Genomic DNA, 144,179 nt, shown 5'->3' with positions numbered 1-144,179 from the left:
CCTGCTAAACCTGTGAGGTCATAAAAAGTGGGAGGTGAATGCTCCACAACCACCAATCCGCTCATTTTAGGCATGATCCAAGTCAGATAACCCGGGTTGCACCGTTTACACTGCACCATTACCTGGGTCCATCCTGGGTCCAACCCTGGTAGCTACCTGGGTTGGATTGCAGGGTCACTTGACCCAGGTTATTTTTCAGGGACCCTTTTACACTGAGCTGCGACTCGGGTAGACCCAGCAAAAACCCAGGTTTTTGCTTTGGTGTAAAAGGGGTATAAGTGTGGCTGGTGCTATAATTGTCTATCGCATTTAGAATCCCCTACACATTTCATGTAAAAGGCAGTGACCACTATCTGAACATTTATAACACTGTCGCACAAGAAAAAGATGGTGTCTCACATACATAGGAACCAATCCTATGCTATTAGTATTAGCTATATCATTTATTGGCTCCAGTTTTCATAAATCTCCCCAGACAGTCTTCTACTTAAAATAAAAATGACAGCTTTGTATACAGTATACCAGGGTTGCCTACCTTTAATATTCTCTTCCCGGGAGAAGCCCGGGTAAGAGAAGCAGCAGGGGGCCGACGGGGGCGGGGCTTGACGATTTGCGTCATTAAGCCCCGCCCCCTCGCGGTAAAATTGCCGCGATTGGGCACAATTTACATAGGGGCCGGGGCCAAATGCTGTGATTCCTGCAGAATCACAGCTTAAGCCCTGCCCCCTTCACGGAGACCCGCGATTGCCGTGGGTATTCTCCTAATTCTGCCCTCTTCACTAGGAAGTGGGCAGAATGCGGGAGAAATGCCTACCCTTCCGGGGGTGCGGGGGTTACCCGAAAAATCGGGAGCCTCCCGCGAAAACCGGGAGGGTAGGCATGTATGCAGTATACCTACCTATGGGGATTTTCTATTTCACAGGTTCTCAAACTCAGTCCTCAGGACCCCAAACAGTGCATGTTTTCCAAGTCTTCTCACAAAATCACAAGTGAAATAATTAGCTCCACCTGTGGATCTTTTAAAATGTGTCAGTGAGTAATGAATACACCTGCGCACCTGCTGGGTTATCTGGAAAACATTTAGAGCCGTATTCAATATGAGCCGAGCCGCAATACTTTTTCGCAGCCATGACTTTCCGCCTACTTCGCCTGTTTGGCAGGCGGAAACGTATCGCGCGCGTGCACGCTTTAACCCGTATTCAATATGAAAGTACGTGAAAACGGCACCCGGCGAAAGTGAAACAGGCGGAAAGTTCTGTCAGATTTGTGGAAATCAGTCTGAGACCCCCCAAAAAATGCTCTGACATGGGGGTTCACTATGGTACCCCCCCGATTTGGCTTGCTGAAGGTATTCAGGGTTTTTAAATGGGCTCAATAGCTGTTAAATAGTGTTTTTCAATATACGTGATGCAGAATAGTATTCAGGAGTATTTTTTCCTGAAAATAACTTATCCCAGCAAATTTGGGGTACTTGAAAATGGGGGTCAGCATATTTAAAAGTTGCTAAAGTGTAGTTTTAAAAATCATGAAAAATCCACCTGCCGCAAGCACCTGCAATCAAAAAAACACTTGGGGCATACTTGGGGACCCCTCAGAGTCAAGTTCGCTAGTTTTTAACTTTGTACCCCAACTTTTTCAAAGTCATTTTTTAGGGAGTCCTTAAGTGTTTTTTACATTTTTTTTTACACAGTTTACCTTTGGGGGACTGTCTGAAGACTGCAGGGGGGTTCCCGCAACGTTGCACCCCAAAACCCCAATTCTGCACTTTTTTCCGCTTGCTATTCATAGGCGAAACTTTTTCACCTGGTACATTGCATTGACTTTCCGCGTAGGCAGAAAGTCCTTCAAATTGAATACGGGGTAAAACCAAAACAGGCGAAAATGACGTCACCCGCGAAAAAGTTTCGCCGAAATCGCGCGAAAACGGCTTTTTGCTCCAAATTGAATGCGGGCCTTAGGGGCATATGTATCAAAGCTTGATGTGAGATAAAATTGTGAAATATATATCACCAACCAATCAGCGCCAAACTATCATTTCTTAAACACATCCTGCCAAATGTAAGTTAGAAGTTGATTGGTTGGTGATATATATCACACAGTTTTATCTCACATCAAGCTTTGATACATATGCCCCTTAATATGTGGGGTCCTGAGGACTGAGTTTGAGAACCACAGTTCTATTTGTTGTATTTGCAATATGCATTGCTTACCAAGCAATATACTATTTGTATAACACAGATACAAAGTGATATATTCAGAAGACCACAAACAGGTGGCAGCCTGCTGGCTGCACAGCCAAATAAATACATATGTATAATGTATTATGTACACAATCAGGATTTGGTGGCACAACTATAACAAGTTCCTTGTGAGAGATTTGCATGGGTCCTGCACTGTGAATGCTGTCAGGACTCAGGAGAGGCCCTGAATGCGATCCTAGGCCTACATACCAGTGTCACCATAGAAACTCCTTGTCTGACATTGCAAACAAAAAGCAAGAGGGAGGGAGGGAGGCCGTCCCGGCCTAGTGCTTTCCCCTGCAGCCTGTACACGGTTGCCCCGGGCAACCCATAGACTCCCATTACTGCCAGGGCTGCTGGTGGAGAATTTATAGTGACTGGCCACAGGTGACACTGGGATTCTATCACATTCTTGGGGACAGCCGCCTCCTCTGGGATTGCACCAGCCAGTGGGTGACGTACTTAATAATATTTTACATTGCACATTATATAATGCGGATGTAGGGTTGTAGGGTGTTTCAACTTTGTCTTTTGTGTACGCATGGTGAAACTGGTATCTTATAAACACCAGAATATATACTTGTATATCTCATGGTGTGTATTAATTGCTGTAACACAAATATGCTCTGTAGTATGCATAAATAATCGATATAAGTCACTTTATTTGCATGACTCGGATGTGGGTGACGAAGTATAAAAGTTACTTTGCAGTTATGAGTTTTAAGCGTATTTTGCCCGCGTCCCCCTTTGTCATATTCGGAGGCTAAGACCAGTATATTGTGATAATAATTTCATTTTATCAGGAACTTTTGTTATTTTTCCACTTTTCTTCCCACTCTGTAATTCTGATGCTTTGTTTTGCATTGATTCTGGAATATCCGGCAGGGACATGTCATGTAGAGTTGTCATTGTTTAGTGAAATGACGGCTATAATTTACTTCCACCACAACACGAGTCGCGCCGCCTGCGGTCTCTGCTGCCGACAAATATTGACACAGATTTTATCGCTGTTTGATCACGGCCACAAATAAACAGAAAATGATGTTGTATCCGCCCGGTGACATGGCAGGGTTATGGCAGGAGGGATATTTGAGGCCTGCGGGATAGATTACTTCATTCTCTGCTTTTTACTGTTTTTATTTTATTTATTTTTGATGTTGGTGAAACCCAGCGACAGGACTGTGTAATTCCCAGGGACGTCCTGTGGCAACGATACTGTGACATTTACCCGTACTTCATGCGTTTAATGCCTGCCCTCTGGGAGATGGCGAGGGATAAATAAGGATAAGTGGTCAGGACATAATTGCACCATCAGTGTAGATGTAAATAGGATAAACAAACAATAACATTATAGGTTGAGTCTTTCAATACATTACCAGGGGAGGGGGGTGATGGGGCTTTAGAAAGTAATTTAGGAAAGGGAAACCCTCTGTACGGGCTGCATTCATGGGTCAATACTGTGTATATTGACAATAGAAATCCATGTAATTTAATACCTATGAAATGGTATATAATAATGATGGGAACATTCATTATTGCTAATTCATCAGTCTCATTCCCTGCGAGTTTCTCATGACTTTGCATAAAGGGCTACAATCGACAAGACAAGTATTCTTGATTCCAAAATAGCAGAAGCGCAGCTGTTGTTTGCTTTGAATGAAAGGATAGCAGTGACTTTGTCTCTTTAATCCAACAATAACTTCCTTGCGGCTGCCTTTTTAATCATCAGAATGTATATACAGCCAGTGTAACAGCTGTATCTGACAAATGGCCAGTGAGGGCGGCATGTGATTGGATGGTAGGCAGAGAAGGCAGCATGTGATTGGATGGTAAATATAGAAGGTGGAATGTGATTGGTAGCTATGTATTTCCAATAGCATTCTTTGACCAAGAACAAATCACTCTTTAAGCAATGAGTGCTAACCTCTGATTGTCAGCTCTGGGTTATAGCCCACCTGTGCTACTTGCAAATTGTTGTATATTGCAGAATTATACAGTCCGTATACCTAACAACTATACACATGATATTCTAGCTGGTAGAACACCTTAATATAGTTGGAGAGGTAGACTGCCATTGCACTCCAGCCATGGAGAAGTACGAGAAGTTGGCCAAGATTGGTGAAGGATCTTACGGGGTGGTCTTCAAGTGTCGGAATAAGGAGACCGGGCAAGTAGTAGCCATCAAGAAGTTTGTTGAGTCGGAGGATGATCCTGTCATTAAAAAGATTGCCTTACGTGAAATCCGTATGTTAAAGGTGAGGTCTTTATCATGCACTTTTTATTGAATTTTTTTTACATGCAGACAATGGGTGAAGTAAAATGACAAATTAGATGTGTTGAGTATGTTCCACATAGAGATGGACTTGACACAAGAATCTTCATAGATCAGTTGGGGGACTCTGCTACTTATACTATATAACTCTCAGTCTGTGGCTTCCTGCTGCCTCCATTTCCCTCCTCAAATCATGTCACTGCCCCTGTCACATGCAGCCCTGTCCTCACTAACACATCACTCATCTCCTGATGTACTCTGTGCTGCTGGGGGACCCTGCTCCTACCACTATATAACTGTCAGTCTGTGGCTTCCTGCTGCCTCCATTCCCCTCAGATCATGTCACTGCCCCTGTCACATGCAGCCCTGTTCCCACTAACTCATACCTGTTATACTCTGTGCTGCTGGAGGCCCTGCTTCTACCACTTAATAACTGTCAGTCTGTGGCTTCCTGCTGCCTCTATTCCCCTGCTCACATGATATCCCTGACCCTGTCACATGCAGCTCTGTCCTCATCAACACATCACTCATTTCCTGATATACTCTGTGCTGCTGGTGGACCCTGCTCCTTAAACTATATAACTCTCAGCTTGTGGCTTCCTGCTGCCTCCATTCCCCTCCTCACAATGTCACTGCCCCTGTCACATGCAGCCCTGTCCTAACACTTTACTCATCTCCTGATATACTCTGTGCTGCTGGGTACACTGCTCCTCCCACTATATAACTATCAGTCTATGGCTTCCTGCTGCCTCCATTTCCTTCCTCATATCATGTCACTGCCCCTGTCACATACAGCCCTGATATTGCTATAACATCACGCATCTTCTGATATACTCTATGCTGCTGGGGATCCTGCTCCTTCCACTTTACAACTCTGTCTGTGGCTTCTTGCTGCCTCCATTCTCCTCCTCACTTCATGTCACTGTCCTTGTCACATGCAGCCCTGTCCTCACTAACACATCACTCATCTCCTGATATACTCTATGCTGCTGGGGATCCTGCTCCTTCCACTTTACAACTCTGTCTGTGGCTTCTTGCTGCCTCCATTCTCCTCCTCACTTCATGTCACTGTCCTTGTCACATGCAGCTCTGTCCTCACTAACACATCACTCATTTCCTGATATACTCTGTGCTGCTGGAGACCCTGTTCCTTCAGTCTGTGACTTCCTGCTGCCTCCATTCCCCTCCTCACATCATGTCACTGCCCCTGTCACATGCAGCCCTGTCCTCACTAACACATCACTCATCTCCTGATATACTCTGGGCTGCTGGAGACCCTGTTCCTTCAGTCTGTGACTTCCTGCTGCTTCCATTCCCCTCCTCACATAATGTCACTGCCCCTGTCACATGCTGTCCTGTCCTCACTAACACATCACTCATCTCCTGATATACTCTGTGCTGCTGGGTACCCTGCTCCTCACACTATATAACTCTCAGTCTGTGGCTTCTTGCTGGCTCCATTCTCCTCCACACTTCATATCACTGCCCCTGTCACATGCAGCCCTGTCCTCACACATCACTCATCTCCTGATATACTCTGTGCTGCTGGGGACCCTGCTCCTCCCACTATATAACTCTCAGTCTGTGGCTTCCTGCTGCCTCCATTCTCCTCCTCACATCATGTCACTGCCCCTGTCACATGCAGCCCTGTCCTCACTTCACTAACGGGATGTAGTCATTATACTGACAGTCGGGATGGTGGTGCTTAGAATACTGGCATCGGTTTCCCAACACCTGTCAGAATACTGGTGCCGACATCCCGACGGTAAGTATTAGGGTTAGGTGGAGGGTTAGGCACTAGGGGATAGTTGGGGTTAGGCATTAGGGGGGTGGAGCATTAGGGTTAGGCACTATGGGGGAATTAGGTTTAGGGTGTAGGGACGGAGGTGTAGGGTTATGGGTTTGGGTAAGCTTACTTACCTCTAAGGTGTCAGGATTGTAACCTAGTGGGGATACCAGCGTCTGGATTTTCACTGCTGGGATCCTGAGTGTCGACATCCCGTACCTAACCCCTCACTAACACATCACTCATCTCCTGACATACTCTGTGCTGCTGGGGGTCCCTACTCCTTCCACTATATAACTCTCAGTCTGTGGCTTCCTGCTGCCTCCATTCCCCTCCTCACATTATGTCACTGCCCCTGTCACATGCAGCCTAGTCATGCCACTGCCCTTGTCACATAACTCATCTCCTTATATACTCTGTGCTGCTGGGGAACCCTGCTCCTCCTACTATATAACTCTCAGTCTGTGGCTTCTTGCTGCCTCCATTCTCCTTCTCACTTCATGTCACTGTCCTTGTCACATGCAGCCCTGTCCTCACTAACACATCACTCATCTCCTGATATACTCTGTGCTGCTGGGGGCCCTGCTCCTCCCACTATGTACCCAACCCCTCACTAACACATCACTCATCTCCTGACATACTCTGTGCTACTGGGAAATCTCCTTCCACAATATAACTGTGCTGCTGGGGGATCCTGCTCCTTCCACTATATAACTCTCAGTCTGTGGCTTCTTGCTGCCTCCATTCTCCTCCTCACTTCGTGTCACTTCCCCTGTCACATGCAGCCCTGTCCTCAATAATACTGTACATCACTCATTTCCTGATATACTCTGTGCTGCTGGGGGATCCTGCTCTTTCCACTATATAACTCTCAGTCTTTGGCTTCCTGCTGCCTCCATTCCCCTCCTCACATTATGTCACTGCCCCTGTCACATGCAGCCTAGTCATGCCACTGCCCCTGTCACATAACTCATCTCCTTATATACTCTGTGCTGCTGGGAAATCTCCTTCCACAATATAACTGTGCTGCTGGGGGATCCTGCTCCTTCCACTATATAACTCTCAGTCTGTGGCTTCTTGCTGCCTCCATTCTCCTCCTCACTTCGTGTCACATCCCCTGTCACATGCAGCCCTGTCCTCAATAATACTGTACATCACTCATTTCCTGATATACTCTGTGCTGCTGGGGGATCCTGCTCTTTCCACTATATAACTCTCAGTCTTTGGCTTCCTGCTGCCTCCATTCCCCTCCTCACATTATGTCACTGCCCCTGTCACATGCAGCCTAGTCATGCCACTGCCCCTGTCACATAACTCATCTCCTTATATACTCTGTGCTGCTGGGGAACCCTGCTCCTCCTACTATATAACTCTCAGTCTGTGGCTTCTTGCTGCCTCCATTCTCCTCCTCACTTCATGTCACTGTCCTTGTCACATGCAGCCCTGTCCTCACTAACACATCACTCATCTCCTGATATACTCTGTGCTGCTGGGGGCCCTGCTCCTCCCACTATGTACCCAACCCCTCACTAACACATCACTCATCTCCTGACATACTCTGTGCTACTGGGAAATCTCCTTCCACAATATAACTGTGCTGCTGGGGGATCCTGCTCCTTCCACTATATAACTCTCAGTCTGTGGCTTCTTGCTGCCTCCATTCTCCTCCTCACTTCGTGTCACTTCCCCTGTCACATGCAGCCCTGTCCTCAATAATACTGTACATCACTCATTTCCTGATATACTCTGTGCTGCTGGGGGATCCTGCTCTTTCCACTATATAACTCTCAGTCTTTGGCTTCCTGCTGCCTCCATTCCCCTCCTCACATCATGTCACTGCCCCTGTCACATGCAGCCCTGTCCTCACTGACACATCACTCCTCTCCTGATATACTCTGTGCTGCTGGGGACCCTGCTCCTCCTACTATATAACTCTGTGGCTTCCTGCTGCCTCCATTCATGTAGTTAGTATAGATGTTTCCTGAACCTCCTGTAACTCCTGGCACCTTGTTTATTGCAGCAACTGAAACACAGCAACCTGGTGAACCTGCTGGAGGTTTTCCGCAGGAAGAGGAAGCTGCACCTGGTCTTTGAATACTGTGATCACACCGTTCTTAACGAGCTGGAAAAGCATCCAAACGGGTTAGTACATAGCAACCTGTACCCACGTGGCTGTCACTGGAGACAGACCTAAATACCCTTCCGATTTAAATTAAAAAAAACAACACATCAGCCTCCCCCTCCCATATTCTACGTCACCTACGTGCAGGACAGGTCCTCGTGTATCTGGCCTGTTCTAAAATAAAATCACTCACATTGCAATGAGCATTATTTGATGTAACACCTGGTTTGCCGGATTTGGCAAAGGGATAGTGAAGACCGGTGTCGTGGTGCCGTCTCTGTTGGAAGTGTCTCGTTCCAGGTTTTTCAAGGGCCAAAATCTACTACTAACGTGTTATAAGGTATAATGCAGCCCCTACTGTGACATCTCAGGATAGCAGAGCCTAGTTTGGAGATCCGTGCTCTATATAATCCTGCCTCTCCTGCTGCCTTATGCAGAACGTCTCAGTGCCTTCTAATATCCTTATATGTCCCATTCCGGGCTGCGTTACCCCATCTCCCAGTACACAGCGTATCCTGGTGCGGCCTCTGCAGCTGGACATCACCATGACCCTTCCTGGGCTTCTGTTTCAGGGTTCCTGACGCCATGACCAAGAACATTGTGCTGCAGATACTGCAGGCTGTGAGTTTCTGCCACAGGAACAACGTAAGTGTACCGAGCGCCAACAGCTGCGCAATTTCTTTCTACGTAGTATACCAGGAGGCACGCTGTGTTACAATGACAGACAGGCTTACAGAGCAGGGTGACAGATAGATGGACCATACACAGCAGTGACCCAGGCAGGTTCTCCCAGCGATACGGGGGGCTCACTGTTTCCAGCTAATATACTGATAAGCTGTTGTGCTGATAGACTTGGTAAAAAAGTGATTTCAGAGCAACCAAGCGAGGACGTTATTAATGTAATAAGTATGTAAAGCCGGCTGTCGGGACGCCTCCTGTCACAATACCGACAGCAGCTTCCGATCAATGGTATCCCGAGGGGTAGGGTAAGCATACCTTCCCTCCCCCCTTCTCCCCCTAACCCCCCCTTCTTGTAGCCTAACCCTAACCCACTCCGCACCCTAACCCTTCCCGTTAGTGCCTAAACTTAAGTTTTCCCCCTTCGTGCCTAAACCTAACCCTCTCTCCTTAGTACCTAACCCCCCAGTGGTGTCTGACCCTAACCCCCCCCCCAAACCTAACCCTCCCCCCAGCGGCTAACACTAAGGACACCCCGGCGATATGCAGTCGGGAAGCTGGCGGACCTAATCCCGACAGCTGGCTTCCCGAATGCTTTATCCCGGCAAGGGTTAAATGACAGGCGTCTAAATCTAGACGCCTGTCATTTCACCGACGCCCGGCATCCCGATCGAAGGAATGCCGGGCGCGGACAGCCGTGCGGAGGGGGGAGGGCTAAGTTTAGGGCTTCCGGGGGAGACTTAGGGTTAGGCACCCCCCCAGGAGGTTAGGGTTAGGCTAGGGGGAGGGAGGGTTAGGCACCCCTGGGGGGGATTTAGGGTTAGGCACCCCCTCGGGGGACTTAGGTTTAGGCGGCGGGGAAGGGGGGGTTAGGGTTAGGCACCCCTAAGGGAGGGTTAGGGGAGGGAATTAGGTTAGTCTGTACTTACCTTAGGGACGATCGGGATTTTCACCCATGTCGGGCAGCCGCTGTCGGGATCATACCGATTCCGCCCCGGCTTACAGCGTCGTGATTGAGACTGGCGGCCGCGATAACTACATCCCGTTATTAATATACTGAACAGGGAGATGTCACTATTCATATACTGAGCAGGGAGATGTCACTATTCATATACTGAGCAGGGAGATGTCAGTGGTTTTGCCATGTTTCCTATACAGTATTTATTGGCTGTGACCTCTTCTTCCCCGGCAGTGCATTCACAGGGACGTCAAACCTGAGAACATCCTGCTGACTAAACAAGGGGTTATAAAGCTGTGCGACTTCGGCTTTGCCAGAATCCTAAGTAAGTGTAATTTCCGGGCGTATATGCAGTTTTATTCCAGGGGTCCACCGCCCACAATATGATGACACCGATTTCTTTCTATGATCAGGTAAGGATTTGTCCACATGTCTGAGAAGCGTCAGTGGGAGGATTTCTGTACCAGCAGCTCCTGCCCCTGTCTCCTCCCCCTCATTTACATACTAGAGCCGCTGGCATTATTAGGCAGGAAAATGGCAGCAGAAAGGGGAGCAGATGAGTCCCATTAGTTATTTTTGTTTTTTCTTCGCAGCTCGGCCGGGTGACGATTACACCGATTACGTGGCCACTCGCTGGTACCGGGCCCCCGAGCTGCTGGTTGGGGACACACAGTACGGAGCAGCCGTGGATGTGTGGGCCATCGGGTGCGTCTTCGCTGAGCTGCTGTCTGGGCAGCCTCTGTGGCCAGGGAAATCTGACGTGGACCAGCTCTACCTGATCATCAGGACCCTTGGTAGGGAAAACAGAGCAACATCAAATAGACAGCAACTCCCATGCCCTGTCACTTCCATGGTCGGCAGCCATGTTGCCCTGTGGGCTCTCAGCCATTCCAGGCCTACGTCTTACTTTCTTCAGAGAATGCTCAGAGAGGCTCTCGCTTAGCTCTATTTGAGAGCAGAGCAGGAGGACTCCATGTGGCTGGAGCCAGGACATCCCCATATGGCACTATGGAGCCTGGTGATGCACTGGCCCGCACCTGCTTACATCATTAGTATAGCTGAAGGCTGGAGCTAAAGAGGTGGCACCTGAGCTCAGGAACGCCAGGCTGTGGGCTGTTGTTGGCTATCAGGGTATACTGTATGTGTTACTCTTTTTGTGCCATAACCTGCCCAGTGGATGCTGCAGAGCTGAACGTACTGATCTTGCATTGCGTATTCCCCAGTTATGGGCATATGCAAGTACAATTTCACCAAGTATATGAAAAGTAGCAAAATGATCATACACATAGGGGATGAGAGCACGGCAAAATACAACTATGCACACAGGGGGAGATTTATCATATCTTGGAGAGCGATAAAGTGGAATGAGATAAAGTACCAACCAATCGGCTCCTAACTGCCATGTTACAAACTGTGGGGGAGATGTACTAAGCCTTGGAGAGAGATACAGTGGAGAGAGAGAAAGTACAAACCAACCGGCCCCTAACTGCCATGTTATAGGCTGTACTAGAAAATTACAGTTAGGAGCTAATTGGCTAGTACTTTGTCTTTTTCCACTTTATCTCTTCCCAAGATTTGATAAATCTCACCCACAATGCGGTAGCACATATGGCCGATTTGCGTTCAACTCAACACATGGGGGCATAGCCAATGATATCATAGCAAGTTTTAGTGCAAATAACTGACATGCATTGATTTGCCATTTGAGCTTTTTGTCATATATCAGCACTCTACCGGTCATTTATAGCAGAATTCTAATGATTGATGGAAGAAAATATTCACAGTATTCACAGTACACTTTATACTTCTACACAAAAACACAGTGGTCGCTTAGAGAATTTTTGGGTTTATTAGTAATGTTATATGTCTGTCCACCCTACCTTTCTCTCAGGAAAACTCATCCCCAGGCACCAGTACATTTTCCACAGTAACCAGTTCTTCAATGGAGTCAGCATCCCTGAGCCTGACCCGGACGATGTGGTAGGTACACTACTATTGTATACGCACACTTCCTGTCATGTGATCAGAAAGTAGGGAACAGACCTACCTGTCGGTGAGTTCTAGCCTGGCGCAGGTTCTGTATTATCCTAGTAATGAATGGAGCAGACAGACAATATACTCTGTATAGAGCTACAGCCACTAAAGGCGTCAGAAATGTTACTTTTGCAATACAGGGTAGACAGTGGCTTCTATTATAAGGAACATGGTGGTTTGGATAGAGGGCGTGGTTAGGCAGATTGGGGGTGTGGTTTGGGAAGATTTTGGTTCCTGATTTTTTCTAAAGATGGCGGGAGGCGCCTAGTTATTTTAAACACTTTTCAAGTTAATAACAGTAAATCATTAGCATTATCATAATCCCCAGCCCCCGGTATTTCTAGGACATTATGGGGTAGATGTACGAAGCCTTGAAGAGAGATAAAGTACCAACCAATCAGCTCCTGACATTTTTCAAACACAACCTGTAAAGTGTCAGGAGCTGATTGCTTGGTACTTTATCTCTCTCCAAGGCTGAGAATTGTGGGCGACATGATAAACCTGCTATAAAGTGTCACCGCTGCTCGATATAAATTTGGGTTTAAATCTGTTTTGCCAATTACAATCATATCTTCCACAGGAGACCCTCCAGGAAAAGTTCCCCAATACGCAGCCTATGGCTATGAGCTTCATGAAGGTAAACGCACACGCTAAACTCCCCTCTGCCACCCTCTGTGATTGGCTATTCTGTCATTTTGTGCCATAATCCCAATTTTTATATAGTATGCAAGACAAAAGAGCTGCAAGTCTGTCACCCACCGGCATACCGTCCATTTACCTGGAACCTCAGTACACCTGGCTGACGTGAAGATTGTTACATTACGTGGTTATGCGCAGTGCGAAAAAGCGCCGTCTCCAGCCGCAAAATGGACTTGTATGTGTCTCTGAGTCAGCACCATAGTGAGGGGAATGTTGTGCCTGATGAGAGACGTACTGACAAATACATTGGGCAATTATTGCCACAGAATTATGTTCCCCGGGCTCTTGAATCATCCCCTGACATCTTTTACCCACAGACGCAGCCCTCATCTGTTCTGTCCCCCAACCTCTGGCGCCACCTTGTGACAGCTTTGCTAAGTCTTGACAATAGCCATATGTTTGCCCACTGTACGACACACAACGGCACCTGCTGTGAGACAACGCCTTGGGCCTGAGTTCTACGCTAATGCCACTGCTGCCACCGCGTATGTGTACGCAGCTGCTATGCGAAAATATACAAATGACGCAGCCGCCGCAAATCCAAACATATGCGTAAAACATCTGCGTAAAATGTTGCAGCATCTGCGTACAAAGACGCAGCATCGGCCGCAGATCAGTCAAGATGTGATACGCCCCCGAAACAGTTGCGTTCTTTGCCCCCCCCCCACCGTTCATTACCGCCCCCTAATGCCTCCTGACTGTCAATCTCATTGAGAGTAAATTGACGCTTTGGGCGACTACGGTACCTCATGCGCTGTGCGACTTACGCACGCACGGTTTACGAATAATCGCTCAACTGCGTAAATATCTGCATTTTGTACAGCGGAATCCGGCCCAATCATCCTATATATGTAAAATAAAGTACCTCCTTGTGTCCTCTGGCAGCAGGTATGTGTTAGCAACTGCATGCTGCGCTCAGTGTTTTATCCCAGTCCAGGCCCTGTCATACCTCTGGCTCCTCTTTGTAGGGATGTCTGCGAATGAACCCTGACGACAGACTGTCCTGCGAGCAGCTCCTGGAGAGTAATTACTTAAACCCCACCCGCGAGGAGCCGGAGAGGCGGAAGGGAAAGGCGAGGCGGAGGCAGCAGGTAATAATACATGTGTGTTGACTGTACGGCTTTGAGATTGCAGGTCAGGCAGAGGACAGAGGACAGAGGGACGATAATAGTGTTATCACAATTTCTTTATTTGATTGCAATTGCTTTGAGGATGTTCATGTTTGTCTTAGTTCAAATGTATATTCCCTAGGAGTACTAGGAGTATTTTGAGGAGTACTTACCCAGCAGTCTCTGCAGCGAATGTTCACAGCTGCCTGACTACGGAACCGGACAGGGTCCTCTTGGGACCGAAGGGAAACAGATTTCAGCTTAAGGACTACAGTGCATAGATGTCTCTCAGCAGTCCTGACCAGGAAAAGGGACGGTCTAGTGCTTCGGTGCACCTGGGGGGGGATCACTTTGATCATCTGAAGAGTTTGGGCGGGGGGGCATGGCCTAATTAGTTCCAATTGTTACACTTTTACTGCTGTGGTATATTCCTATACGATGTAATGAATATTTCACATAACTACGAAAAATAAATAGCATAGCAATAACCTCTATGTCCACGGGACACTTCAGAATCATTTTCGGCCCAGACACATCTCTGTGGCCTCGGAGTTACTTATATTTCCTTCTCCTTTTTCCTTGCAGACCCAGCTGCTGCCTCATATTCCTGGCAATGGCGTGTCTCCTGCTCCCGAGGGGAAGAACAAGCCCCGGGCCCACAAATTTGACCATTTTCCCAACATTTAACGACCTCAAAGAACCCTGAGCAATCTCCATGGGGATCTTCTAAGGGAGAGCTTGCCCTTGTCACTGGCACGACCGCCTGGGCACTGAGAACCGTGCAGTCTGCGAGCCTCACGCTGTACTCGTACAGTTTACAATAATTGTTTGTGAGTAAAACTCTCCCAGAAGTCTGATTACTACGAGCAGCGATTACTCTGTGGGACAGATTCACAGATGAGTCCATCATTCCCTTCGGCCACGTCATTACACGCTGTTGTTAGAGGAAGGTGCCCAGACAGCGCTCCTACAATTAGGCTACAAGGAAAGCCACCTCTGTTCCAGGGGCAATTTAACTACCCAGTTTGCTGATGAAAGTGGAGGACTACTCAGGAAAACGTCGGTGGATACATTTTGAACCCACTGGATTTATCCGACTGTCCTATGTAAACAGGCCCCGCCCCCTTGTCACATGACCTACCTGGATAGGCGAATCACCTGATACAAGCATATTTTCCAACTTGCTGGATCTGTACAGATTGTTTCCAATGCAATGATTAAAAAGAATATAACTATTAGACCCGGGTGCGAGAGCTCCTCATGGCTCCAGCCTTAATGTGAATAATTTGGGGAGGGGGGGGGCAGTAGTGAACCAGTACAATGAAACTTCCTAAATTGAAGTTATGTTTAACATATAAACATGTAAAGGGAACACTATAATAAAGTGTATTACTTATTATTTTTCCTTTATTTTTACATTTAAATTGGAACCACAATGTATCCCCGCAAGACCCCTGCACAGCAGTTAGGTCTCAACTGGTGATATCCTTGAAGAAATAACTCAATGAGCCTTCCTTAATATATTATTCTTTCCCAATTGTAAATATTTAGGTGCCTTGCACTGCTGGCTCTATTATATCAGATAATTCTTATTCAGGATCCTTTTAGGCTAGAGCACTTTTTCAGGGGCTGAGAGCAAGTTATTGTTTTGTCCACAACATAATGACTAATGCACAATTCTAGCAGCCACGTATACCAAAGACTATCTAAAAATAGACTGTGCCTCTTATTAAAGTGATCATTGCAATGAAACCTATATAATAAGTGAGGGAGAGAGTGTGTGTGAGTGCGCAGAGGTGTCACTGGGTCTGGTGACACCTGGTGCGCACACCATAGCCCCCCCTTACGTGCCCGAGAAGGGGACGTGGCCTATCGGGAAATCCCGATTGCATCACTCCGGGGGTGTGCCCCATACTTACCGAACCTGCTGCTCTCAGCTTTGGGGGGTGGGGCCAGTATATAGCTGTCAGTCCCCGCCCCCTTTACAGGAAAACCCAGCGATTCACGGGTCTGTGTGGAGGGGGCGGGGCTAAATGACCCGTAGTTTGCTCAGGATGTCTTCCAGTGCCTAAAACTGCACTGATCTGAAGACACAGGCTATGTACCAGTGGGGGGGGGGCAGGCAGAGCTCCAACAGAAGAGCAGTGAGTCGGAGGATCAACTGTCACACTGCACCTGCACTGACAGTTACTCATTTCTTCCAAGCACATATCCATATGCCATGCTCTCTAATGTTGTTCTGCAGAGGTTTCTGCTCCGCAATGATTTCTGTTCTGCACTGATCTCTGAAACCGCAGTAATTTGGGAAGCTACTGTATGCTGATTTCTGTCCTGTAAGTCACTCTGCTCCTGATAGACCCCATTTCACACAGAAAACATGCCTGCCTTCACGGTCATTTACTCCTAAATTGCATTGTTATCCGGGTGTGAATGACTTCAGTGTTCCTTGTCAAAGCTTTCCCCCTTTTGTATATCACATTCAAACTAAGTTTTGTTCTTTTCACATCTCAGCCTTCAAAAGTGTGGTTCCTACCAGAAGCATTCACTATTAAAGCACAACCACAGACTTATACCCCTTCTCCACCAAAATTCCGGGTCTGACCCGGAGTTGGAACAGGGTTCCTATCCGGATCAGACCCGGAATTTCGGCGGCGCCGACTCGGGAAATTCCCGCAGTCGGGTCTGCATAGACCCGGCTTTTCCTGAGTGAAAGTGGACGCTTGGAGATGACGTCATCTCCAAGCGCCACTGAAGCCGGACCAATCGTCCGGCTTGCGGCGCACTGCAGGTCATCAAGACCCGGAGTGCGCTGTACACACAGCAGGGTTTCACGGGCTACTCCCGTGTTAAACCCTGCTAGTTACCTGGGTTGGATTGCCGGGTCACTCGACTCGGCGATCCAACCCTCACCCCTTTTACACCAAGGAGCTGCCCTGGTTAACCCTGCAATAACCCGGGTTTTAGCTCCGGTGTAAAAGGGATATTAGGGGTCAGTCCAATTAGGTGCGAATTGTGAATTGAATTAGTTGCTATTTTCTTTTCGAATTTGCAATCCAATTAGCAACTCGCACTGAAGCAGTCAGAGTGAATTTGCATTTTTCCATTCGCACCTACCTGAGGGTGTGAGATGGAAACAAACATCTTTATTTTAAGGTTAAAATGTCAGGACCCTGTGCTGAACTCCTTGGACACCCCCTAATCAATAATTAGGCAATTGGAAGTTTCCAATTAGCTTAATGAGTCCAATAATTACGTGTCATTATTTGGGGGCAAAAAAAAAAAAAAGTCCTCAAATTACCCCAAATCAACTTTTTCATTAGTTTAGGCACCCCAAATCTAATTACAATAATTTTTAATTGAAAAAAAAAGTTTCACCACTTTTTCATGCACTTTTCTCACATCGCATTTGGCAGTCAATTCACAAACCTCCGCTGCAAGTACCACGAATAGGCATCTTTAATTGGATTGGACGATTCTCGGGTGCGCGCATTCGCGCAAAGTCGTCGAGTTTCATGAAACAAACTCGCTACTCGCACCTAATTGGATTGACCCCTAAATTTCAGAGTAGCCACGCCAATGATAAACCCATCCAGTCTGGGTGTCAGCTCCTCAGCTGCTAGAAGAAAGAGAGAGGCAAGACGTGAGGAGACCTCAGAGGATGTACAAGCACGCTCGGCAGCTCAACAGGAGAGACAGGCAGCCACTTAAGAGAGAGAATCAGTCCATGCAAGGCTAGCTCACTCATCTGCTGATGAAGCTAGGCACGCAGCATAGTCTGGCTCCTAATGGAAAGACAAACAGCATTGTCTAAATACGCTATATAAATATATAGATATGTCAATTTCGGGGCTAAAACCATGTTAGCAAACAGTGGAGTCCTTTTCAGGATCAATGGATGGGGTTATAGACGAGGACAATGTAAAAAAAAAATGAAGGCTGCAGGTGTACTTCAAGGTCCATTCTTCAAACTCGGGCAACGCCGAGTACCCCAGCTAGTGTGAAATATAACAGGTATTCCATAGCACTGGTATCCTGCAGCGCCCAGAACCTGTCTGAAAGTGAAAGCAGGTGGGACCACGTCAGAGCACGGAAACGGACACATACCCGAATCTGCACACATTGCTATAAGAAGAGATGACCTTCTTAGGACACCTGCAAATGATAGCTTTAATAGAAAGATCACTGTGCTGAGCAAAAAGAAATCGCCCAAATTAGGTAAGAAAAATATAAAATGCCTGTTTCCGGCACTTCCAGCTTCGAAGCGAAAAGCTGAGATCCGCGATAAAGTATCGCCAATTGCAACTTTTCGTCAGGCAGAAACTTATCTCCGTATTCAATTCCATCCGCTTTTCGCGTAAGCGTAAACACAATGCAATGTAATAGGCGAAAGAGATTTGCCTCTGAATAGGTGGAGAGAGAGTGCAAAATCGCTATTTTGGGGTGCAAAGGTGGGGAAAACAGTCAGCACTCTTGGGACAGCCCCCCAAAGAATAACTGCGAAAAAAAAAAAAACTAAAAAAAAGTGAGGAACACCCCAAAAAAAAAGCAATTTGAAAAAGTGGGCGAAAAAGTGGGGGTACAAACTTAAAAACTAGCGAAATTGACTTTTGGGGGGTCTGTAAGTATGGATTAGGTTTTTTTAGATTGCCGGTGTTTGCTGAAGGTGCGTTTTTTACGTGTTTTTCAAACTTCAGCGACTTTAAACCATGCTAGCACCCATTTTCAAGTACCCCAAATTTGACAGGAATACTTATTTTCACCTTAAACATCTGCTTAATGCCATTATTCACCACTTGTGCAAAGACGCTAATTAGAAGAAATTGACACACCTTAAGTACCCCAAATAGCTGTATTAGGGCTATTCGGGGGCATGTACATTGATCCCCAATGTTGGTGCATCTTTTAGGGGGTGTCAGGCTGATTTCCCCAATTCCGACAGCACTTTTTCACCTGGTTTGCATTCGCCGGGTTGCGTTTTCGTGTCTTTTGGAATTGAATAGGGCGAATTGCGGGTACGCTCGCGTTACGTTTCCGCGGCTACAATGCCCTGGCTTACCTTCGTTCGGGATGCCGGGCGTCAGGATAGAGCCGCTCCATTTTTAGCTCCTGGACACTCACCTTTATTCAAGGGAGAACGGCGTCTGGAGTTGTGCGCAATCTGTTCTGTCAGAAAGAGCCGCTACATGGAGATCCAAGCTCCCCACTTAGTGGGTAGAGCTATTACATCGTGACCACCATGTACCTTGCCGTCCACCATCAATGCTGGCTACCTGGGCTCCTTACCAACACTTCTTAAATCCGTTATCATGAGGAGGAATATCCACCTAAAATCTCCTCACTTTGTTGGCAAGTATAAATTGAACTTTTAAAGCATTAATACTGGACAATTAAATAATCAGACTGTTGTCTGTAAGAAATCAGGTGTGCAGGTCATTTACGCTGCAGTACTATTAAAATGTGTTACATTGTATACTTTTTATGACATATGTGTCTTTTAATGAGATTATATGTTATTTTACTTTGCAATTTAGTAAATAAATAACCCTTTTTTTTTTCGATACGAATCAAGTATTGAATGTATTCACCCCCTGATTCACTAGCTGCCTTTCTATACTGTACATATTGGTTTCTCTTTTATATTGGGACTGACTATCCCATTCAGCTTTGTTGAACCAGGGTGTGTGATTTAACTCTTAAAGCGCCTGGTCCGAGTGGAAGACCAGAAAAGGAGAGCGACACAACAGCACGCTTAAGTCTGACAGTCTTCGAGCCGAAGCAATAGCCAGAAGGAATATAGTCTTCCACGTGAGCCAATGAAAGTCCACTGCGTCCAAAGGCTCAAAGGGAGATGACTGAACCCGAAGCGCCAAGGACAAATTCCACGGAGCCACCGAAGGAACAAACAGGGGTTACACGTGGAGCACTCCCTGAAAAAAGTACGGAAAACAGGTATCAAGGCACCAAAAAGGGGAAAACCTGAACTTTTAAAAGATGAAAGGCGTAGACCCAAATCCAGAACCCCCCTGTAGCAATGAGAAGACTCCGGAAAGCCAGAAGGATCTGGGGTTAAGGCCCCTGGACGAACACCAGGAGAGGTGAGTACGCCAAACCAGATGATATACTCTAGCCCAGTGGTTCTCAAACTCTGGCCTCACACAATTCTCATGTCACCTAGCAGGTGCACAGGTGAATTCATTACTCACTGACAGATTTTAAAATATCTAATTATTTCACTTGTGATTCTGTGAGACCTGGAAAACATGCACTGTTTGGGGTCCCGAGGACAGAGTTTGAGAACTGTGTTCTAGCGGATGAGAACTTCCACGCATTCAGCATGGAAAATCGTGAAGATCCTTCAGCTCGCAAGACAGATGTCTACAGTGCCACCCTGTCATAGCGAAGCGAGTCAGGTCCGAGTGGAAGCATGGGCCCTGAGACTGAAGATCCGGCCGTGGAGGAAGACACAGTGGAGCGTCGATGGAGAGACTCAGAAGATCTGCGTACCAAGCCCTCGACGGTGCCGACTTCTAACTTCAACTTGTGGACAACCCTCGACAGAAGCGAGATTTCATGCCTGGAAAGTCTGCGCCCTTAAGTATGGTCCGTATCCAGTATATGCTGAAAGGAGGCGGACACATGAACTAAACCCTGCACCGACTGAGAGAAAGTGCTCATCCATGGTGGTTTCAGCACAGGCAGCTGTAGATGAGACTGCATAATAGGAGAAGGCTGAACCCGCAAAGCAGGGAAGACGAGTGCGGGGACAGTAAGGCAATCCACCAACTGCAACATTACCTGCGATAGGTTGGCCGCCCATGTTGGTTCCTGGCTGGCAGCTGTAGGTGGGACCTCACGCTGAGTGCCTATGCAGCACCAGATACAGAGACCAACCTGGACCAGCAGAAAAAGTTCTACATGTACGCAGCAAAGGAACCTCCACCCCGATGGGCCCTTTGTTCTTGGAAGACATGGTACCGAATTCCAAGGAAAGTTCCACACACCAAGTTATATAACAGTGGTGTGCAATAAGGAACTGTGCAATGAATATAGGGGCCACAACAATTTAACAATGAGTGGGACTTAACCAAGGGGGAATTAATCCCTTTCACAGTGACAGAATGAAATATAGAGAAAAACAGAACAGAGTTTAGAAAGGAGAACAAGCACACAGTCTCATTCAATGCATAAAGGATAGAACAGGCAGATGATGCTCAACAAACCAACCTCAGTCGGTTGGATGGAGCTAAACTGTATAATCTAATCTGACCTGGGGGGAGGTATACAGGGAGACTGGAGCCAAACCTCTCTGAGACAAACTGCAGGCAGCACCTCACTGAAATGGTCGCTCAGCATCTGTGGCAGGGAGGAGAGAGGAGTAACCTGATGACGGGAAGCCTCCGTAAGGGATCACACCATGGGCGGGGGAGGGGCTAATGGGAGAGCCCCAAGGCAATGGTCACCTAATACTTTAAGCCCCCCTGGTGGTCTAGCAGTGGTGAGGGCGTACTGGCCTCTCGCTGACAGCACCGCCGATGGTCTCCACTCCAGCGGTGACAGTTGTGCCAATGTGGCTCCCTGTAGACAGGGAGCCGCCGTACCTATTGTTCCCCCGGTGTACGGCTGGGGCCCTCCGTGTGCTGGGAAGACCTGGCCAAGGTCTCCGAACCCGCTTGCCGGCGTGGGGGTTGGTGGAGCTGCAGTGCAGGCATTCTGTAGGATGCTTGGCGCTGTCTACTCAAGGTAAAAATAAAAATTAAAGTAGCAGGGTGCCTCGGCAGCCCTCTTTCACGGTGCTCAGCCCTGGGCTGCTGGAGTGTGACAACTTTAACTGTTTGGTGCCCGGACTCCATTGCCTGCCCTATACTCAGCATAGTCCCGGTGTTCCCTATGGATGGGTGACGAAGAAACACGCACCATTAGTGTTCCATGAGGACCGGATTGGAGAAACAAGATACAGTTTAATTTAAAAGGTGTCCAATTGTTACTCTGCCTCACATTGAAGTGGAACAGTGGGTAAATGTCCTGTCTCCTGTAACCCAAGCTCAGAGCTTTACCCTTAATACCCCTAAGGGACTACAAATTGACAGCACTTTGTCAGCACTGTAGAGAGCTCCGTGGGTGATGCGGTTCAGACAGTTTCAGGAGGTATAGTGAGCAAATACCACTGATATCCGGCTACGAGTTGGTCTTCCAGGGGTGCAGCATGAAGTTCTCTCTTTGCTCCAGGCAAAATTAGAGTTATGGTAAAACTTACCTTTGGTAACTCTCTTTCTTCGAAGTCCACAGGGAGACCTTGGGGTGTAGGTGGTGGATGAGGAATCTGGGCACCACCCAGTTAAAGCTTTCAGCTCCCAGGATGCACCGGTCTACCTATACCCCGCCCCTGAGCCAGAGGCACCTCAGTTTGTGACAAGTCAAAGGCCGGAGGAGGATAAATGAGAGAAGGGAGACTGGTACACACAAGAATCACACTCTCACAGAAAAGGATAGCCCATATGAAGCCAGTTGCCTGTGGATCCTATGGACTTCGAAGAAAGAGTTAAAGGTAAGTTTTAGCATAACTCATTTTCTTCTTCAGGGTCCATAGGCTCCACAGGGAGACCTTGGGGATGTCCCAAAGCAGTCCTTTAAGGGTGGGGACTCTCTGGTGCCCAAAGGAAGCACCCTGAGAGGCGAAGGTATACCTCTGAAAGGTCTGGACAGAAGACCACGTGGCCGCCTTACAAAGCTGAACAGCCGAGGCGCTACAGCGAGCTGCCCACGAGGGACACAGAGACTGAGTAGAATGAGCAGTAACAGAAGCCGGAGTAGGAAGACCTGCCTGCATATAAGCCTGTGAGATAGTACTACGAAGCCATCTAGCCAATGTTTGTTTATATGCTGGTCATCCCTTCTTGTGAAGTACAAATAAGTAGTCTGATTTACGAAGGGAACTGGTACGGTCCACATAAATCCTGAGGTCGCGGACCACATCCAAAGAGGCCTCACCTGCCGAGAGGTCTGGTGATTGAAAGGCCGGGACTATAATTTCCTCATTAGTTTGGAAACTAGCAACAACTTTAGGAAGGAACCCGGGGCGAGTCCAAAGCACAGCCCTGTCCTGGTGAAATATCAGAAAAGGGGAGCAACAGGAAAGCGCCCCTAACTCTGACACCCTCCTAGCGAAGGCAATAACCAGAACAAAGAGAGTCTTTGCTGTTAACCACTTGAGTTCCACCGTATCTAGGGGTTCAAATGGAGGGCCCGAAGAACTACTGCCAAATCCCAAGGAGCCACTGGGGGAAATAAGGGAGGTTGAATCCGCATGACACCCTGGAGAAAGATGCGGATATCCGGTAACGGAGCAATTTTACGTTGGAACCATACTGACAGCGCGGAGACATGCCTCCGCCTTGGCCTCACTTTCAGTGAGGCCAGGCGGAGGCCAAGGTCCAATTCAGCTTGAAAATAATCTGAAACACCTGGGGGTCGTAATCTCTGGGACGACACCATTGGAAATATGTATGCCACACTCTAAGCATCGTGTTGATGACAAAACTAGAGAATCCTTTGGACCTTAGGAGGGATGTCTCAAGATCCACGCTGTCAAAGACAAACAATCCAGGTCCGGGTAAAAGGCAAGGACCCTGAGACACCAGGTCGGGACGTTGAGGCAACAGGAACGAAGTGTGGACGGAGAGACTCTGAAGATCTGAGTACCAATGACGTCTGGGCCAAGCTGGACAATGCCTCTGTCTTGTTTGAACTTCCGAAGAACTCGAGGAAGAAAGGAGACTGGAGGAAACAGACACGCAAACTGGAAGGCCCACTTCACTGCCAGAGCCTCCACCAAGGTCGCCTCAGCATTTCTTGTTCTGGCCCCGTACATTGGCAATTTGTGATTGTGTCGGGAGGCCATGAGGTCCACCTCTGGGAGGCCCCATTTGTCCACTAGGAGTTGAAAACAAGAGATATGGTAAGAACTTACCTTTCTTATCTCTGTTTCTACGAAGTCCATAGGGTCCACAGGGTTGACCTTGGGGTATAGCTGGATCTGGATCCATGGGCACCATGCAGTTAAAGCTTTGCTGCTCCCAGGATGCACTTGGGTCCGTCCTCCTCTATACCCCGCCCCGGCCACAGGCACCTCAGTTGGTAAGCAGCTAAGGCCGGAGGAGGAGACTAAACAGAGAGAAGGAAGACTGGAACACACAAGAAACCATACTCACAGAAATGGGAGACGGAAAACCGGTGACCAGCCACACAGCCCATTTGAAGCCAGGTGTGTCAGGGCGGGCGCCCTGTGGACCTCGTAGAAACAGAGATAACAAAGGTAAGTTCTTACCATATCTCTTGTTTTCTACTTCAGGGTCCATAGGGGGTCCACAGGGTCGACCTTGGGGATGTCCCAAAGCAGTTCAACTAAGGGCGGGGACGCTCCTGTGCTGAAAGGAGTACCCGGCGCCCGAAGGATGCATCCTGAGAGGCGAAGGTGTCAAACGCATAGAACCTCAAAAACGTTTGAATTGAAGACCAAGTGGCCGCCTTACACAGCTGAACAGCGGAGGCGCCACGTCTAGCAGCCCAAGAGGGACCCACAGAACGAGTGGAATGAGCCTTAACAGAGGCTGGCACAGGTAAACCCTCCTGTGCATAAGCCTCACAAATAACGGAACGAAGCCAACGGGCTAACGTTTGCTTGTTGGCAGGCCAACCCCTCTTGTGAAAACCGAAGAGGACAAACAAAGAATCCGACTTCCTAACCGAAGCAGTCCGATCCACATAGATTCTAAGTGCCCGGACTACATCTAAGGAAGCCTCACCAGCTGAAAGATCAGGCGACTGAAAAGCTGGCACAACAAGTTCCTGATTAATGTGGAACTTCGAGACCACTTTGGGCAAAAACTCAGGACGAGTGCGGAGCACCGCTCTGTCCTGATGAAAAATCAGAAAAGGAGGGCGACAGGAAAGCGCCCCCAACTCTGACACCCTCCTGGCAGAAGCAATTGCTAGGAGAAAAACGGTCTTGAACGTCAGCCACTTGAGGTCCACCGCCTCAAGAGGCTCAAAAAGATGACCCTGCAAGACCCTTAGCACCACCGCCAAGTCCCAAGGAGCCACAGGAGGCACGAAGGGAGGCTGTATCCTGAGAACACCCTGGAAAAAGGTGTGAACATCCGGTAGTGTAGCAATCCGTCGCTGAAACCACACGGACAATGCAGACACATGAACCTTCAGAGAGGCCAGGCGTAAGCCGAGGTCCAAACCTGATTGAAGGAACTCCAAGATTCTGGAAACCCGGAACACCTGAGGATCATAGTTTCTGGATTCACACCACTGAAAGTAAGTGCGCCACACCCTGTGGTAAATCCGTGCGGAGGCAGGCTTGCGTGCCCTAAGCATGGTACCAATGACTGAACTGGAGAAACCCCTAGACCTCAAGACGGCTGTCTCAAGAGCCACGCCGTCAAAGACAGCCGACCCAGATCCAGGTAAAGGCAGGGCCCTTGAGACAACAGGTCCCGACGCTGAGGAAGAAGATACGGAGCGTCGATGGAGAGACACCTCAGATCGGAGTACCAAGGACGTCTGGGCCACGCCGGAGCAACCAGCACGAGCGTGCCGCCGTCCTGCTTGAATTTCCGCAGAACCCGAGGAAGTAAGGATATCGGAGGAAACAGATACGCCAGGTGAAACGTCCATTTCACCGACAGCGCGTCTACCAGACTGGCGCCTGCGTCTCTTGTCCTTGACCCGTAAACGGGCAACTTGTGATTGTGACGGGAGGCCATCAAGTCCAGCTCCGGCAGCCCCCACCTGTCCACGAGTAGCTGAAACACCTCTGGGTGAAGCGACCATTCCCCAGGATGCACGTCGTGACGGCTGAGGAAGTCCGCCTCCCAATTGAGGACTCCGGGAATGAAGACTGCCGAGATCGCTGGAATGTGACACTCCGCCCAAGCAAGGATGCGAGACACCTCCGACATTGCTGCCCGACTTCGAGTTCCTCCTTGGTGGTTGATATACGCCACCGTGGTGGCGTTGTCGGACTGCACCTGAACCGGCTGTCCGTAAAGAGCGGGACCGGACGACTGCAGGGCCCGATAAACCGCCCGCAGTTCCAGAATGTTGATGGGAAGAAGAGCTTCTTCCGCAGACCAACGACCCTGAAGTGACAACGAGCCGGTCACTGCCCCCCAACCCCGAAGACTGGCATCCGTCGTGAGCAGGACCCAGTCCGGGATCCAAAAGGGACGCCCCTCGATCAGATGAGCTGTCTGAAGCCACCAAGCCAAAGACTGCCGAACCTCCGGGGACAACACCAGCAACTGAGAGCAGATCCGGTGAGGTAACCCGTTCCATTCCGATAGAATCAGCCCCTGTAGAGGCCGGGAATGGAACTGGGCAAATTCCACCATGTCGAATGTTGACACCATGGAGCCCAAAACCCTCATAGCCGAATGGACCGACAGGCGGCAACTGCTCAGGCAACTGTGTATCCTCAGCTGCAGGGAGGAGACCTTCTCCGGGGTCAGGAAGATCCTTTGCTGCCGAGAATCCAGCAGGGCTCCCAAATGAACCATCCGCTGAGATGGAATCAGGGAGGACTTTTTCCAATTTATCAGCCACCCGTGCGCTTGCAGGCAAGCGACCGTCAAGTGGAGATGATGAAGCAGTACCTCCGGGGAACTCGCCAGCAACAGGAGGTCGTCCAGATACGGTAGTAGCCGTACATTCTGGTTCCGAAGATGTGCGGCCATGACCGCCATAATCTTCGTGAACACCCTCGGTGCCGTGGAGAGACCAAAGGGTAGCGCCCGGAACTGGTAATGGTGTTGAAGGATAGCGAACCTCAGATACCGCTGGTGCGAAGGTGCTATCGGAACATGGAGGTAGGCATCCTGGATATCCAGGGACACCATGTAATCCCCCGGTTCCATCGCCAGAATGATGGAACGTAACGTTTCCATCCTGAACTTGGGAACTCTGAGGAATTTGTTCAGAGACTTCAAGTTGAGGATAGGGCGATGAGAACCATTGGGTTTCCGCACCAGAAACAGAGAAGAATAGAACCCCGTCCCTCGTTGTAATGGAGAAATGGGAACAATGACCCCTGCTGTCAGCAAGGACTCTATAGCTTCCTTAATCTGTAAAGACTTCGACGTATCCTGAGAAGGACTCGTGCAGAAAAACTGGTGGGGCGGTCTGTGCCAAAAAGATAGGGCGTACCCCTGGGAGACCACTTCTCGAACCCAGGCATCCGTGGTGGTATTGTGCCAGCACTGGGCAAATAGAAGAAGTCGGCCTCCCACTCTGGGGTCCCCCAGAGGGAGGCACGTCCCATCAGGCAGAAGGTTTATCTTCCTGCTTGGAAGAAGGGCGCCTGGCACTCCAGGGCTGCTTCTTGGGCTTAGAAGCGGCCTTGGTCGTCGACTGCCTCGGGAAGGACTGACCTTTTGCCTTGCCCTGAACCCGAAAGGACCGAAAAGCAGAGCTCCGTACCTTGGTAGGAGCAGAAGCCGAAGGGAGGAAGGCTGATTTAGACTTAGCCAGAGTGTCCACAATTTTGTCCAAGTCTGGACCAAAAAGCAACTCCCCATTAAAAGGTAAGGCCTCCAGTCCCTTTTTGGAGTCAGCGTCAGCTCTCCAAGACCTCAGCCACAAAGACCGACGCGCCGACACAGCTGCAGCCGACACCCGAGAGGTTAGCAGGCTTGCGACTAACGATGCCTCCCCAATGTAGGAAGCCGCATCCCTCATTTGACCTATCAACGCTCTCTGGATCTCCGGAGCATCTTCCGGAAAGGTATCCTCCAAAGCATTGGCCCAGCTCTCGATGGCCTTAGCCACCCAAGAGATGGCCATGGACGGACGGGCCATCCTGTCCGTGGGATCCTTCAGGGAGGAGATCGACGGCAAAGGCAGCGTAGCGCTTTTAATTAAGCGGGTAACGTGGGAATCCACCGCTGGAGGAGTTTCCCACTTCCTGCAATGAGCCTCCGGAAATGGATAGTTCGAAGCCAACCGCTTCTGCGGTTGGAACCTCTTGCTGGGCAATTGCCAGGCCCCTGCCATATGATCCGTCAATTGATCGGACAGGGGAAAAACCGTCGAAGCTACCTTGGCCTTTTTAAAATTAGGGTATTTTCACCTGGGGGCGGGCACATCCTCCTCAATGTGAAGGATGGCCCGCACCGCCCTAACCAATGCCGGCACATTAATGGAAGACTTAGCCTCCATCTCCTGGGCCCCGGCATCCGAGTCAGAGTCTTCATGGATCTCCCCGTCATCCGAAGACACGTCCGTGTCCGTGAACTGAGCCGCCGGTGAAGCCGGAACGGAACGCTTGGACGCCCGTGGGGGCAAATCACTGTGCAACATATGCTGAAAAGCCGAGGACGAAGCCGCCAGACTCTGAACAGAGCTGGAGAGGACGTCCACCCAAGGCGGGGGTACTGCCTGAGGATACCCCTGAAAAGGTACCATCGACTGCTGCGGCACGGTGGGGGTTTGCACGTATACCGGCAAACCCGCATAAGGACCCACAGTCTGAGACCCGGGAGGAGACTGCACCAGACGAGTCACACCCGGGGAACGGGGCATGGTAGGCTGGGGCAACGCCCTAGAAGGGGCCGCAGTCGGGACCGCAAGTTGGTCCGCGATTGACGCCAGCACTTGCGTAAACATTGCCCACGGAGGATCCTGCGCCACCGGGGGTTTAGAGGGTCCAGGTACCAACTGGCACCGCCCGCACAGACCGTCCTCAGACAATTCTGCCCCGTCAACCCCTGCCGAACAGCGTCGGCAGGAAAACAACACAGGAGCCTCGGAGCGCTCATTCCCCTCATCAGACATGACACAAACTTTTTTTTTTTTTTTTTTTTTTAAAGTGTCTCACCGAAACGAGGAAAGGCGTATAACACCCACGCACTCCCAAGTATGCAACCCAAACAGCCCACAAACTGGTACTGAGGAGCACACCGCAGTATGTGACGGACCTCACAAATACGTAGATTTATATAAGTGAGGTACACAGAAAGAACACCCCTCCCCCACGCACCTGCGGGCCGTAGGAGAAGGAAAGGGATAGGTAAAAAGCTGACAGTAAGTAGAAAATAAGCACAGACAGCAGCACTAGCAATAGTCACATACCATGCAAAGAAGTTATACTCACTGCACCTTCCGCTACAATCAACCTCCCAGATTCAGTGTCTGGGAGGGCTATAGCGCTGCGAACACTGTCCTTTGCAGGGGGAGAGGTACGCAGGGGGACTGGTCCACTGGAAGCCTGCCTGGGAGCTCTGTGATGCTGCCTGAGGAAGATGGCCGCCGGAGAGCTCTGAGGAGGAGTGGCCAGGAGATTACAGCCCAGCGACGCCAGCACACGAGAGAAGGCGCGCTGGGCTGAGGGGAGGAGCGCTGAAGCAGGGAAGGCTGCCTCCCCTGCTAGTACTAAACCCCCGGGGAAGCCGGTTCCCCGCCGGTACTTACACCCCGGGGGCCAGCGGACACGCGGGGTATGCCCAGAGACCAGCGGCATGAAGACTGCATTATCCCCGCGTGCAGCGCTGACAGCGCTGCACGCGGCTTACCTGGCCCCTTCAGTCCGGCAGCAGTCCTTGGGTGGTCCCGGAGCCACGCTAGCACTGACTCCGGGGTCCCGCTGCGATCCCCGGATCAGTACCGGCGTCGCAGCGCCAGCGGGGCTGTTGGAGCGGCAGCATAGACGTCCAGATGGACAGTCTGATGCTGCCGCTCTGAAGACAGTAAAAATAAAATAATAAAATCTTCTTTTTTAAAAAATAAAGAATAAAGCTTAGGGGCTGCTTATGCAGCCCCACTGCGCAGGGTGACCCGACTCCGGCCGGGCACCAACTAAAACTGAGGTGCCTGTGGCCGGGGCGGGGTATAGAGGAGGACGGACCCAAGTGCATCCTGGGAGCAGCAAAGCTTTAACTGCGTGGTGCCCATGGATCCAGATCCAGCTATACCCCAAGGTCAACCCTGTGGACCCCCTATGGACCCTGAAGTAGAAACACCTCTTGGTGTAGAGACCATTCCCAGGGATGCACGTTGTGACGGTTGAGGAAGTCTGCTTCCCAATTGAGTACTCCCAGTATGAACACTGCAGAGATGGCCGGGAGATGACACACTGCCCATGTCAGAATGCGTGCACTTCTGTCATTGCTGCCCGACTTTGCGTGCCTCCTTGATGGTTGATGTAAGCCACCGTTGTGGCGTTGTCGGACTGAACCTGCACGGATTTCCCCTGAAGTATGTGTTTGGCCAGTTTGAGGGTTGCTTCGACCGCTGTCCAACGGCCCTGAAAAGAGTGCAGACTAGTCTCTACACCCCAGCCCCTCAGACTGGCATCCGTTGTTAGGATTACCCAGTCCGGGATCCAAAAGGGGCGACCCTTGGTTAGATGAGATGTCAGTAGCCACCAAGACAGAGACAGACGCACCTTCGGAGAGAGCATCATTGTCTGAGCTTTGATCTGATGGGGTAATCCGTTCCACCTGGAGAGGATCAGCCTTTGTAGAGGTCTGGAATGAAACTGATCGTATTCCACCATGTCAAAGGTGGACACCATGGATCCCAGAACCAGCATCGCCGAGTGGATTGTCACCCATCGACTGTGGAGGCATCTACATACTCGTAGTTGTAATGTGGAGATCTTGTCTGAAGTCAGAAAGATTCTCTGCTGTTGAGAATCCAGAAGGGCTTCCAGATGCATCAACCTCTGTGAGGGATTCAGAGGACTTTTTCCAATTGATTAACCACCCATGCGCTTGTAGAAAAGCAATTGTTAGTTGCAGATGGCGGTGGAGCACTTCTGGAGAACCTGCTAATAAGCAGGAGGTCGTCCAGATATGGTAGCAGCCGGACACCCTGACTTCACAGATGGACCGCCATGATCGCCATAACTTTGGTAAATACCCATGAGCTGTGGATGGGCCAAAGGGTAGAGCCCGAAATTGGAAGTGTTGCTGTAGTATAGCAAACTAGAGATAACGCTGGTGAGAGGGCATTATAGGTACATATAGGTATGCGTCCTGAATATCCAGCAATACCATAAAATCCCCAGGTTCCATAGCCAGTATGATGGAGTGTAGGGTTTCCATCCTGAACCTTGGCACCCTAATTTGTTCAGGAATTTGAGGTTGAGGATAGGCCGATGAGACCCATTCGGCTTCCTATGTCCTATGGACAGTCTGCTGCGCGCTCTTAGTAGAATAAAAGTAACAGAATAACTCCTAAAATAAAAAGCTTTTAGGGCTGCCTGTGCAGCCCCCTGCGTAATGGTAACCCGACTCCGGCCGGCACCAACGAAACTGAGGTGCCTCTGGCTATAGGAAGAGTGGACCGGTGTATCCTGGGAGCTGAAAGCGTGGTGCCCGGTCTCCTTGTGGAGCCTATGGACCCTGAAGAAGAAATTTATTTTTTTTAATCAAATTTCCCAGCCCCATGACACTTTAGTCTCATTTCTCAGGTGCTGGTAGTTACTATCCAAGAGCCAAGTCAACAGGTGCTACTCTTTGTACATCTTACTATGGTCTCTGCCAGCCCCTCTGTGGCAACACTTGGGGTGGCACAGTATTGTAACTTCCTCCATGGTCACTGCTCCCGACAGATTGGTGTAAAAGGGGTATAGGAAAGCACGAAGTCCCGGGTCTGATCTGGGAATTGGAACACGTTTCCAACCCAGATCAGAGCCCCTTTTACACAGCGGCGCCGTTCTCACCTCTCCGGTGCAGGGGAGCAGCGCTTCTTACCCTTCCCCTCCGCAACCTTACCATACTCCGAAGCGGTTCGGAGGCTTTGCGCTGCTCCGTTCTGGTCAGCCCAGCAGTGGAAGCTTGGAGATTAGGTCATCTCTAAGCGCCACTGAAGCCGACCAAACGGGCGCGACCCGGGTCATTGTGACTTATTGTTGGGTTGCGCCGTTTACACTACAGGGTGACACGGGAATGACCCATGCACAACCCTGCAATCCAGCCGGGTCGGATACCAGGGTCACTGGACCCGGGTTGATCCGTTTACACAGACAAAAATCCCAGGTTGATGCGCATTCACGTGCATCAACCCGGGATTTTTTAGTCGGTGTAAAAGGGATATTATAAAGGTCCTAAAACTGAATGTCTGACCCTGGACCCACAATCTTAGAGGGTAACCCCATATGCAAGTCCAATTGGACACACCCGTAGTGACAGATCAATCACCGAGGGTTTAGGAAAAAGGTAACTGGAGAAGCCTCTAAGCTTCTGACGGGCCCATAGGGCATGGTCTCTACCATCGCAGCCATTCAAATGTAATCAAAGAACAGGCCTTCACCCAAAACGGTTTCAGCAGCTCAGAGATGGGACACGCTTGCCGTCACATCCCTCCTTAAAGGGCCACGGCTTCTGGCCCAGTACACAAGGACCCACTTCAGGACACACCCACCGTTCTTGTTACCCCCAATAGTCTACAGAAGGGATTTAACAGCATGTACTAGAAAGCGTTATGTGGGGCCACATTTGTATGTTAGTCTAGACTGTTTATACATTGATCTTTGTTCAAATTCAAAAATATTTTGTTTCAATTCTGTGTGTGCTTTATTATAACGGAATCCAGATCCTTCCCTTTTTAAGAATTACACATTTTCTAGTCCGTACATTATGCAAAAAAAATATTTAATCAAATAGGCAAAAATAAAAAAGCATGAAAAATACACGGAGCACATTAGGGCGGTGCTCCCATATATGAGCCAATAGCCGTGACACTAACGTGACGTGTTACCATAACAACCACCATTGTACTGAAAGAATTCTGTATCACTCTCCTTCCATATGCACCCGGACGACGCACTCATATAGGTCACCAGTGGTAGAGAGTGGGACAGATACAATCCCTATTCCTAGGAGGCCCAAATCAAACCACCTGAACACAAGAACCATCCAGTGACTCCTTCACGAGCAAATGGGGCAGAACTCATTTTATTGAGGATGAGGCGTATTTTACAGTGGAATCGGAGGCCGGGGGTGAAGGAAGAGTTCAAGTGCTGCGTCTGTCATTATTTGGGGGGGGTCTACAATCCAGCAGAAATACCTCCCTCTTCCCCCACAAGACAAGTCCATGTGTGTGAGGCTCAGGATACCCAGCCCTCTTCATCTTTTGGTGTCATCTCCAGGATGTCCGTCACAATTCCCGTTCCGATGGTTCGGTTTCCATCTCGCAGCGTGAAGCGCTGTCCCTTTTCCAGGACCATGGGCTGCCGCAAGGTCATGACCAGAGCGGAGTCTTCTCCAGGCATCACCATCTCCTGGAAGGGACAGAGTTTCAGGTTACAATGGGGGCACACCTCCGAATATAGGGAGGAAAAAAACAACACAATATGGGGTTGGGTTACGCACTCTCTGCCTCCACAACAGAGACAAGAAGAAAGTCTGTCTTTTCCCAAAAGAAAGTGTGAAGAGAAGAGCATACTAAATATTCCCCATTTAGAAGTGAAGATGAAACCCATGAGGAGCACCACAAACCTTCCCATCCGGAAGAGTGATACGGCAGGACATGTCCCAAGTCAGGGAGAACATCACAGGCAAGTAGTTGCTGACGAAAGGCTTGTGTCGTCCTCCTTCCTCCTTGCTGAGGATGTACACCTAAAACAAAAGCACAAATTGTGGCAACGCTGAGGACTAAACGGAGACACTGAGATCGGACTCTAGTTTCATACACGAGGACACCTACCTGAGCCTTCACCTTCTGGTGGGCTTTTATGGAGCCTGGCTTGCACATGACCATGCCTCGCCGGATGTCTTCTCTCTTTAATCCCCTGACCAGGGCCCCGAGATTGTCTCCAGCCTCTGCCCGGTCCAAGCTCTTGTGGAACATCTCAATGCCTGGGGTTAGAGAACACACTGGATCAGGTATCTGCTAGACTTGGTTCACATGGCCCTAACAACAAAGGGGATCATGAGTGTACCTGTTACCACCGATTTCAAACATTTGCTACGCCCGATGAACTCGCATTCATCTCCCTTCTTAATTGTCCCTCGCTCCATGGTCCCGGTCGCCACAGTACCCCGGCCTGTAATACAAGATGTAGGAAGGATTACAAGTGTGTCCCAAAACATGTACAGAGCTGTGAGGGGTTCAAATAGCATTATCTGTCCAAATCAGGTGTTTTTCTCTAAAAAGCTCAATAATGTGTTAAATGATGGGGGGACAGGCAGGTGGAGGTGTACATGATGGGGGGACAGGCAGGTGGCGGTGTACATGATGGGGGGACAGGCAGGTGGCGGTGTACATGATGGGGGAACAGGCAGGTGGCGGTGTACATGATGGGGGAACAGGCAGGTGGCGGTGTACATGATGGGGGGACAGGCAGGTGGCGGAGTACATGATGGGGGGACAGGCAGGTGGCGGAGTACATGATGGGGGGGACAGGCAGGTGGCGGTGTACATGATGGGGGGGGACAGGCAGGTGGCGGTGTACATGATGGGGGGGGACAGGCAGGTGGCGGTGTACATGATGGGGGGGGACAGGCAGGTGGCGGTGTACATGATGGGGGGGACAGGCAGGTGGAGGTGTACATGATGGGGGGACAGGCAGGTGGAGGTGTACATGATGGGGGACAGGCAGGTGGAGGTGTACATGATGGGGGGACAGGCAGGTGGAGGTGTACATGATGGGGGACAGGCAGGTGGAGGTGTACATGATGGGGGGACAGGTAGGTGTACATGATGGGGGGACAGGTAGGTGGAGGTGTACATGATGTGGGACAGGTAGGTGGAGGTGTACATGATGTGGGACAGGTAGGAGGAGGTGTACATGATGGGGGGACAGGTAGGTGGAGGTGTACATGATGGGGGGACAGGTAGGTGGAGGTGTACATTTGGGACAGGTAGGAGGAGGTGTACATGATGGAGGGACAGGTAGGTGGAGGTGTACATGATGGGGGGACAGGCAGGTGGAGGTGTACATGATGGGGGGACAGGTAGGTGGAGGTGTACATGATGGGGGGACAGGTAGGTGGAGGTGTACATGATGTGGGACAGGTAGGCGGAGGTGTACATGATGGGGGGGGACAGGTTGGTGGAGGTGTACATTTGGGACAGGTAGGAGGAGGTGTACATGATGGGGGGACAGGTAGGAGGTGTACATGATGGGGGACAGGTAGGTGGAGGTGTTCTATTGATGGGAGAGGGGTTTTTCAACTTGAGCTGAGAGGTGTTTTATCAACTTTTTACAAACACTGAAAAAAAAAATCACTTTACAGACATTTGTCTGTACCCCAAAATGCTGAAGAAAATTACTTGCTCGCTATCATTTCTCCACCATTAATAAGTGCAAAAAAACAGTCATTTGACAGCTCTGTAAGAACCTCCAGTACTTTCCAAATGTGGGCTTGCCATTTCAGTTGCCACATTTTTGGGGGTCCAGGATGGTTACCCCACTTTTTCATGCTTCTCCCAGGTCGTGTTTTGTAGAAAAGTTGTACAACCTCTCCACAACTATGGCAAATTGGCATTTCTAGTTGAATCCGTATTTTTCAGGTGCTTTAACCACTTAACGGACAAATTTTTATTGGTAAAACCGGTAAGAAATTGTCTTTTTTTTTTTGTTTATTTAATATAGTTTAAAAAGGGGAAGAAGATTAGTGGCTTCCTTGGAGGCTGCTGCTTTGGGGGGCCGCCAGGGTATACACAGGGGGAGACGGGGCCACAGTGATCGGGACACACTGGGGGCAGAGGGGCCAGGAGGTCCTTCCGAGATGGGCGGCTGCGGGAAAATTATCTTCCCACAGCTGCCCAGTGTGCGAATCTGACTGGTCGAATCAGATGCGACCATGTAAGGGAAAGCCCAGCCTGGTGTGGTCGCATCTGCCGCGGTCGTGTCAGGCAAGTGGTTAATGATAAATGTTTTGATTTTGATGGTAGATTGCCAGTTATACTGATGCCTGGGGCACTATAATACACGCCGGAGATACAAACCAGCAGTGCTGAGGCACTAGGTGTAAAACCAAGGCCTATGGTGGCCTATACACCATACAGTACTGTCCTCTATAATAATAAAAAAAAAACTGTGTTGTTGCGGAAAAGTTTTGCAGTGGAACATGCTACTGCTAGCAGAGCTGTTCATGGATCCAAGTCAGTGACTGGCGTTAGACATTGGGGCAGCAGGAATCTAACTATCTCCTGAATAAAGGCGTGCTGCAGTGTTATGTACCTGGAATAGAATACACTGTCTCCACCGGGAGCAGGAAGGGCTTGTCAAGGTCGCGCTCCGGGACAGGAATGTGACTGTCCACAACATCCAGGAGCTTCATGATAGAATTCAGGCCAATATCTGGATTGCGGTTCTGTAAAAGCAAGATCAACTTGTCATGGGCGCTAAATCCTTTCATCTCTCCATCCTTATCCGAGAGGAGTGACCTTAAATTACCAGCTAAACCAAACATGGTCAATTTACCAAATTCAAAATCCCAAATAAATCATCGGAAATACGACAGCAATTTTAAGTCACCACAAGTTTAGAAAAAAAATAAAAAACAGCTTCCAGATGTCACAGTCGCCCATCAAAACCTTATCCCCCACCGCTGGCACCAATAGAACGGAGCTGGCCCTGATGCCCCCAATATTTACCTCAAGAGCACAGAGCGCAGATCCTGTAACCACGGGCGTGTTCTCCCCATCGTATTCAAACTCTGTCAGCAGCTCCCGGATCTCAAGTTCCACAAGATCCAGCATCTCCTTGTCATCAACGGCATCGGCCTTATTAATAAACACAACAATGTGTTGTACCCCGATCTGTGGCGGGAAACACACAGGCGTGTGAGCTGTTGTGCGTATGAACCGGTCACGTGCTGCACAATATGTTATATTCATGGAGGTTGGCTCAGTACACAAAAGGCCCTCCAGAGTCCCCCACTGACCTCACCGCTTCCTCAGGGGCTATTGCATTTTATGAATAATGGTAAAACGCGTGCAGGTACACTATAGGAGAACTGAAACATGCATGGGGCATACAAACATTAAGACTGTCTGGCAAAAAAAATACAGGATTTAAAATAAAAACTATTTAAATAAATGCAGAGAGCAATGGGAACATTCATATAATTATGCTGATATGCACAAAGCAAAACGCCTCATCTATGCCGGGAGACCATTTTCCCACCTGCTTCGCCAGCAACAAGTGTTCCCGTGTCTGTGGCATCTGCCCGTCCGTGGCTGCTACAACCAAAATACAGCCGTCCATTTGAGAGGTCCCCGTTATCATATTCTGCGTGGAACAGGAAGATAATCATCCGTTTAGAAAACAAGAACATAACTTCCAAAAGCAAATACTTCTGTCGAAAGGCAGTACTCACCTTGACATAATCAGCATGTCCAGGGCAGTCTGTGTGTGCGTAGTGGCGGTTAGCTGTGGTATATTCTACGTGCGAAGCATTAATGGTGATACCACGCGCCTTCTCTTCTGGGGCGTTGTCAATTTCTTCATATTTCTTAAACTGAGCCCCACCAGCCTCTGCTAGGACTGAAGTGACACAAACACTGGTCAACAAACCACACACACACACAGGAGGCAGGTAGATTGGGAGGGGGGGGGGGGGGGGGGGGGATAAAAGAGAGATGATTGACAGGGATAAAAAAATAACCTGCAAGACCGTGCACAGTAACTAGCAAACGACCTGACGTATGACATTTCCAAGACGCTGGTTTGCACTTAACAAAGATATAGTAAGTGTAAGATCTCTAGGAGGGGCAAGGCGTAGGGGATGGGTGACTATAAACAAATACACAGCCCCTAATGTTTTTATACCCACAGTATACGCTGCACACTTACTATGCAGTACTAATGAGAGCCTTTATGGAGAGCAGCCAGACCCCCTGCACACAACACCCCAGTAATGACTTACTCTTAGTGATTGCCGCTGTCAGCGTGGTCTTCCCGTGGTCTACGTGCCCGATGGTGCCGATGTTGACGTGGGGCTTCTCCCGAGTGTAGGTCTTTTTGGCCTCGGTGGCGTAGTTCCTGTACAGCAGGGGGCAAAAGCGGGCCGCAGGGCTGGGCCATGCCTACATGGAAGAAAGAGTTAATTGTAACTTTTATAAAAAAAGGAAATAGGTGAAGCCTTTGATGCCCACAGCACCATACCCCATACTATTGGGCAATGCCCCCCTTATTACCACAGAAAATGGACACTGGTTAACGTATAAATTAGCTTGGTTGGGAAGGGGAGGATGCTGTATACCCTGACTTGCTACACCTTTTATATATACACTATCTACTATTAACATGCACGAATCTCAGTGCAAAAGTCTCCATACCTTGACAGAACTTGAGAGGTTTAATTTCCCTATTTACATTTGCTGCACTGCTTCTGCTAACGGAGGCCGAGTGAAGGGACCTTCGGTAGGATGACTGACAGACTGTCTGCTATGCACAGGGAAAATATCCTCCCCCTCAGATGTTATTAGTAACTTTGTTAAGGAGAAAGAGCCTGCAGTATAGGTTCAGTTTTCCTGCACTCAGGTAGAAGTCTTAAGCTACTAATTGTTGGTTAGATACGCTCTGTAGCAGTGCAAAACAAGGTACACCTTACTGCAGCGTCTGGTGCGGGGAAAACATAAGTGTAGCCTCCACTAAAGTCGCCTGGGTTGAACTCAACCTTTTGGCATTACTAATCTCAATCCAGTGGTATATGCACAAACACCCGACAGGAAGAGCCATGAGTTAGATACACTCTGCCAGAGACGTGCTAATCATAATATAGGCAAAGCAAATCATCTGAGCCTATTACAACAAACAAAAAAGGATATACATATCTCAAATGGATATTTTGAGATAGATCCGATATATCCGTTGGTCCTACTTACCGCAATGCGCAGACTGTGGGCCGGGAGCCTGCTGAACACTGGAACACAAGAAAGGGGCAGATTATCAGCACTGGTTAGATACGAGCGCTATGAACAGAGGGTGACTGATATAATGAGGGAAAGCACAAGCCACATTCATTACATGGTTAAACTGGGCCCCAGTGCAGGTCTGAAGACAGGACACATGAATGCTCTCCGATCACATATTGTAAGAGGTATATATAAATAAAATAAAAAAAATCCCCCCCCTTCCAAATCCAAAAGATGTGACATCACCCAAAACGTTGCGTAAAGTATGAAGATGGGATGGAGAGGGGACAGTACAGAGAGGTAGTTGCCACAGGGATGACTAGTGTGTCTGGCCCAGTGTAGTGGGGTAATTGCCTTGTTATAAGGAGGCATAAGCAGAGAGGGGAATTTGCCCTGTGATGGGGAAGACGGAAGCATGGGCATAGAGCACAGAGGGGTAATTAAACTGATGGGGAGGATGGGAACAGGAACACAGGGAGTATATTGGCCTATGATAGGGAGTATAGGGGCACTGGCACAGGAGTGGAATGGGTCAATTGCCCTATGATGGAGAGGAGTGGGTTATGGACACAGTGGGGTATATTATATACTAAAACCCTCATACACTCACTGGTCATCTCCAGTTAGGACTTTGGCCTCCCCAAATCCCATCTCTCTCCTCTCCAGTCTGTCCTCAATGCTGCTGCTCGGCTTATCTTCCTCTAAAAACGCTCTACATCTGCCTCCCCTCTCCTAAAAGCCCTCCACTGTCTCCCCTTCAGAACCCAATTGAAGGTTCTCGCACTCTCTTACAAAGCCCTCACCCAAACCTCTTCCATTTACATCTCTGATCTAATCTCCCTTCACTGTCCTGTCTGCCCTCTTCGTTCAACTAATTCACGCCGCCTCTCATGCCAACTAATTACTTCCTCCCGCCTCCAAGATTTTGCCCGCACTGCTCCACACCTTTGGAACTCTCTCCCTCAGACTCTCCACAAGCATTAAAACGGGCTCTCAAGACCCACTACTTCATTAAAGCCTTCCAGCTCTCATCCTAACTTGCTGCTACATCTTCCTTCCTCCCCGCCTACCCCATCTGTGTCACATCTGTTTGTCTGCCCCTCCTTTTTAGAATGTAAGCTCTTACGAGCAGGACCCTCTACCCTCTTGTGCTTCTCCCTACTTCACTTTTTTACTTCTTACCACTAGGGCAGCTAACACTTGGTTGCTTATGCTCTGCTGCTTATGTGGGTGTTATGGTCACTAATGTATATGCACAAGTATATTATCCATGTCCTTGTACTATACTGTAAGTCACTGGTCACCTATTTGTTTATGCTTTGTGAGGAGCTGCGGAACACTTGTGGCACCATATAAATAAATGATCATAATATTGCCCTATCAAGGAGGGGGGAGGTAATTACACCATCTTGGTGAGGCAGGGCCTAGGTACATGGGGGGCATGTAATGCCCTATGATGGGGAAGCCAGGAACATGGGTAAAGGAAGGGTGATGGACACAGTAAGGGGGAAATTGACCTGCAAGGAGGAAGGGGGCATATACACAAGAGGTTAACAACCATATGATGGGAAGATGGGGCATGGGCACAGGGTGTGTGTGGGGGGTAATTGTCCTGTTATGGGGTGGATGGGGCATGGTAATTGACATATGAAGGGAAGGCATGGGCACAGGGAGTGGGGGTTATTGCTCTAGGATGGGGAGGTCAGGGGAATGGACACAGGGAGTGGGGATTATTGCCCTATAATGGGAGGTCAGGGACATGGGCAGAGGGGGTTGGGGCAAGTACTCTATGATGGGAGGCCAGGGGCATGGGCACAGTGGGCGGGGGTAATGCCAGCTCTTGGGACAGGATCAGGTCAGTGACAGGCTCCCCTGCTGCACATGAGGCTGATTATGTGACCTTTACATGAACATGACCTTCACTCGTCACAGGGACCGGGGGTCTCGGGCCCCTCACACCCTCCCCAAGCCCAGTGGCCTGGACACGCCCCCCAGTACCAACCACCCTCCTCCCGGTGCCCGGACCCCGGCCCCGTTCCCCACCTGCCAGCCGGCATGCAGACAGCACCACGCGCCCCGCCATCTTGGAAACTGCGGAAGTGACGACACGCGACAGGAAGTACATAGAGGTGTCACTGGCGCGTCCGTGCCACGAGCAAGATGGCTTCCGCCAGACGCGTCCCAAGAAGCCATCTTGGTGGTGGCGCCCTTCCCAATGTTCCCATCCAATCCCTGGTCAGCTAATGGGTAGAAGCAGCCTAGGCTAGTACTGAGATGGAATAGATGTATACAAATATCTGATATCATATTATATTATATTATGTAACATCTGATCTGCCAGCTCTGTATAGAGAGAGGCATGATGCTGGGTCCTTGCCATCACATATGGGGACTATTTTTCAACGAGTTTGATCATAACTACGTAACGAGTGATAAAACTCGCTGCGTACGATAAATGGGGCTCCAGCCAATCAGCTTCCAAGTGTCGTTTTTTCAAACAGATGGCAGTAGGGAGCTGATTGGCTGGAGCTCTGTTATCATACACAGCGAGTTTTAGCAATCGTTGCGTATGATAAAACTCATTGATAAATGGTCCCCTATATAGTCACAGAGGGACAGCAGACCTTATTTCCAGTCATCAGTATTACTGTACCATCAAGGAGCTCAGATTTATGTTTATTACTTGCCTACACTCCCGATTCGGCCGGGAGCCTCCCGAAAATCACTCCCAACACCACAGAAAGGCAAACAAGCCTCCCGGGGGCCACCACCCGTCTGCCCCCCGCTGAGGGGGTTTTATTGTAACCGCGGGGGAGAGGGGGGCGGTGAATCTTCATTGTGGCGAAAATCTCTGCATTGCGGGGCAGGGCCAAAATGACGTGATTCCGTGTCCACGCCCCCCAATCCGCAACCATTGCCGGGTAGTATTCCCGGCCACGCCCCCTCTACCGCGCCACACCCTGTCCTTATTTGCCAGCGCTGAGGGCCTCCCGTGGCCGTAAATGAGGCACCAGAATTAGAGATCCTCCTCAGGTTTCACCAGTGTGCCCAGGCGCTGCAGAAGTGTTCTGCCCTGCCGAGTTGTAAGCAAATGGGGCACCGAATATCAGCGGATAGATGTCACAATTCCGATGTTAAGCTGGATACACACTTTGCAATTCTCATCCTGACATGGCTATATCCATCAGATAGCACCGATTGTGTAGAGTGTACGCAGCACCATGGCACGACGGCCGGTCTAAAACCCGGAAGATTGGCTCCTCGGTCTTTTGATTTGCCCATCTATGCTTATGGTGTAATGGTTAGTATTACTGCCTCACAGCACTGAGGTCGTGGGTTTGATTCCCACTATGGCCCTACCTGTGTGGAGTTTGTATATTCTCCCTGTGCTTGCGTGGGTTTCCTCCGGGTGCTCCGGTTTCCTCCCACACTCTAAAAATATACTGGTAGGTTAATTGGGTCCCAACAAAATTAACCCTAGTGTGTGAGCATGTGGTAGGGAACATAGACTGTAAGCTCCACTGGGTCATGGACTGATGTGAATGGACAAATATTCTCTGTAAAGCGCTGCGGGATATGTGCGCGCTATATAAACAACTGGTAGTAAATAAATTAATGGCTATCCTTAAAAACTGGACCATTAGGGTGTCTTGAGGACTGAGTTTGGGAACCTTTGCCCTATGGAGACCAGAAGATTTGGGATTGAAAGGCTTTCTGGAAATGAAATGGTTAATGGGCATTGTGTACGGTCATTAACATTGCTGGGCAAAACCTTATAGTGTGTGCACGGCTTTAGTTACAGGCCACTTGGTCCGGGTGTAGGACAAAGACTTTAGCTCCTTAAGGACAACCAAAGGTATAATTACCAGATAGAATAAGCAGCAACTCAAATAGCAGCCAGCTTCACTGATAACCTTGACACCTTTCCCCCCTTTAGTGGGGGTTTTCTCAAAGCCTCCTGCTTATTGTACGTGGAGCAGCTGCATGGTAATTATACCTACCTGTCTCTCCCATGATCACATCACGGTATATTTCACATCAGCGTGTCCATAAAGAGCTAAAGCCTTTGTCCTACCATTGGATCAAGTGGGCTTATAACTAGCAGTGTAATCGTGGCATCTAAGTGCTGACATTCAGTATCTCCAATTGCTTCCAGGGCAGAACACTGCTGCTGCGCATCCTCACACTGGTGAAACATCAGGAGGTTCTCTAATATTGGTGCCTCAGTGCTGGCAAATAAGGACAGTGTCAACTAATCGGCTCCTGTTTTTACTGCTGACGTCAACTCCAATGTTTAATGATTGGCACATATGAAACTGTTCCATTAATTGGTGGTAAGCAACTTAGTGGTAAGCCAGGGTGCTTCACACCTGAATTACAGTCTTATCGCTCAGAATGCCTCCTCTAGGTAATCCTGTGGGAGCCCAACATCTTCCTTCAGTGACCAATGGGCCTGTTCCACTTTAGATCCCTGATTGAGAGGGTCTTCCTTGAGACTAGACAAAACACCAGGCAAAGAGGGAATCCGTGCAGTCCAAGGGGATTTGGGCGAATCCTTTCAGAGTTCTCAAACCTTCTAAAAGAGGTCAAGTGGAGGTGTGTCCTAAATCAAGCAATCATACTCTAGCTATCATTTATCAAGTACATACTAGAAAATGATAGCTAGAAGCTGATTGGTTGCCAGGGGAAACACCTACGCTTGTCCTCTTTAGAAGTTTTGAGAAATCTCCCCACCCCAATTCTCTGATCTGTCATACATAGTTTGACATAGTGCAGGATCATGGATGTACATGGACACATCGGATTTGTGGTGCAGTCACAACCACTTAGGCCAGATGACCGAGCCCATAAGCACTCACAAAGATCTGGGCAGCTATGGCTGCCATGGAAAGGTCTGGAGAAGTGACCTGCTTTCCTTATCTGGACTATATGTTAATCAAAGTGACATTCCAGCCTTGCTGCTAGCTCATGTACTAGAATCAGCATCTACTTTAGAGTCCCATGGGTGGATTCGAAAATATAGCAAATCCAGCCTAATGCCTACTCCAAGGTTGGTCTTCCAAGGCTCACTGTTCGGCTCTGGACAGCGGAGAGCATTCTTTTAGAAGGACTAAGTAGACTTGTTTCTTAGTCTGGAAAGGTCTACTGGCTCTCAGAATACTGTCTTCTTTGGCACAGAGGTCTTGAGAAAGATGACCGCCATCTTCAATGTGGCACAGCTCGCACAGTTTCAGGGGAGGATTCAGATCTGGGCCGAAATAGAACCACAGTATGTGCAATACAACTCATTAGACTGTCATCCAGGTCAACAGCCGATCCCTTAGGGGGCTGGGAGTAGACAACCTGACCAGGGGTCCTCCATAGAGTGGTATAATACAAAAGGTTCTTGAACTACTGTAGGTAGGAACATAATGACCCAACAACAATGTCTGTAGTGTTCATTCCAGGTTGGACAAATCGGAGGCAGATTGTGTTCCCTCCATTCATTCTGACAATAGGGTAAATGGGAAATAGTCCAGGAGATACTGGCAGCATTGCACCAGCCTGGGAAGTCATTGTAATCAGATTTTTGTAACAAGTGCAGTGAAATTGCCTTGGTGACTCATTAAAGATGACAGGATCGCCGGCTTCAGCAAAAGGCAAAAGCAATGTCATAGGCCCTAAAAGATCTATATATTCCTGGTACGGGGATGGGGCGGGGAGTGTTCTAGACACTGTTCAGTTAAATTTAGCGTTGAACATCAAGGCCCCCCAATGGTGCATGCCACGCATAGTGCAACCTTCAACCTAATGGCTGGACGCCATCAGTACTGTGCAGAGTGTTACAGGACTGTGCGGATACACAGCACTTAGCTCCTGAGAAGACACCTAAATACCGCTGTTACCCTGCTCTCATCAATAAACCCAGCATTCTGGTTTAGGACTCCCAGTGTGGTCTATCAGTCACTTTCACATCTGCTATGCACCTATTGTAATCACCATCCCAATAAAACCTATATACAATCTTCCTTCATAAATGTGGGATGTGATCTAGTTTTGACATTCTCCTCCCAAACTGCATTATCTGGTGGAGATGATGTTTGAAGGAGGCGTTACTGCTGGCTTTATTCAGAGTGTCGTAGCTTGAGATTTCCGGATCTCACTTACACATAGAGCATTTCTGTGCCTTAAACCTTCCTTTAGTCAAAGGTGAAGACAAAACTCTGTCAGGCGGCCACCTAGACCCCAGTACATATGTTACAGGTTCCATGTGTTTGCATCCAAAGCCTCTAGTTGTGGGCGGAAGGTGCTGTGCGCCGTAACGTCCCTGCGTACCTGCCCACCAGGGTAGCTTTAGGACAGCACCATGGCTGCAGTGTCCCCCAATTGGGTAACGGACAAAACAGGATTTTTGTCGTTCCATCTGCTTAGATTAGAGGGGGGATAATGTGCACCCACCTGTTACGCTCCAGGTTACATCATTAGGAGCTTTATGTCATAGATCTGTAGCTCCCTCTCATGTTCGTTTATCCAGTCCGGTGATGGTTGGTTAAAATTTCCTTAAGAACTGTGCATGGAGGAGATACAGAGCAGGAAGTGTTCACAGGGGATCGGTATGAATGACAGCTGGATGAGAGCCCAGCGATCGAAATCCCGACGCCGGCAGTCCAAACAGCAGAGATCCAGACAGAGGTGAGTAAACTACCTGACCCTCCCCTCTCCCCCCCCTAACCCTCCTTTAGGAGTGCCTAACCCTAACCTTCCCCCGGGGGTGCCTAACCCTAACCCCCCCTGCCCCTAGCCTAACCCTAAATCCTCCCAGGGTGCCCTAAACCTAAACCCATGGCTATGAGGACGCGCGTGTCACAATCGTGGGATTTAAAGGCTGTGTTCCCGGACTGGGCCTTGGACCTGTATCACTTGGCGCAGACGCTCGCAGGAGGAGACTTGGTTTAATAAAGTTCCTCCGCATGAGAGGGAGCAGTGAACTAATAGGGAGTTTGAGTAATGTTAGAAGTGGTGTGGTAGCTTGGAAGCCACTAGGAAAGACTGGATAGCCTTGTGTGGACGTTAGGAGCTGAGAAGCTACGTGGAGCGGCTGGATAGCCGTGGGTAGACGTTGGTAGCTGGGTGGCTACGTGGAGCGGCTGGATAGCCGTGGGTAGACGTTGGTAGCTGGGTGACTACGTGGAGCGGCTGGGTAGCCGTGGGTAGACGTTGGTAGCTGGGTGGCTACGTGGAGCGGCTGGATAGCTGTGGGTAGACGTTGGTAGCTGGGTGGCTACGTGGAGCGGCTGGATAGCCGTGGGTAGAAGTTGGTAGCTGGGTGGCTACGTGGGCGGCTGGGTAGCTGAGTGGAGACATTGGTAGCTGGGACGCTACGTGGAGCGGCTGGGTAGCCGAGTGGAGATGTTGGTAGCTGGGACGCTACGTGGAGCGGCTGGGCAGCCGAGTGGAGATGTTGGTAGCTGGGACGCTACGTGGAGCGGCTGGGCAGCTGAGTGGAGACGTTGGTAGCTGGGACGCTACGTGGAGCGGCTGGATAGCCGAAAAACCTTTGGAGCACAGTGGGAAGGCTCACTTAGTAACACTAAGAGACTAATTGCACTGGCAACTTGTGTCAGCATTGGGGATCCTTTTATAGTAGACACTGAGAGCTGACAGGCTGAGAAAGAAGGAGAAGATTCCTCATTGGTGGAATGGAGTCACATGGGCAATCCAAGATGGCCGCGCCCATGGACCGGAGGACAGCGCTTCTTGGATGTAACCAGCGGAGACCGAACAGAGGAGACCGCCCTGAGAGAGGAGTACGGCGCGGGAGCCGGAAGACAGCGCGGGTCAGCACCCGCAAAGGTAAGCGGCGGGGTCTGATTCTGGGGTCTCCAGGGCAGCGTGTGACAGCGCGGACCGTACTTACCTCGTTCGGTCCCGCGTCAGTATTTCAGCGCCTATCAGTAATCCCTAGCCGGCATCCTGCCATCAGGATCATATGACTGCATCCCGTTCACAGAGAATACAAACTTAAAAAAAAATCTATACAGAGTTTTGTACTATAAAATAAGGCGGGGAACAGTATAAAGATAAAAAAGGGGAATATTTGTTTGAACAATTAAACTGACAGCAATTATAGTATTTTGTAAGTAAAAGGAGAGTTATGGTAAAACTTACTCTTGTTAACTCTCTTTCTTACAAGTCCATAGGGTCCACAGAGAGACAATGAGGTGCAGGTGGGACTTGGAGGACTGGACACAAACAGCAATGCTTTTCAATCCCAGGATGCTTCTGTCCTTTCCCCTATATCCCGCCCACAGCCTGAGGGCAACTCAGTTTTGTCAGCAAGCCCAAGGCAGGAGCAGGATAGTAGAGAAGGAAGACTGGTACACTGAAGAATCACACTCTCACACAGAGAAGGAAACAAGTGACCAAGAGAAGAAACCCCTAGAAGCTAGGAGCATCAGGGTGGGTGCCCTGTGGACTTCAAAGAAAGAGTTAAAAAGGTAAGTTTTACCATAACTCTCCTTTTCTTCTACAGGGCCCATAGGGCTCCACAGGGAAACAATGGGGATATCCCAAAGCAGTTGTTCAAGGGTGGGGATGCTCTTGAGCTGACAGGAGAACCCTGCGCCTGAAGAAAGCATCCTGAGAGGCAAATGTATCAAAGGCATAGAACCTAAGAAAGGTGTGGACAGAAGACCTCGTAGCCACCTTGCATAGATGTTTCAGCAGAGGCGCCGTGCTGAGCTGCCCACAAGGGACCCACAGAGTGAGTAGAATGAGCAGATACTGTAGCTGGCACAGGAAGGCCAGTCTGCGCGTAAGCCTGAGATAGTCAAGCGAAGCCTACGTTTTTGTCTTGCCATCGCTTCTTATGGAATCCATATAAGATCAAGAGGAGCACGGACCACATCCAAAGAGGCCTCACCTGTTGAGAGGTCTGGTGATTGAAAGGCCGGAACCACAAATTCCTCATTAATGTGGAAACGAGAAACCACTTTGGGAAGGAAGCCTGGGTGCGTTCCAAGAACAGCCCTGTCCTGATAAAATATTAAAAAGAGAGCGTCATGAAAGCGCCTCTATAACCGATACCCTACGGGCAGATGCTATAGCCAGAAGAAACAGAGTCTTCGTAGTGAGCCACTTGACATCCACTGATTCCAAGGGTTCGAATAGAGGTTCCTGAAGTGCATGGAGAACCACTGACAAATCCCACGGAGCCACAGGAGGGATAAAGGGAGATTGTATATGTAGAACACCCTGCAGGAAGGTGTGAACATCAGGTAGAGGAGCAATTCTGCCCTGGAACCAGATGGATAGAACAAAGACGTGCACTTCCTGAGGTGCTAGGCGGAGTCCAAGATCCAATCCAGCCTGCAGAAAGGCAAGTATTATAGAAACCTTAAAAACTTGAGGGTCATAGTTTCTAGGGGCACACCACTGGAAATGTATGCCATACCCGGTGATTAATCCTGGCAGAGGCTGGTTTATGAGCTCTGATCATGGTCTGGACCACAGACCTAGAAAATCCCTTAGACCTTCGGAGGGATGTCTCAAGAGCCAAGCCATTAAAGACAGATGGGTCAGGTCCGGATGTAGACAGGGACCCTGAAACAACAGGTCTGGTCATAGAGGAAGTAGAAGTGGAACGTCTATGGAGAGACTTTGAAGGTCGGAGTACAAAGGCGTCTGGGCCAAGCTGGAGCTACCAACAGGTTGAACGTCCGAAGAACTGGAGGAAGAAGGGATATTGAGGGAAGAGGTACGCCAACTGTAAGGTCCACCTGACAGATAATGTGTCCACGAAGGCCGCAATGGGGTCCCTTGTCCTGGCTCCATACACTGGAAGTTTGTGGTTGTGTCTTGAGGGCATGAGATCCACATCTGGTAGATCCAATTTTTTCACCAAAAGCTGAAAGACTTCTGGATGTAGAGACCACTCTCCTGCATGCACGTCGTGACGGCTGAGGAAATCCGCTTCCTGATTGAGAACTCCTGGGATGAACACTGTGGAGATGGCGTTCGGTTCATGTGAGAATTCTTGGACACTTCTGCCATTGCTCCCCGACTTCGAGTGTCTCCTTGGTGATTGAAGTAGGCCACTGTCGTGGCATAGTCGGACTGTATTTGTACTGATCTGCTCTGAAGGATATCCTGAGCCAGAGTGAGAGCGCTGTAGATGGCTAGGAGTTCTATGGCGTTGATTGGTAAGACCGCCTTGGCTGGAGTCCAGCAGCCCAGGAAGGAGTGGTGGCTGGTCACTGCGGCCCACCCACGGAGGCTTGCATCTATGGTTAGGAGTACCCAGTCCAGGATCCAAAAGAGGCATCCCTTGTTCAAGTGGGACGTCTGTAGCCACCAGGCTAGGGACAGGTGAACTTTCGGGGAGAGACTCATCATCTGGGATCTGAGCAGATGAGGCAGCCTGTTCCACCTGGAGAAGATCAGGTGTTGTAGGGGCCTGGAGTGAAACTGAGGGAACTCCACCATGTCGAAGGTGGACACTATGGATCCCAGGGTCTGCATTGCAGAGTGAATTGGCACTCGGCAACTATGTAATAGTCTGCGCACCCGGTGCTGTAATACAGAGATTTTTTTCTGTCGTTCGGAAGATACTCTGAACCTGAGAGTCCAGGAGGGCTACCAGATGTACCATTCTTTAAGAAGGTGTCAAGGAAGACTTTTTCCAATTGATTAGCCAACCATGCATTTGTAGAAAGTCAATAGTTATCTGTAGATGGCAGTGAAGAATTTCTGGGGAGCTGGCCAACAGCAAGAGATCATCTAAATATGGGAGCAGTCTGATCCCTTGTTGACGAAGATAGGCCGCCATAACTGCCATGATCTTGGTAAAGACCGAAGGAGCCGTTGAAAGGCCAAAAGGCAGAGCCTGAAATTGGTAATGTTGCTGTAGTATAGCAAACCGGAGATATTATTGATAAGAAGGTGCTATAAGTACATGTAGGTAAAGCGTCCTGAATGTCAAGAGACGCCAATAAACTCCCCAGGCTCCATAGCCAGGATAATAGAGCGGAGGGCTTCCATACGAAACCTGGGCACCCTGATAAACTTGTTTAGAGACTTGAGGTTAGGCCGATGAGACCCGTTGGGCTCCTGAACTAAGAAAATAGTATGATAATAGCCCTTCCTTTGCTGTGTGGAGGGGACGGGAATTATTACTTCTCAGAGCAGTAAGGACTGAATGTCCTTTTGAAGCAGCAGGGCCTTGCGTGGGTCCGATGGAGGGCCTGTACAGAAGAACTGCTGGGGGGGGGGGTCGCCTCAGGAAGGATAGGGCATATTCGTGGGAGACCACTTCTCTTACCCAGGCGTCTGTTGTGGTCTGATGCCAGAACTGGGCAAATTGAAAAAGTCGTCCCTCCACTCTGGGAGCCCCCAGGGAGAGGCCTCCCCTGTCAGGCTGAGGGCTTGTCCTTAGATTTGGTAGGTGGACATCTAGTAGCCCAAGTCTGTTTGGTCCTAGGCTTGGAAGCCTTAGTTGATGCTTGATGCCTTAAAAAGGACTGACCTTTAGCTTATCCTTGAGGACGAAAGGATGATGTCTGAGGCTTCGCATTATATGCAGAGGGCAGGAACGGCGTCTTGGAAGCTGCCAAGGTAGTCACAATTTTGTCCAATTCTGGGCCAAACAGAATATCCCCTGAATAAAGTAGAGACTCCAAAGCCTTTTTAGAGTCCGCATCTGCCCTCCATGAGCGGAGCCAAACAATATGGCGAGCTACTATAGAAGTGGCAGGCTAGGACTTGGAGGCTAGGAGAGCCGTATTCATAGCTGCTTCACCAAAACAGGAGGCTGCATCTCTAATGTGAGATATGTAGGACAGCTGTTACCTCGAAGCATCAGAAGGAAATGTCTCTTCTAGGTGCGTCTTGATCCTGCCGCACCAAAAGAACAACTGAAGGCCTGTGGCTAGGAGCAGGGTATATATGGAGGAGGACCCAAGGTATCCTGGGAGCTGAAGCTTTAACTGTTTGGTGCCTGGATCTGCCCAACCATAATATCCCCATATTATCCCTGTGGATCCCTATGGACCCTGAAGAAATGTCTCTTCTAGGGCCTCTGCCCAACTCTCAATGGCCTTAGCCACACAGGCCATAGCCCTACTAGGACGAGTAATAGCTTCTGTAAGAGAGTATATAGATTTTAGACAATCTTCCATCCTTCTATCCGTAGTCTCCTTCAAGGATGTTGCAGTATGGATAGGTAAGGTAGCATTTTTGACCAGACGTGTCAGGTGGGAATCCACTGCTGGGAGAACTTTTCATTTAGTGCAGTCAGTAGCGGGAATAGGGTAAAAGGAACTTAATCACTTAGGCAGCTGAAATCTTTTATTGTGCATATTCCACGCCTCATTCATATGATAGCTGATCAGAGTGAGGAAATTCTGGTAAAATTATCTTTGGACGTTTAAAGGATGGCTGTTTTGCCATAGGAGGAGGTTCTGTCTCTTCTATTTGAAGAATAGATTTTACAGCTCTTACAAGTGCAGGTACTTTCAATTTAGAGTGGGGTTCCTCGTCTCCTGAAGGGGCGTCAGAGTGAGAGAGGTCTGCATCTTCTGCCTCCCCAGATGATAAATCAGAATCTGATAGCTGGGTGGACTGGGAAGATAACACAGTACGCTTAGTAGTTTTACTATGTAAGGGTCTCTCTTTTTGCAGCACTTGCTGAATGGCTGTAGAGGTATCCGCCAGACTCTGCACTGAGGTAGAAAGTACGTCTACCCATGGGGGAGGCAAAGGATTTGCAGGGTGTACCTGCTGTGGCCATCCCATAGGGGGAGCTACCACAGGGACCGTTAGATGGTCCGCAATTTTTGCCAGCACCTGTGAAAAGGTAGCCCAGGGTGGGTCCTAAGGAGAGGAGCCTGGGGTTGATGAGCCCGGGGCAGTATAACACGATGCAAAAAGACCATCCTGAATGAGGTCCTCTGAAATCAAGCCTGCTGAGCAAGACTTACAAGACACCAGAGTGGGAGGAGCAGGCCACTTGTCAGTCTTGCCTCTGCCAGACATAGCTGCATGAATAATGTAACACACAATCTGGCACAGTGCAGTGAGCAACCCAGCTGTATGTGTAATATGGCACAGTGTACTGCGCAACAGCGATATATAGTATGTGATAGCCCTCACAAATATATGGAGATGTGAGATACAATGAACCCCCTATACATTTAGTATGCCACGGCTATAGTAGAAGTAAGGGAAAGGTATATGCGGAGACAGTCATATGAAAATGAAAACAGACAGCAGCGCTAGCACAAGTCACATACAATGCAGAATATACAATATATCTACACAGACCACAGTGGCTGGTAGGCTATAGTGCTGTATAACCTGGCCCTTGGGAGAGGTATACAAGGACACTGGACCCAGCATTCCCGGAGACCTGAATGCAGAAAATAGCTGGCGTCTCAGAGGGGGAGGAGGAGCACAGCAAAACCACTGTGGAATGGTGCCCTAAGCTGGGGGAGGGGCCGCAGGGAGAGCACCTTCTCCCCTATGCTGCCTCTAACCACCGGGTCCCCTGGCCTTACATATGCCCTGCGTCAGTGCTTTTAATGCCCTGATGGTCTAGTGGAGTCCGGACGAATCGGTGTCCACATCAGCACCTCCAGTCTGTCTCCTAAGACCGAAGGCAAAACTGCGCATACACACGGAGATCCGCCTTACCTGTCCCCTTGAGTCCCGGCTGCAGTCTGAGGTCCGGGGAGCCCCGCCGAGAGTACCTAGCCAAGGGCTGGTGTCACGGCGCCGCGGAGGGGTGATGGAGCAGCAGTGCAGACGTCCAAAGGATTGTCCCGTGCTGCTGCTCATTAGTAGAATAAATGAAACTACAATTAAATCATAAAAATAAGCTTGGGCTGCTTAATAGCAGCCCCTGCCCAACACCAAAGAAACGGAGTTGCCCTCAGGCTGTGGATGGGGGTATTGGGGGAAGGCCCGAAGCATCCAGGGATTGAAAAGCTTTGATGCTGGTGTCCGGCCCTCCAAGTCCTACCTACACTCCATTGTCTTCCTGTGGAGCCGTATGGACCCTGAAGAAATAACCCACCTCGAGACAAGAACTGAAAAAGAGGATGTGAATCTGGGGAGATTACAAAGGGGGGGGTGGTGCGCAATAAAGGGGAACCTCAGGACCAAGTGGTTGGTTTAGAATGCCCGGCCTACCGCTCCAATTGTGAGACAGGGCGCCGGCCTACCGCCCCAAATGTGAGACACGGCGCCCTGGCCTACCGCCCCAAATGTGAGACACGGCGCCCTGGCCTACCGCCCCGAATGTGTGACAGGGCGCCCGGCCTTCCGCCCCGAATGTGATTTAGGGCGCCCGGCCTACCACTCCAGATGTGAGACAGGGCGCCCAGCCTACCACTCCAAATGTGAGACAGGGCGCCCGGCCTCAACTACACATTTGCATATAAATTAATTGTATTATACGGGTTGAGTCTCCCATATCCAAAATGCTTGGGACCAGGGGTATTTTGGATATCAGAATATTCTGTATTTTGGAATAACAGCAGTCCATCATTAAATATCTTGGGAAAGGGACCCAAATCTGAACACAGAAGGCATTTATGTTTCAAATACACCTTATACACACAACCTGAAGGTCATTTTGTACCATATTTTTTAGGATTTTGTATCTTTAACAAAGTTTGTGTATACTGAACCATCAAAAAGCAAAAGGTGTATCTCAGTCATGCTAAAAATATTCCGTATTTCTGAATATTTGGATATGGGGGACTGTATATCCACCAGAATAAAATCCATTCAGTACTGTAACCCTTCATTTACTCATCAGAGACTTAAGTATGGAAAAAATATGAGATATGGTAAGAACTTACCCTTGTTATCTCTATTTCTACGAAGTCCATAGGGTTCCACAGGATACCTTGGGGTATAGGTGTGACGTCAGTCGCAGGGCACCAAAGAGTTAAGCTTTCAGCCTCCCAGGATGCACTAGGTCCCCCTCCTATACCCCGCCCCCGGGCCAAGGCACCTCAGTTAGTTACCAAGCCATAGGCCGGAGGAGGAGAAGGAAGAGAGAGAACAAAGATCTGGACACATACAAGAATCACATTCTCACCAGAGGGAGACGGAAAACCGGTGACCAGAGCAAAGCCCATCTGCAGCACAGGTGCGACAGGGCGGGAGTCCTGTGGAACCCTATGGACTTCGTAGAAATAGAGATAACAAGGGTAAGTTCTTACCATATCTCATATTTTCTACTTCAGGGTCCATAGGGTATCCACAGGATACCTTGGGGATGTCCCAAAGCAGTATCCTTTAAGGGTGGGGACGCTCCTGTGCAGAAAGGAGAATCCGCCGCCCGAAGGAAGCATCCTGAGAGGCGAAGGTGTCAAACCTGTAATACCTCACGAAGGTATGGACAGAAGACCACGTAGCAGCCTTGCAGATCTGAACTGCTGAGGCACCACGTCGAGCTGCCCACGAAGGACCCACAGACCTAGTGGAATGAGCCTTCAGAGAAGGAGGGACCGGTAGGCCTTCATGAAGATAAGCTTCAGAAATAGCCATACGGATCCAGGCTGCCAAAGTTTGCTTTGAAGCAGGCCAACCCTTTTTACGGAAGCCAAAGAGGACAAACAAAGCGTCCGACTTCCTAAACGAAGAAGTGCGGTCAACATAAGTCCTTAAGGCCCGCACAACATCCAAAGAGGCCTCAGCCACGGAAAGACCCGGTGAGTTAAAGGCCGGAACAACTATTTCCTCGTTAATATGAAACTGGGAAACAACTTTGGGAAGAAACTCGGGCCGAGTGCGGAGCACTGCCCTGTTCCCATAAAAAACCAAGAAAGGGGGTCTACAAGAAAGAGCCCCTAACTCAGAAACACGTCTGGCCGAAGCAATGGCCAGAAGGAAAACAGTCTTAGCTGTTAGCCATTTAAGATCCACTGAGCCCAGTGGTTCAAACGGCGGTCCTTGGAGAGCCCTCAGGACCACAGCCAAATCCCAAGGCGCCACAGGTGGAACAAAGGGCGGCTGAATGCGGAGAACACCCTGCATAAAGGTGCGCACATCCGGGATTGTAGCAATCCTACGGTGAAACCAGACAGATAGGGCCGAAACCTGTACCTTCAAAGAAGCAAGGCGAAGCCCATGATCTAGTCCCGCTTGCAGGAAGGCGAGAATCCGAGACAGACGAAACTCCCGCGGTGCATAACCTCTCGGTCGACACCACTGGAAGAACGTATGCCACACGCGATGGTATATCCTCGCGGAAGACGGTTTCCGAGCTCGTAACATGGTACGCACCACAGAGCTGGAAAACCCCCGGGACCTCAGCATGGCCGTCTCAACAGCCACGCCGTCAAAGACAGCCGAGTCAGGTCCGGGTGAAGGCAAGGACCCTGAGACAGAAGGTCCGGTCGTAGCGGCAACCGCAGAGGAATGTCCACGGACAGACCCTGAAGGTCTGAGAACCAGTGCCGTCTGGGCCACGCGGGAGCTATCAACAGGAGCGTCCCTCCTTCCTGTTTGAATTTCCGGATTACCCGTGGAAGAAGGGAGACTGGAGGGAACAGGTATGCGAACCGGAACGTCCACCGGACGGACAGAGCATCCACCAGAGACGCCCCTTCGTCTCTTGTGCGAGACCCGTACACCGGCAACTTGTTGTTGTGCCGGGACGCCATGAGGTCGATTTCTGGAAGACCCCACCTGTCCACCAGTAGTTGAAAAACGTCCGGGTGCAGGGACCATTCCCCCGGATGAACGTCCTGGCGACTTAGAAAGTCCGCCTCCCAATTGAGCACTCCCGGGATGAAGACCGCTGATATGGCCGGAAGATTGCGCTCCGCCCAAACCAGGATCCGAGAGACCTCTACGAGAGTCGCCCGACTGCGAGTTCCTCCTTGCCTGTTTATGTAGGCCACGGTGGTAGCATTGTCCGACTGGACCTGCACCGGGCGACCCTGGAGAAACCGCTGTGCCTGCTGGAGAGCATTGAAGACCGCACGGAGTTCCAAGATATTTATTGGAAGCTCCGCTTCTGTCGGCGTCCACCTGCCCTGGAACAAGTGTGGACCCGAAACTGCTCCCCAGCCCCGAAGACTGGCGTCCGTTGTCAACAGGACCCAATTTGGAACCCAGAACGGACGTCCCTTGTTGAGGTGGGTCGTCTGTAACCACCACGTAAGGGACAGGCGAACCTCCTGGGTGAGCACAATCGTCTGGGACTTCAGAGACTGAGTCAGCCCGTTCCACTTGGACAGGATCAGGTGCTGCAGAGGTCTGGAGTGAAACTGGGCGTATTCCACCATGTCGAACACCGACACCATGGAGCCCAGTAACCTCATCGCCGAGTGTAAGGACACCCGGCGGCTGTGCAGACAACTGCGCACCCTTGACTGTAAAGCAGAGATCTTGTCCTCCGTCACGAAGATCCTTTGCTGTCCCGAGTCCAATAAGGCTCCAAGATGCAGAATCCTCCGAGACGGGATTAGAGTGGACTTCTGCCAGTTGATTAGCCAGCCGTGCCGTTGCAGCAGTGCAATGGTCAGGTCCAAGTGGCGTAACAGGAGCTCTGGAGATCCTGCCACCAATAACAGGTTGTCCAAATACGGCAACATGCGGACTCCCTGCAGCCGCAGAGAAGCCGCCATGACCGCCATCACCTTGGTGAAAACACGTGGTGCTGTTGCCAGGCCAAAAGGTAACGCCCGAAACTGGAAGTGGTCGCTGCTGATTGCAAACCTGAGGAACTGTTGATGGCGCCAAAGAATAGGGACATGCAGGTAAGCGTCCTGTATGTCCAATGACACCAAGTAGTCCCCAGGTTCCAGCGCCAGAATGATGGACCGTAGGGTCTCCATCCGAAACTTCGGGACCCGCAAAGACTTGTTGAGTGCTTTGAGGTTGAGAATCGGACGATATGACCCATTGGGTTTCTGTACCAAAAATAGATTTGAATAGAAACCCTGGCCCCTCTGGGAGAATGGAACCGCCACTATAACTCCAGCCTGGAGCATAGTGTGCAATACCTTCCGCAGCTCCGTAGCCTTGTTCCGGTCTGATGGGAGACCCGTGGTGAAGAAGCGAGCCGGGGGTCTGTGCCGGAAGGAGAGGGCGTATCCGTGGGAAACCACCTCCAGAACCCAAGTGTCTGTCGTAGTGGTCGACCAACACTGGGCGAACTGTAGCAGGCGGCCTCCCACCCTGGGATCCCCCAAAGGGAGGCCCGGACCGTCAGGCCGCAGGCTTGTCATCTGGCTTGGGGGCCGGACGTCTGGTACTCCATGCCTGCTTCCGGGGCTTGACCGATTTCTTAGGGCCAGCCTGTCGAGGAAACGACTGTGGTTTGGGCCTGCCCTGGGCCCTAGATGACCGAAAGGACGATGGTCCCGAACCAGAAGGAGCAGCGGCCGACGGGAGACAGGCAGATTTGGCTGCCGCCAGCGTGGCCACAATCTTATCCAGATCCGGACCGAAGAGAACTTCTCCGGTAAACGGCAACGCTTCCAGACCTTTCTTGGAATCTGCGTCCGCCTTCCAGGATCGCAGCCACAAGGTGCGACGAGCAGCTACCGCTGCTGAAGAAATTCTAGACACCAGAGTACTAATGTCTAGAGCCGCCTCGTTGATGTAGGTGGCCGAATCACGGAGATTGCCAATCAACTCCGCCTGATCGGCCGGACAGTCGGATTCAAAAGAAGCCTCTAATGAATCCGCCCAGCGCTCCATCGCTCTGGCAACCCAGCAAATGGCCATAGCCGGCCGTGCTGCCCCCACTGCAAGGGAATAAGCGGACTTCAGGCAGATTTCTACCTTGCGGTCCATAGCATCCTTAAGGGAGGACATGGATGGCATCGGCAATGTGGCACTACGGACAAGACGGGTCACGTGAGAATCCACCTGTGGAGGGGATTCCCACTTCGCAAAATAATTATCCGCGAACGGATAAGCCACCGCCAGACGTCTCTGCGGCTGGTATCTTTTGCCAGGTTGTTTCCACGCCTCCTCTAAATGGTCCACCAACTGACCCGAAAGAGGAAAGACTGTGGCATCGCCCTTCACATCTTTGAAAAAGGCATACTTAGATTTAGCCGCTGGGGGAACTTCGTCCTCAATCACCAAGGCTGTACGGACCGCCCGAATAAGTCCAGGAATATATACTTTGGACTTAGCATCAGCGTCCTTAGTATGGAGAGGTTCCTGATCGTAAGGATCTGGAATCTCCCCATCATCAGACGTCCCTTCGTCATCCTCATAAGGAGCGGACAGAGACGCCACCGGCCTTTTATGAGACCGCATCACAGACTCCCCTTGCAACACATCCGACAAGTGCTGTACAGAACTCGTCAGGGAGTTAACCCACGCTGGCTCCTGAGAACCCGGGAGCGGGGAAATAGGGAGACTATGGGGTACCACCAATTGTCGTGGGAACCCCTGCATGGGTGACGACACCACAGACTGCTGGGACAAACCCATCGGAGTAAACGCGGGCTGCGGAGCTAACTGGCCCACTAAAGCTGTTAACGCCTGAGCGAAACAAGCCCAGGGCGGCTCCTGTACCGGTGCTGTAACCGTAATAGGCCGCGCCATGGACAAACACTGCCGGCAAAGGCCCTCCGCGCTACCCTCCCCCTCCGCTAACGGTACTTTGCACGTGGTACACTGTAGCCGGAGGGGAAAATCACTTTCAGACATGATGGCACCACGTATGTGACCTCTCTCACCAATTAAGTATTAAATAGGCGAGAGACCACCCTGCAGCACCGCACCGCAAGGGCTTTAGCAGAAAGAACAGGGACAGTAATAAAGCTGACAGTTTAGAGAAGAAAAGATTACAGGCAGCAGCGCTAGCACAGTCACATACAATGCCGAAAAATAACAATTCCTGCACTAACAGCGCTGATCACTCAACTACACAGACACAGGGCCTGGTAGGACACAGCGCTGCATACACAGACCTGACCACAGCGGAGGAGAGGTATGCGGGGGGACCCAGACCACGATGCTTCCGTCCAGCGCTTCCAGCAGCGTTCACCATGCGTTCTGGAGAAGATGGCCGCCGAGGAGCAGAGAGGAGGCTGGCCTGGGGGAGGAGCGCTGCCACAGGACCAGTCGGCAGCATGCAGAGAGGGCTGTGTGCAGCGGGGGAGGCGCCGGCTGTGAGACAGGGAAGGCGCGCTCCCCTGGCATGCATTTAACCCCTGGGACGCCGCAGCGCTACCGCTCTGCTGCGGTCCGCTGTCCCAGGGGGTAGTGGAAGCGCAGGTTGGTCGCCTGGCTCCACGCTGCAGCCAGTCCCCAGGGAGCCCCCTGCCTGGGGACTTAGGACCATATGATCAGCGGGGACCCACCGCGGGACCCCGCTGCTTACCTCTGTCCCCCTTGAATCCGGCCATGGTCCGGAGCATCTGTGGTCACCGCTAGCTGTGACCCCAGACGCCCACCAGCATCCCCGGATCAGTACCGGCGTTCTGGTACCGGCGGGGTGTAGGGAAGACAGCATGGACGTCAGGACTGACTGTCCATGCTGTTCATCCAGTTGTGCAGCCACAGCTGCATGAAGAATAAGCTTCAGGGGCTCTTCTAGCCCCCACTCCAACAGGTGCACCCGACTCCGGCCGGGCACCAAACTAAACTGAGGTGCCTTGGCCCGGGGGCGGGGTATAGGAGGGGGACCTAGTGCATCCTGGGAGGCTGAAAGCTTAACTCTTTGGTGCCCTGCAACTGACGTCACACCTATACCCCAAGGTATCCTGTGGATACCCTATGGACCCTGAAGTAGAAATTACTAATCGCATTATATAAAGGTAGTGTATACATTTACATATATATCATTAGTAAATTATGTTTACAAGCCTTGAGAGTTTTTTATGGTTGCCTGCAGTCACCTGCTGTGTGCAGCCAATAATCCCTCTCCTCACAATCATTTCATCTAAACCCTCTTCAGTTCTGATGGGGTCCTAATGTGTATTTCTGAATGCTATTAGTAGGTTTAACATAGTATTTTGAGATTAGTTGTCCTCCTAATCGGCACTTCTTAACTGTAGCCAGATAATACCAGTCTATTACACCTCCGTAACATGTACATATACAGTGTCATACACCCTCACACATTTTTAATAATTAAATTGGGGTACATACTTTAGGAAGCTGCCCTCTAGTGGTATGAATGTTACCAACATCAGTGTCAGAAATTTGGTAGTGGGGGGAAATAGAGGAAAAGTAGTTTATAAATTTTCACCTTAATTCCTACAGTTTTGTCATTGCTGTAGTTTAGATGAACAGTTCATGAAGTAATCTGAAGGGACCTCAGCGTGAGGTTCTGTGCCGGCGTTCCTGGAATTCTGGGAGATCATTTCAGTACAGTTGGCGCTGAAGCACATTTTGTGAACCTTAGGCCAAAACAAATGCCAACATGGAGATGAAATAAAACCTACATATTGGTGAGCCAAATATGATGCAAGTTACTTATTACAGATGGGTCCTCATACACCTAGAGTCTTTTCACCATATGACGCGAGATACTTGGTGCGACTTAAGACGTTCCACCGAGGGTACATCCTAAAACAAGAGATATGGTAAGAACTTACCTTTGTTATCTGTTTCTACGAAGTCCATAGGGTCCACAGGGTTGACCTTGGGGTATAGCTGGATCTGGATCCACGGGCACCACGCAGTTAAAGCTTCTGCTGCTCCCAGGATGCACTTGGGTCCATCCTCCTCTACACCCCGCCACCGTGCCACAGGCACCTCAGTTGGTAAGCAACCAAGGACGGAGGAGGAGACGAAACAGAGAGAAGGAAGACTGGAACACACAAGAAACCATATTCACAGAAATGGGAGACAGAAAACGGGCACCAGCCACACAGCCCATATGAAGCTGGTGCATGCGTCAGGGCGGGTGTCCTGTGGACCCTATGGACTGCGTAGAAACAGATAACAAAGGTAAGTTCCTACCATATCTCTTGTTTTCTACTTCAGGGTCCATAGGGGGTCCACAGGGTTGACCTTGGGGATGTCCCAAAGCAGTTCAACTAAGGGCAGGGACGCTCCTGTGCAGAAAGGAGAATCCGGCGCCCGAAGGATGCATCCTGAGAGGCAAAGGTGTCAAATGCATAGAACCTCAAAAATGTCCGAATGAAAGACCAAGTAACCGCCTTACATAGCTAAACAGCAGAGGCGCCACGGCTGGAACAGATAAACCATCCTGCGTATAAGCCTCACAAATAACGGAACGAAGCCAACGGGCTAACGTTTGTTTGTTGGCAGGCCAACCCCTCTTGTGAAAACCAAAGCGCACAAACAAGGAATCAGACTTCCTAATGGAATCAGTCCAGTCCACATAAATTCTGAGAGCACGGACTACATCTAAAAGGAAGCCTCACCAGCTGAAAGATCAGGTGACTGAAAAGCTGGCACAACAATTTCCTGATTACTGTGGAACTTAGAAACCACTTTAGGCAGAAACTCAGGACGAGTGCAACGCACCGCTCTTTCCTGGTGAAAAATCAGAAAAAGGGTACGACTGGAAATTGTCTTAAATGTCAACCACTTGAGTTCCACTGACTCAACAGGCTCAAAAGGAGGACCCTGCAGGGCCCAAAACACCACCGCCAAGTCCCACGGCGTCACTGGAGGCACAAAAAAGGAGACTGGATTCGAAGAACACCTTGGAAAAGTGGTGAACACCTGGTAGTGTAGCGATCCTACGTTGGAACCACATAGACAATGCAGACACATGAACCTTCAGAGAGGCAAGACGTAAAAGCCTAGATCCAAACCTGACTGAAGAAAAGCCAAAATCCTAGAAACCCGGAACACTTGAGGATCATAGTTTCTGGACTCACACCACCGAAAGTAAGTGTGCCACACTCTGTGGTAACTCCGTGTGGAAGCAGGCTTGCATGCCCTCAGCATGGTAGTAATAACAGAGCTTGAAAAGCCCCGAGACCTTAAGACGGATGTCTCAAGAGCCACGCCGTCAAAGACAGCCGACCCAGATCCGGGTAAAGGCAGGGCCCCTGAGACAACAGGTCCCGACGCTGAGGTAGAAGGTACGGAGCGTCGATGGATAGGCTCCGCAGACCGGAGTACCAAGGACGTCTGGGCCAAGCTGGAGCCACCAGCAGAAACTTGCTGCCGTCCTGCTTGAATTTTCGCAGAACCCGAGGCAGCAGGGATATTGGAGGAAATAGATATGCCAATTGAAACGTCCATTTCACAGACTTGCGCCGACATCTCTTGTCCTTGACCCGTACAAAGGCAATTTGTGATTGTGACGTGAGGCCATCAGGTCCAACTCTGGCAGACCCCATTTGTCCACGAGCAGCTGACCTCTGGGTGAAGCGACCATTCCCCGGGATGCACATCGTGACGGCTGAGGAAGTCCGCCTCCCAATTGAGGACTCCCGAGATGAAGACTGCCGAGATTGCTGGAAGGTGGCACTCCGCCCAAGCTAGGATGCGAGACACCTCCAACATCGCAGCTCGACAGCGAGTTCCTCCCTGGTGATTGATGTAAGCCACCGTGGTGGCGTTGTCGGACTGCACCTGTACTGCCCTTCCTTGAAGAGCGGTGGCGGACGACTGCAGAGCCCTGTACATGGCCCGCAGTTCCAGAATGTTGATAGGGAGAACCGCTTCCTCCGCAGTCCAACGGCCCTGAAGAGACAATGAGCCGGTCAGTGCCCCCCAACCCCGGAGACTGGCATCTGTTGTGAGCAGAACCCAGTCCGGGATCCAAAAGGGACACCCCTTGATGAGATGAGCTGTCTGAAGCCACCAAGCTAGAGACAGGTAAACTTCCGGGGACAACACCAGCATCTGAGATCGGATCCGGTGAGGTAACCTGTTCCATTCGGACAGAATCAGCCCCTGCAGGGGCCTGGAATGGAACTGGGCAAATTCCACCATGTCGAATGCCGACACCATGGACCCCAGAACTCTCATTGCCGAGTGGACCGACACTCGGCAACTGCTCAGGCAACTGTGTATCCGCAGCTGTAGGGAGGAGACCTTTTCCAGAGTCAGGAAGATCTTTTGCTGACGAGAATCTAGCAGGGCTCCCAAATGAACCATCCGTTGTGATGGGATCAGGGAGGACTTTTTCCAATTTATCAACCACCCGTGTGCTTGCAGACAAGTGATCGTCGGGTGGAGATGTTGAAGCAGTAGCTTCGGGGAGCTTGCCAGCAGGAGACAGCTGTCTAGATACGACAACAGCCGTATACCCCGGCTCCGAGGGTGGGCGGCTATGATCGCCATCACTTTGGTGAATACCCTTGGTGCCGTGGAGAGGCCAAAGGGTAGCGCCTGAAACTGGTAGTGATGTTGTAGTATAGCAAACCTCAGATACCGCTGGTGTGAAGGTGCAATAGGAACATGGAGGTAGGCGTCCTGGATATCCAGGGAGACCATGTAATCCCCCGGTTCCATCGCCAGAATGATGGAACGGAACGTTTCCAACCTGTACTTGGGAACTCTGAGGAACCTGTTCAGAGACTTCAACTTGAGGATAGGGCAATGAGAACCATTGGGTTTCTGCACCAGAAACAGAGTAGAGTAGTACCCCATCCCATGTTGAGACTGAGGGACGGGAACAATGACCCTGGCTGTCAGCAAGGACTCTATAGCTCTCTGAATGTGCAAAGCTTTGGTTTTGTCCAGAGAAGGACTCGTGCAGAAAAACTGGTGGGGCAGTCTGTGCCGAAAAGACAGGGCGTACCCCTGGGAGACCACTTCTCAAACCCAGGCATCCGTGGTGGTATTGTGCCAGCACTGGGCAAATTGAAGAAGTCAGCCTCCCACTCTGGGGTCCCCCAGAGGGAGGCCAGTCTTATCACACAGGTTTATCTTCCTGCTTGGAAGAAGGGCGCATAGCACTCCAGGCTTGCTATTTGGGCTAAGAGGTGGCCTTGGTCGCCGACTGTCTCGGGAAGGACTGACCTTTGGCCTTACCCTGAACCCGATAGGACCGAAAGGCAGAGCTCCTGACCTTAGCTTTCCTCCCTTCGACTACAATGCATGCTGACTTAGATTTAGCCAGAGTATCCATTATCTTGTCCAAGTCTGGACCAAATAACTCCCCATTAAAGGGTAAGGCCTCCAGGCCCTTCTTAGAATCTGCGTCTGCTCTCCAGGACCTCAGCCACAAGGACCGGCGAGCAGACACTGTCGCCACCGAAACCCTAGAGGTCAGTAGACTTGCATCTAAAGACGCTTCCCCAATATAGGACGCAGCATCTCTCATCTGTCCAATTAACGCTCTCTGGACATCCGAAGCATCGTCTGAAAAGGTATCCTCTGATGCATTGGCCCAGCTCTCAATGGCTTTAACCACCCAGGAGATGGCCATGGACGGACGGGCCACTGCCCCTGAGAGAGAGTAATTGGACTTTATACAAGTCCACCTTCCTGTCCGTGGGATCCTTCAGGGAGGAGATAGACGGCAAGGGCAATGTAGCGCTTTTGATTAAGCGGGTGACATGGGAAGCCATCGCCGGTGGGGTTTCCCATTTCTCTTACTGGGCAACTGCCAAGCCCCCGCCATATGATCTATCATCTGGTCAGACAGGGGAAAAACAGTCAGTCACCTTAGCCTTCTCAAAATTAGGAAACTTCGACCTAGGGGCCGGTGCATCATCCTCTATGTGAAGGATGGCCTGCACCGCCCTAACCAATGCCGGCACATTAATGGAGGACTTAGTCTCTACCTCTTGAGCCGTGGCGTCTGAGTCAGTGTCCTCATGTACCTCTCCTTCATCTGAAGACACGTCAGTGTCCATTAAATGTGCAGCCTGGGCAGCCAGCACTGGGTGCTTAGACGCCTTTGGGGGCATGTCACCCTGTAACATCGACTGAAAAGCCGAAGATGAGGCCGCCAAACTCTGGACAGAGCTGGAGACTACATCTACCCAGTGTGGAGGAGCCGCCTGAGGAAAATCCTGAAAGGGCACCATAGACTGCTGCGTCACTGGGGTAGACTGAACATACATAGGCAACCCCGTATACTGACCAACATACTGAGACCCGGGGGGAAGACTGCAATAACTGCGGAATACCCGGGGAATGGGGGATGGTCGGCTGGGGCAATGCCCAAACAGGGACAGCAGTCGGGACCGCTAGACGGTCCGCGATTGACACCAGCACCTGTGAAAACATCACCCAAGGAGGGTCCTGCGACATAGGGGGTTGAGAGGGACCAGGCAATAGCTGGCACCGCCCGCACAGACCATCCTGTTATAAATCCTCCCTATCCACTCCCGCAGAACAGCGTCTGCAGGAGAACACCACAGGAGCCACAGAGCGCTCAATCTCCTCATCAGACATGACAAAATATATATTCAATATACCTATCTGTATCACAATAGAGAAGTATGGTGTTTAACACCTGCACACTCACAAGTATGCAACACAACAGCCCACAATATGGTACCATGTGTAGCATACAACTGTATGTGACTGACCTCACAAATATGTGATTTATACACGTGAGGTCCACAGAAAACGCCCTTCCCCCACACGCCTGCCGGGCCGTAGGAGAAGGAAAGGACTCACTGCACCTTTGTCACTACAATCAACCGCCCAGATTCAGTGTCTGGGAGGGCTATAGCGCTGTGTATACTGTCCTTTAGCAGGGGAGAGGTACACAGGGGGCCCGGTCCACACGCTGCCTGAGAGATCTGCGTTGCGCCAGAGAAGATGGCCGTCGGAGACCTCTGAGGAGGAGTGGCCACATGAGGAACGCAGCTCAGCGTCGCCAGTACCCATGAGAAAAGGCGCGCTGAGCTGAGGGGAGGAGCCGCTAAACAGGGAAAGCTCTCTCCCCTGGCTAGTCATTAACCCCAGGGACGCCGGTTCCTGCTTCCAGCCATTACTCCCTGGTGGTCTAGCAGACTCACGGAGTATGCCTGGATAGGGGGAGCCCGCCGCCGCTAACTAGCGCCGCCGGTCTGTCCCCAGAGATCGGAGGCTGAAGACTGCATTTCCCCTCGGGCAACGCAAGTTTGCGCTGCCCGCAGCTTACCTGTCCCCGGTGATCCGGCAGCAGTCTTGGGAGGTCCCGGAGCCCTGTGGACCCCCTATGGACCCTGATTTAGAAATATTGTGCATCAGTCGCATCGTAGCCACATACAAAACCCAAGTAAAAAAAAATCAAAAAGAAAAAGTGAGCGCTTCTTATTAATACAGAATGTGTGTATGTGTCTGATCCAGGCTGCCTCTACAATGTGGGAACATACAAAACAGCTCGCAGTGTCCCAGGGGCACTAGGCCGCAGCTATTGTTGCCCAGGAATTGGTTCAACACGTACAATAGTCACAGATTAAGCATGACGGAATGTGACGGGAGGAACAGCCGCAGCTACTTGTATAGGAACACAGAAGTACAAGTATCGCAGCCGCCAGTGGTCAGTGTAATCATGCAATTTAGTCTTCTCAAAGTTTTAGTGGTGCTAATAAGATTGGAAGAAAAGTAGCTACTTGTTGCAAAGGTCCGTGGCACGCCAATCGGGGCTGTTTGGAGCGACTACAGCAAAGGTGTATTAGGACCCATCTGTATGTTACAGAAAACGGTTACACACCCTGCTCAATTCCACCATGCTTTTTAAAGGCGAATACATATATAAGTACTAGGCTCATGCATTCATACGCACACATACTCTGACAAGCGTTGGCATCCAATCCTAGCGCACAAACTATAAAGGGACAGTTTGGGCGCCACTCAGCACTCTACATACTTTCACGCGCTCTGCTAGAAACAAGGCAAACGGGTTCCGTGTGTGCTTTTATCAGGCTCTTTGCGTGGGATGAGCCTTAAGAGCGGGATCCGGTTAGAATGTAATTGTTCTGAATGTCGACATGGGCTTTAGGTTATCAACCAACATGTCGACATTGGTTGACAGGTTCATAATGTCGCCACCAGAATCTCAAAATAGTTTTTTGGTTATTTGTATGGTTAGGTTTGGCTTAACCTAACCGTAAATGATAAATGACAACATGTTTGAGCGTCAACCTAAATGCCACATCGATATTCAGAACCTGTTGACATTCTTAATGTCGACTTGTCACAGTCCGAGTCTGCTATGCAGAGTCTCAGACTGATAATACCAGTGACAAAGGCAACATGGTGTAGGGGTTACATTATCCTAGGCCAGAGGTTCCCAACTCTGTCCTCAAGGCACCCTAACAGTGCAGATTTTAAGGATATCCATGCTTGACCACAGGTGACTTACTTAGTAAGTCAATTTGATGCAACACCTGTGCTCATCAATGGATCTCTAAAACCTGAATTGTTGGGGTGCCTTGAGGATCACATTTGGGAACCTGTGCCCCAGGGCCCATCTCAAAAACCACCAACCAACACCCTGATTCCCCCTGATGGCAAATGGGCCACTTTCACAAAACATTCACAACCTCCGATCTTCTCATAGAAATAATATGAGATATGGTAAGAACTTACTCTTGTTATCTCTATTTCTACGAAGTCCATAGGGTTCCACAGGATACCTTGGGGTATAGGTGTGACGTCAGTCGCAGGGCACCAAAGAGTTAAGCTTTCAGCCTCCCAGGATGCACTAGGTCCCCCTCCTATACCCCGCCCCCGGGCCAAGGCACCTCAGTTAGTTACCAAGCCATAGGCCGGAGGAGGAGAAGGAAGAGAGAGAACAAAGATCTGGACACATACAAGAATCACATTCTCACCAGAGGGAGACGGAAAACCGGTGACCAGAGCAAAGCCCATCTGCAGCACAGGTGCAACAGGGCGGGAGTCCTGTGGAACCCTATGGACTTCGTAGAAATAGAGATAACAAGGGTAAGTTCTTACCATATCTCATATTTTCTACTTCAGGGTCCATAGGGTATCCACAGGATACCTTGGGGATGTCCCAAAGCAGTATCCTTTAAGGGTGGGGACGCTCCTGTGCAGAAAGGAGAATCCGCCGCCCGAAGGAAGCATCCTGAGAAGCGAAGGTGTCAAACCTGTAATACCTCACGAAGGTATGGACAGAAGACCACGTAGCAGCCTTACAGATCTGAACTGCCGAGGCACCACGTCGAGCTGCCCACGAAGGACCCACAGACCTAGTGGAATGAGCCTTCAGAGAAGGAGGGACCGGTAGGCCTTCATGAAGATAAGCTTCAGAAATAGCCATACGGATCCAGGCTGCCAAAGTTTGCTTTGAAGCAGGCCAACCCTTTTTACAGAAGCCATAGAGGACAACAAAGCGTCCGACTTCCTAAACAAAGAAGTGCGGTCAACATAAGTCCTTAAGGCCCGCACAACATCCAAAGAGGCCTCACCCACGGAAAGACCCGGTGAGTTAAAGGCCGGAACAACTATTTCCTCGTTAACATGAAACTGGGAAACAACTTTGGGAAGAAACTCGGGCCGAGTGCGGAGCACTGCCCTGTTCCCATGAAAAACCAAGAAAGGGGGTCTACAAGAAAGAGCCCCTAACTCAGAAACACGTCTGGCTGAAGCAACGGCCAGAAGGAAAACAGTCTTAGCTGTTAGCCATTTAATATCCACTGAGCCCAGTGGTTCAAACGGCGGTCCTTGGAGAGCCCTCAGGACCACAGCCAAATCCCAAGGCGCCACAGGTGGAACAAAGGGCGGCTGAATACGGAGAACACCTTGCATAAAGGTGCGCACATCCGGGATTGTAGCAATCCTACGGTGAAACCAGACAGATAGGGCCGAAACCTGTACCTTCAAAGAAGCAAGGCGAAGCCCATGATCTAGTCCCGCTTGCAGGAAGGCGAGAATCCGAGACAGACGAAACTCCCGCGGTGCATAACCTCTCGGTCGACACCACTGGAAGAACGTATGCCACACGCGATGGTATATCCTCGCGGAAGACGGTTTCCGAGCTCGTAACATGGTACGCACCACAGAGCTGGAAAACCCCCAGGACCTCAGCATGGCCGTCTCAACAGCCACGCCGCCAAAGACAGCCGAGTCAGGTCCGGGTGAAGACAAGGACCCTGAGACAGAAGGTCCGGTCGTAGCGGCAACCGCAGAGGACTGTCCACGGACAGACCCTGAAGGTCTGAGAACCAGTGCCGTCTGGGCCACGCGGGAGCTATCAACAGGAGCGTCCCTCCTTCCTGTTTGAATTTCCGGATTAGCCGTGGAAGAAGGGAGACCGGAGGGAACAGGTATGCGAACCTGAACGTCCACCGGACGGACAGAGCATCCACCAGAGACGCCCCTTCGTCTCTTGTGCGAGACCCGTACACCGGCAACTTGTTGTTGTGCCGGGACGCCATGAGGTCGATTTCTGGAAGACCCCACCTGTCCACCAGTAGTTGAAAAACGTCCGGGTGCAGGGACCATTCCCCTGGATGAACGTCCTGGCGACTTAGAAAGTCCGCCTCCCAATTTAGCACTCCCGGGATGAAGACCGCTGATATGGCCGGAAGATTGCGCTCCGCCCAAACCAGGATCCGAGAGACCTCTACGAGAGCCGCCCGACTGCGAGTTCCTCCTTGCCTGTTTATGTAGGCCACGGTGGTAGCATTGTCCGACTGGACCTGCACCGGGTGACCCTGGAGAAACCGCTGTGCCTGCAGGAGAGCATTGAAGACCGCACGGAGTTCCAAGATATTTATTGGAAGCTCCGCTTCTGTCGGTGTCCACCTGCCCTGGAACAAGTGTGGACCCGAAACTGCTCCCCAGCCCCGAAGACTGGCGTCCGTTGTCAACAGGACCCAATTTGGAACCCAGAACGGACGTCCCTTGTTGAGGTGGGTCGTCTTTAACCACCACGCAAGGGACAGGCGAACCTCCGGGGTGAGCACAATCGTCTGGAACTTCAGAGACTGAGGCAGCCCGTTCCACTTGGACAGGATCAGGTGCTGCAGAGGTCTGGAGTGAAACTGGGCGTATTCCACCATGTCGAACACCGACACCATGGAGCCCAGTAACCTCATCGCCGAGTGTAAGGACACCCGGCGGCTGTGCAGACAACTGCGCACCCTTGACTGTAAAGCAGAGATCTTGTCCTCCGTCACGAAGATCCTTTGCTGTCCCGAGTCCAATAAGGCTCCAAGATGCAGAATCCTCCGAGACGGGATTAGAGTGGACTTCTGCCAGTTGATTAGCCAGCCGTGCCGTTGCAGCAGTGCAATGGTCAGGTCCAAGTGGTGTAACAGGAGCTCTGGAGATCCTGCCACCAATAACAGGTCGTCCAAGTACGGCAACATGCGGACTCCTTGCAGCCGCAGAGAAGCCGCCATGACCGCCATAGCGTCCTGTATGTCCAATGACACCATGTAGTCCCCAGGTTCCAGCGCCAGAATGATGGACCGTAGGGTCTCCATCCGAAACTTCGGGACCCGCAAAGACTTGTTGAGTGCTTTGAGGTTGAGAATCGGACGATATGACCCATTGGGTTTCTGTACCAAAAATAGATTTGAATAGAAACCCTGGCCCCTCTGGGAGAATGGAACAGGCACTATAACTCCAGCCTGGAGCATAGTGTGCAATACCTTCCGCAGCTCCGTAGCCTTGTTCCGGTCTGATGGTAGACCCGTGGTGAAGAATCGAGCCGGGGGTCTGTGCCGGAAGGAGAGGGCGTACCCGTGAGAGACCACCTCCAGAACCCAAGTGTCTGTCGTAGTGAACGACCAACACCGGGAGAACTGCAGCAGGCGGCCTCCCACCCTGGGATCCCCCAAGGGGAGACCCGGACCGTCAGGCCGCAGGCTTGTCATCTGGCCTGGGGGCCGGACGTCTGGTACTCCATGCCTGTTTCCGGGGCTTGACCGATTTCTTAGGGCCAGCCTGTCGAGGAAACGACTGTGGTTTGGGCCTGCCCTGGGCCCTAGATGACCGAAAGGACGATGGTCCAGAACCAGAAGGAGCAGCGGCCGACGGGAGACAAGCAGATTTGGCTGCCGCCAGCGTGGCCACAATCTTATCCAGATCCGGACCGAAGAGAACTTCTCCGGTAAACGGCAACGCTTCCAGACCTTTTTTGGATCTGCGTCCGTCTTCCAGGATCGCAGCCACAAGGTGCGACGAGCAGCTACCGCTGCTGAAGAAATTCTAGACACCAGAGTACTAATGTCTAGAGCCGCCTCGTTGATGTAGGTGGCCGAATCACGGAGATTGCCAATCAACTCCGCCTGTTCGGCCGGACAGTCGGATTCAAAAGAAGCCTCTAATGAATCCGCCCAGCGCTCCATCGCTCTGGCAACCCAGCAAATGGCCATAGCCGGCCGTGCTGCCCCCCCTGCAAGGGAATAAGCGGACTTCAGGCAGATTTCTACCTTGCAGTCCGTAGCATCCTTAAGGGAGGACATGGATGGCATCGGCAATGTGGCACTACGGACAAGACGGGTCACGTGAGAATCCACCTGTGGAGGGGATTCACACTTAGCAAAATAATTATCCGCGAACGGATAAGCCACCGCCAGGCGTCTCTGCGGCTGGTATCTTTTGCCAGGTTGTTTCCACACCTCCTCTAAATGGTCCACCAACTGACCCGAAAGAGGAAAGACTGTGGCATCGCCCTTCACATCTTTGAAAAAGGCATACTTAGATTTAGCCGCTGGGGGAACTTCGTCCTCAATCACCAAGGCTGTGCGGACCGCCCGAATAAGTCCAGGAATATATACTTTGGACTTAGCATCAGCGTCCTTAGTATGGAAAGGTTCCTGATCGTAAGGATCCAGAATCTCCCCATCATCAGACGTCCCTTCGTCATCCTCATAAGGAGCGGACAGAGACGCCACCGGCCTTTTATGAGGCCGCATCACAGACTCCCCTTGCAACACATCCGACAAGTGCTGTACAGAACTCGTCAGGGAGTTAACCCACGCTGGCTCCTGAGAACCCGGGAGCGGGGAAATAGGGAGACTGTGGGGTACCACCAATTGTCGTGGGAAACCCTGCATGGGTGACGACCCCACAGACTGCTGGGACAAACCCATCGGAGTAAACGCGGGCTGCGGAGCTAACTGGCCCACTAAAGCTGTTAACGCCTGAGCGAAACAAGCCCAGGGCGGCTCCTGTATCGGTGCTGTAACCGTAATAGGCCGCGCCATGGACAAACACTGCCGGCAAAGGCCCTCCGCGCTACCCTCCCCCTCCGCTAACGGTACTTTGCACGTGGTACACTGTAGCCGGAGGGGAAAATCACTTTCAGACATGATGGCACCACGTATGTGACCTCTCTCACCAATTAAGTATTAAATAGGCGAGAGACCACCCTGCAGCACCGCACCGCAAGGGCTTTAGCAGAAAGAACAGGGACAGTAATAAAGCTGACAGTTTAGAGAAGAAAAGTTACAGGCAGCGCTAGCACAGTCACATACAATGCAGAGAAATAACAATTCCTGCACTAACAGCGCTGATCACTCAACTACACAGACACAGGGCCTGGTAGGACACAGCGCTGCATACACAGACCTGAGCCACAGCGGAGGAGAGGTATGCGGGGGGACCCAGACCACGATGCTTCCTTCCAGACTTCCAGCAGCGTTCATCACCATGCGTTGCAGAGAAGATGGCCGCCGAGGAGCAGAGAGAAGCTGGCCTGGGGGAGGAGCGCTGACACAGGACCAGTCAGCACAGTGCAGAGAGGGCTGTGTGCAGCGGGGGAGGCGCCGGCTGTGAGACAGGGAAGGCGCGCTCCCCTGGCATGCATTTAACCCCTGGGACGCCGCAGCGCTACCGCTCTGCTGCGGTCCGCTGTCCCAGGGGGTAGTGGAAGCGCAGGTTGGTCGCCTGGCTCCACGCTGCAGCCAGTCCCCAGGGAGCCCCCTGCCTGGGGACTTAGGACCATGTGATCAGCGGGGACCCACCGCGGGACCCCGCTGCTTACCTCTGTCCCCCTTGAATCCGGCCATGGTCCGGAGCATCTGGGGTCACCGCTAGCTGTGACCCCAGACGCCCACCAGCATCCCCGGATCAGTACCGGCGTTCTGGTACCGGCGGGGTGTAGGGAAGACAGCATGGACGTCAGGACTGACTGTCCATGCTGTTCATCCAGATGTGCAGCCACAGCTGCATGAAGAAAAAGCTTCAGGGGCTCTTCTAGCCCCCACTCCAACAGGTGCACCCGACTCCGGCCGGGCACCAAACTAAACTGAGGTGCCTTGGCCCGGGGGCGGGGTATAGGAGGGGGACCTAGTGCATCCTGGGAGGCTGAAAGCTTAACTCTTTGGTGCCCTGCGACTGACGTCACACCTATACCCCAAGGTATCCTGTGGATACCCTATGGACCCTGAAGTAGAAACAGCGAATAATAATACACAGTCAGAAATACATTTGTCCGAGGAGAGGAACCCCCCCCCCCCCCCCCCACCAAACATCCAATAAATAAGAATTCAGTTTAGTTTAAAACTTTTATTTTTTAGTTTTTGGTGTTTTTTGTAATTTTTTTGTAGGTTTTTTTTCTTAATTTTTTTTTTTTTTTTAAATATTTTATTCAATAAAAAGTAAAAGTAGTCCGTCACTCCGTTCAAGTTAGGGGGGAGATGAAGGGTAACAGGGTGGGAGATGAAAGTGGACTCTGCCATGAAACTGCCCGATTTTAGTTATAAATAAAAAATAAAATCTTGGTTTATATTTCAGTCTCTGAGAGAAGGGCTGCGGCCTTTCTCCCCCGCAGATCAAACCAAAAACTAAAACATTCTCCTGGTGGTGCCGATATGGGGGACTAAGGCTGCCTCCGGCTGCGGGATCCACACCTAGGACAGTTTCTCCACGCCTGGCTGGACGCTCCTTTCCGTTAGGCCCCACAACCCTGTATGACACCCAGCGCTTCTGCGGAAGTCTGTGTGGGGAGGGCCGTGGGCCCGTGGACACTGCTTCAGTCAGTATCCTGGACAATGTGGATGGGGTAAGACCAGAGGCAGGACTGGCTGGCTGTGGGGGGCTTATATGACTCTGGAGGTTGGAATCACAGCTTGGGAGAAAGCTCAGTTACCAGGAGGGTGGAACGGGAGTTGCTGGGACGGATGAGACTGAACTGAAACAAGACATTAGAGAATGGATTACACACCAACCTTCCAGAGTTATGTGCTACATACAAAGATGACACAACTTTTATTGTAACATGGTTTCCAGGGCTGCTGGTCGGTTACCGTGCGTACAATTATGACAACAAGCAGAATCCATTGTACAGCTCATTGTCTTGTGTCATATGCAATAGGATTATAACTGCCTGCAGGGGTCTGGGTAATCTCACCACAACCTATACTAGACTCTGCTTTGAGTGTTTGCACTAGGAGTATTCAACATGTTGCCCTCCAGTTGCGGTGGAGCTACACATCCCAGCATGCCCTGCCAGTTTTGCTAATAGGGCGTGCTACATCTGTGGCAGGGCATGCTGCGATGAGTAGTTCAGTTCTTCCATACTCTTAACACACCCCATAAAAGAATAGTAATTACGTGCCCCCAGAGGCAGTGTGCCTTGCTACTTTTGGTCCCCTCATACCATAGTAGGACATGGGTTCCTGCAACTGCTCCGGAGGGGGTATTGTGTACAGTAGCGGTTCTAGGCCCGGGCAAGCCGGGCCTTCGCCCGGAGCGCCATGGTGTCCGGCGGGCGCTGGAAACGCCCACCCTCCCTCCCGGTGCTAAAGCGTTAGTGAAGCCTCAGGGGGAGGGAGCGGAGGAGGGAAGGGGCGGCCACACAGGACGGCGCTGGGCGCAGCAAAGCCTAGCGCCGGCCCTGATCGTGTATAATCCTGCTTTTCAGTAAAACACAGTATCTGCTGTCTCAGGATGGTGCCAGTTACACCCGGATTAAGGGGCATATGTATCAAAGCTTGATGGGAGATAAAATTGTGAGATATATATCACCAACCAATCAGCTTCTAAGTTACATTTTGCAGGCTGTGTTTAAGAAATTATAGTTTGGAGCCGATTGGTTGGTGATCTATATCTCACAATTTTATCTTACATCAAGCTTTGATACATATGCCCCTAAGTGTTATTTTATATAAGAGTAAGGACAAGAGAACAGCGTTGCTGACGTTTACAAGTAGTAAAATGGGAGAACGCCAGGACAGGTACAGAACGTAGTTACCGGTCTCTACCCGGCTGCCATGAAGACAGTGCGGTAGAGCTCTGCTTCCGCACCGGCCTATGGGAGGAGCTGCTGCGGGTGGCACGTGCAGCGGCTCCATTTCAGCCATTTTGGTATTGGGTGCGGAGAGAAGCATCTGCCGTGCAGTATAAGCAGAAACGAGTGCGCCATCTGCTAATTTTGGTTTGCCAAGTTTTTGGGCCGCTGGTCATTAGGCCGGATTGCACAGCAGGTGTCGGGTTGGATTTGGGCGCCAATAAGTTTCGACATATTCCAGGTGTCCGCATTTTAACAATGTTTATGAATGTTGACGGTCGACTTGGTGACTAACCCTTTATTTACAACGAGGGTGCACGCTACAGAACCGTATTACTCCTTATAGAGGGCGCTGGTTTCCAGGCGGCTTCTGTCTCACGTTACCGCAGCACAACATTACTATATAGGTCAGAGCGTGTCCTGGCTGCACTCACCTTGATGATGGGGTATATAGGCGTATGGAGAATTGGTGGACACACCAGTCTGTTGGACAGCAGCTTGCGGTGGGCCGCCGTGGGTCTGTGAGGGGTGCAGGAGCATAACCTGTGTAGGATGAGGGGCTCCGGGGTGCGATGGGTGAGGGGCTCCGGGGTGGGGAGGGGGAGGTGCTCCAGTTATTCCACTCTGTACATGTGCCTTGAAGAGATAAATCTAGATCAATAAAAAGGAAAATAGCAAACGAAAAACACGAGGGAATCCGCTTTGGCAGCCACGTGGCATATTACCTGGGCAACGTGAGACATGTTCGTGTAGCCGTGCTGTAATTGCTGATGGGCGTGGATGGCATACACGGCCTGCTGCGGGTAGCTGCTCTGTGGGGATTGCGCAGTGGGTCCGGGAGTCAGGGAGGGTGGAGTCGCAGTCAGGGCTGCCGTATGATACAGATTTTGCTGAGGTTGAGCGCTGCCCAGGTGAGGAGGCTGGCCCCCCTGGTGCTAGAGAGAGAGAGAGAAGAGAGAGAGAGTTCAACCTGTGCTCTGATGAGCCCATCTTACCAAACTGTGTCCAAGATGCATAGACTGCACACTCCTCTGCTGTCTGGCCAGCAGCTTCACTGTATGCAATTGGCTTATAACCTGTATTCTGTCAAATCAGCCCGAGCTCCATGTTAGGAGATCGATCTCGATCTCTCGCTCAATCCCTCCGTCCCCCTCTCCCTCCCTCGATCCCCCCTCCCCCTCCCTCACACTGCAGACAACAGGCTGCACTTATGAAGGTCATCCCCTCACTCACCTGCACTGGGCTGGGGTTGGCATGCTGAGACTGCTGTTGGCTCTGGGTAGGGGTGCTAGCTGGTTGCGGGTGCAGCTGAGCTGCATGATGGGAGTAGGATTGATGGACAGTTGCTGAAAGAGACGCACAGACATTATCTATAGGTTTTTGGCATTACAGGAGGTAGAAGAGCCATACAAACAAGGCAGGTAGGTGACTACTCACCGTATAGGGCCTGGGGAGTGGGCTGCTCCGTAGGGGGGTACTGAGGATTGGAGGACGAGACTAAGGCCTGAGGATGGCTCCCAGATGTCAGCATGCGTGGATTCCCCTGAAGCATCTGAGCAAACATGGGCTGAAAGAGGAGGAGACCACAATGCTAAGTCCTAGAACTGACACACCAAACACATCATTATATACAAGATATCAGGAGAAGTTTTGTGCTGCACGCCAAGTCCCACCCACCTGTGAAGGATAATGAGCCATGGGCTGCATCATGGTGGGCTGCCCAGGGAACTGCTGCGGGCTGTACGAGATGTAGGAGGAATACGGCGTGGCTGCCACAAGGGGAGGTCCAGCAGCTGCCGCGGCTTGCATTATGGGAGGGGCGGAGTTTGGCTGATCAGAGCGCTGTGGAGGGCCTGCAAGAGATGAGAAGACTTGGTCAGAGAACTTTTGTATCCCACCATCCATGCAGAGAACCAGATAAATTCCCATTATACCACGTCTTACAGTGAGACCTATGGAGCCATCAAGATGGTCTGAGGTGACAAGGAAGAGTCCTAGAGGGGACATTGTGCTCTGCCGCAGACACCGGCCTCTTACCTTTTGCTCTATACTTTCCCTGCTGGCCCGGCACAGAGTTGGACACTGGATAAGGATACATCTGAGGAGCCTGGAAGAGTCCATTATACTTTATTTTAGGATTTGCAATGTTTGAAGTCTATCTACCTGTCCTACTACAGCAATGATTACGGAATGACTGGCATGTGCTGCATGGTGTCACACACAGGTGGATGAGATCTCAGAGTCCTACATACACCACTGTTAGAGACTTTGTGCCACCCATGTGAATGATAAGAGTAACATTTCCCGTTAGGCTTAGAAAGGACATAGCTGGAGTCTAGGACTGCGAGGACATATTCACCTGCACCGCTGGGCTCATGTGAATCTGGGGGATGTAGGAGATATACTGGCTGTATACCCCACCCTGCCCTGCTGTCAGCATCGGGATGGTGGTGGTGGAGGAATGGTTTCTTGGTCCCGGGGATGTCGGGGTGCTAGTTGCCTTGTTCTGGAAAAAAATTTAAAAAAGTCTGAAGAGTCTTCTAGAGTCTGCATCTTTACCAAAGAGCTAAGTACACCCATTACCTACATGACAAATACAGACAATGGGGGTATAGGCTGAGCCAATAAGAGATTACTAGCGACCAGTGATGTCATTGTTTCCCTGTGTGCTGATAGGCTGAACAATCTACTCACCACAGCCAGAAGGGACTTGGAAGGATTGAACTCCTTAGCATTGGGATTCAGAGTGGATTTCTTTACTTGGCTACGGAAAAAAAACACAAAGTTAATGAACGGAGTCGTCAGCGTTTATTTCCACATTGTATGCATACACCGCCACCAATACACAGGTACAATAATACAGACGACGGTGCAGAGGAGGAACATACTCGCACACCACGTGCTCCTCCTTCTCTTCAGGTTCCGCTTTGCTGGCAGGACTGGCCGCTTCCTCCTGGCGCTCGATGCCCTCACATACTCGCTCCTCCTTGCTCTCTTCCGCTGGCTCTGAGATTTTAAGTCCCAGATCGTGCGGCTCTGTACCATCGCAGTGTGCTGGGTCTTGTGGAGCCATTTTATTTTCTATAGGCTCTCGCTGCCTCGATGGGAAAGTTTCTATTGAGGAGTCAGGACAGGAGCTTGCCTGGAGCTGGAGAATAGAGAGAGAATGGTCAAATAGAGGCTAGTGCAGAGCATCTCCCGGCGCCACAGGCAATGGGCCCCGCGCTTCGCCCGGCGCCACAGGCAATGGGCCCCGCGCTTCGCCCGGCGCCACAGGCAATGGGCCCCGCGCTTCGCCCGGCGCCACAGGCAATGGGCCCCGCGCTTCGCCCGGCGCCACAGGCAATGGGCCCCGCGCTTCGCCCGGCGCCACAGGCAATGGGCCCCGCGCTTCGCCCGGCGCCACAGGCAATGACTTAAGGCTATTATACACTAAATAATGATGTCGCCCGATCCAGTGGAGAGAGGGGAGGAGTGGAGGGGGGAGGAGAGAGGGAGAGGGGAGGAGACTCATCTTGAACCCCGAAGTAGTTACATTTTACCTATTCCCCACCTAATATGGTATATACAGGCTATTGTGTTGGGCACACCTGCATATTAAAGCACTTTTAGTGATATTATGGTCATAGAGCCATGCGCCCTGTAATCCCTCACCCGGAACTCAGCCCCGAATTTCCGCAGCTCATCCAACTGATTCCTCTTCTGGTCGGTCTGCAGCACTGCAGGGAGAAACGACAGCAACTATATAAACACTGTAAACGACGAGACACATACGAACAGATGGTGCAGATGGGAAGCCGGGAGAGACTAACCTTTACATGGCTGCTTCACGTCGCATGGCGCGCTCTGCTCTACCGCCCGGCTCGGCTCCTTCACCACAGCGGTTTGAACATCTTTGCCTAAATAAAAAAAATAAAGAGCAAAATAAGCAATGTTGTAAAAGCAAACGGGAAACACAATTTAAACAGCGGTTCACACTATACCCACAACGCCCGAAAAATATTCTATCTTTAAAGCTGATCTGTGGCAAAAAAATAAAATTCCAAGAGCGTTCCATTTCAGAGCCGTAAAATCCACTCTATCCGTCAGGAGGAAAAGCAACCTGTACCAACGTTCTGTTCTGCAATAACCAACTTCGAACTAAATATTACAAATCCCTGTTTGTCGCTGTCCTTGACGAGTTTACTCACCATCAGATACATTTTATGGGCTTAAACGGGTCTATTCCATTATCCTTTTTTTGTCTTCCTAGCATCAGTTCTTTTGGATTCCTTTAGAAAGGACATACAATTTCTGTATGTGCTGGCAGAGCCAAGTCATATCCAAGGGCAGCGGAAATCGGCAGCAAGACATAGAACCCAGAAGAATGGAAGCAATGTACTTAGGGCTTGATTCACAGTTGGGAATAGAGGGCCTGATTCAGACCCGGTCGCAAGCGCCGAGTGCTCGCAACCGGGTCGATGGTGGCCCAGAGTGCATGCGCGAGCCCCGGATAGCGACGGGCAATCCATCACTCTGGGTCTCGTACCAAAGGGGGCGTGCTGTCGATGTTGAGTGACAGCACGCCCCCTTTGGTGAGCGGCCGGGGGAGTGGCTGCCCAAACGGGGGCGTTTGGGGGCGACCCCACTGACATCACGAGTGATGTCAGTGGGAGAGATTTCGGCTCTATTAGAGCCGAAATCTCTCTGGGGCTTGCGGCAACGAGACCCTAACACAAGGGTCTCGTCGCAAGCCCGATGGTCGCGATGGTCTTGACCATCGCCACCATCTTCCTGACCGCTCGCTATAGCTGTGGGTGGTCACCCACAGCTATGCAAGCACCCAGGAGGCCGTTCTACAAAAAAAAAAAAAAATAGCCCGGCCCTGATTCCGAGCGAGCGCTCTGTCAGAGCGTCCGGCTCTGAATCAGGGCCAGAGTGAGAGCCAGCAAGTAACTGTGCATCTTGGTAAAACCATGTTGCACTGCAGGCGTGGCTGATGTAACGTGCAGAGAGACTTTGGGAAGGGGTGAGTCATCTCTAAAATTGCAGTGTAAAAATAAAGCTGTCCAGCATTTGGGGGCTACATGCAAAAGCAGACAGTATTTACCCTGCATGCAAAAACAATGTGTGTATTTGCTCCCCTCACATCGTAACATGGTTTGTCCAGGTACAGTTACTTGCTATTTCTTGCTTTATTGCTAACCATGAATCAGGCCTTTAGTACACAAAACCCAAGGTCACCTACAAACTATTTGGACTTGTAGAACAAGAATACAGCATTAATGACTAGCAATAATCCTGCAGTAAACAGACAGGGGAGGAATGGGAACCCTGATACATTTTGGAAATATATATTTATTATACAGACTCGTACTATACTGAAAATCTAATAAAATATATATATATATATATATATATATATATATATATACATACACATACACACATAATTCTGGCGTATAATAAAGCATTCTCAATTTCGACTAGTGGAAATTTGTCCAAGACAGAGAAAAACTGTAATAAAATGACTTAATGGTTAAAAAGCCCCCCCCCCAGCCGCTACCACCATACATACACAGGGTCAGTGTCCATACACACTTTACTCTTCTATGTGGTTATTAAGCTTAACAGCTAAAATTCTGTGCATGGTGGTAACATTAATCTTGGTCTCGTTGCTCCCATTTCACCTATTTAAATATCTCCTGGAAATAGTTCAGTAACACAAGCCTGACATAGTAGCAGGGTTAGTAGAAATATTGTAAACTCTACTTTATTTACACATCTAAATCCGGGGTATCACATTCAATGGAAACGGATATAAAGGCATCAGATAAAAAAAAAAAAAAGTTAACGTTCCCCAAGCCTTTAATGTGCTAATTAGGGTATAGGGGCTTCCTCACCTTCCATCATCAAGGTGGGAGTGACATTCTTGGGGGAGGAGGGCTTAGTGGAGACGCTGGGATCCACGGCAGATCGAGAGTCCGGGGTTGAAGCCTGGGAAGACGAGTCCATGGAACTAACGGAGGAGGCAGATTTTGGAGACAGTGGAGCGTAGACACGGGAGGCAGCTGGATCAGGTCAGGGGTGAAGACAAATCACTCATTAAAAGCACAAATAGGTAAAGAGTTCAATCTGAAGCAGATTGTTACTTAGAAATCGTGTGAAGCATGTAAAACCAACCTGACGGGGATGTGGAGACTTCTATAGGACGACTGGACGGAGAAGACATGGTCTTCGTACACCTGACCGGGCGTTGCGATTTGGGAGACATCCTCGAAGGGCCTAAGAGGAAAAATAAATTAACAACACTATGTATAAAATCAGAGGAAGAACTGAAGACCACATAAATGTACTCCAATACCCACAGCTCAGTCATCCACTACCAACACTCACCTCCGTTGATGCCTCTCTGCTCGGGCACTGGGCTAGAACTGGTCTCAGGATAATGTTGAGGGGTAGCCCGGGGAGGGACGGAGCCCATGCCAGGTCTTCCTCCTCTGATGGAGTTTGTCCTGAGTCCTCCCCGTGACCCTTCTCGGACACGCTGTGGGAGAGGAATGTATTTTCCATCCCTGAGGAGACCATGATAAGGGTTTGTTAGTACTGGCTTCAAACTATATGCTCCTCACTCATGCGACTGGCTTCTGAAAACACTGCACATCTTTTCCTTTACTTACTCATCCGGAATAAACGTGCAACGTGCTTTACACTCACCGGGAACCCAGGCTCGGGCTGTCACGGTCAGAGTTTGGACGATTGACAGAGCTGTGTTTCTCCTCCTCTGTCCGGCAGTCGTCGTTCTCTATGGCGATCCGGGCTCTGTACTGGGGACTAGATTCTATTTCGCGGGCCAGCTGGGATGCTCGTGCTTCCCGCTGCCTAAACTCCTCAGAGTTATCTTTTTCTAGAGGGACCCTGAGGTGAAGAGAATATAGTATATATTATATACATACACCTCCCCCCACTGACATGCTGTCATCCAACTTAGACCCTATTATTACCGACCACCGGCTACTCACGTGTATGAGGACAGACTGCTGTCATACGTTGTTTTCACTCCATAATTATCCTCATTGAACTTAAACATGTCATTAGGATCCCAGCCATTGGACTACAAAAGAAGCAACGTATTAGGAAAGCAGGTAAAACGCGATCTCCAGATTTCCACCAGAAAGCCAATGATCCTTATTAAACTTCCCCTCTATCTAATGAACGCAGTCTCCTGGTTACTAGCACTGTACAATAAGTGGAATCCTGCCTTTAAATCACTACAGAACTCTATTACTGTCCTGTGAGAGTGGGGCTTTGCGCTCCGCCGCCCTCTGCTGGTCAGGAAAGGGAGTGCTATCAGCAGTGTGAACAAACGTGGCTGATGAGCAGTGGAACTTTATCCAACAGCCAAGGGAGCGAACGTGTGTGGGATTATCATCTAAATAATAATGTTAAAAGATACTTTTAACAGTACCGATATGATCTGGCTAATCGGGGAATGTTCGCTATTCTTTTCTGATCTTCTGGGTGAAATTCAGTTAGATGTGATGATCTTGCACCCACACGTGAGGGGTGCGAGTTGCCGTTGCATCAGCATAGAAACGCTGACAACGGCATCGGAACTCGCTTCCCTAGAGGGTTGGACACGTACATTTTTGCTTGCAGTACTATGGGGCTGCGAACAAAAATCTGCGAGAACGGAGGTACGGTATTTAGTCGCACTTACTCGGGTGCAAGATATTCGCATCTCATTGAATTCCCCTCTAAGTGACAAACTGCTAGACCAACTCTTACCAGAATTATGGAGCACTTATAGCTTGCCAGACTCATTAACACACGCTCCCCCCCCACCCTCACCATTACCCATGCTCCCCCATACCATATCAGACTCCAGGTCATAATCATCGCTGTTACTTTCGCCCCCATCCCAGCGCATAAGAACCTTCTCCTTGTGCTCCCCATTCACTTTGGAATTCATAGCAATGGCAGAATCTGTAAACTTATCTGTGGGGAAGAGGAAGCTCATGTAAGAGATTTAAATACAAAACCCTGCAGTAAGACTCTGGTAGAAATCTCAGTACTCGCCAACGTTTCAGACTCGTACATACATCCCACTGTGGCCTCAGGAAGCTGCTGACCATGCAGGAAGACCTAATCCGGCCAGTCCTACGCCTGTATTCAGCCGTAATGAACATGACTGGATGGATTCTGTCTTCCTGCACAATCAGCTCAATGACACAGGGTATAAGGAGGGAGGTGTGGACTTCACATCCCTACCTTTCGTAGCATAATTGAAATCTACATTGTGGAAATGAACGAGGGCCACGTCCGAGTGCTTGAAGACCATGGTGTCTACAATGTCCTCGCGCTTCGGCCCGGTCACCTGATCACTTGTCTTCCGGTGTACAGCGTCAACAGCCAACTCAAACTGCAGGCAGAGAGAGAACGCATTGTCAGCTGTCTGTCGGATCAGATGGGCGCCCAACGGCAGCTGTACTCTCCTTCTCTTACCTTGGAGCTTAAAGTCTTGAAGATTCCTTGGTAAGTGGTCCCATTTTTCACCTTCACGTCACACGTGGAGCCCTTTAGATAGAGAGAAGCATTGCTTTAAAGTCTCAGTGAGATAATTCATGGAATCAGGGCACAAAATATCTGCCTCTACTAGGTTGTCAACTGGTGCACAATGCAACACTACTATAGATCTGGGGAAGGCAATAATAAGGGAAACGCCAGGAGCTTCAAATATTTAGCATTTCAGTTTAACAGATACATTAGTCACCATCCTTTGTAGGGATGCGGTGAATAGCTGTGGTCGCAACTCCTCTCTCTGATTAAGGCTTCCCCCGGCCACTAGAGCAGGGATGCCGCTGGATCGCCACAGTTTAAGAAAGAATAGGTGAAAATAAAAAAAGGGGAATAAAACACACACACACACACACACACACACACACACACACACACACACACGAGCCAGCACAGAAAGACAACCCATTTTGGTGGGCACAAAAAGCACCCGGTTTCCGGACAGAACTTCGTAACTTACAGGAGTTATAGACTTTGCCGCCCTCCTGGCTAAGCTGCTACACCCCAAGCCTTTAGTGTACCCCAATTGGGTGAGAGAGAAAACAAATACAACAGCGGATTTCTTTTGCTCCCAAAGGGTATATAAAGGATGCAAAGGGTATATAGAGGGTGCATAAAAGAGAAATGTGAATATACATTTAAACAGACACTTAAGAGATAGCCCTTATTATGCTCAAACAATGCTGTCAAAACACTAACCTGTAGCTTAATTGCTACATGGAGATGTAAATTGGAAACTAGCTTCTCTTACAGGTACAGCCCACATTGTGATATATCTAGTACAAGGCATACAATAAATTCTGTGAAAGGTCTAAACCCTAGATCAGTGCTGAAGACAAGGGAGAGGAAATGGACCTGCACCAACCACTGACGCGTTTGTTTGGCAATTAGCTGCCTGCAAGAACACGTGTTACATGCCTGATGTACAAGCCCTGGGGCAGCGGAGACACTAGTGGGGGGGAAGGGGGGGCAATGTTTTGCAGATCACTTAAAGGTGAAGAATGGGAACTAGTTACAATAAGGGCGCATTTCAATTGTCTTCTCAACCCCAATCTCCAGTTTAAAGTGACAGGAGATCGCGGGGCGATATTCAATTGATCTAGAATATCATGCTGATCGCGCCCAACTAGGTCGGGTTTAGCCACGTAAAACAGCTAAGACCGACTAAAGTACTGGCGCGATCGTGAAAAGTGCAGTTTGGGCGCCCAAATAGGTCACACCTTGCGCATTCCAACTTGCTGCCCTTGGGGGTGCGAGCTGAAATGCCGGCACCAGCAGCTGATCGTGCCAGGAAGGAGCAACAATTGAATATCTCCGTCGGGCACAAAGGGGGGGACAGCTGCCGGCGGAAACAATTGAATTCCGCCCATAACACTCTGGCTCCTCCTCAGTTTACTGTAACAGCCAACAAGGAGACATAACCAAAGAGGGAATGAGTATATAAATATAACACACCCCTGATATTACAGGTGGACTGGTCTTTGGCCATTTAAAGAGCAGCAGAGCAGGATGATTAATAGGAAGAGGGAGGGGTGTGATCTTCTCTCCACCTAGATTGTGTCTGTGTGTTGGGGTGGGGGCACAAATGATCTAATAACCCCTCAGAAGAGGTAGAGAATATTTCATTAACAGCCTTAGCCTGCTCAAGCCAATGTAGTAATAACCAAAATTATAGAAAAACAAGCAGCTACTAACAGGCAATAACAACCCATGTGAGCGGACTACCACCATTGTTTTAAAGGGGTACAAGGTTGGCACCAAAAAAAAATTGTCTTAGCTAAAATAGGAAGGGGGAGCGCCCAAGCAGTGGGAGAGAAAGTGCCTGTATAGGGACACTGAAATAAATCTTGAAACTTCCCGAACATGGGGTACACAGGAATAGGGCACTTGTTACACCCCGAGCTTGGTCTGACTTGGCATTGGCAGCTCTGTGTAAAGCCAGCACCCCCGAGTTCTGATGAATGAGTGCTGCATGGGAAAGATGATGCAAGAGGGCAGCCAGGAACACTGTGGCCAATGGCAAACCCTCTGCCGACTTCCAATATGTCCTTGCAAAGAATTTTGGGAGTCAAGGAAAAGTAGAATAAATGGAACAGCTAAACAATGACCAGCGTGTCTGATAGGCCAGTTCCCAGGATCCGGAGGAATTAGGATGGTCACTTTGTTAGCAGATCTATGGAGAACCCGAAGTGTAATCCCAAAAGATGCAAAGGGTCCACCTCCCATTTGTCTACCCGCAGGACGTAGAGTGTCAAAATGACCATATACTAGGCACTTCCATCAGGATGTGGGGCATGAAAGTATATGGTAAGCCACCAACATGGCATGGTCTGCCTGGGCATCAAGCTAGCCACGTTGAGGCACCGATTACCAGATAAATTAAAACAAAAAGTCTGCGCTGATCTTATTCTGTATATATGATGTAATAAGTGAGCCAAGATTGTGCAGCAAATATAAATAAAATTCCACATTTATTCTGGATATCCAGCAAAAGAAAACCTACAAATCACAGAAATCCTATAATCTATTACTAATAAGGTAATAAGAACACGGTTATCAATAATGGTGCATACACACGATCAGATTTTTTCTTCAGATATGGACGATAACGATTTAAAAATCGTTCAGTCGTTCATATCTGAAGGAAAATCGTTCATATCTGACATGCCTGAACGATGGACGATCAACGATGCGCGTTCCCGTTTGTCAGATAACGATATCTGACATCTGATGGGTTTGCAGTCAGACTTGGACGATCCCATTCATTTTAATGCAGTCAAAAATCGTTCAAATCGTTCAAATCGTTCAAAACTTTGGTCAAATCGTCCAAATCGTTTAATCGTTCAGTCGTTCATCTGACAAATCTGACAAGTCTGACAAATCTGACCGTGTGTACGCTCCATAAAAGTACTTCTAACAAAGCACAATAATATAGAGAACTCTTCATACACAATGTATCTATTCCTCATAAATTGCAGTGGTAAAAATGTATCTATAAGTGCACATGAGTTAAACTAATCTCTGCATTTATAGCAGCAGTAAATGAGCAACGTTAGGTATTTAATCCTCAAAATAAAATAAAAAAATCTATTTACTTTTTTTTTATTTTTTAGTCTTGAACATCGTGTATAAGAGTTTTCTATATTATTGTGCTTTGTTAGAAGTACTTTAATGTGTTTTCTTTTGCTGGATGTCCAGAATAAATGTGACAATTTTTATATTTGCTGCACAATCTTGGCTCACTTAGTACATCATATATACAGAATAAGATCAGCGCAGACGTAATCTATCTATTCCTGATCGAGGGTATCACAGAAACCCTTTAAAGTTTTGCTGCAGATCCAATCGGTTTTAAATTAAATTATATTAACTTACTTTAGTTGATTTACAGTGCATCCAGAAAGTATTCACAATGCTTCACTTTTTCCACATTTTGTTATGTTACAGCCTTATTCCAAAACAGAATAAATTCATTTTTGTCCTCAAAATTCTACACACAATACCCCATAATGACAACGTGTAAAGTTTTTTTTACGATTTTTGCAAATGTAATATAAAAAAAAAAGCAAAAAAGTATTCACAGCCTTTGCTCAATACTTTGTTGATGCACCTTTGGCAGCAATTACAGCCTCAAGTCTTTTTGAATATGATGCCACAAGCTTGACACACCTATCTTTGGGCAGTTTCGCCCATTCCTCTTTGCAGCACCTCTCAAGCTCCATCAGGTTGGATGGGAAGCGTCGGTGCACAGCCATTTTCAGATCTCTCCAGAGATGTTCAATCGGATTCAAGTCTGGGCTCTGGCTGGGCCACTCAAGGACATTCACAGAGTTGTCCTGAAGCCACTCCTTTGATAACTTGGCTGTGTGCTTAGGGTCGTTGTCCTGTTGAAAGATGAACAGTCGCCCCAGTCTGAGGTCTCTGAAGCAGGTTTTCATCCAGGATGTCTCTGTACATTGCTGCATTCATCTTTCCCTCTATACTGACTAGTCTCCCAGTTCCTGACGCTGAAAAACATCCCCACAGCATAATGCTGCCACCACCATGCTTCACTGTAGGGATGGTATTGGCCTGGTGATGAGCGGTGCCTGGTTTCCTCCAAACATAACGCCTGGCATTCTTGCCAGAGTTCAATCTTTGTCTCATCAGACCAGAGAATTTTGTTTCTCATGGTCTGAGAGTCCTTCAGGTACATTTTGGCAAACTCCAGGAGGGCTGCCATGTGCTTTTTACTAAGGAGCGGCTTCTGTCTGGCCACTCTACCATACAGGCCTGATTGGTGGATTGCTGCAGAGATGGTTGTCCTACTGGAAGGTTCGCCTCTCTCCACAGAGGAATGCTGTAGCTCTGACAGAGCGACCATTGGGTTCTTGGTCACCTCCCTGACTAGGGCCCTTCTCCCACGATCGCTCAGTTTAAACGGCCGGCCAACTCGAGGAAGAGTCCTGGTGGTTCCGAACTTCTTCCATTTACGGATGATGGAGGCCACTGTGCTCATTGGGACCTTCAAAGCAGCAGATATTTTTTTGTACCCTTCCACAGATTTCTGCCTCGAGACAAAACTGTCTCGGAGGTCTACAGACAATTCCTTGGACTTCATGCTTTGTTTGTGCTCTGACATTCACTGTCAAGTGTGGGACCTTATATAGACAGGTGTATGCCTTTCAAAATCATGTCCAATCAACTGAATTTACCACAGGTGGACTCCAATTAAGCTGTAGGAACATCTCAAGGATGATCAATGGAAACAGGATGCACCTGAGCTCAATTTTGAGCTTCATGGCAAAGGCCATGAATACTTATGCACATGTGATTTCTTAGTGTTTTTTTCTAAATAAAATTAGCAAAAATCTCAAAAAACCTTTTTACACGTTATTATGGGGTATTGTGTGTACAATTTTAAGGACAGAAATTAATTTATTCCATTTTGGAATAAGGCTGTAACATAACAAAATGTGGAAAAAGTGAAGCGCTGTGAATACTTTCCGGATGCATTGTATTTAGAGATTTTCCAATATTGGCATACATATATATTTTTTATTATTGTTTATAGCCTCCTTTGCCCCTTTTTTAGATCATGGTTTTGGCTTTACCGATAACCGGATAAGCTGTCAGGATTTCAAAGACCTGTACTAGTAGGGAGGACCACTGCACCCTTAGACCCAGAGATGAGGGAACACAAGATAACACGCCCTTAAAAAAATAATAAAAAAAAATAAAAAATAAATCAATAATAAAAAAGATATATATTGACACTTGTTCTTAATTTTAGGGTCTGAACGTTCAGTAGAGAAACCGCCCCAGATTAGATGGTCAGACTCATGGACGAGCCTTGCTGGACTTTAATTATACAGCCAAATATTCTTCAGCCCTGTCCAAGTCTTACTTTCCTCCTACACGGGGGAGGGAACCACCCCTGACTAAAAACTAAGAGCTCCTGCATTTGGTAGAACAAGTATGCTGGGGAGGAGCGGCCTGTTCTATGGGGAGGAGTCTTTCATATAGAGCACCCTGCCTCCGCGTGGGTGTAATATAACCCATCACCTACAGGAGACCCTACACTGCTCTCTTCTGGGTACTTCCCACTGCAACTGCTTATAGTGCCCACACGGTCACAGCAATCAGCAGTATCTGTAAGAGCAGTGTTAGCGTAGCCGAGAAATGTTGTGCTATGAAACACATAATAACTGGATATCATAATTAAAACAGTTAGCATACATACTTTGCCATGCTACTTACCACCACAGCAGTTAAAAAATGCAGCATACGAGAATTATTATAGACTCCTTCAAAAACCTAGAACAAAGAGGTGAAACATTATCAGCAACTTTAATAGTAACCGTTTAGTGATCAGGATCTAAGATACAAACCAGCTACACTGTTACAAGAACTGAGAGATTACTGTATAGAATAACACATGCAATAAAATCAGATGACCATTTAATCAAACACAAATGAGGAGTTCTGCAGCTGTAAGGATTAAAAGTGCAACCCCCCCCCCCCCCCCCGTAAAAACGCAGGTGTAATAGAAAAATCACTGATTACCTGCATTACATTTATTTTTTAAAATGGTCTTCTATTTTCCTTAGTGTATTTACTGAAGCTGTCACTGCCAGGAGTCATGTGATGTACATGGCAGTCAGTCACATGACAATGCAGTCAGTAGAATGGATTGGAAAGCTTATAGCATAAAATGCTTCCCTCTCCTGGGAACAAGCAGGAATTAATTGACACAGTGGGCGGAATTCAATTGTTTCCAGCCCCCATCGCACCCGACGGAGCTATTCAATTGTTGCTCCTGTCGGGCGCGATCAGCTGCCAGCGCTCCATTTCAGCTCGCACCCCTCTGGGGCTGAAATCGGCGAAAAGTGACCTGTTTGGGTGCCAAACGGCACTTTTCGCGATCAGCACTTTGATCGGGGTTAGCCAATTTACGCGGCTAAACCCTACCACTTTGGGCGTGATCAAAGCTGGAACAATTGAATAGTGGCCCGCGATCTCCCGTCACTTTAGACGGGAGATCCGGGCCGCGAAAACAATTGAATTCCGCCCAGTGTATCGAGAGAATGGGCGTTGGATTGTATAGGTGTGTACACTGTCCCGATGCAGGAGCGTTCGCCGATAAACGGCTTTTAACGCTCCTGCAACGGTCGGGACCGGGAAGTCGCATCTTATGTACTGTTGAATATTTATCAGGTCGACCACCCGATCCCATAGACGCCCGTACACACAGTGCTTTCTCTGCGCAGTGTGTACGCGGCTGACGGGGTCACACTGGGGACAGACTGCACGGCTGATCGGGACAGATTTACCCCATCAGCCTGCAATCGAGAAAGTGTGTACCCAGCTTAAGCTATATAAGGACCTCCTACAAATAAGGCTTATAAAGAGCTAACTCCCTATAACAAGAGCAATGCTGTGGGACTGCACCCCACCTCAGAAGAGAAAGCCCCCAAATGACGAACCTTTACTCATACCTGTGACCACTAGAAAATATTTAACAGGTAGTGAACAAAAAAAAACAAAAAAAACAAAAGCAAATCACTGATCTAAAATCATTTAAAAGGGCGTTCAGCCGCCATATCCAGCCACTACAGCTCGTGTCTTGGTGGCATCAAGGCTACTGATGTCTGGGGCTGTGCAGAAGAGATACAGCCCAGTTACTACATAGGAAAGCCACTGGCTGATGGTGATGGAAAAACGCGGCCTCAGGCCTTGTCCCGGAATATCCCACAAATGCCCAATTAGGTTCACGTCTGCTGCTTAAGGAGATCCACAAAGCAGTGGGTAACCCCATATGCCCTGTGGATAACACCAGTCCTGGCATCAAGGTATTGCTGCCAGATGGGGTGAACAAGATCGCTTAAAATATAAGATCAATGCTTATCGCTGCTTAATGGTACTAAGAGAATGGCTGCAACCAAACCATGAAAGGGAGATGTGCCCTACAGCATTACGGAGCCATCGGAACACCTACCTATTAGAAGAATGCATTTAAGGATGTAGTGTTCTTCAGATTGGCGCCACATGTGGAGTCATCCATTCACAGAAAACATGAAATACCTTCTGCTCATATCATCGTCCTGCCCTGCTGTCCCTTGCCGGTGTCTCAGTGAGCTCACCAAGAGGCACTTCCAGGTGTGACGGGCAGTTTATACACTACAACCCCACTGAGAGCTCACTCTGTGCTGCTCTGAGACTGTTCTTAAAGAAACCAGATGCTTGGCCAACAAGCTGACAATTGCAGTCGTGCCAGCCCATGCCAACATCACCATAAATATCGCTGCAAGTCAAGATTAGGACCCTACTGGGAAGTCATATGCTTAAGTAATGTGGTAGCCAGTCCTTTGCTCTCAATATGCTTTGTGCCCCCCTGTGCCCAGGTGTTTATCTTTTGGCCACTACCTGTAGGTGAATTAGAGTTAGATGAACAGATCTGCCAGGAAGAAGCTCTAAGCTAAAGTCTAACATGATCAGATTATCACCAGTGATGCAGGAATAAACTGAGACTTACCGGAGGCTGGAGTCCTTTCACTATGCTCCTGCCCCTGTAATGGAAAAAATAAGGATTAATTTCCAGAAACAAACCCCAACTTTCAGTGTCCTGAGCCTCAAATTCTAAGCAATGACATGTATTCTGCTGGTTCCCTTGACCCTATAACCAGAGAGGCATCTGGAAGTGGTATAACAAGCACAGCAGGAAGTAGAGCACAGAGTAATTCCCAGAACTTACTACACACACCTAACACACTGCCAAGCTATAGTGTAATAATCACCATCCCTTGTATAGCGCCAACATATTACACAGCGCTTTCAAGAGCAATGCTGAATCATTCACATCAGCTGGTTGAGAATGAGGTTTCAAACGTTTCTCAAATCGAAGTTGAGAAGTGTTCTAGCCAGTAACTCGTACAGCTCACCATATAGTCACTATTCCCGGATCACTATTCCCAGGGTCTGGGCAACCTGAGCCAAGAGTTAGAAGCCAAGAACAAAAGAGCCAACAATGTTGTAATCAATTATTTTTATTAATGTATGGAGGGGTGCATACACTCATGGCGAGCATAACTGTACCCAATGGGTTAGACATGAAACTGGTTTTAAATCACCAGCACATTATACCATCCTGTGCTAGCCATCTTATGTGCATGTATGTACAGTATATAATTACAGATACTTAAAAACCAGGCTTGTGGAGTAGGTACATCAAGCTTTCCACCCCGGCTCCTCTATTTTACTACTGGCCAACTCCTTCATGAATAGCTACTCTGTATATTAATGCATACAAGTAAAACTTAATAACTGCAGTAAGATGGAAGCACAAGGCATGGTCATCACCACCCCATAAATCATCAGGCTACTTATGGTGCGTGTACACGGTCAAATAAGCTGTCAAGATTTGTACGATTTCAATAACGATCCTATCGTTAAAATCTGACAGCTTCTGGCCCCTGCAAACGACGGTCGATGCGCGGCCATGTATGGTCGTTATCGACCATCATCGGTAGTCCGTGCAAGCAGGCATACCTGGTTGATATCGACCAGGTTAGAGTGCCTACTATAGGGACCTGTGATCGTTATTCGCGGGTCGTTATAGTTGTAAGGGCTAGCAGCATGTGTTGGATGTTCGATAATGACCATCCAACACATGCAGGACGATCAGATAACGATCGTCCCCCGTCGTACCGTGTTTACGCACCATTAGATTGACTGAACATAAAATGCACAATATAATGTAAGGTTATGGAGTCACAGACTAGCCTAACTTAAATGCAGTACAAAAACAGAGAGGGCCGATATTAGCAAGCAGCTCATAATATCATGCAGTATTTTCAGTATAAGTAAAAAAAAAAATATATATATATATATATATATATATATATATACACACACACACACACACACACACACACACACACACACACACACAGAGTCAGGTGCATAAATATTGGGACATTGACAGAATTTTCATATTTTGGCCTCTATTCACCACCACAATGGCTTTGAAATTAAACAAACAAGATGTGATTTAACTGCAGACGTTCAGATTTAATTTGAGGGTAATTACATCCAAATCGGGTGAACGGTGTAGGAATTACAACAGTTTCAATATGTGCCTCCCACTTTTTAAGGGACCAAAAGTAATGGGACCATCAACTCAAAAGCTATTTCATGGACAGGTGTGGGCTATTCCCTCGTTATTTAATTATCAATCAAGCAGGTAAAAGGTCTGGAGTTGATTCTAGGTGTGACATTTGCATTTGGAATCAGTTGCTGTCGACTCTCAATATGAGATCCAAAGAGCTGTCACTATCAGTGAAGCAAGCCATCATTAGGCCGAAAAATCTAAACAAACCCATCAGAGAGATAGCAAAAACATTAGGTGTGGCCAAATCAACTGTTTGGAACATTCTTAAAAAGAAAGAACGCACCGGAGAGCTCAGCAACACCAAAAGACCCGGAAGACCACGAAAAACAACTGTGGCGGATGACAGAAAAATAATTTCCCTGGTGAAGAAAAACCCCTTCACAACAGTTGGCCAAATCAAGAACACTCTCCAGGAGGTAGGTGTATATGTGTCAAAGTCAACAATCAAGAGAAAACTTCACAAGAGTGAACCATTGGTGAGCCACAAAAACAGGAAGACCAGATTAGAGTTTGCCAAACAACATCTAAAAAAGCCATTACAGTTCTGGAACAACATCCTATGGACAGATGAGAGAAAGATCAACTTGTACCAGAGTGATGGGAAGAGAAGAGTATGGAGAAGGAAAGGAACTGCTCATGATCCAAAACATACCATCTCATCAGTGAAGCATGGTGGTGGTAGTGTCATGGCGTGGGCATGTATGGCTGCCAATGGAACTGGTTCCCCTGTATTTATTGATTATGTGACTGCTGACAAAAGCAGCAGAATGAATTCTGAAGTGTTTTGGTCAATATTATATGCTCATAATCAGTCAAATGCTTCAGAACTCATTGGACGGCACTTCACAGTGCAGATGGACAATGACCCGAAGCATACTGCAAAAGCAACCAAAGAGTTTTTTAAGGTTAAAAAGTGGAATGTTATGCAATGGCCAAGTCAATCCCCTGACCTGAATCCGATTGAGCATGCATTTCACTTGATGAAGACAAAACTGAAGGGAAAATGCCCCAAGAACAAGCAGGAACTGAAGACATTTGCAGTAGAGGCGTGGCAGAGCATCACCAGGAATGAAACCCAGCGTCTGGTGAGGTCTATGCGTTCCAGACTTCAGGCTGTAATTGCCTGCTAAGGATTTGCAACAAAGTATTAAAAAGTGAAAGTTAGATTTAGGATTGTTTAGTTTGTCCCATTACTTTTGGCACCTTAAAAAGTGGGAGGCACATATAGAAACCGTTGCAAGTCCTACACCTGATTTGGATGTAATTAGCCTCAAATTAAATCTGAAAGTCTGCAGTTAAAGCACATCTTGTTTGTTTCATTTCAAAGCCATTGTGGTGGTGAATAGAGGCCAAAATATGAGAATTCTGTCAATGTCCCAATATCTATGCACGTGTGTGTGTGTGTGTGTGTGTGTGTGTGTGTGTGTGTGTGTGTGTGTGTGTGTGTGTGTGTGTGTGTGTGTGTGTTATAATGCATTTGAACACCTTGCTTGCAGTGCTACATGATTTGTTTGAAAAGTGCAATTCGCACCTAGTGGAGATCGGAGCCATCATTAGTACTCGGCCTGTCCCCTGTGCCACTACCCATACCCCTGTACATGTGATCACAGATATTTATATATTATACATTTTGAAGCTGGAGTCGGAACATTTCTACCGACACAAACTCCACAGCCCTGATAGAAACTCTATATCCAGAATACAATTTGGTTATATAAAGGCCAATAAACATTTATAAATGTTTGTTTTAGGAGCACTAAAGGAAACTTTAATGAAGCAGAGATAGTGTGTGGGAGGGCGAGATTTCCTGTTATCACATAGTGTATATGGTAACATCAATCACCTCTGCTTCTGTCATGTTATAGTATTAGTACTCATGGGTGCACTTTACATCATGTATATGGTAACATCACCTCTGCTTCTGTCATACTATAGTATTAGTACTCATGGGTGCACTTTACATCGTACATATGGTAACATCAATCACCTGCTTCTGTCATACTATAGTATTAGTACTCATGGGTGCACTTTACATCATGTATATGGTAACATCACCTCTGCTTCTGTCATGCTATAGTATTAGTACTTATGGGTGCACTTTACATCGTACATATGGTAACATCAATCACCTCTGCTTCTGTCATGCTATAGTATTAGTACTTATGGGTGCACTTTACATTGTGTATATGGTAACATTAATCACCTCTGCTTCTGTCATGTTATAGTATTAGTACTCATGGGTGCACTTTACATCATGTATATGGTAACATCACCTCTGCTTCTGTCATACTATAGTATTAGTACTCATGGGTGCACTTTACATCGTACATATGGTAACATCAATCACCTGCTTCTGTCATACTATAGTATTAGTACTCATGGGTGCACTTTACATCGTACATATGGTAACATCAATCACCTGCTTCTGTCATACTATAGTATTAGTACTCATGGGTGCACTTTACATTGTGTATATGGTAACATTAATCACTTCTGCTTCTGTCATGTTATAGTATTAGTACTCATGGGTGCACTTTACATCGTACATATGGTAACATCAATCACCTGCTTCTGTCATACTATAGTATTAGTACTCATGGGTGCACTTTACATCATGTATATGGTAACATCAATCACCTGCTTCTGTCATGTTATAGTATTAGTACTTATGGGTGCACTTTACATTGTGTATATGGTAACATTAATCACCTCTGTTTCTGTCATGTTATAGTATTAGTACTCATGGGTGCACTTTACATCGTACATATGGTAACATCAATCACCTGCTTCTGTCATACTATAGTATTAGTACTCATGGGTGCACTTTACATCATGTATATGGTAACATTAATCACCTCTGCTTCTGTCATGCTATAGTATTAGTAATCATGGGTGCACTTTACATTGTGTATATGGTAACATCACCTCTGCTTCTGTCATGTTATAGTATTAGTACTCATGGGTGCACTTTACATCATGTATATGGTAACATTAATCACCTCTGCTTCTGTCATACTATAGTATTAGTACTTATGGGTGCACTTTACATTGTGTATATGGTAACATCACCTCTGCTTCTGTCATGCTATAGTATTAGTACTTATGGGTGCACTTTACATTGTGTATATGGTAACATCAATCACCTGCTTCTGTCATGTTATAGTATTAGTACTTATGGGTGCACTTTACATTGTGTATATGGTAACATTAATCACCTCTGCTTCTGTCATGTTATAGTATTAGTACTCATGGGTGCACTTTACATCGTACATATGGTAACATCAATCACCTCTGCTTCTGTCATGCTATAGTATTAGTACTCATGGGTGCACTTTACATCGTACATATGGTAACATCAATCACCTCTGCTTCTGTCATACTATAGTATTAGTACTCATGGGTGCACTTTACATCATGTATATGGTAACATTAATCACCTCTGCTTCTGTCATGCTATAGTATTAGTAATCATGGGTGCACTTTACATTGTGTATATGGTAACATCACCTCTGCTTCTGTCATGCTATAGTATTAGTACTCATGGGTGCACTTTACATTGTGTATATGGTAACATCACCTCTGCTTCTGTCATGCTATAGTATTAGTACTTACGGGTGCACTTTACATTGTGTATATGGTAACATTAATCACCTCTGCTTCTGTCATGTTATAGTATTAGTACTCATGGGTGCACTTTACATCGTACATATGGTAACATCAATCACCTCTGCTTCTGTCATGCTATAGTATTAGTACTCATGGGTGCACTTTACATCGTACATATGGTAACATCAATCACCTGCTTCTGTCATACTATAGTATTAGTAATCATGGGTGCACTTTACATTGTGTATATGGTAACATCACCTCTGCTTCTGTCATGCTATAGTATTAGTACTTATGGGTGCACTTTACATTGTGTATATGGTAACATTAATCACCTCTGCTTCTGTCATGTTATAGTATTAGTACTCATGGGTGCACTTTACATCGTACATATGGTAACATCAATCACCTGCTTCTGTCATACTATAGTATTAGTACTCATGGGTGCACTTTACATCATGTATATGGTAACATTAATCACCTCTGCTTCTGTCATGCTATAGTATTAGTACTCATGGGTGCACTTTACATTGTGTATATGGTAACATCACCTCTGCTTCTGTCATGCTATAGTATTAGTACTTATGGGTGCACTTTACATTGTGTATATGGTAACATTAATCACCTCTGCTTGTCATACTATAGTATTAGTACTCATGGGTGCACTTTACATCGTACATATGGTAACATCAATCACCTGCTTCTGTCATACTATAGTATTAGTACTCATGGGTGCACTTTACATCATGTATATGGTAACATTAATCACCTCTGCTTCTGTCATGCTATAGTATTAGTACTCATGGGTGCACTTTACATCATGTATATGGTAACATCACCTCTGCTTCTGTCATGCTATAGTATTAGTACTTATGGGTGCACTTTACATTGTGTATATGGTAACATTAATCACCTCTGCTTCTGTCATGCTATAGTATTAGTACTCATGGGTGCACTTTACATCATGTATATGGTAACATCAATCACCTCTGCTTCTGTCATGCTATAGTATTAGTACTCATGGGTGCACTTTACATCGTACATATGGTAACATCAATCACCTCTGCTTCTGTCATACTATAGTATTAGTACTCATGGGTGCACTTTACATCATGTATATGGTAACATCAATCACCTCTGCTTCTGTCATGCTATAGTATTAGTACTCATGGGTGCACTTTACATCATGTATATGGTAACATCACCTCTGCTTCCGTCATGCTATAGTATTAGTACTTATGGGTGCACTTTACATTGTGTATATGGTAACATTAATCACCTCTGCTTCTGTCATGCTATAGTATTAGTACTCATGGGTGCACTTTACATTGTGTATATGGTAACATCAATCACCTGCTTCTGTCATGTTATAGTATTAGTACTAATGGGTGCACTGGTCATTTTGGCACACTTTACATATAAAAGCCTTTGGGGCCAATTCATTTAAAAGTGAAATGTGTGATGTGCCGTCGTAGTGGTGCGTCGGCACAACACCGCTCCGCATACCCCGTGTCACCATAGGACCAAACACTATATGGCTGTTGGGATATTCATTAAAATGATCAACGAACACCAAGCCATCCTCATCTATAGTAACGGATATCAAAACGACCCATCAAATACAGAATGGCACACCTACAAGAACAAACTGACCATGTATGTACAAAATAGGGGCGTTATAATACATGAATACTGATGCCCTCTGCCATGATGTGTAAAAGGACAGCGTTATAATGGTGTGTAGTCACAACGTATGTGAAGGAGGAAAGAAAGGTGCATAATTACGGAAGCACTATACATCTACAAGCGAGATAGAACCAATACAAACAGGAAAGGGAGAGAAAAGAGACCTTAATGTTTTGCCAATAATCCCTTTCATACCATTCAAAAACATCCACTGTGCAAAAGGCACAAAATATGAAAACGCTGTCAAATGCGCATGATGTCACCATCACTAAGCAACATGGCCGCCAGCTGATCACGCCTACCGCTGTCATTGTAACGCTGCTTTCGCCATGTGTGCTTATGTATACAGTATATGTGATTATGCACTGTACTCACTCATCACTATGATGTACATGAAGAGCTATGTATACATTAACGTCATGTGACCAGTCATTCTTACATACATGCTGTAACCACACTACATTTTCTTCCCGTGGAGTAAAATAACTCCTCAACATTTTTAAGAGCTATGGCAATACATCAGTCTATATATATCTCCGATGCAGTGTACGAACAGCGTATCTAGAATTACTACAGCGTTCGTGCCTATGTCTCGGGGGTTAGGTTTCCACCCTCCGTGTCACAGTGAGATAATAGTTACTGCTTTCACCACTTATCCAAACGCAATTTTAGTAACAGTTACCTAATCCAGTATGTATCACATTTACAGCATTTTATACTGTACTAGTATTTTGGACCCTTTAGTCGCTGGGTCAACAGCTATTGTGGCTGACAATACAGAGTGTTATACCCTCGCCTTTTCCCCCACCACCATATCTCCCACCCATTCTCACACCTCACCCCGCCTTTCTCTATTGCAAGCAGGGCCCTCTTCCTTTTCCCTCACAACTATTGTCGCAAACAGCCCTGCTCAGCGCTCCAGGTCCTGTGCGACTGGGCCTGCACAGAGCGTCTTTTCCAGCTGAAAATACGTCTTTTAAAGGTGCGTATCCACTACACGAGAGAGGAACGACTGTACGATTACAACATTATAACCGTACAATCGTTTATCATCCTGTGCAGTGGATAATGTGCCCACACTGAATGATATGTCGGTCAGTGCAGGCACCCTCCCTCATAACCCGAACATGTACAACCTGTCGATATAGACAGGTTAGCCGGCATGTTCAGGCGATGGCAAATGTCGACAACGACCAGCGGGAGCGCCCGTTGCCGGCATATTCACTGCACGATTAATGAACGATTGAACGCTAACTGTCGTAATCACTAATTTTTCTCATGAAGTGGAAAACGCACCTTCAGGCGCAACGTGATGCAACTAAACTGCTTAACAAGACTGCAAAGATTCATTTGCTATGCGACACTTGTACATCAGTGCGAATGAGTCTAATGGAGCATACACACGGTCAGATGAACGATTTGAACAATTTTGCAAACGATTTGAACTACGAAAGATTTTTGACTGCATTAACGCGCATCGTTCAGATATGAACGATTTTTTAAATAGTTATCGTTCAGATCTGAAGAAAAATCTGACCGTGTGTATGCGCCATTATTTGCATACGAAGTGCTACGTTACCACAGCTTTGTCGTCACGCCATGTTCCGTTCTTAACCTGTGACTTTGTACACATTCCTGTGCAGGTAAAGTTTCACTACATCTTATTCCAATGTGAACGCAAATTTAGAAAAAAAGTCGCTTAGTTACGGCGCGGCTCACGTGCTTGTGCCTAGGTGTAAGAGGTCATATCTGTACACCATCATCTCCTTTGGTGTAATGACTGCTGAGGTTTATAAACCTTGTTCTGCAATGTTCTGTACACTTTATTGTGGGGGGGGGGGGGGGGGGTTGTGTTTATACTGTTCCCGTTTATGTACGTTGTAAGACGCAGCAGTGTGGCACCATATAATTAAAGGATAATAATTCTCTCTCTCATTTATCAATGAGTTTTCTTATTCACAATGAGTGATAAAACTTGTTGCGAATGATAAATGGTGCTCTAGCCAATCAGCTCCCAACTGTCATTTTTGAAAACAGATGACAGTTAGGAGCTGATTGGCTGGAGCACAGTTATCACAGTTTGATCACTCGTTGTGAATGATGAAGTTTGTTGATAAATGAGGCCCTCAGAGCTGGGCTGCACGGGCCGTCAGGGGTCCTGCTGCGGCCTGTGGGTAGCTGGCAGTAGGGGACGTCCAATTGTCACGTGCTCCACTGCACTAGACGGAAACCAAAACATTATTACCTAATAGGTAAGAACAGAATTATATTTCACAATCTGGATCTATAAAAGTGAGGAGTAGCATAGAACAGGCCACAAGCTACACAGCAGAGAGACCAGAGATTGGTCCTCACTGTCTTCTCACACCCTGCGTGTTATCCTCTATGTTACCTGTGATTTATCTGTGCCTCCCATGCAGTACGCGTACCATAACATACAGGACATTTAGAGGATGAGCAGTCATCCAGAGCCGCCATATCCATCAAAAGTCATACAGGACATTTGCACAATATACCATAAAATGCTTCTTATAAGGGTCACTGCTGCCGCTAGCATCCTCTGCAAAGCAGCAGCTCCTGTCCTTAGCGATGCAGGATCCTACAGCTTGGTTGTCCGTTCAGATGACCAGTCTGGTGCGTACAACGATGCAGGAAGCTGATCTAGTGCAGCGCCAGAAGTTTGGAAGGCATCTACGATTTATCTATACATGTGCCATCTAGAATGCCAGATCTCTCTGTAATAAACTGGTCTCCACCCATGTCCTTCTCATCTCCAACTCTCTGAATCTCCTAACCATTACTGAAACCTGGATTTACCCCTCTGACACCTCTTCTCCTGCCACTCTCTCTCATCTGGGGCCTCACATTCTCTTACCCCCACCCTGGTGGTCGCCATGGTGGTGGTGTTGGGAGTCCTTCTAGCCCCCAGTTACGCACACCAACTTATACCCTCAGAACTGTCCCTTACATTTTATACATCTGAGGTTCATGCCATACGCCTCTTCCAACCAGTACACCTGCGAGGAGCAGTTATTTACCATCCCCTGGCTTTCCTTCCAAGTTCCTTGACAACTTTGCCTCCTGGCTCCCTCACTTTCTCTCTTCAGATCTTCCCTCTATTATCTTAGGTGACTTCAATATCCCTACAGAATCCTCTGCCTCTAAACTCCTTACCCATTACATCTTCATTTGGTCTCTCCCGATGGACCTCCTCACCCTCCCATGCGAGTCACCACTCACTTGATCTGGTTTTCACTCACCGTTGTGATATTACTAATTACGCCAACTCCCCATTCCCCCCTCTCAGACCATCACCTTCTCTCTTTTAACCTATCACCCTCTCCTTCTCCGCGTCCAAAGGCCACCATCACTAAGCGTAACATTGATGGTATTGAGTTTCCTTATCCTCCCTACTCGACTCTTCTCTCCTGCCCTGAACAAGCTACTTCCCTATACAATGCCCCACTTACTTCTGCTCTTGACTCTTTTGCTCCGGCGATCCCTACTCACAGATCCGCACAACCCTGGCATTCCGAACGCACCAGATACCTGCAAAAGTGTTCACGTACTGCCGAGCGACTGTGGAGGAAATCACGGTCTACGGCAGATTTTCTTCATTACAAATGTGTGCTCTCATCCTACAGTGCTGCCCTTTTCCTCTCTAAACAGTCATATTTTAAGAACCTCATCTCCTCCCTGTCCCCTAACCCATGGTGTCTCTTCACCACTTTCAACTCCCTCCTCTGCCCACCCCCATCCACACACTCTGCCCTAGACTTTGCCACCTACTTTAACTCTAAATTTAAATCCATACGTCAGGACATCATGTCCCACCAAACCCCCAGCACTCCATTCTCTCCTTTCCCTGGTCATTCCTCCCTGTCCATCTCACCAACTCTGACATCATTCTCCCCTGTATCAGGAGAGGAAGTCAAGGTCCTCATCTGTTAACCCCCTCCCCTTATACTTCTCCCCTTAATCTATACCCTCCCACCTCCTCCGCTACCTCTCTCCTTCTGCCTGCTCCCATCTTGCCCACCTCCTCAATCTCTCTCCATCAGGCACAGTTCCTTTTGTATTACAGAATACCCTCGTCTTCCCAATTCTTAAAAAAACCTACCCTTGATCCATACACTCTCTCCAACTACCGACTTATCTATCGCCTCCCTTTTGCCTCCAAGCTCCTTGAGCGTATTGTCTACAACCGCCTTACTGCCTTTCTTTCCTCCCACTCCCAGCTTGACCCATTTCAGTCCGACTTCAGTTCTCTCCACTCCGCTGAAACTGCCCTCACTAAAGTCAGCAATGACCTCCTTGCTGCCAAATCCAAGGGCCACTACTCACTGCACATTCTCCTCGACCACTCTGCTGCTTTTGACTGTTAACCATCCTCTCCTTATGCAAATCCTTCACTCCCTTGGTCTGAGATACACTGTCCTCTCCTGGCTGTCCTCTGACCGTTCCTTCTCTGCCTCCTCTCATGTGTCCTCTTCCCCCCAAGTTCCGCTACCGGTAGGTGTTCCCAAAGGTTATGTTCTTGGACCTCTCCTATTCTCCCTCTATACATCTTCTTTAGGTGAACTCTTCAGCTCTTTTGGCAACCAATATCATCTCTATGCTGATGATACTCAGATCTACCTTTCATCCACTGACCTCCCCCCTCTCGTATCTCCAACTGTCTCTCTGCTCTCTCTTCCTGGATGTCCCAGCGTTTTCTTAAACTTAACATGTCTAAGACTGAGCTGATCATCTTCTTACCCTCCGCCATAAATGCGCTGTCTTGGAGTTATCCTCAACTCCTCCCTCAAACCACACATCAGTACCTCTCGCAGTCCTGCCGCTTCCATCTCAAAAATATTTCCAGGATCAGACGCTCTCACCCTGGAGGCAACTAAGACCCTCATTCACTCACTGGTCATCTCCAGATTGGACTATTGTAACCTCCTTATCTGGCCTCCCTGACTCCCAACCCCTCTACTCCAATCTGTCCTCAATACTGCTGCTCAGCTCATCTTCCTCTCCAAACTTTCTACATCTGCCTCTCCTCTCCTACAAGCCCTGCACTGTCTCCCCTTCAGAACCCAATTCAAGGTTCTTACATTCACTTACAAAGCCCTCACCCAATCCTCTCCCATTTACATCTTGGATCTCATCTTAATTCACACACCTGCCCATCCACTTTGCTCAACAAATGCACGCCACCTCTCTTGTCAAGTGATTACTTCCTCCCACTCCCGCATCCAAGATTTTGCCCATGCTGCTCCCTACCTCTGGAACGCTCTCCCTCTCACCACCTCTCTACAAAATCAGGCTTTCAAAGACCCACTACTTCATCAAAGCCTTCTAGCTCTCACCCTAACAAGCTGCTCCATGCTTTCCTCACTGTTTACTCCATTTGTCTCACCCCTGTCTGTTCCTCCCCTTTAGAATGTAAGATCTCACGATCAGGGCCTTCTTCCCTCACTCATACAATCGTCTACTCCTAACGCCCCACAAGGGCACCTAACACTTGGCTGGTGAAGCCCTGCTGCTTATTCTGAGTGTGATGATCGCTACTGCAGCAATGTTTATAAACTATGTCCTTGTCCTGCATTATTTTGTACTGTAAGTCGCTTTTTCTTGTTTGCTCATTTGTTTAAGTACTTTGAAGGGCGATGCGGAACCCTTGTGCCGCCATATAAATAAAGGATGATAATAATATGGTCCCTGCTTGCAACTGCACACATGTATAAAGCAGATATTGTATCCTATGTTATCATTTATGCCTTTTATAGATTCGATTTTTGAATTTCTGTTTTTTGCAGGTACATAAGGGATTAGTGTTTTTTAAATGTGTCATTAACCTGTAGAATTTGATTGTATTGCTATAATCTAATAAGGTCCCCTTGGTTTGATTAGCAATGAAATTATTTATATAAATTAGTGTCCTTTTCCAACAAGTAATATTAACCTAAAGCAGAAGTAACCAAAACCTAGCTCTCCACAAAGTGGTGAAACTACAAGTCCCATAATTCCTTCACAGTTCCATAACTTCTGGAAGGCTACAAATTGCCTGTGTCTAGACTACATGGAGTCACACCGCTTACTCAGTCAGTCTATGGAGTGTCAGTACATAAGCCCAAGGCACCGTGTGACACATGCTGGAAGGGAAAGAGATAGGAAGGGACCTATGGACAGCTTCCCTGACAGTATAGATAAGTAAAAGTCCGTGTCCTCACATCTGGGGTCTGAATTCATAAACACTGTGTACATTAACCCCAATAGGGCACTGCAGGGAGAGCATATTCCTGAATGATGAATGCTGGTGCATAGGAAACCATAGAAAAGGAAGTAGACATGCTCTGCTACATTTTTAGTTTGCCCCTACAGCAACTCTGTGGCAATGAATGCTGGGATGTGCAGTGCCACAGGTTGTCTACCCCTGATTTAGACAAATATGAAAGCAAACACCTAATTGCTTACTCTGGGCTGAGTCCCTTTATCCCCCTCTGCACCAGCTTTCATAGAGGATAATGAGAACATTACAACAAAAGGTCCTGAACGCCCGTGTTACAGACGATTACAGCCCAATTAGTGGAACCATTCTTTTCTAGAGTATCCATAGTCCCTATCTACAGGCTCCAACCCTCTTTTTTTGTATATGGCCATTAAAAGGCAATCTCAATAAAAGGGAAAGACCAACACACAGGTGCCAGCGGGACAAATGAACGGCAAACTGGCTCAGATGGGCCCATCCATGAGGGGGTGGGTAGGAGTAGCCACCCCAATTACCAAATTGAATAGTATGTTTGCAATTGCTTTTCCTGGGCCACCAACTTTATGGAAGTGTTAAATAAATTGGATCTTCTTTCGCCTGCTATAGTGTGTTGTGTTTTTATTCAATGGGAACGGGGTCAGAGATGGCCACATAAGAGTACTCTACACAAAAGATGCTACCAGGAAGTAGGCACAAGGGAACCCCTTATACCTAAGCGGCTTATACGGAAGCAGCGTCCGCATTCTGGACGCGATGTAGATAAGCGAAGTGGTATTGGGAATATAAATTGAGGCTAGTTAGATGAATAGCCTTTGTTGCAGGCAAATGTGCCAGATGCTTGAGCAGAGGGAGCTGGGGCATGGACCAGACCATACAGGGTTTAAGTAACTCCCAAGAGAGAGGAGGTCCAGTCTGGGAGGAGAAGTGGGAGGAATCAAGATCAACAGAAAGAAACGACAGAGGAAGATGCTTTCTCTTTCGAAGGAATTTTCCCACCCTCCCTTCCCACTAACACCTAAAAAGTTTCTTTTTTGGCAGTTGGGCGTCCAGGGAAATGCAATCTAAAGATAATCAAGGTACGTTGTCAATGACGTGATGGGAGGATGATATGTCCTCCAGGGCCATGGAATGATTAGGCACGTTTCCTGGAATGGATTTCCTCATGACGGGCAGAAGACACCTGTGTCAGGGTATGACACCGTGCCGATGTGGGCAGCAGTGCTGCTGGTGGTGTCACAGCCCCCTTTGTTGGATGGTGAACGTGAAGGCTCCTCCCAAGCTGACCATAGCGGGGGCACTAGGACCAAACTTGGACAGTCACCGAGGAGGTCTTGGCTTCGCGGGTCAATAGGATTGGAGAACCCAGTCCATTGGAACTGGGTGGGCTTGGATGGGTCCACCCATGAGGGGGTGGGTAGGAGTACCCACCCCATTTACCAAATTGAATAGTATGTTTGCCATTGCTTTTCCTGGGCCACCAACTTTATGGAGGTGTTAAATACAGTCAGGTGCATTAATATTGGGACATTGACTGAATTTTCATATTTTGGCCTCTATTCACCACCACAATGGCTTTGAAATGAAACTAACAAGATGTGCTTTAACTGCAGACTTTCAGATTTAATTTGAGGGTAATTACATCCAAATCAGGTGAACGGTGTAGGAATTACAACGGTTTCTATATGTGCCTCCCACTGTTTAAGGGGCCAAAAGTAATGGGACAAACTAAACAATCCTAAATCTAACTTTCACTTTTTAATACTTTGTTGCAAATCCTTTGCAGGCAATTACAGCCTGAAGTCTGGAACGCATAGACATCACCAGACGCTGGGTTTCATCCCTGGTGATGCTCTGCCAGGCCTCTACTGCAAATGTCTTCAGTTCCTGCTTGTTCTTGGGGCATTTTCCCTTTAGTTTTGTCTTCATCAAGTGAAATGCATGCTCAATCGGATTCAGGTCAGGGGATTGACTTGGCCATTGCATAACATTCCACTTTTTAGCCTTAAAAAACTCTTTGGTTGCTTTTGCAGTATGCTTTGGGTCATTGTCCATCTGCACTGTGAAGCGCCGTCCAATGAGTTCTGAAGCATTTGACTGAATATGAGCATATAATATTGCCCGAAACACTTCAGAATTCATTCTGCTGCTTTTGTCAGCAGTCATATCATCAATAAATACAAGGGAACCAGTTCCATTGGCAGCCATACATGCCCACGCCATGACACTACCACCACCATGCTTCACTGATGAGGTGGTATGTTTTGGATCATGAGCAGTTCCTTTCCTTCTCCATACTCTTCTCATCACTCTGGTACAAGTTGATCTTTGTCTCATCTGTCCATAGGATGTTGTTCCAGAACTGTAATGGCTTTTTTAGATGTTGTTTGGCAAACTCTAATCTGGTCTTCCTGTTTTTGTGGCTCACCAATGGTTTACATCTTGTGGTGAACCCTCTATATTCACTCTTGTGAAGTCTTCTCTTGATTGCTGACTTTGACACATATACATCTACCTCCTGGAGAGTGTTCTTGATTTGGCCAACTGTTGTGAAGGGGTTTTTCTTCACCAGGGAAATAATTCTTCTGTCATCCACCACAGTTGTTTTCCGTGGTCTTCCGGGTCTTTTGGTATTGCTGAGCTCTCCGGTGCGTTCTTTCTTTTTAAGAATGTTCCAAACAGTTGATTTTGCCACACCTAATGTTTTTGCTATCTGTCTGATGGGGTTGTTTTGAATTTTCAGCCTAATGATGGCTTGCTTCACTGATAGTGACAGCTCTTTGGATCTCATATTGAGAATCGACAGCAACTGTTTCCAAATGCAAATGTCACACCTAGAATCAACTCCAGACCTTTTACCTACTTAATTGATAATGAAATAACGAGGGAATAGCCCACACCTGTCCATGAAATAACTTTTGAGTTGATAGTCCCATTACTTTTGGCCCCTTAAAAAGTGGGAGGCACATATAGAAACCATTGTAATTCCCACACCGTTCACCTGATTTGGATGTAATTACCCTCAAATCTGAAAGTCTGCAGTTAAAGCACATCTTGTTTCATTTCAAAGCCATTGTGGTGGTGAATAGAGGTCAAAATATGAAAATGTTGTCAATGTCCCAATATTAATGCACCTGACTGTAAATTGGATCTTCCTCCACCAAGCTAGTGTTGTGTTTTTATTCGATGGGAACGGGGTCAGAAATGGCCACATAAGAGCACTGTACACAAAAGATGCTACCAGGAAGTAGGCACAAGGGAATCTCTCATACCTAAGCAGCTTATCCCACCTTGTGTCAGGTCACTGTTATTTAAGTCCTGATTACGGTAATGTGTCAGCTATAAATATATATTATATATGAGGAATATATATAGCAGAGGTGCCCAAACTCCGCCATTACAGTCCTGGTTTTAAGGATATTCATTCTTTAGCACAGGTGACTTAATTAGCATCTCAGTCAATTTGATTTGATGGACTGTAATGACAGAGTTTAGCAACTTCTGACTTTTCGCTATCATCGCCGTTTTTTCTGGGATAAAGTATCAGGCGCGTGCCCGCTTTATCCCAGTATTCAATTAGGACCTGGCGAAAACGGGACCCGGCGGAAAGGTAAGTATCGAAAAGTCCATTACATTTTTGGGAAACCTTCCTGTCACCCCCCTAAAGATGTCCTGACATTGGGGATCAGTATGGGTACCCCCGATTTGGAATGCTGAAGGTAGTCAGGGTTTTTAATAGCCGCGGCAGGTGCATAAATGCAGCTTTAAAAGAAGGGGTGAAGAATAGCACTTAAGTAATTTTTGGGGGAAAATAACTTGTCCCATCAAATTTGGGGTACATGAAAATGGGTGCAAGCATATTAAGTCCCTAAAGTCACTTAAAAAAAATTATTTAAAAATGCACCTGCCGCTATCACCCGCATTCTAGAAAACACCTGCCGCATACTTGGGGACCTCCCTGAGTCAATTTCGCTAGATTAAAACTTTGCTCCCCAATATTTTTTTTTTTCCACCCCCAAAATTAAAGTACATATTTTTGGGGTATCCTAAGGATTTTTTTTTTTTATCACAGATTACTTTTAGGGGGACACTCCCAGTGCTGCAGGCTAATTTTTCTTTTTTTAACCCTGCACCCCTAAACCCCAATTCTGGAGAAATATATGAGATATGGTAAGAACTTACCCTTGTTATCTCTATTTCTACGAAGTCCATAGGGTCTGTAGGATACCTTGGGGTATAGGCAGATGACATCAGACATCGGGCACCTCAGAGTTAAAGTTTTCAGCCTCCCAGGAGGCACGGGGGTCCCCCTCCTATACCCCGCCCCACGAGCCAAGGCAAACCAGTTACGTAGACATACAGGCTATTATCGGCCAAAGCGTGAGTTCGCAGCTTACCGTCCGGATCTGAATCAGGCCGAGTGCTGAACTGCCTTTTCCTTGCCGTGACTCACCTACACTCACCCAAGTCTTAAAGATACAATGCGTTACCCTATCCTCGTCCTCAAACTGATTTACTACTCTGTTTTGTCCCCAAGATATACCACCTAAAATTTACTGACAAGTTTCAGTGTATGTTGATGCGGACACTATGGTACCTTGAAAATTAAAATATGGGATCAATTCCAAGCATGACTGAACAAAACCGGAGACATAAATCATTTGGTCGCAGAGCCGTACCCCTATAGGGAGCAGAAGTAGCCTGAAAACCCAAACCAACATAAAAAGCACACAATACAGAGGGGCCTATTAATCAATTCTGCCCTTAAACATGTGGAAACATGAGTGTTCGCATATTTTAAGAGAAGAATTGAGCAACCCTTAAATGTACCAATATAGAAAGGAGCCTACTGTTCGAAAGTCACCGCAGCCGCCCTCTCCATAGTATTATGTGAGGGGGGCATTTAACAATACCCGCAAAGCTTTGTGAATCTTGCCGGTATGGGCTGACGTCATCTTCAGATAGCGTTAGCCTGTAACCTTCAATGGGAAAGCCCTGCCAGAGAGAGCCGGTGACCCACTCTGGTGGGACGCAGGTGATCCCATTACATATCACTTCAGCATGACGTGGCGCATGTGCAGCTGGAAAGCCGTGTACGCGCAGTAGCCTGCCAGCTGTCCGAAGACATCACATATGCAATCACTTTACCTCTTACTGACCGCCGGGACAGGCGCTCATCTCATAGCCCGTGTCCCAGTGAATTAAATTAATATTGTAAAAAAAAAAAAAAAAAAAAGGAATCTCTATTGTCGCTATGAGAATCTTCATTTTAAGGGTCATTTCCGCATATAATTAATATGTCCCAAAACATTAAAACGCAAATGAAATTAAAAACAAAACAACAGTACTTTGAATAGTTGTTAACGAAGTCTCAGCTTTTCAACCGGGTAAGTAAATAATCTGTGTGGCCAGACAATGCAATGTCAAATAACCACAGTACCCCGTGCCACTGTTAGGCACTGCCAGTATAAGGGGTTATGGAGGACGTGACACCTAGAAGTTCCCAGCAACCAGCTCTAGGCGGAATTTGCAGTTGATTGTCTATAGCCTGTGGCCAGTCCACACCAACTATTTCATCCAAACCAAAGAAAGTTTCTTATTTTCAATGCAGAAGTTCCCAAATGTTTTCCCAACACCAGGAAGGGGTCACGTTGAGGACCATCTAACACACAATAAAGCTTATTGACGCTTTAAATAACCCACATGTAGCCACCCAGGGAAAACATGACCAGCACAGGAGACTCAGTATGTGTGCAAGCATGGCCAGACTGATGAGTGACGAGTATTCAGACATATACCCCGACTTCCTGTCCCAATTAAATGCTAGTACAGGATGCAACAGTATGACACCAGAAACTGCGTTACAGGTGCTTACACTACAGCAGATTTTAAGAACTATGAACTCCAGCGATGTTATTAGTATTTATATTTAATAGTAAATAACTCCCACCTGTGGACGTTACAAATTAAAATAATTTTACAAAAAGAATATTAAACACTATGGGCCATATTCATATATAGCGTTAGGATGGAGCAAGCAGGGAGAGAAAGACACAAACTGCAATCATCTCTTGGGTATACGAGTTGCTGATAACTATAAACACTGGCCAGTGATGGCTACTTTTGTGTGTTCAGTCTACGGATGTTGTAATATAAATCATTAATAATGACATAAGGTCTTAAACATTATGTCTTGAGCACATACGGTGCTCGAAACATACTGGCCTGGGATAAGTGCAGACCTGGGTACAGTGACCTCTGAGATAATGACTGCAGATCTTGGTGCAGTAGGTCACTGGCCTATAAAGAGCACAGAGCTACAGTAGCGTTGGATGTAGTACGAGCATACTGACAAGGCGAGTGCACATCTGGGTACAGGTAACACGGAGAGATTGACTGTACATCTGGACGTAGTGGGTCATACTGGCCTAGGTGAGCGCAGATCTGGCTGCAGGGGACACTAGGATAATGACTGTAGGTGTCTGGGGAGAAGAGGTCACACTGGTAGGGGATACGGTCATAACTGGGTACAGCGGGTGATGCTGGCAAGTGATAAAGGCATATCTTGGTACCGGTGGTGACAATGGTAGGGAATGAGGGCAGCTCATGGTACAGAGGTGACACTGGCAGGAGACAAGGGCAGATGTGTGGAGTGACACTAGTAAGGGTGAAGGCAGATCTGGGAGGTGACACTGGCATTAGATGAGGCTAGATCTGGATACAGTGTGTTACACTGGCAGGGGGAGTGCAGACCCGGGGTAACACTGGCAGGAGATGAGGCAGATTGGGGGGTGACACTGGCAGATGAGGGCATATCTTGGTACAGGTGGTAATGGTAGGGAATGAGGGCAGCTCGTGGTACAGGGGTGACACTGGCAGATGAGGGCAGATGTGTGGCGTGACACTAGTAGTGGGTGAAGGCACACCTGGGAGATGACACTGGCATTAGATGAGGCCAGATCCGGATACAGAGTGTTACACTGGCAGGGGGAATGCAGATCCAGGGTAACACTGGCAGGGGATGAGGCAGATTGGGGAGTGACACTGGCAGGAGATGAGGGGTGGGGGGAGGAGGATGACACTACCAGAGGAATAGGCAGCACCGGGAGGGGGGGGGGGGGTGTTGGAGGATGACACTACCAGGGGTAGGGGCAGACCTGGGGGGGGGGGGGGGACACTGCCAGGGGGTGAGGGCAGATCTGGGGAAGGGGCGACACTGCCAGGGGGTGGGGGCAGACCTGGGGAAGGGGTGACACTGCCAGGGGGTGGGGGCAGACCTGGGGAACCTCATGCAGATGGGCCGCGGCACGGCCGGTACCGGTGGAGACTGCGGCGGAGGCCGGAGAGGGGGGGGGAGCAGGACCATGTGACCGAGGGGAGACACGCCCCTCTCCGGCTGCCGCTCCATTGGCCGCACCACCCATCAATCAGCCTGAGCTTTCCCCGTTGCCGGTAAACAGGCATTTCCCCCGGCACATCCCGCCTTACCTGCCGGCTCCGGTTCGCTCCAGGCTCCCGGATGGGGGGAGGCTGCCGTTGGGGCTCCCCGGGGAGCCGCTTCCTGGCGTGGAGACCGCCATGGCCGCTACTGCAGGTTTGCGGATGGCCTGAGGCGGCGGCTGCTGCTTGAGCATATTCCGAGGAGAGCTGCTGCCGGTGCGGGCGGAACGGGGGGAGGGGGGGCTGCTGCCGGGAGAACGGAGACCAATAGCGGCAGCGCGCGCGCCTGACTCTCGCTCCAACCGACACTGCGCGCGGACGGGCTGGGTGGGCGGCGCTAAGCGAAGGAACGGCCAATGGGAGCTGGCACCAGCGGGGAGGGCGGGGGCGCCGGCCGACCAATCCGCTGCTTGGGAGCTCTCGCTGGCTGCTGCTGACCCGTCTCCGTCTATAGCAGCGTTGCCTTCAGCGCGCGGCGAGTATGCGGCGTGGCCTGGGCCGAGCGTGCCGACCAATGGGAGAGGGCTGAGGGGGAGGTGCGTCGGTAGCAGCGGCCAATGGCGTGGGTACTGAGGTGCTGGGCGGGACCACGGCTGCCTACCTGGCTGCCGTCTCTTGGAGCTCGTGCATGGGGCTAGTGAAGGCGGAGCCACAAAATGGCGGCGGCTGGGGCTGCTGCGAAGGCTCCGCCTCCTTCCCACGTCACGCGGCCGAAAGCTGAGGGGACGCCGGTCTCTGAGAGACGTGACGGGAGGCTCGTAACCCAGCGCTTCCCCCCCCACCCTTCCATAACGCTACCGTGTCGCACTGCGGCGTCGTCATCGCCGGCAACGGCCGTTTCCTGCACTCACGTCATATATTCACTATCATGACGTCACGACATAATATTCGAGATGTATTTCCTTGTCTGGTGCTGGCCTAGTATATCAGCCCGACAGCCCATGTGCAATCAGAGCGTCTCTAGTGAAAGTGTGTGCGTTTAATAGCTAGGTCAGTGGGCATGCCACCACTAGGATATTTTAATTTGTCACCTGGGGCAAGGCCTTAATTTGGCGCACCTCAAAAATATCCCTAAGAGAGCGTTCTTTGTGCGTGTTCCTGAAAAAGGGGGTGTGGTTTCATGACAGTAATGCCCCTTACACATTATGCCACACAGTAATGCCCCTTACACATTATGCCACACAATAGTGCCCCTTACACATTATGCACACAGTAATGCCCCTGACACATGCCACACAATAGTGCCCCTTTCACATTATGCTACACAGTAATGCTCCTTACACATTATGCCACACAATAGTGCCCCTTACACATTATGCCACACAGTAATGCCCCTGACACATTATACCACACACTAGTGCCCCTTACACATTGTGCCACACAGTAGTTCCCCTTACACATGCCACACAATAGTGCCCCTTATACATTGTGCCACACAGTAGTGTCCCTTACACATTGTGCCACACAGTAGTGACCCTTACACATTATGCCACACAGTAGTGCCCCTTATAAAACATGCCACACAAAAATGCCCTTACACATTATGTCACACAATAATATTATTATTATCCTTTATATGGTACCGCAAGTTTTCCGCAGTGCCTTACAAAGTATATAGACAAGTGAACAAGAAACCAGTGACTTGCAGGACAAGGGCACGATTTATACACATTGCTGCAGTAGCGATCATAACACTTAAGCAACCAGGTGTTAGGTGCCCGAGTGAGAAGTAGATGAAAGTAGTAAGTAAGGAGAAGCACAAGAGGGTAGAGAGAACATTCCTGCATGGCGCACGTCCCAGCTCCCACTGCGAGCCATGTCGGGAGAGAAGAGGTCTGGGAACAGTGTGTTTGTGTGTTCAGAGAGGGGGATTGTGTTAAGTATAATGCGATGGGTGGGGGCGGGAAGACTGGAGAAGCTGAGGGGAGAGAGTGGCTGAGACCGGGTCCATTTATTCACTAGTTTTTACCTATAGATGCAAAGAAAATGATAGCCAGGAAATCTCGTATTGGTTCAATGCATGACATAATTTCTTCTTTGACCATGTGTCCTTGGGAAGAAACGAGTGCTCCAGCTAGGAAACATCCCAGCTCCATCAACACATCCAGTAGTTCTGTTAGTGTCAGCATAAGAAAGGGGCACAATAGTGCCCCTTATAAAAACATGCCTCACAGTAATGCCCCATACATATTATACCACACAATAGTGCCCCTTATAAAAAAAAGCCTCACATGAATGCTTCTTACATTTATGCAAGAAATTAGCGCCCCTTATTAAACTGTATGCCTCACAGTAATGCCCCTTACATATTATACCACACAGTAATTACCCTTACACATAATGCCACACAATAGTGCCCATTATAAAACATTATGCCTCACAGTAATGCCGCTTACATATTATGCCACACAATAGTGACCCTTATAAAACTTTATGCCTCACAGTAATACCCCTTACATATGCCACACAGTAATGACCCTTTCACATTATATTATAGAAAGGTGCTGTGCTTAAAACAATGTTATTTATTAAATCTTTGCCTAGGCTGAAATAATTTATGGATATGCTGTATGCATAATTGATACATGGTATATGATAATTGATAAAAATAAGAATGCATTCTTGTCTATTAGAAAGAAGTCATACAAATACATTTAATTGTACAATTATTCCCTACAGACCTATATGAAAACTATAAAAAGTAACAATAAAAGTCATACTATGTGGTAAGAGATTTCCGTTTTACCTCTATTGGGACCACTATATATCAAAATAGTCAGAATCTCTTTAAAATCCCCACAGATCTCAGTTCCAACATGTATTACTCCAATAATGTTACAATCCTATTTTGCTATAATGCTTCAATTCGTTGCAATGGAGAACTTGTTTATTTGGAATTGCAGTGTGTTACGGATTCCCAGGCTGTTCCGTGTAAACCCTAGAACCCAGGCTAGTGAGGTCTTCCACCACTAACAGCCACCCGCTATTCCCTTAGAACTGGGAGACGTTCACCGGTACTTGAAGTAGTAGGGGTTTACACTGGTTACCTTCGGAATCCAGAGAATAACGGAAGATACTGGAAACTGAGAAAGAAATCAGTAGCTTATAAGCTGGTAGTGTGGCTAGAAAGCTGATGGAGCAGCAACGAAGCCGGTAGCAGCTCGGGAGCTGATGGTGCGGCTGGGAAGCTGATATCGCTGGATACCAAAACAAAGAGAAATACAAGAGCGCTGACCATGCAGCTGAGCCGAGAGATCCACAAGGCACGCTATAGTCGGGGAGGCGGCAAAGGGCCAGCGTGCAGAAATAGGGGAAGAAACCAATCAAGTCGTGCTGCGAAGAACACGTGACGTCCGGGGGCATCCAGATTGCTCAGTAACTGAGGGAACAGGAACAACATTGCTAGAAGGAGACAAGTCGTGACCATGACTTGTAATACAGTGTCCTTACATGACCGCCTGTGATATTTACTATATGCCTAATGTATTGTTTAGAGACTTAAATACAGTGCAACCGGAAAGTATTCACAGCGCTTCATTTTCTCCACATTTTCTTATTCCAAAATGGAATAAATTAATTTTTGTCCTCAAAATTCTACACACAATACCCCATAATGACAACGTGTAAAAAGTTTTTTGAGATCTTTGCAAATTTAATAAAAAAAACAAAAAACGAAGAAATCACATGTAAATAAGTATTCACAGCCTTTGCTCAATACTTTGTTGATGCATCTTTGGCAGCAATTACAGCCTCAAGTCTTTTTGAATATGATGCCACAAGCTTGACACACCTATCTGGGCAGTTTCACCCATTCCTCTTTGCAGCACCTCTCCAGCTCCATCAGGTTGGATGGGAAGCATCAGTGCACAGCCATTTTCAGATCTCTTCAGGGATGTTCAATCGGATTCAAGTCTGGGTTCTGGCTGGGCCACTCAAGGACATTCACAGAGTTGTCCTGAAGCCACTCATTTTATATCTTGGCTTTGTGCTTAGGGTTGTTGTCCTGCTGAAAGATGAACCGTCGCCCCAGTCTGAGGTCAAGAGCGCTCTGGAGCAGGTTTTCATCCAGGATGTCTCTGTACATTGCTGCTTTCATCTTTTCCTCTATCCTGACTAGTCTCCCAGTTCCTGCCACTGAAAAACATCCCCATAGCATGATGCTGCCACCACCATGCTTCACTGTAGGGATGGTATTCGCCTGGTGATGAGCAGTGCCTGGTTTCCTCCAAACATAACGCCTGGCATTCTCACCAAAGAGTTCAATCTTTGTCTCATCAGACCAGAGTATTTTGTTTCTCATGGTCTGAGAGTCCTTCAGGTGCATTTTGGCAAACTCCAGGCGGGCTGCCATGTGCTTTTTACTAAGGAGTGGCTTCCGTCTGGCCACTCTACCATACAGGCCTGATTGGTGATTGCTGCAAAGATGGTTGTCCTTCTGGAAGGTTCGCCTCTCCACAGAGGAATGCTGTAGCTCTGACAGAGTGACCATTCGGTTCCTGGTCACCTCCCTGACTAGGGCCCTTCTCCCATGATCGCTCAGTTTAGACGGCCGACCAACTCTAGGAGGAGTCCTGGTGGTTCTGAACTTCTTCCATTTACGGATGATGGAGGCCACTGTGCTCATTGGGATCTTCAAAGCAACAGATATTTTTCTGTACCCTTCCACAGATTTGTGCCTCAAGACAATTCTGTCTCGGAGGTCTACAGACAATTCCTTGGGCTTCATGCTTGGTTTGTGCTCTGACATGCATTGTCAAGTGTGGGACCTTATATAGACAGATGTATGCCTTTCAAAATCGTGTCTAAACACTGAATTTATCACAGGTAGACTCCAATTAAGCTGTACGAACATCTCAAGGATGATCAGTGGAAACAGGATGCACCTGAGCTCTATTTTGAGCTTAATGGCAAAGGCTCTGAATACTTATGTACATGTGATTTCTTAGATTTTTTTTTTATTAAATTAGCAAAAATCTCAAAAAATGTTTTTACACGTTGTCATTATGGGGTATTGTGTGTAGAATTTTGAGGGCAAAGATGAATGTATTCCATTTTGGAATTAAGCTGTAACATAACAAAATGTATAAAAAGTGAAGCACTGTGAATACTTTCCAGATGCACTGTATTATTATTATCCTTTACTTATATGGCGCCACAAGTGTTCCGCAGCGCCTTACATAGTACATAGAACTAATAGGTGAACAAGAAACAAGTAACTTACAGTGCAGGACAAGGACACAACTTATATACATTGCTGAAATAGTGATTAAAGCACTCACAATAAGCAGCCGGGAGTTGGCAGTCCCATGTTAGGTGCCCTAATGGGGAGTAGAGAGTAGAAGAAAGTGTAAAGAGAAGCACATGAGGGAAGAGGTCCCTTCTCATGAGAGCTTACATTTAAGGGGAGGGGCAGACAGACAGGCGTGACACAGAAGGGGTAGATAGGAAGGAAAGAGCATGAGGTGGGTTAGGATGAGTGCTGAAAGACCTTGATGAAGTAGTGGGTCTTGAGAGCCCGTTTGAAGATTTGTAGAGAGGTGGAGAGTCTAATAGGGAGAGCATTCCAAAGGTAGGGAGCAGCACGGGCAAAATCTCGGATGCGGGAGTGGGAGGAAGTAATCAGTTGGCAAGAGAGGCGGCATGCATTAGTTGAGCAAAGTGGACGGGCGGGAGTGTGAAGGGAGAGAAGGTCAGAAATGTATGCGGGAGAGGATTTGGTGAGGGCTTTGTAGGCGAATGTAAGAACCTTGAATTGGCATCTGAAGGGGAAGGGGAGCCAGTGTAGGGCTTGAAGGAGGAAGATGAGCCGAGCAGCAGCATTGAGAACCGATTGTAGTGGAGAGAGGTGGGAGGCCAGCTAGGAGAAGGTTACAGTAGTCCAATCTGGATATGACAAGTGTGTGGAAGAGGGTTTTAGTGGCATCCTGGGTGAGGAAGGGTCTAATCCTGGAGATATTTTTTAGGTGGAGACGGCAGGACTGCGAGAGGTGCTGAATGTGCGGTTTAAAGGAGAGGGAGGAGTCTAGGATAACTCCCAAGACAGCGCACTTTGGGGCTAGAGGAGATAGTTGTGCCATCAATAGATAATGAAATTGTGGGAAGTGATGTAGTGGAAGAGGGTGGGAAGATGATCAGCTCAGTCCTAGACATGTTAAGTTTAAGAAAGCGCTGGGACATCCATGAAGAGACAGTTGGAGATACGGGTAAGGAGCGAGGGGGAGAGCTCAGGGGTGGAAAGGTAAATTTGAGCACCGTAGCTCAGCTCCGAAAAATGCTGATCAGACTTTCAATTCCACTCTCACTTGCAAGCATCAGTAGTGAGAGACTGAAATGCGGTCTTCCTCGTTATGGGTATTCGGAGCCGGTGAAATTACTCCGTGTTTGTTCACTCTGGACAGGCAGAATAAACAGGCTTCACTGTCCACTGGAGCTAGCCCAGCGGGTCCCCTCCTCCTCTCTGTCAATGCTCCTTAACCTATACTAAATGACAGAAGGTTAACTTTACACAAACTTTCGTCTCACGTCACAATTGATGTCAGGAAATCAGGTATCCTCTCCGACATTCGAACAGTGTTCTTGCACGATTTAACGCGTTGACGCATCTGCTCTTCTGTGAGATTCCTGGGTACCCACCTTGCACACATGCAATGATTTTCAGTTCCTTTTGCACAACATGCTGTTGGAATGAAATGCCAAGTGAAGCCGAAAGATCGCGTAAAGTTAACCATCTGTCATTTTGCAACAGCTCCGTAGCTTTGGCAATGCTGACATCTGTAACCGCGATGCATGGTCTCCCAGAACGCGCTCCGTCAGTCACTCGTGTATTACCCTCTTTGAAGTGCTTCCACCATCGAAATACTGCAGCACAGCTAATTGTTTCTCCATCGTATGCTTGCCATTAAATTTTATAATTTCTGCTTTGTCCAAGTGTAACACAAAATTAATTCACACATCTCTGACGTAGGGGTCTATTTATTAAGCAGTGTTAGGAGAAGTGATAAGGTGCCAGCCAATCAGCTCCTAACTGCCATCTCACAGGCTGTGTTTGAAAAATGACAGTTGGGAGCTGATTGGCTGGCACTCTTTTCACTTCTCCTAACACGGCTTAGTAAATAGACCCCGTAATCTCACAGACATGTCTTCCTCATCCGCCATGACGAAACGTACGAAGATCTTCCACTCGCTGTGACCAAACAAATAAGACTACAGCAGTCCCACCGCAGGTTCAGACACTTCGATGTATGAGCTTCACAATAATCAGCATAGCGTTGCCACGTCTACCTATGGGGACAGAAAAACAGAGGCAACCTCAATACTTTTCAATTAGCTCTCGGATATATACACACCCTATTAGGTTGTAAATTGATTTGTGTGTGCCACTTACCTTATGTTTCTGGTCACACTATGTGGGAAATGATGGCACCGCAATTTGCAGCCCAATCACACCCTGGATTTAAAAAGCCACAAGTCCAGAGCTACCATGAGTGCGGGAAACTCATGGCTAATTGCATTCCCCCCCTATATGTAATTTATGTCATGATCCTCTCAATAATACATCAGCGTGTTATAAATAAAGGACAACAATAGCGGTGGGATGCATTGGGTGTCAGGTTTGTGTTCTTTGTTAAACGTTGGGACCTGTGCAGGAGATCCTTGCAGTTAGTGACACAGTAGTAACTGAAGCAGTGGGGTCATAAATGGCGCCAGACATTTCCTTTAGGTACCTCAGTGTAACTAGCTGCAGTGGGAGCATTGACCAAAATGAGTGCCAACGGGATAGACACACGATGACGCCACAGAGGAGGAGGAACCTGCTTGCTGGCACAAAGTAAGTATACTCTTGGTGCAGGAAGGGCCTCCAGGGGCCCGTGTTTACTGCACACCCTGTACCCAGAGACTCCTACCAAGTTTCTAAAGGCCAAACCAGTCTGGCTCTTGTGACCAGGGTACAATCAGTCAAAGCTGGTACTTATTTTCTTCCTTTCAATAGTAACCTGCCACTGACTTTAGTCTACCGTTCAACCTCTACAGGGGAGGGAAGCAAGTCCGGTATCATACCCCCCTGCTAGCGATATCCCAGCAGTTCTACAAGAAGCTGAGTTGACATGGTTCCTTGCCCGATCAGTAGACTCTCCGGTCATCTAATTCTTACCAGAGCTCATTACAGTACTGACATTATCTGAGCTGGCAGTCCTTGAGCCCTTCTTGGCTAGATCATTGGTCCACTTGTCTGAAAGCCAATCTAGGCTGGTGGGAAATGCTGAAGACATTTAACCCCGTCCCCTCCATACAGAGTTGCGATTCTTGGCAATTGTCTCCCCATTCTGGGAAATAAAATGGAATGGGTATGAGGCACTGACACAAGGAACACCAGTCGGGTAATGGATAGAGATATGTCTATAAATACATACAATAAATTGGTACCACACTCTAATAAAATGCTGCCGTATGTCCGAGGTAGTCACCCTGGGATAATGCTGGAGCAAAAGAAAAAATGGGGTAACAGCATATATAGTGTGTATAATCTCACAATAGTTTTAATACAAATGTAGTTATTCAGGTAATAAATTAGATAAAGAAACCGTGTGAATACTTAAAATAGAATATATTTAATAAAACCAGAAAAAGACTGATGTCCTGATAATTATAATCACTGGAAAAATGGAATGGAGCCCCTATAAGCACATATAGTTACCGGTACCACTCAGTTCTTTAGGGATGGTAAAGGCGGTCCAGCGGGTGTACAATAGCCTGCAGTTCATGCCGTCCCTAATGGTGTTGTCCAACTCTCACAGATATTGTATCCAAAGAATTGGCCATTCCACCAGAATTCATACCGCTGGAATTGTCCGTTAACTACTGGATTACCTCCTGCCGCACTAAAAAAACTGGACCACCTGATTTCAAGTTTTCTTTGGATACAATATCTGAGTTGGACAACAGCAAATGGTATTGCATGAGCTGCTGGCTATTCTACATCCTTTTGGAACCACCTTTTACCATCCCTAATGAACTGAGTGGTACCGGTAACTATATGTGCTTATTGGGGCTCCATTCCACGTTTCCAATTACTATAATTATCAGGACATCAGTCTTTTTCTGGTGGATATATTTTGTCCCACAGACATAAAAACGTATTGGCGCTCAGCAATTAGCAGATCAGTTTTTATTGTGTAACTTTTATATTGTGGTTTCTATTGTGTTATTAAATATTTTCTATTGTAAGTATTCACACGGTTCTTTATCTAGTTTATTATTACTTGAACAACTACATTCGTTTTTAAACTATTGTGAGAATATATGCGCCGTTGCCCCATTATTTATCTCCCCATCCTGCTCACTTTACTAGAAAGTGGGTGGGATGTAAGAGATCCAGACACTCTTTCAGAAATGCGTGGGGCTACCCGAAAATTCGGAAGCCTCCTGCAACTTTTGGCAGTGTAGATAAGTATATGTACAACTAATATGGTCTGTAACCATCGACCATCAATGTCCATCTCTAATAGGTCACTTGCGACGGACTAATTTATCCTAATTGGAGTATATTGTCACTCCAAAAGAGAACTTTATATAGATGGTACATTTGCGCCCAATTACAGTCCGCCTCTGAGAGGTTTATGGACACCACTCTTCTGAAAGCGGCAGCATTTATTGCCTTTAAGCCTCTATCACTGAAGTAGCTCAGATCACACCATCCCAATTAAAGCTGAAGAGCCGCACACCTTCTTCGGAGTCTATTATTGGAGAATTGCACTTGATCATAGGTTACTTATTTAATAATACTTCTCAATACACTTCCAGAACCCGCTGAAAGTAAAAAAAAACTAGTGAAACCCATCATATGGCGCTTTAGCTGATGTTTCTGGGGGACTATTATATGTGGACTGTATTCCTAAGTCAAAAGAAACCCAGACTCACTCTCCTAAACAAATTAAATAAATTATTATATTAGAAACATCAACACAGGATAGGTTTGCCTCTAAAGAGAACTTAATTTACAGGGCAGAGGAGATGCAGACCAGTAGTGGTGGACATAGAGGATGCCCAGCCTGGTGTCTCAGGTGCCATTGAGTCTCTCGGTTCTCTTGTGGAACTCTATTCATTATCTGACGAGGTAATATTATCATGAAGTTTGAATGTTATGCTTAAACAGATTAACAAAGCCATGGGCATAGAATATGCCATAGATAATGCCCACCAGCCCTCTGACAAAAGTCGCAGCTGCCACTGCTTAGTGTCCACCTCTGATTCAGGTCCCTATAAGTGATGTAACTGTAGTCTGTCTAGAAGGACAACCATTATGTTAGATCAGGCCTGAATAAAACGTTGATCATGATCTACCAGTAGCTCGCTGTGCTCCCGCCGGTAGATCACGATCAACTTGCCTTCAGTAACTGTGAACACTGGCCTCTGAAGCGATCAGAGGCTAAAGAAGCCTCCGATCGCTTCAGAGGCCAGCGTTCGTAGTGTGCGGGTGACATCATGACGTCACCCGTGATGCACCTGCTGGATCCAGTTTGATCCAGGGAGCCCTGACAGCGTGGAGTGGTGCCCAGCGTGAAGTCAGGTAAGTTCTGCACAGGAGTCTGGGGGCTGCTCTGCACTGGGAGGGGGGACTACTACTGGGGGCACTACTACAGAGGCATTGCATAAGGGGCACTACTACTGGGGACATTGCATAATGGGCACTACCACAGGGTGGGTCAGGAAAATTCTGTACAGGGTTGTGGGGGCTGTTCTGCACTGGGACGGGGGACTTCTACTGGGGCACTACCTTAAGGGGCACTGCATAAAGGGTACTACTACAGAGGGCACAACTACAGGGGCATTGAATAAGGGGCACTGCTATTGGGGGCATTACATAATGGGCACTACTAAAGGGGCACTACCACAGGGTGCATTGCATAATGGTCACTACTACAGTGGGCATTGATTAAGGGGCACTACTACAGTGGACATTGTGCATGTATATAAGGAACACTGTGTCGTAACGTGAATTAGGGACACTACTATGGTGCATGGGTGCCGAGAGGGGGGGAGCAGATACCGTTTACCTGGGCTTGCTAGAGGGGCACGGGTCCGGCGTTACCCCCCCCCCTCCCTCACAGCAACTCAGCACACAGCTTGTGCTGGGCTGCAGTGCGAGACTGCTTGTGACTGCTGCAGCATCCGGATCAGTCTCCTATGGCTGTGGGGGGGAGCGATCACACAGATCGTTCCCCCCCCGCTTAGCGCCAGGCTGGGGGGGCTTACAGCGCCCCCCTCCGCAGCACCGCTGCAAAAGTGATTTGTTTATTCGCCTCCTGCGAATAGGCATGCCCCCTCCTTTACCGGGGCCCGGCCGGGCTCTCTACAGCCCTGCTATGGTGTAATGTGAATAAGATTGTGCTGCTGTGTGGCGTCATTTGATTTTGCATGTCACGCCCCCTTTTTCGGTTCTCGGTAGATCATGTAAGGTTTTCAGCTTTAAAAGTAGATCACCGAGTTCAAAAGTCTGGCCACCCTTGTATTAGATGATGGAGGTCCTCCTAATAGATTTTATGGATAGACATATGGAAAACTGTTTCATGTTTCTTCAAGAATTCTGCCTTAGTCCAATGTGGCCATGGCTTCAGCCTCCAGAGCACTTAGCATTTGGGCAGAGACCCTTTATCAGGATAGAGAAGATACATTTAATAAGCAATACTTTGTAAACAAAAAGAAAGGAATTTATTTTCTCTGTGAAGCTTCTATGGATGAAATTTCCTTCTCAGCAGAGGTATGTCTGTCAGTAATTTCCAGGAGACCTCTATGGTTGTGACCGTAGGTAGCCAACCCACAATCCATGATTGTTTCTTTCTACACACTTCCAGAGTTCGAGAGTATTTGGAGAAAAACTTGACACAAGGATCAAAAACTGGTGGTACATGTCAACATTTGCCGCATGAAATGGGAAGTATAAACTTTCCTTCATCATCTCGTCAACAAAACTCCAGAGGAGCAGCATTTTCGGCAGTTTAGTGAGACCACATTCAGACTCCCTTTTCAATCCCTCATGAATATGTAAGGTCAGCTAAGGCGAAATCCCTCACAAAAACGAAAGTATACAGAAAATATATGGTCAACACTCAGGACCAATAGGTATGCACATCATCAATCAAGGGTACAAGACAGAATTCCACTCTACACTTAGGGGTAAATTTATCAACATTCGTGTTGGTCCTGATTTGCATTTTCGGGTGATAATATCACTTTATTGCAAATCGGGAATTTACTATCATTAAAGTCGGGTGATTTATTCATTTTTTCAGCTTGAAATTGGGTGGTTTAATGCCGCAAATTCGTACTATTATTCGTTTTGCTAAACTCTCCTGTTTTAAACTCAAATCGGGGACTCAATAGAAGTTTTTAATGTACCACCTCCTAAACTGCGAGTTGTCATTCAACATACACAAATCAGTGTGATGTGTGTATGTTTCAGAATGGAATGTGTGTTGTAAGGGTTGATTAAAAAAAAAAATTACATGAGGTCCCCCCAAAAGGCTAACCAGCCCTGGACTTGCCAGCCTGTCCTGGTACCTAAAATTATGTGGAACAAAACGTGTAAGGTTCCACCATAAATTAGGTACCAGCACCAGGCTGCAGGGCCAGTCCTGGTTTTAATTATAGGGGAAAAACAATTGCTTAGGGGTCCCCCTATAATTAAAACCAGCACCGGACCCTTCTAGTGGTGGACTGATGCCACAGCCAGGGGAGCCCTTTCACTGGACCCCCCAGCCGCAGCATCAGTTTTGACCGCTAGTCATCCCAGGCCAAGGATCCCTGGAGAGTTGAGCCAGCCCAATAAAGGGGTCCCCCGCTCCAGAGCACCCCTGTGGTTCTTCAAGTACCAGCATGCGGGGGAGGCTTGCTGGGACCTGTAGTTCCACTGTAAAGACAATGTTGGTAAATCTATTTTTTACACACTACATGCACTATCAACCTGCCACCCACCACCCTAAGGTGGCGGGGATAGCCCCCCGGCGCACAACAGCCTAGGCCAGGGGTACTGATACGTGCAGCCTGCTTGTTCGGGAGAGAAATTCGGCCGTTTAAATCGGGACTTCAAATCTGACAGGATCGACCAAATACACCATCAAAACGATCCTGTCAAAACCGGGACCTTGGTAAACTCCCGATTTTTTAAGTGAAAAACAACGTCCGTTTTTGATCTATCCGAGTTGAAAAACGGGTCAAGTCGGAACCAACACAAATCTTAGTAAATTTACCCATTAGAGGGAACATCTGAATGCCATCCTCTCCAATAGTACTGAAGTCGTTGCAGGACAGTTTTCAAATTGTAAATGCAATAGAGTAGAGATCCCCTTAGTTCAATAGAATCTTCACATCCCTATTGTAGACCAATATAATCAGTTTCTCATTGTGTTGCTGGGAGTCGGGTCACCGTTTCTAGTTCACATGTCTCCCATTCGGCACTGTCCACTTCTGCAAGAAGAGGTAATCTTATGGCTGCTTTTCAAAAACAAGGAATTGTGGTAAAAACTTATCTGGATGACAATCTTGTAGCAGGAAAGTTTGATCACTTTGCCAGACACAGAACAGTCCAAGGCACTGAACCTCCTACAGGAACATGACTGGATAATCAGTACAGCACAAAACCATCTAGTGCCTTCTCAATAGCTACAATTTTTTTTTATTTTGAGTGGGGGTATAATATGATGCATCAGAAGACATTGTGGGGCTGATGAATAGCTGACCGTTTGCATAGGGTATCTTGTGTGAATTTGCACTGCACATGTTATAGAAAATAAGAGCACCAAATACAGAATCAATCACATTCTCATTGCATTATGTATAAGCGTTGGAACAAGGGTGCGAAGATAAAGCTCAATATGGGTGTGTTCTGCCCATGCAGACCAGCGTGACAGTGTTATATGCCTTTTAGGAAGATTACCTTTTTGCACCCAGTATGTGGCAGGTGCACGTATACACAAATATTGATGACTAATAGTAAATTAGGTGCATGTACGACCGATACAAAGGCATGTCCATCTCAAGCTGTGTACAGCTTTGCATACCTGTGGAAATATGCTACTTCTGAGCACGCTTGAACAATATACACCTATTATACTTCCAACTCTGGTCGCCCCTGTATCTTCGCCAGAGGAAAGACTTGACAAAATGCAAAATCTTGATTACCAGCTTCAGTCTTCGTTAAAGGTTTCGGTAAGAAAGTGTCCCTCTACAATAGGCATTCTTCCATGGGCAGAGAGCTTCAATTGCACCTACTCATTCAGCAAGATCACAATCCAACATCTTTAAATCTCTCCAGACTTTCAAATGTCGCAAAGAATTCTCTGCTACGGTAGCAAAATCGAAGACTACAAAAATCAGGGCGTGTCCATCTCAGAACCACCGTGGCTTGTGGTCGCTGCGGAATTTCCATCACCTCAGGATACAAATTAAGGATATTTTCCACTCACCACACAGTGCTTAAATTCATAATACGCCAAAGTGGCACCAGAAGCATGACGATGGAAGTATCAACAAAGTTTCCATAATGATGGAATCATGGAAGTATCAACAATTATGCCTTGGGCAGAAAATAATCTGATATTCCTCACTGATAGGTTGTCAAGGGGAGATATATGCCCCAGGTTTTTACCTTCTGATAGACCGAAGCTGTTTAGCAGTCTTGCTTTCCAGGTCACCTGTGAAAGGCTAATAAAGGGTGTGTCATTCTCTCACTGCCTGGGGAACATTTCAGAAGCCTATTGAGAGACACTGTGATTACTGAATGTAAGTGCTGTGTTAAAGACTTCTGTTATGTGAGAGGATCAGTATGCTTAGTTCAAGTTTTATTTAGTTCAAGCCAGACAGGCCAGAATCTATTTCCATGTTTTGTTTCTTTTTTGTACTACTTATAAAACTAGCTGTAGATACTTATATCAAGGCCCAGGACTGGTGTACTACTACTTGGCTGCTTCATGATGAATGCAACCATTTAACCCATGAGAAGGCATGCCTGCATTTCGCCGACCCCACCATCACCACCCCAAAAACGGTACTTCCTGTCGATCACTCTGCGACATGTCTGTGTAGTCACTGCGATCACAGTCATAATCGCAGTGGAGTGTTCACGCACCGCGAAGCATGCGCAGAACGCAACAGTCGGCTGATTCCGTAATTGCAGTTGCGATTGCTGCTGAATCAGGCCCTGAGTTATTAGGTGGCAAAAAAGAGGGCTTGCTCATGTGCCTGCAACAACTTCAGATTTTCTTAGCTATACCCGCCACCCCCCCTTTAAAGAGGCTGGGCTGCTTGAGCAGGGGAACATCAATACAAATGGGGCAAAAAATGATATCTCCCCTCAACCCACTCTCCTTGCAATGGATCGGTCAGCGGTAGACTCGGAAATAAAACCCTCCAGAGACTATACTAAGAGTGGCTAGCAGAGGTGCAGACCAGCCGCGCCTCCTACCCTATTGGTTAAGGTGGACTGCCCGTGGTGCAGTCCGGAGACAGTCCCGACACCTGCACAATCGATCTGCGCACATACACCTGCTTCTAGGGACAGCTGTAGTCCCTAGAACAGTGATTCCCAACTTCGGCCCTCAAGGCACACTAGCAGTCCTGGTTTTAGTGATATCCATGCTTAAGCCAGAATAAAATAGGATCCTATTTTATTCTATTTATCTTTATTTTACTCTATTGAAATAAAAAACACACCTGATTTTAATACACAGAATTCTTCATTCTGGCTTCAGTATAAGTATTAGTGGGATCGTTAAGCAATTAAATCAATCTAAAGAATCAACCAACCACAGCACTCCCACAGGAATAAAAGGAGACAGATTCCATGACACAGGCACCTTGAAAAAGTCCATAGTGACGAAACGCGTTTGTGTTTACGGACCCCCCTGCTGACGTCAAATCCAAGTGAGCGTGAAGCAGCAAACTCCTCAGTGAGAAACACAGCGGCTCTCTGCAAAGAGCTAACACAAGGACGCTGTCTAAGCAACAATCGACAGTCAGACGGAGACTATACGCCATACTTGCCGACAATCAGCTCCAGCCTTCCGGGAGGGAGCTGATTGTTGGCTAATAGCGGGGGGCGGGGCCGGCCATTGGGGGCGGAGCCGGGGCAGGCGGCCATTTTGGGCCACACTGGGGGCGGAGCCGCGGGCGGAGCCGCACGATCGCGTCATCGTGACTCCGCCCCCTCTTCACAATGCCGTGGTTTTCGGCATTGTGAAGCAGGGGGCAGGGCCACGATGACGCAATTCCGCGCGAATCGCGTCACCGGGCCGCCCCGCTGCGGGGATTTCTGTTTTTTTCAGGGGGGAGGTGGGGAGGGTGTGAGACTTCCGGGAGGCTTGCCTGCCTTTCTGGGGGGCCGAGAGCGGCACCCGAAAATCGGGAGGCTCCCGGCCAAATCGGGAGGGTAGGCAAGCCTGCTGTACGCAGCTGACTGTCCCAGCGCAAGCTGCTACAGAAGCAGACCACGGAGAACACCACTGATAGGGAAAGGTAGAGCAAGTGTTTTCAGCACACCACTACTTGGGAACTTATCGTACTGTCAGAAACAAGAAACCAGTCCCAAACCACACAAGTTTTCACAGAAAGCGCTTTAGACATTATTGTCTGTTTATATGTTTCTGAGTGTATTGTATGTCAAACATTGCTGGTCCATAAATCAAACACTGTTATAACAGTTTAATCATCATCAAACGACACACCACAGCTGCATAATTACAAGCGCTTCTATTAATTTATTTATTATAATTATTAGCCAGGTATACTGATTTAATAAAAAGATAGCTGCTTAAACTTTTTTGGGAGCGCAAGATCTTTGTTTACTGATCACAATGGATTAGCATTTTATTGCGATCGTTAGTGTATCAGGCACTCTGTTATTTGCGGCCTGGACTGGCAGTCCCAGGAGGAGAAAACATCTCGCCCTGGGACTGCCTGTCCTGTGTGTGATTAGCAGATAGTGCTTCCAATGGGAAGCCACTGCCAGATTCACTGGCTCATGGGGGTGGTGGATTTTACTGTGGGGGGCTGCAGAAAGCAACCCTGAAATTGCTGCCATCGCCCTGGGCCAGAATGATGGCCCGCACTGCCTTGGGACTAGAACTGGGCAGTTTTCTCAGGTTCAAATTTCTATTCACAGGATGAAAGGAGAACTTCAGGACTGTTCTAAGTGATAAGACTTAAGCTGGCCACACACTAGACCAACTTTCATCCAACCATCCAACTTGTTGATTGGTTGGAATGAAAATCTGGTAAGGAATGAAAGCACATGACAATCAGCAATTTGCTCCCAAATGCCGGAAAATGGACAAAAACGGTTGTTTGAGCAAATTGTTTAGATCAAACATTTAACAAACTTGTCTGAATGACCATTTTCATCTGTTTTCTGGCATTTAGGAGCAAATTGCTGATCATCAGTTACTCCCATACCTTACCAGATTTTCATTCCAACCAATCAACAAGTTGGATGGTTGGATGCAAGTTGGTCTAGTGTGTGGCCAGCTTTAGGCTCCTCAGTAGATGAGGTAAATAAGGCATTGATAACCCGTCGAAGGCAATCCGTCACACTTTTCACATGACAGATATGGAAGAACCCCATTCTTCTACAGGAGTTCTCTTTAGAGAAATGAAGCTGAAACAAAATATTGATTTTCTTTCTTTAGCCCACTTGGTAGCAGAACCATAGGTACGCCCAAATAGGAAGTTTCTTATACCACGAAAATTGGTTTAACCTTTACCATTTGGGGATATAGAAAATAGGGAACAGAGACACCAGGAGTATATGTTTTGGTGGTGTATCACTCCAAGGCTACCATGCTTCCAATTCTAAAGGCAGCCTCACTTGGAGCAGACTGTAGATGCAAGAGTCTCTAAGACCCTAGTTAAAAGATCAGAGTTTTCTCCACCATCCGGCGTGGTTCAGGAAGGGGCAGACAAGCCTTGGTGGCTAGGAGCATTGCACCTATGAGTGAAGCACCTAGGTCTTCAGATATGCAGAGTGTATGACAGATAGGGCAAACACCTTGGAGATGGTTCAGGAACAGGGAGATACCTGTAGGTTATCTTTAGACCTGTGGTTACAAGAATAAGAGAAAGGTTGCATCCTGGATCTCCAGCGGCCTTCGATCAGAATTGTTTTTTGTCTCAGGCCTTTTGTAAGACAGAGGAAAGCACGTGGACATCAATAAGGTCATAGTTCTTTTACAGTTTTCAGGAATACTTTCTTCTGTCCCACTAGGGCAGAGAGCCCAATGTTTTTTCTCCAACCTTAGTAATTTTTTGCAGCCGGACAACACATCTTGGCCCTTATCTAATGTAGTACTCGAATACAAGGCTTCAAGGGGACAAATGTAAGTTGGAGATGAGGATTTCTTGGCTTGGACAGTATGTTTGTTTCCAGCAATATTTTTTTCGTGTACATTCAGAAGGTGAACATAGGGGAGACAAGTTATGTGAGTCTACATTTTGTTCTCCAAACACAGTGTAGTCTCTCCATCCAAAGGTATTCAGTGTATTAGTGGAACGTTGGGGTCAGCTGAGTGCCTCTCGGCATGACAGCAAGTTACCCAGCAAGGACCTCAGGACCAGGATACTACTCAGGATAGGATCAGTACCAGGATCCTATGCTAAGGACCAGGCAGAGGGACCAGTTGACATCTCTACCAGATGCCATGACAATCCTAGGACACTTTTGGTTGATTCATATCTTTACACCTTTTCTCCAAGGCTCCTTTCCTGTTCTGAGGAAAAACTTTCAAGGAAAGGGCTCTGATTATCCTCGTCTCATCAGATTTGCCAACAAAAGCCTGAGGACTGATTCAGAGATGGATGTTACAGCAGCCACGTTCACCATAGCGGTTACAGGAATATACAAACGCTTACCTCAGCTTTCCCTTTGTGCTGCGCCGTGTGACAGACTGTACCAGCACTGATACACTAATTTTCTGGCTCCGTGGTCTGTGCAACTGTGATGGAGGTTGTATACACTCCAACACCGACGCAACATTGGTCACACTATTGAAATTTGTGCTAGCCTAGGGTCTACTGTAGCTACTCTCCTCAAATCCAACTAAACATGGCCTCTGAAGCATTGGATTTGCAACTGGGAATGTAACAGCGTTCCCAGACCGGCCAATGGAGAGGTCCCTTTTTGAGATCACTTTTATAGATCCCCTCCCAGTCTCCATGCCGATATGCCCAGGGATCCCAAACTCCTTTGCACGTGTCAGCGCTCCCGTAAGCAATTGGGAATGACATTTGGACAAGGGTAGGCACGTGCACAGTAAGGGTATCCCAGACTTTTTGCGCATTCGCAGAAACATAAAATCGCTCAAATGCGTACAACTTCGAAACTGGGACCATCTCTGCATTAGGTCCTTAGTTCATCACTTGCTAAGCGGGTCTTGGGTAGTGTCTTCCGCTACTGTCAGGGTGCTCTATTACTGCAGCTGGGACCCTCTTTTCAACTGGATTTGATGGTATGGTCAAACCGTAGTCTTGAATGGTAACGGTGTTTCTGAAGTTGTTGTTCAGACTATGTTAAAAGCTAAAAAACTGGTTTTGGCACATAACTACCATAGGGTCAAGAAGACGTGTGTGGTTTTAGGGTATATTTACTAAAGTGCATGTTTATAGAAGTGGAGGTGTTGTCCATATCAACCAATCAGATTCTACTTAACATTTATCTAGCACCTTCTAGAAGATAATAGCTAGAGTCTGATTGGTTGCCAAGGGCAACACCTCCACTTCTGTAAATAAATAGTAAATATATACTCCTTTATGTGAGCTTTCTGGAATCCACTCTTCCAGCTTTCGCGTCGTCTTTCTTTTCTTCAGACTGGACTAGATTCTGGTTTACACTTGAGTTATCTTGAAGTGCCGTAGTCAGCTTTATCTGCTTATTTGCAAAACTAAATTGGCATTGATTCCAGAGAAATAGGGGGAGATGTATGAAGGGCCTTCTAACGGGCGGTAATGTCTGGACCTGCTTCGCCCATTATCGAGGAGAAGCAGGTCCAGACACCGCCCACATGTATTAAAAAAACGGCTGCTCCGTCGTGCGCATGCTCGAGACCCGGCTAGCTCCGGGTCTCGCACCAAAGGGGGCATGCTGTCGATGGTGAGTGACAGCACGCCCCCTTTGGTGGGTCGTGCCGGGGGCGTGGCTGCCAGACGGAGGCGTTGCCATGGGAACGCCTACCGTCTGGGTCCGGCCCCACTGACATCACTAGTGATGTCAGTGGGAGTGATTTTGGCTCTGATAGAGACAAAATCACTACAGGGCTTGCGGTCACCGAGACCCTACCGCAGGGTCTCGTCGCAAGCCCGATGGTCGTGATGATCTTGACCATCGCGACCATCTTTTTGGCCACTCGCATATGCTGTGGGTGGTCACCCACAGCTATGCGAGCGGCCAGGAGGCTGCTCCAAGTTTAGGTAGGAGGGCCCTGATTCAGAGCGAGCGCTCTGGTCAGAGCGTCCGGCTCTGAATCAGGCCCACAGTTCTGCGTGATGCGGCAACGACAGCTGTAGCTGTCGAAATCTATAGCTGCAGTTGTCGGAATGGTCAGTGCTACCGACCATTCATAAATTGCTCCCCACTTCTATCTAGGGATATCGGTGCCTGATCACTTCCCTGCATTGCTTCATGCAGGGAAGCGGAAACTGCTGCACAAAACGTACGCGGTTACCGATTTTACCCCCTAATGTCTCTTCATACATCTACCCCCTAAAACCTTCTTGTACAAGGTTTTATAAATTCTTCCTCTTTATGTTACTCCCATGGAGCCACAGGATCTGAACCTAGATATTTCCACTTTTCAGCTTCCGCCATATAAACCTCTGGGACACAGTTAAGTTAGTCATGGTCCGTTCTTCTAAAAATAGGGTTATACAGCGCTCTCAATCCTTTTTAGAAATCGTCCCTAGCTGCTCCACTAATAGAGGTATCCCAACCTTCTAAATAACCATATACACAAATAATTAATAGTGGTGGGCTCTAGGACAATTGGAGTGTGGAAAAGATATAAAGTGAAAAGTCACTTTCTTGCTGTAATTTGGACTGCAAGATGTCCTACTAGTGTCATAAACAGAATGTCCCGACTTGAGTCTGTAGGTAGGGTGTTCTTAAAAATATATATATATATATATATTAACCAGGCAGTTGTGAAGATGACGTGTAATCCTTATCCCTGACCGGGAGTGTGTGAAATCAAAAAATCCTGATGTCTCTTATGGAAAAGGATCTTTCGATAGTCCCAAGGAATGCGTACCCCCAAAGGATTATAATCTGTGATGTCTGTAGGATGGGTGTTCTTATATATGCTTGATGTCACCATAAATCTCCTTATTCGCCTTCCACCTCAAATATAATATATTGGCACAGTATCAGGGATCATGGTGAACACAATGGTGCAGGTAGGTAAGAATGGCTTGTACTTACTCAATACGGTGTATCAATCCTGCTGGTTCTCCTTCTCCCGGTGCTCTTTCAATTGCTTGTGAGGGTACTGAATGTGTGGAATGTGCTGCTGCACTTTTGTTGGTAAGGTGTGGAATATACTACAGACTCCAGTCTGGTTAAAAATAATTTATTAAATAAGCTATCTGACTCAGAGGAGTCTGTGAATCAGCATCCTAACCACAGTATACATAAACTGTGTATCAAAAAGTCTCTGAATTACATATTGTATAAACAAAGTTCTCTCATAAAAAAATTCTTATATGCAAGGGGTGTGGCCCAACGCGTTTCATCCATTGTGCGGACTTTATCAAGGTGCCTACCCTTCTCTTTTTCACCCTTTATATAGAGTAGATAATTATTATGACTGAGGCTCCGGTGTTAGCTGCCCGCACTTCCGGGTTGCGCGCACAAGCGCGTCATAGCCAGTGATTGTAGACTACACTCCTAACACTAGAGTGTGCTCCGGAGTCTCCATTTTAATTCCGCGCATGCGCCGTCTATAGTGGCCATTTTGTCATGGGTTTTTCTATTGAAATGATGCGTTAGCCTGCTCTAGCTGTTAGTGCTTGCAAGCACTAAAGGGTGAAAAAGAGAAGGGTGGGCACCTTGATAAAGTCCGCACAATGGATGAAACGCGTTGGGCCACACCCCTTGCATATAAGAATTTTTTTATGAGAGAACTTTGTTTATACAATATGTAATTCAGAGACTTTTTGATACACAGTTTATGTATACTGTGGTTAGGATGCTGATTCACAGACTCCTCTGAGTCAGATACCTTATTTAATAAATTCGTTTTAACCAGACTGGAGTCTGTAGTATATTCCACACCTTACCAACAAAAGTGCAGCAGCACATTCCACACATTCAGTACCCTCACAAGCAATTGAAAGAGCACCGGGAGAAGGAGAACCAGCAGGATTGATACACCGTATTGAGTAAGTACAAGCCATTCTTACCTACCTGCACCATTGTGTTCACCATGATCCCTGATACTGTGCCAATATATTATATTTGAGGTGGAAGGCGAATAAGGAGATTTATGGTGACATCAAGCATATATAAGAACACCCATCCTACAGACATCACAGATTATAATCCTTTGGGGGTACGCATTCCTTGGGACTATCGAAAGATCCTTTTCCATAAGAGACATCAGGATTTTTTTATTTCACACACCCCCGGTCAGGGATAAGGATTACACGTCATCTTCACAACTGCCTGATTAATATATATATATTTTTTTAAGAACACCCTACCTACAGACTCAAGTCGGGACATTCTGTTTATGACACTAGTAGGACATCTTGCAGTCCAAATTACAGCAAGAAAGTGACTTTTCACTTTATATCTTTTCCACACTCCAATTGTCCTAGAGCGCACCACTATTAATTATTTGTGTATATGGTACGTTCTTCTAGCTATTGCATCAGCTTGTAAGTAGAATTGGGAGCTCTGACCTACATCTCAATATTCTGATCCTTCATTGTTTTAGGGCAGTGTTACGTACGATTCTGTCTATTTAGCCTAAGGTGGTGTCCGAGCTTCTCTGTAATCAGAAGATTGAAATTTCTTCATTTTAAGGTGTCAGGTTCTTCTCTAAGCAGGGTCAGCTAGTCCTTCGTCTTAATGTTGTTAGAGCACATCAGGTCCTACCTGTTGAGAACTGCAAGCTCATGTTATTTTACAACAACAAGGAGCGCAAGTGATTACATAAATCGATATTTAATAAAAAATGCATACATATGCATATAAATGTAAAGATACTTTGCAATGTATAATAACACAGGATACGCTCTGATACCGTCAATCCTACAATACAGGTTACAATCTCCAATAATATTGGTATTTAGAAAGTGCATAAAAAAAAAAATTTGCCTTCTGAGGAAACCGCTACCCATAACAGCGGAGAAACTCGTTAAGCAATAAGGCAAATTCCGCCTGCCTGCTGCCGCTTGTAAGTACTTTTTCCAGCCGTTCGCAAAATCCATTTATCTACCAGTCGGAGAAGTGAGATTACTCAGCACACTCCCTCCCGGAGAGTGACGCTGCTATACATCGCCAGCTTGCCCTGCGCAACGGAGAGAGAGCAGAGAGAACATAGCCCGCACTGATTGTAAACAGAATCAACTAAGGGAAATGAAAATATTCCTCTCAGGACTTTGCTTTGTAATACCGCTCTACCCTATGGGCTTTTGGTCTGGGTACTGTGACTACCATCGAGTTAAAAGGGAGGTTGAGCTAAGTGCTACACCTGGCGTTATTTCTTGGAGACAAGGGTATTTACATTCTCGGCTATGGAACTTTGGGCCTGATTCAGACCCAGACGCTAAGCCATGGACGCACGCTATGGGCGATTGTCGCCCGTCTGCGCATGCGTCAAAAAACGCATGCGCGAACCAGTGATTGCGTCCGGGAATCGTGCGCTCGTAGTACACAGACTGGATGCTATTTTGAGTGACAGCGCCGTTTGTGGGTGGTAACAGGGGAAGGTGCTTGTGAACGGGAGAGTGGTGCTGCGAACGCAGGCGTGTCTGGGCGTCAAAATGGCATCTTATGGGTGTGCTTAATTAGCAAAGTAGCGTCATTGTACACGTCACTTGGTTATATTTCAGCCCGCAGTGATCGCAGTGCTTGCGGTGGGGTAGGGTCGACCTCAAGGGATGCGAGCAGCTCCGATCCCTCTCGATGCTTCTGATTAATCACAGACTTCCTGGAGATGACGTGTGTTAAGAAAGAAAAGTGGGCGTCTTTAGACTGGCGTGCGTTCGCTCTGCCGTCGCTCTCTAAGACATAGAGGGCGTCCTTACACCAGACAGTGCGATCACGGAATTTGCATACCCGGCCCCTTTTGGCTGCGAGAGAGCACAGCTTAGCGTCCGGGTCTGAATCGACCCCTTTGTTCTATTATTTGATAAAGGCACAAATTGGTTGCCACAAATTGGGTACTTGCAAGGCGGACTCTCTTTTTTTCAAATATCTCTTTATTTTAGTTTTTTTTAACAGATAGAAAATGACAAAGAACACTAAACAAAGTGTCTGTACAACGACAAATACAGTAAAACAATATAAGTGACAGAGTAATGGCAATCACATTGGGTGTAAAAATCAAACAGAATCTAAATAACAATTATCCAGAATTCTAGAATAAATACAAGTCAAATAAGAAAATGTAATAAAGGTGGGGTAGAGACAGAATCACAGCGTTATTATAATCATTTTAGAATGTTCCAGAGACTAAGGACCTCATTCAGAGTCGGTCGAAGCGGCCGCACGGTCGTACGGGAAAAGGGGCCGGATATGCAAATGATTCCCTCGCAAGTTGCGTCCCTAAGTTCGGATCGGCTGCTGGCCGACCAAGGGGAGGAAGCGGTCGGAATGTAAAAAAATACGCCCCCTTCTCGTACGCATTACACGTCATCTCCGGCCATATAAGGATTAATCGTGACCATCGAGAACCATCGGAACTGGTCGTAGAGCTTAAGGTTGACCATATCCTCTCTTAAGCTCTACGATCATGTCAGTGTAAAAACCTCCCATGTCACATGTGCCATGACGCTACTTTGCTAATTATGCACTCCCATAAACCGTATGCACTCACATAAAACGCCGTTCGCATAATTAGGCACGCCTGCGTCCGGATCTCCACTCCCCCGTTTTCAAGCACCTTCCCCTGTTACCACCCACAAACGCCTCCATCTGTCACTCAAACTACCGACCTGGCTGTGCTCAAGGAGAGAGAAATTTCTGATCGTAGCGGCTAGTTTGCGCACGCGCATTGCGAACTTTACGCATGCGCAGTATAGTGAACATCGGTGGCGTACGACCGTGCGGCCGCTTCGACCGACTCTGAATGAGGTCCTAAATTCTTCTCCTCTCAAAATTCTGGTGTATTATTGGATGAAATGAACATGTGCCATTTACATAAATAATGCTAAATGGTAATATAGAACATGAACTAAAATAAATGAATAGTCAATATTCACAGAAGAAGAGTAGGAAGGGGGAGATGGGGGGGGGAGAAGTATGTCTAGGTGACTCTAAAGCTAGGCCATCTATGATAGTGACACTTACTATTTCAATACAAAAACTAGGTCAAATCTACATCATTCCTATCAAGGGGAATTGTGCGATAATTACAAAGTGTGGGCTAATTCAGTATTTGGTGTGAATACCAAGTCGTGATTTCAAATACTCTATTATACAGAATCCTCATTTTTTCTGGAAACGTTCTACACCCTTCTTTAGGTCTGGAAGAGTGCCACGCCGATCGAAATAGAGTAATTGTATCACGCGTTTGACATTGCTGAGAAAAGGCGGAGTCTTTATCATCCAATTTATTAGAATCGCTTTCTTAGCGATCGTCACTATTGTCGTAAGTAGCGATATTACTCTTTTTTTATTATGTGGGGTTACATCCCAATTTTTCAAATTTGCTAGAATAGAGCTAGAGGGTCTTTTATCAAATGTAACGAAAACGAGTCATTTATAAAAAAAAACATAAGTTTATCCCAGAATTTGCGGATGCGGCCGCATTCCCCTATATTATGCCAGAAGGTGGCTTTTGTAGCTTTGCACTTAATACAGTGCCCTGTCTCTTCTAACACCATATGAGCTCTGCTACTTTGTGAAATATATGTCCTGTGTGAGATCTTTACATGGACTTCCTGTAGACGTGCTGAGTGGTTTCCTCATAGTGTTTTAGAAGAATTTCAGGAGAATTTAATGCTGGGATGTCTATTGCCCAACTCATTGCTCATTTGTGCCATAGTGTGTTTGCTTTGGATGGGAAGAAATCCGTTGTCAGAAACTTGGTTTTGTAACTATTTTGTGTTGTAAATTAAATAAGGAATCTAATACATCTTTCACATTTGGGTCTTTCAAAGCAGGAGGCAAATGTTGAACAAAATGCCTAACTTGGAGGTACATAAAAAATTGTGAATTAGGTAGGTTGAATTGTTCTTTAAGAGGGGTATTCAATATGGGAGCGAAAAGTCCGTGCTGGACTTTTCTCTCCACATCTGAGATTTTTCAGGGATAAAGTATCGGGCGCGCGCCCGCTTTGTCCCCGTATTCAATATAAAATGTACGAAAATGGGACCTGGCGAAGTGGCATTTGCGATAAACTACGAAATTTCCCTGGAAAAAATTGTAGGACCCCCCTAAAGTTGTAAAAACATGGGGGATCACTATGGGTCCCCCCGTTTTAGCCTGCAAATGAAAGTCGGGGATTTAAATACCCGCAGCAGGTGTTTTTTTCCCGACATTGAAGAAGTGATGCAGAAGAGCACTTAGGTTATTTTTTTATAGCAAATTATTTTATTAGAAAATAGTAGCAGATTATTACAGAAAGAGAACCATTTCAAAATCGATATTACAAAGTGACCCTGCAAAAATTAGGCCTCGATCAGATCCAAAAAAAAACCAAAAAAAAAAACCATAACATTTCCTAATCAGAATATAAAGAACCTTTATAATCAAAATAATAAAAAAGCAAAACAAAAACAACAACAAACAGTTAGGGAAGAGACAAAATAATGAGGGGTGGAGAGGGGAAAGAGAGAGAATTGCTGCATAATTAGAATATAGATCAAAAACAAAGCCACAGGAAATTTAATATTAATATATACTAATATATATAAATATATATAGCAGCTCCACTGGGTCTCAATGGGTCCAGGCAGGGAAATAGGTATACCTTACACGAGTGTAGATCGGCTAGAGAGAATGGTTTTATAAGATACAGAATCCTTAAAACTCATCCAGTGAGACCAGGTATCCCTAAAGGATTCATAATCGCCATCTGCGGAAGTCATCAAGTCGTCCATCTCCATATATAAATCTATTCTTGTGAACCAGTCAGTCACCACAGGAGGAGAGGAGGAGCGCCATCTCACTGGGATAACAGCCTTTGCTGCGTTATTCAAATTACATAATAAAGACCTTTTATACCTCGAGAGGGTCCCGGACGACAGATGGAATAACCAAAACAGGGGATCCGTGGGAACCGGCTCACCCAGAATTATGGTTGAAAGGCGAATAACTTCTGACCAATAGGGCTGAAGGAGTGGGCATTGCCACCAGATATGAAAAGGGTTACCCGGGGCATTTAAGCAGCGCCAACATACATTGGGCACCCCAATCCCCATTTTAGAAAGAGTATCTGGGCATCTGTACCATCTCGAGATGAGCTTATACTGGGTCTCAACAACAGAGGTACTCTTGGAGCAAGCGTGTGCTAGTGCAAATATCTTTCTCCATTGAATTTCATCCAGACTGGAACCAAGGTCACGGTTCCACCGCTCAGTAAAGCTAGGGAGAGAGATGCCAGCATCTGTAGAAAGAGAGCTATAGAGCAATGAAATAGTATGAGTGGGGGGAGAGGGACTTACGCATAGCTGTTCAAAAGGAGTATAAATCCTATTCAAGTTCTGGGGTGTCCCCAAGGAGCGTAAAAAATGACGAACCTGGTAATAACGCCAATACTCACTAGCCCGCAACCTCCATCTCTCACACACCCCCTCAAAAGATAGCACACCATCATCACTAACCAACTGCCCAACCCTGAAAAGACCTGCCCGCAACCAAGACTGGAAGTTAATATGGTCCGTCCCTGGAGGGAAACTATCATTAAAGAGGAACGCTGTCAGAGGGGAATTAGGAGCGGACACCGATGGGGATCTCCTCATGAACCTCCATCAGGACAACGTGGGGCCAATAGTGGGGTGCGCGAGATTGGGGAGAGCGGGAATCCACGGAACTATCGACAAGGGAATCTCAAGTGCTTGTTGCTCTATGTATATCCATTGTTTAGGGGAGTCAGATCTAGTCCATTCTAAAATGCGGTGTAAGAGGCATGCTTGATGGTATCTTTTAATATTTGGAAGGGAAATACCGCCTCTATTCTTGTGCCGGGACATAAGATCCAACCTCAAACGGGGTCTATTTCCCTTCCAAATGAAGTCTCTAATTAGAGTTTGGACATCTAATAACCACTTAGGTGACAATTTGATTGGGAGAGTCTGTAGGAGATATAGGATCCTAGGTAAGAAGTTCATCTTTAACACGCCTAATCTTCCAAACCATGAAAAGGATTTAGTCTTCCACAGCTGCAAATCAGAGCGGAGTTTGGCCAATAGAGGGACAAAATTTGATTCAAATAGGTGGGTAAGGTTTCTAGTTAAAGTAACCCCGAGATATTTTAAATGGGTGGTATGCCAAGCGAAGGGGAATGATGATTTGAGACCAGCTACCATCTGGGAGGGAGCAGTGATATTTAATGCAACAGACTTTGAGTAGTTGATTTTAAAGTTAGAAAGGTCCCCAAAGGACTTAAACTCTTCTACTAAATTCGGAAGTGAAATTATAGGGTTCGTGATTGTGGCCAATAAGTCGTCGGCAAATAAAGCTAGTTTATATTCCTCCTTACCCACTTTGAAACCCAATATGTCAGGGTTTAGGCAAATGGAACGTGCCAGGGCCTCCATACAAAGAACAAAAATCATAGGAGATAATGGGCAGCCCTGTCTCGTTCCATTTGTTATGGGGAAAGAATTTGAAAGGGAGCCGTTAATTCTAATTCTCGCAGATGGAGACCTATATAAGGCAAGGATACGTTGAAGACAAACAGGTCCCAGTCCCAATTGTCTCAAAACTCCTGTCATAAAGTCCCAATCGACGCGATCGAACGCCTTCTCGGCGTCGGTAGATAATAAAATGGCTGGGGTATCAGTCGAGGAAATATGGTGGATAAGAGCTATAAGCTTGGAGGTGTTATCTCTGGCCTCACGTCCCGGGACAAATCCCACCTGATCGCTATGAATGAGGGAAGGCAGGGAGTGTTTTAGTCTGTTTGCGAGAAGCTTTGCGAATAGTTTGACATCGACGTTCAGAAGGGAAATTGGACGATAACTGGGACAGAGAGAAGGGTCCTTACCCTCTTTAGGGATTACTGTGATATGGGCTTCCATGGATTGTTTAGAGAAGGGTGAGGTATCGGAGATATTGTTAAAAGCTTTCAGGAGGATGGGGGCTAGTTTGTCCCGGAAGGCCTTATAGTAATTAATGGTAAAGCCATCAGGGCCAGGGCTCTTACCAGAAGGGGTAGACTTGATGACTTCTTCCAATTCCTGTAAGGAGAAGGGTGTTTCTAATTCATCTCTGACCAAGGTGTCAAGTTTGGGAAAACTAACTCTGAAGAGATAAGTGTCGATAGCTCGGTGTTTCCCGCCCACATTGGGGAAAGCCGCGGAAACTGGTAAGTTATAAAGCGAAGAATAATACGAACAGAAGGCTTCCGCAATTGAAGTGGTGTCATGAAGGGTCTGCCCCCTCTATCTTTAATCGAGGAGATAAAAGAGCGCACCCTTTGGGTTCTGAGAGCACGCGCCAACATTTTCCCGGGTTTATTACCCCAGTGAAAATATTGACTCCTACATTTCCGAAAGGAGTATCTAACTTTTTCCAATAAAAGTTTGTTTAGGGCAGAGCGAGTTTGAGTTAATTCTATTAGAACATCAGGGGATAGAGAGGATTTATGAAGAGATTCCAATTTATGAATTTTCTGTAAAAGGGAATCTATTTGGCCGAGACGTTGTTTCTTTAAAAAAGAGCCTAGTTGGATGCATTTTCCCCTAAGGACACATTTATGCGCCTCCCATATGGTAAGATTTGAGGTATCAGGGTTATCATTACAGTCGATATAGTTATCTAGAGTCTCTAAAAGCTGCGTTCTACAATAATCGTCAGTTAGCAATGATTCATTGAAACGCCATGTTCTAAAGAGAGGAATAGAGGGGGCGATAGAAAGATCAACAGTAATAGGGGCATGATCTGACCATGTAGTTACGCCTATCAAGGAAGCCTGTACGAGATGGAGGTGACGGTGGCCAATGAATATATAATCAATTCTAGAGTAGGATCGGTGGCAGCTAGAATAATGAGAGTAGTCCCTGTCAGAATGGTGAAACAATCTCCAGATATCAGACAACTGGTGAGCATGTAGCAAGCGCCTTACCTTTCTCAACGATCGGTGCGGGACGGAGGAGGAGCCCGTCGAGGTATCTTGAGAGGGATCAAGGGTCCAGTTGAAGTCACCCCCGACTATCAGAGTTCCCTGCTGAAGCTCATCCACCCTGTCCAGAACTCTCTCGAGGAAGGAAGGCTGACTATGATTAGGGGCGTAAATATTGACAAAAGTAAAGAGATGATTGAAAATGGAACATTTGACCAATAAACCCCTCCCCTCCTCGAGGCAGTGTGCCTCCTGGTCCACAATTGTCAGATGTCTTGCAAACAAAATGGCGACACCTTTAGACTTAGATAAGGAGAAATTTTTGTAAAATGCTGTAGGGTACCAGTAATTACTTAGCTTCATAGGAGTAGAAGAGTGGCGAAAGTGGGCCTCCTGTACGAGAACCACATCCGCACCCTCAGAATGGAAGGATCGTAAGGCTTGTGCTCGTTTCTCGGGTACATTCAACCCTCTTGCGTTAATGGATACTATACGGAATGGGGCAGCCATGAGGGAGAAAGACTAGGGCGCAAATTGAGCATCAGAAGGGACTTGGTTAGAAGCAGCAATAACAATAATAGCAGCAAAAAATGAAAATTAAAAAAACAAAAAAAGAAAAGAAACATAAAAAGAAGGGGGGGAAAAACAATAATAGATTTGTAGATCAATCACATACATTACATACACAATATGGCAAGAAACAGTGTCAAAAAACCGCTACCGGACAAAAGAGGGACCACCGGGGTTCCCATGTCACGGGAAAAAATTTAGCGTCAGGGGGCACACAGGGGAGGGTAGTGACACAAAACATCCTAAATGCATTAAATTAGAGACTTAAGTGATATATAACATTCCAACAATATATAAAAATAAAAAACATTCAGTGTAAATTTCCAGTAAAGGGAAAAATATAGGGAGGGAAAACCAATTCCTAATATCTTTCATGGAAGGAGAAACAATGAAACTCGAGTATACAGATAGTCAACATTAGAAATACAAGAGTAAACGGTTAGAGCATAATAGTTTAATTGTCCAACTTCAGGTGGGATCAGTGTTGGTTGTAGAATTATTGCCTTTGGCTTTCTTCTGTTGTTTCTGCACTGTACGCCATTGATCTCGTTTTGGCTGACCTTGAGTAGTCGGAGATGGTGACAGAAAGGCTTGCCAATCCGGGAGAGCAACAGGATCTATACCCAAAGAAGAACAGAAATCCGGTAAATCTAAAGGCGTTTGGAGAGACACAGACTTGCCAGCATGAGATACTTGGAGAGAGAAAGGAAAGCCCCATCTGTATTTAAGATCATGTTTACGAAGAGATTCTGTCAAGGGCTTCACCAATCGACGTTGTTGGAGAGTGCGCCAAGAAAGGTCTGGAAATATCTGCAGGGTCGTACCATTGAACTCCACTCCTTCTAGGGTACGGACATTGCGAAGTATATCCTCTTTCTGTGAAAAATAATGAAGTCTACATATAACATCTCTCGGATAGTCGGACGCCAGACCCCTAGGACGCAGTGCTCTATGTGCCCGGTCAAACTCAATAGATTCACTAGGGTCCAGGTTAAGTAATTCACCAAAGATTTTGTTCAAGGCATCGAGCAGGCCAGATGGTGGAACATCTTCTGGAAGACCCCTGATCCGTATATTATTTCTGCGCCCTCTGTTGTCAAGGTCATCGAGT

General features: G+C 47.8%; 3 protein-coding genes across 5 annotated transcripts; 1 reads left to right on the top strand and 2 right to left on the bottom strand.

Moving 5' to 3' along the window:
• Positions 1–2,517: 2,517 nt before the first annotated feature.
• Positions 2,518–15,263, top strand: LOC148506391 (cyclin-dependent kinase-like 4). Of its 2 annotated transcripts, none has more exons than XM_088446856.1 (10): positions 2,518–2,689; positions 4,274–4,495; positions 8,319–8,440; positions 8,993–9,065; positions 10,291–10,381; positions 10,650–10,850; positions 11,948–12,036; positions 12,671–12,727; positions 13,758–13,880; positions 14,484–15,263. In XM_088446856.1, the coding sequence occupies exons 2-10, from the start codon at positions 4,328–4,330 to the stop codon at positions 14,583–14,585; spliced, it is 1,026 nt and encodes a 341-aa protein (XP_088302982.1). In that variant the 5' UTR covers positions 2,518–2,689; positions 4,274–4,327; the 3' UTR covers positions 14,586–15,263. The 2 variants fall into 2 exon arrangements, with proteins under 2 accessions (XP_088302982.1, XP_088302983.1); XM_088446857.1 differs by having other exon boundaries at positions 2,518–2,693.
• A 17,565-nt stretch (positions 15,264–32,828) lies between these two features.
• TUFM (Tu translation elongation factor, mitochondrial) lies at positions 32,829–40,912 on the bottom strand. The gene is made up of 11 exons (XM_088446854.1): positions 40,815–40,912; positions 38,742–38,779; positions 37,781–37,940; positions 37,232–37,398; positions 37,039–37,143; positions 36,507–36,671; positions 36,091–36,223; positions 33,844–33,948; positions 33,609–33,760; positions 33,401–33,520; positions 32,829–33,183 (listed from the first exon to the last, which is right to left on the bottom strand). The coding sequence occupies exons 1-11, from the start codon at positions 40,894–40,896 to the stop codon at positions 33,010–33,012; spliced, it is 1,401 nt and encodes a 466-aa protein (XP_088302980.1). The 5' UTR covers positions 40,897–40,912; the 3' UTR covers positions 32,829–33,009.
• A 32,167-nt stretch (positions 40,913–73,079) lies between these two features.
• Positions 73,080–112,502, bottom strand: ATXN2L (ataxin 2 like). 2 transcript variants are annotated; one of them, XM_088446929.1, is made up of 23 exons: positions 112,056–112,502; positions 91,388–91,421; positions 89,113–89,169; positions 83,302–83,373; positions 83,068–83,218; positions 82,670–82,794; positions 81,819–81,910; positions 81,514–81,714; positions 81,193–81,371; positions 80,980–81,081; positions 80,700–80,867; positions 78,630–78,716; positions 78,472–78,536; positions 77,706–77,965; positions 77,512–77,581; positions 77,177–77,323; positions 76,855–76,924; positions 76,495–76,670; positions 76,255–76,384; positions 76,051–76,163; positions 75,543–75,752; positions 75,252–75,453; positions 73,080–73,719 (listed from the first exon to the last, which is right to left on the bottom strand). In XM_088446929.1, exons 1-23 carry the CDS (start codon positions 112,199–112,201, stop codon positions 73,670–73,672), a joined length of 2,907 nt encoding a protein of 968 aa, XP_088303055.1. In that variant the 5' UTR covers positions 112,202–112,502; the 3' UTR covers positions 73,080–73,669. The 2 variants fall into 2 exon arrangements, with proteins under 2 accessions (XP_088303055.1, XP_088303056.1); XM_088446930.1 differs by lacking the exon at positions 112,056–112,502 and adding an exon at positions 111,845–111,865.
• Positions 112,503–144,179: the final 31,677 nt, after the last annotated feature.

This window comes from Taudactylus pleione, unplaced genomic scaffold, assembly GCF_031769625.1.
Source record: "Taudactylus pleione unplaced genomic scaffold, aTauple2 ptg000407l, whole genome shotgun sequence".
NCBI lineage: Eukaryota > Metazoa > Chordata > Amphibia > Anura > Myobatrachidae > Taudactylus > Taudactylus pleione.
The sequence above is the reverse complement of the archived record's forward strand: the minus strand, read 5'-3'. Positions and strand labels throughout refer to the sequence as shown.

What these genes read in the sequence shown, in the direction of transcription:
- LOC148506391 (XM_088446856.1), top strand. Translation starts at nt 4,328, where the DNA reads ATGGAGAAGTACGAGAAGTTGGCCAAGATTGGTGAAGGATCTTACGGG. An exon ending in CTGGAAAAGCATCCAAACGG is followed by an intron (nt 8,441 to 8,992) that starts GTTAGTACATAG and finishes CTTCTGTTTCAG; the next exon opens with GGTTCCTGACGCCATGACCA. An exon ending in CCTGATCATCAGGACCCTTG is followed by an intron (nt 10,851 to 11,947) that starts GTAGGGAAAACA and finishes CCTTTCTCTCAG; the next exon opens with GAAAACTCATCCCCAGGCAC.
- TUFM (XM_088446854.1), bottom strand. Translation starts at nt 40,896, where the DNA reads ATGTACTTCCTGTCGCGTGTCGTCACTTCCGCAGTTTCCAAGATGGCG. An exon ending in CTGCGCTCTGTGCTCTTGAG is followed by an intron (nt 36,224 to 36,506) that starts GTAAATATTGGG and finishes TTGCTTTTACAG; the next exon opens with AACCGCAATCCAGATATTGG. An exon ending in TCACTCTTCCGGATGGGAAG is followed by an intron (nt 33,184 to 33,400) that starts GTTTGTGGTGCT and finishes TGTCCCTTCCAG; the next exon opens with GAGATGGTGATGCCTGGAGA.
- ATXN2L (XM_088446929.1), bottom strand. Translation starts at nt 112,201, where the DNA reads ATGCTCAAGCAGCAGCCGCCGCCTCAGGCCATCCGCAAACCTGCAGTA. An exon ending in TGAAAGGACTCCAGCCTCCG is followed by an intron (nt 89,170 to 91,387) that starts GTAAGTCTCAGT and finishes TCTTTGTTCTAG; the next exon opens with GTTTTTGAAGGAGTCTATAA. An exon ending in CTATATACCCCATCATCAAG is followed by an intron (nt 73,720 to 75,251) that starts GTGAGTGCAGCC and finishes GTCTTGTTTCAG; the next exon opens with TTCAGTCTCATCCGTCCCAG.